This window comes from Dermacentor albipictus, chromosome 1, assembly GCF_038994185.2.
Source record: "Dermacentor albipictus isolate Rhodes 1998 colony chromosome 1, USDA_Dalb.pri_finalv2, whole genome shotgun sequence".
Classification (NCBI taxonomy): domain Eukaryota; kingdom Metazoa; phylum Arthropoda; class Arachnida; order Ixodida; family Ixodidae; genus Dermacentor; species Dermacentor albipictus.
This window is the reverse complement of record NC_091821.1, coordinates 367,707,103-367,844,187: the sequence shown is the minus strand read 5'-3', so window position 1 is coordinate 367,844,187 and position 137,085 is coordinate 367,707,103. Positions and strand designations below refer to the sequence as shown.

The 137,085-nt window shown below is 46.1% G+C and overlaps 2 protein-coding genes across 6 annotated transcripts; one reads left to right on the top strand and one right to left on the bottom strand.

Annotated features, from left to right (window-relative positions):
- Positions 1–58,563: 58,563 nt before the first annotated feature.
- On the top strand, positions 58,564–126,640 carry LOC135904141 (vasopressin V1a receptor-like). 5 transcript variants are annotated; one of them, XM_070536031.1, is made up of 4 exons: positions 58,564–58,604; positions 58,685–58,757; positions 124,079–124,967; positions 126,150–126,640. In XM_070536031.1, the coding sequence occupies exons 3-4, from the start codon at positions 124,173–124,175 to the stop codon at positions 126,552–126,554; spliced, it is 1,200 nt and encodes a 399-aa protein (XP_070392132.1). In that variant the 5' UTR covers positions 58,564–58,604; positions 58,685–58,757; positions 124,079–124,172; the 3' UTR covers positions 126,555–126,640. The 5 variants fall into 5 exon arrangements, with proteins under 5 accessions (XP_070392132.1, XP_065290837.2, XP_070392135.1 ...); XM_065434765.2 differs by having other exon boundaries at positions 58,578–58,757; XM_070536034.1 differs by lacking the exons at positions 58,564–58,604; positions 58,685–58,757 and adding an exon at positions 79,115–79,231.
- Positions 120,429–121,088, bottom strand: LOC139054122 (tigger transposable element-derived protein 6-like). The gene has a single exon (XM_070530711.1). It carries the CDS (start codon positions 121,083–121,085, stop codon positions 120,429–120,431), a length of 657 nt encoding a protein of 218 aa, XP_070386812.1. The 5' UTR covers positions 121,086–121,088.
- Positions 126,641–137,085: the final 10,445 nt, after the last annotated feature.

The following is a 137,085-nucleotide window of genomic DNA, read 5'->3' as shown; positions in this document are numbered from 1 at the left end:
GTACCGTATGGTCCACTGTTACCACTGAGCAACAAACGGCTTTCGGGTCTCCATAAAAACGAAAATAACAACTATAATAATTGCTACTGCTACCACCACCGTTGTTACTGCAAATACCGTTACTACTACTGCTACTACTAATATAATTGTAAATATTATTAATGCAGTAACAGGAAGAACCGCAACAATGAAAACCTTACGTCGCATCCAAAGCATTGTGATGCGAATGTTTCTTTGCAATAATAAAAAGCTTCTATATGTTACTTATGTCGGGGGCAGACCTCACGATTTGATGCAGATTGATGGTAGAGTAGACGTTCTGTGGCTTACTTAGCGCGGTGTTTTTCTTCGTTGTATGGATGGATGAATACTATGAGCGTGACTTTTTCAAACGGAGTGGCGGTTGTGCGACCAAGCTCTTGCTGTTATATTGTCTAATGTCTTACCTATACTAAAGAAAGAAATAAGAAAAGGGAAAAAGCCGCCATGAATTGCCATATCCAAACTTTCTGAACCCCTATTCTAAACTTTGTTTTTGTACGCTTCCGTTGTTTGTTGTTTCCCTACTTCCACCAATCTTCGGATCGCATCTTACAAATCCCTATTCTGAACATGTTTACTTTCCCCCTGCTCTCGCTGAACCCAAGGGCTTCAAGGACATCAGAGGTCCCTAAATCTACCACTTGACAGACATCTTCACATTCTAAAAGAACATGCTCTTCACATTCTAGAAGAACATGCTCCAGCGTTGTTGTTGTTGCTGTTGTTGTTGTTGTTGATGATGATGATGACCTTGATGATGATGATGATGATGACCTTGATGATGACCTTGATGAGTCATGGGGATTGGCCAAGAGTCGGGCGGACTTATTATGTGTTCAGGTAATGAATTTTCCTTAGCTTTGCCGCAGCAAGCACATGCTTCATTCTTGTATCTCGCTTTATAAGCTAGTGTTCTAAGGCATCCTGATCTCGCTTCGAAAAGTAAGGAGCTTCCCTTTGAGTTATTATAAATTCTTTCTTTCCTGATTTCGTTTTTCCTCTCACTCATAGCAGGTTTGTTTTCAGTTGCCGCCACTCATGAGATTATCTCAGTCTCTCTGACTTTGCGCTTGACGTTCTTTGTTGCCATGTTGTTCACCTTACAGGTCGTATACTTGCTGGCAAGCTTCTTAGTTCGTTTCCTCCACTGTGAATCAGTGTTATCTTTCTGTACAAATACCTGAACGCTCTTGCAGCCCAGTTAGTTTTACACTGGAAGCATAGAGCGCAAAGGACGATCCGCAAAGACTAGACAGGACAAGCGCTTGTCCTGTCTGCAAGCGCTTGCGCTCTCTTGTCTTTGTGGATCGTCCTGTGCGCGCTATGCTTCCAGTGTAACTATATTTTACCAATCATCCCAAGCCTATACTCTTTTGAAGACCATTTACTTCCTTCCATATTCCTCAGTCGTTCGTGATAATTAATTTTACTGTGAGTTTCCGTCACTTCAAAACATGTCCAGCCCATATCGCCGTGCACAACTTCATTTGTGGTTTTCCCGTAAGCGCCCAATGTGAGGTGTCCCACTTACTTTTGGTTGCCATTGAGTCCTGATTGTACGCCTTATTTCCAGCAAACAATCGCATTTCCAAATGTAGGTCCTAGAACCATTACACCTTTCCACATCCCGGAGCACCTCGTACCTACTGTATCCCCATAGCACTCTATGTTTCATTATGGCCGCATTTCTCTTCTCCTTTACTGTCGTTTTTTTTTTCCTGTGTTTCCATCTGTATTCCCAAAGCACTCTGTGTTTAATTATGGCCGCATTTTTCTCCTCCTTTACTGTTATTGTTTTTTCCTTTGTTTCCATATATCTATTGCCTTCGTTTCTCCATGTACCAATGTATTCATATTCCTTTACGCGAGGTATTTCCTGGCCTTGTATTGTCACTGTCTGTTCACTGTTTTCATTGAATACCCTAATACCCCATTTTTACGCTCAATTTCAGAGCTGACTTATCGCTTTCCTGTCCACAGATATTAGCCAGACGTTGCATATCACATTGCTTGTTAGCTAGCAACACAATGTCGTCTGCATAACACAAACCTGGGAGCTGCTCCTCTACTACTGTACCCACCTGTTTGTATGAGAGAATAAGCACTTATATTACTTCCTTATAGGGCCCTCTCCATCCTCACCATATACATCATAAACAGCAGTGGGCATCAAGGGCGACCCTGCCTCGGTCCCTTGTTGATATCAACTTTCTCCTCGCTCCCCATCCCTTCCCATTCTACGCAAATGGTATTGTCTAGGTAAGTCTCACTCAATAGATGTAGACAATCGTCGCCTAAGCCTTGCTTTTCCAGAATATCCCACAAAATGTTGCGGTCTACGTTTTCATACGCTTTCTTAATGTCTAGAAAGCCCACATATAACGGTCTCCTTTCTACTCCTAATATTTTAATACACTGAGTAAGGATAAATAAGTTATCCTTCAAACGCCTACCTATTCTGATATCATAAGAAGCCAACAAACACTGGCACCAAGGACAACATAGGGGAAATTACTTGTGCTTAATAAATGAAATGAAGAAACGATAAATTAATGAAAATTAAAGTGGATGAAAACACAACTTGCCGCAGGTGGGAACCAAACCCACAACCTTCGCATTTCGCGTGCGATGCTCTACCAATTGAGCTACCGCGGCGCTGTTTCCCCATCCACTTTCTTGGGCATTTATGTGTCCTAGTAGAACCCCGGGAGTGTTAGCCAGCGCCACCAGTCAAAGGCCTTCGCGGCGGACGTGGAACCTCCTTTTTGTAGCAGGCGTCACGAAAACGTGATCTTTTTGGGTGAAGGCAACTGGTCAATAAACCCACATATGCTACCTGAAGGCATCAATGTAGCCGGATTCGAGAACCTCGTTATGTAGTAAACGAGAAGAAAGGGGATTAACCGAGGGGCCCGATTTTTATTAGTCATATCATAAGAAGCTTCTTATGACTAATAAAAAGGAATTCTCCTATGAAGTAATGACGTTGCAAGTACCGCCGCATGGCAGACGGGAATTCCACAGTATTAACGACTTCACTGTGAACTACGTGTAATTATGAAAAGTAGATAAAACTTAGCTTAATGCTAGAGTCGTCTTAGCGGCTAGTTGTCATATAAGTTGTTTTACGACAACTTTCATAAAACAATAGGTACAGCACTTTTATGTAACCCTACTCCCTCCATACACGGCCATGTACTGACAGCGGACGTGAATTCCGTAACGCTTACAACTTCACTGTAAAATAACTAATCATCACAAGTAAATGAAACTCGGTGTAATGATAGAGTCGTTTTAGCGACCAATTTAAGCATAATTTTTTCCAAGATATCTACATTATATTTAGAGCTGCAGAGCATTCGGTAGAAACTGGGGTCGAAGCTTTTTTCATGTCGACGCGACGCGGAGACGGATGGACATCGCCCGCCGCCAGAGGTAAGCTATGTGTAGCTTCGCTGCAAAACACGAGTCGGGTGCCGAAGCCACTGTCGAGTTGCCGCTCCAGCAGGCTATGACGTCACGGGTTTGACGGCCTCCGCTCAGGCCTTGTTCCCGCTTTAGCGATAAAGATGGACAAGACTGTTGTCTGAAAAGGGCCAATACTTAACATAGCAAATTTCAGGAACTTTTACTCCGCCACGACAGCCCAAATACGAAAACGCACAATGGAATCCGGGGCTCTTGTGCGAAACAGAAGTTTGGCATCACTTCTTTCGTGTAGTAATCAATCTGCTACCGTGAAATAGACGAAAATTCGTTTTATGAAGAATACTTTACCGGTCTAAAATAATTTAGTGTGTTGTTTTATTTCTTTAGTGTCATTTAAAATGCAACATTGCTGGACTAAAAGGAGAGCCGCGTTCTTTGCCGAACCGGTCTCAGTATATAAAGACCGGACAGTGTGAGATATGCCTCTTGCCACTCTGTTCCACTAAGGTCTAGCAGGAACTCCCTAAACGCCGCACGTGTTCAAGAAATGTACGAAGTCTTAGAAAACTACTGTAAACGTATTCTTGGTGAAAAAGAGTGGCACTATTCACTGCGATTGTCTATCCGCGAATGAGTTTCCTTTGAGGAGTCCTAGATCAATATTCCGCCTTCACCGCGGAAAGGAGGAACCAGACAGGCTGATATGCAAAAGCTCCTGCTGTTTGGTGGCGAACTCTGGTGAGCGTCTTACAAAGTTTAGCTATTGTTTTGAGACTAGCAACACCGCGTCGCGCCGACCTTCTCGGAGGCAATTCTTTAGCTATGGAGAAAATTTGGTCGTGGAAAAAGCTCCTGTTGGTCGACTCTGGCTCATTTAGGTCGTGGAGCAGGCAATGAGGCATTTGCATACGCGCCGCTACAAGGGCGCCGCTTGCACGTGCCAACAGTGCGTTGCTGTGTATGAGCAGTGCTCTCTCTACCTTGCGATCACGTGGGCTCCTTGTGATCGCGTGCTCTGTGTTCATCGTGACCTTGAGAAAGCCCCACTGTAAGATAATGTCTCGTATGAACTTATTTTCATCTGAAGAAACATCCTTTGCATAGCTTGTTCGTAGCACACCAGTTTCTTACTGTTTAGTCGCACAGACCATTCCGCGCTAGCAAACGCAGCAACCTACAAATACATACACCGAGTTGTTTTGGTAGCAGGGGGCGGCAGAAAGTTAGGTGGGTGGATGAGATTAAGAAGTTTGCAGGGACGGCGTGGCCACAATTAGTACATGACCGGGGTTGTTGGAGAAATATGGGAGAGGCCTTTGCCCCGCAGTGGGCGTAACCAGGCTGATGATGATGATGATGACAAATACATGCCGTAGCCGCGCATGATGTGGCAGTGTCAAATTCTAGTTACTCGACGCTGCAGAGAACTCTCGGAAATGACAAAAGACTTCTCAAGATTGCTCAATCATGTGGTTGTCTTTTTAGTCTAAAAACGTTGAAATGAAATGTTTACAATTTTTGCCAGCATGTAACTCCATCCATTCTATTCCTTAGTGCTGCCTTATTTGATGGTCAAATTGAAGTGGAACGCCATTACTTATGGAAATACAAAAATTCTGGAACACGGATGTAAAACGATTTGGCGCGACATTTCTTTTTCTTTTCTTTTCTTCTTCTTTAAGTTCGCTTGCACGTCAAACACGGTCAAAGAAAGGAGTTTCTGCAAACTCATACTTGTGCAGCGAACGTGAAATTGGCTGGCGCCAGCCAGCAACAGCTAAACAATGCGACCAGAGACTATTCGATGTATTTTATCACGAAATGACCACAGCAACAACGTGGCTTCCCTTTTTCGGCTTCATGGACATGGCAAGCCATGACTGTCTCAAAACCGAAGCATTTTCCTCCTGATTAAAGTTTAAAAACGGAAACAATATAAATATGAACGTTGCCGACAGCAACAGTAAGGAGGCAACAATAAGAAGGAATTTTTTTTTCTTGCTCGAATATTGTCATCCCTAAAGAACATCGATCACCTTCAAGATTAAAAGGCCATACTTAACGCGGAGAACGTGACTTCATCGTTCTCGTTTTGGTATAAAAAAGTTCGTGTTATAAAACAAACAAGAACGATTTGCATGTCGTATTTGTCCATATTGTTAGGAAATATGGTTGGATTATAATACGCGACCGTCAGCCTGCTGCACCGAGTTTTTTTTTTTTGGTTGCACCAGCAACTGTAAAAACTTCTAAACTACTGTGTGAACTTGGGGAGAAAATTCAAGAGAAGCGCTGGTCAAGCGAAGCAGCTATTCGGGTCTGCTTTTGAGTGCTGGATGGCCTCCGTGCCTCGAACAAGCACACTGGACGGAGGCTCTGCTGTTCCGTTCTGACTGATTTCTATACAAAGTTTTCGCTTGTACGTTCTTCTTGAGCTCACACGTAAGGCAGAATGTCGAATTCCAACCTGACTAATATCTCTTTCGTTCCCTCTCTCAGTCTTTTATGCATCTGTTATTGATGCACCATCATGAGTAAGTGATGAAAGGTCTTTATTAAAAACTGAATGATTAAAAAGAATAATACGAAAATAATTGTGCACTCAGCTCTCAGTGCGTAGGCACAGAATGAATTCATTGCTCCTTATAAAATCAAACAGGCTCATGTGGATGAGCTTGCTATTTGACGTTCACCATTTTTCACATTTTCTCGCAGACAGACAGACAGACTTGACAAATCAATTTTGCGGAAGTCCGCCAGGTGGAAGAGGTTTCATGAAGGCAAAATGGACATTTACCTGTACTGTAACATGAATTTACAGAGTAAGCCTATAAGGGGTTTTCAGAGAAAGAAAGCTTCTAAGGTAAATAAAGATCCGTCCTGTTCCGGGGGTAACTGAACCCGAGAACAACTCCTTACGGGTGCCGTCGCTCTACTATCTTAGCTAACCTGAATGCCAGCCGATTGTAGGGCAAGGCCGAACTGATCGACATTTCGAAGTGTATGGACACCTACAATATATTTATTATGAAAGATGATGAGAGCTTGAGACGAAATACATGGATACGCACATGCGGTAAAACAAGTACAAGAGTAACTTTGTTTAGCTAGGACGCAAGAGTTCTTCAGCACTGTTCAAAACGATACAGGAAAGTCCTCTCAACCGATCTTGCTGCCGCGTGGTCACGCCTCCTACCTAATGTAGCCCCTTTGGATGATGTTCGACTACCTATATGTGCTAGCATACTGGGCTGCGTGTGCTGCGGCCGCGCATGAGCAGGAGGCAGTCGGAAAGCACACGCTGCAGCGCTTCAGACTCCTAAAAGAGCTTCCCACGAAATCGTGCTACCTGTTTAAGCGAAACGCCGGCCTCGCATTTGGAAAAAAGTGAACTCTCCCGTCTAGCTCAGGCACAACTCTGTCTCAGATCCATAGGCTGATTTGCATAATCCCGATGATCTTAATATCTAATATTGAGCGATTACGCCCCTGGTACGACTCCTACAATGCGACAGAAACTTGGCTCTAGATTTTAAAAAAACTGCTCTTTAAATTTCGCTGTGTTCCTTTTGAACTGCTGTGCAAATGGCCTCGTAGCATTCTGCAAGGCGAAAAACAAGGCTAAGGTACATGCTAGCTAAGAAAAACACAAGAAATGAGGATGAAGCTTGTTTGGAATAAAGCGTTTCTGAAAGAGCCTCACTCTGCATTCTGTATACGAGCATATGCGCTGATCAAGCTAGGTCGTATCCGCCATATCAATTATGTTTTTTTTTTCTAGGCCTCTTGCATTTATTTCCTGCTAGGCTAAGCCATGATGAATTGTGCGATTACATTGCACCATTAGGTTGAACTTCGAACAGCCTTACAACAGAGTGGACGATCTTAAGATAGCTGCTTTATCCGCCCTCCCCAAAGTTTCTAAAGTTTCCACATCTTCAAAAGTCACGTTTTCTTAAAATACCATTTGCTGTCATTCACGCCCCTGACTTTTCTTGTTGGTTTGTTTTTCCTTGCGTGTCTGTGCTGCATGCGAGAGCGCGGCTAACATGTAAGTGCATCGCATATTAAAGAGTGCGCGACAATGATTATTTACTCGAGTAAACCAAATTGATTAAAGTTCTAACCTATTCCAATTCCCGTACCATATACATACATAACCTCCCGTCTGAAAGCTAGCAGAGCTATCTATTATTCCCATCGAGAGAAGATATTCTTTAAATTCATGCCAGTGAAAAAAACTAAAACCATTTCAATGCTGCGTACGAGCGCCGCGGTGGCAGTTGAGAACTTCGTGTTTTACAGGAAGAAACTGGTTTGAATTTATGCGCTAACGTGTACCCTTAATTCTTTAGAGTATGCCGTGTCTGCATCGTTTGTCATCGTGGTGAAAGGCAAGCAGTGCACACTGTGGTTGTCACACAGTCAAGCTTCGCGATTCGCATTCAGAAGACCAGCGACTGCGAATTGTCGTGTAACGCGCATTGTCCCACATTTTCCTCTACATATACGACCATATTCAAAACGCACGAACGATTTTAAAATATAATAAATCGGCAGCGAGTGAAAAGTCAAGCAACTTTATTTGCATGAAGATGTGAATATATTCACTGTCCGTCGATAAGAAGAAAAGGGGAAAAAAGAAGAGCAGGATAGTTTTGAAATAAAACTATTTATTTACTTTTTACAACCATCTGCTCACTGTGAATGCCATAACGAAGCGCGACCAAGAGGCAAGCTTTGCCATTTTTTTCCTTCCTCTGTTGTCAAGTTTTGTAGACTTGGGGCTATGAGGTCGTCGCCTGGCGAATCTGGTCCTTACAGAGCCTTACACAGCCGTTAACGAGCGTAACAAACTCGTAGTTTCGGCACTTTCTGTTATAAACTGAGTTCATAACGGTTAAATATACCCGCAGTAAATCGTTTTCTGGTTCTACATATATTTTTAATGGTGCGTAGGTACAGTATGTTTTAAATGCACGGCCTCATTTTCGAGGTTTATGTACTTTTTTTATCCTTAGCAACCTAGCATTGTTTTCCGGTGGCTATTCTATTAACACTAAGTTATCCCCACATAGATGTTCAGGTGCTTTCACGATCAGTAGAATATGTTATAACAGTTGCATGCTTGCTCGCTTGCTCGCTTGTACTAATTAAGAGTCGCCATGTTTATAAGGAAAACACAATACACAGATTTTACAGCGTCGTCATGAGGTATATGCTATGTGCCAACCATGAAAGTAAGGTTTCATCTTTAACTATGGGATCACAAGCAATGTGAAGTACAAACAGCTAACTACAGTAACTCATGTAACTACAAAGCGTTACCAGTACCACTGACTACAGTGCATTACAACGCATGAAAGGTAACTAATCGCCACTGAGTCAAATGTAAGATCTTCTGGAAGGCAGACACAACACTAATTACATGCCTCCAATCGCTATTCACATTTTATTTTTTTCCGTTAAATCGCAGTACTTTTACCAGGCTAGAAGCCACGGCGCACCCCAGAAGAGCTGACTTGCTGCAACGCAGGGAACGGAGCAAATGTGTCCCCGCACCGAAGAAGTACCGCCACCAGCCCTCAACTAAGACATTCTCTCTTTCTAAATATCAAGAGTAGCGGTAAATGTTTTTCAAGCACTTTCGCCATTTCTCCACGAGCATCGCCGAAGCACACCCGTATGCTGGTGCTGCAGATACGGCGGGGACATCGTTTTCCGCAGCTGACGCTCCGATGCAACCCCATCTGGAGACCACCATTCATTGTTCTCTTGAGAATTAGGCAACGGTGACAAAGCCCGAGGTAATGAGACGGACGTAGAAGCAGTCTCCCGCGTGTGTGTTCGTGTATCGCTCTCTTTCTCTCAGGATTTCTTGTTGCTCGTTTTGCTGATCGGTTGTATAGAGCCACCTCTTAATCGGTAACTGCCCGGAAAACCTGCAGCAGTACTGCCTTCCTCGAAGCGTGCCCAGGGCGGGAGCACCATGCTCGCTTAGTTAGCGTCTCGAGTTTCGAGAAATTACTTTGCTATACGTTCCAAGCGCTGCACGAGCACTATCGTCTGCGAAATAGCGTCGTTCGTTGAAGACCTAAATCGATTTAGCTTCTGGAGAGTGTGTCACTGACATCGTTCTTGCAGTATGAAAACTTTACCTTTATTCTCCTTCATCCCTTACTTCAAAAATACCACGACGGTAGAAAGTCGACCAAACGCATTTTTCTGTCACACGCAGCGGGTGGGGATTTATAGACTTCTCGTAAGGCGCCGAGCTTCCGTGACGCAAGTGACTCAAGGGCGAAAACAATTTGACCCAGCTTTGAGCTTGGGGCTGCATTCACTTCCGTTTCTTGTTTTTTAGCATGATATTGTTTTGCCGAGACTTGGCAGCGGTATACTTCGCGTCAGATACAGACAAGCTCCGCAGGCAGAGAGGTCGAAAATGGCCTTGAGCAGGTGCGCCAAGCACGTATAGGATGTTTCAGCTAAGTTGCGCGAAGCCTTAAAAATTCCGCGTGTGCGCAGAAACAATGCAGTCAACTCAGTATTCTTGACTGCCCTCTTCAGCAACTCAAAGAGAGGAAGGTTGAATGGGAAAGAAAAGACAGAGATCAGCACAGAGAAGCACATAGCTCGGGCGCTTTGGAGACGCAGACGAACTAGAATAATCCGCCGTGGTTGCTTATAAAAAAATTGCGGCTAAGGCGTTCGGCTGCTAAGCACGAGGTAGCGGTATCGAATCCCGGCCACGGTGGCCGCATTTCCATGGGGCCGAAATGCGAAAACCCCCCTGTACTTAGGTTTAGGTGCCCGTTAAAGAGCCCCAAGGGGTCCAAATTTCCGGAGATGCCCCCTACGGCGTGCCTCGTCGGCGTGCGTAAAACCCTATAACTTAATTTTTAAAATTAAGGAACTGGAATGCTCATTGCTCCTCACAGGCAGTCACTCAGTTCAGTTGACTTCAGAAACCGTTTTCCGCTGCTGTGATATGTGACGTCATGGTCTCAAAGGCTTGCTCTCAGTGGGAGGTCTTCTATATGGCTAGCTATGGACAGCTACGGATAATGGCTAGCTACAGGACAAAAGAAGGATAGTTTGTAAGGCTGCTGCCCACTGAACCTGATCCCTGTGCGTTCTCAATGTTTACACTAGGCCTTCCATTGTTTTCTTTTGCGAATATAGGCCTTGTAATCAAGGCTGTCGGCCATTTCAATCAAGTATGAGGAACCATTCGCGGAAGTAACGTTCAGGTGCAAGTGACAGAAGAGCTTCACATTGAGGAAGACCAGGGGTGCAGCTGCATGCGCTGAAGGGTCCATCTGAGCACGGGTGGTGGTACGTCAAATCAGGCGATCTGGGTGCACGTTAAAGATCCCCTGGTGGTCAAAATTAGTCCGGAGCCCCCACTATATGGCGCGTCTCATAGTCAAATCACGGTTTTGGCACGTGAAACGCCAGAATTTAAATCAGACGAACGCCATTGCCACAAGGTCATGTGACAACTAAAGGTGGTTTGTTTGTTTGTTTGTTTGTTTGTTTGTTTGTTTGTTTGTTTGTTTGTTTGTTTGTTTGTTTGTTTGTTTGTTTGTTTGTTTGTTTGTTTGTTTGTTTGTTTGTTTGTTTGTTTGTTTGTTTGTTTGTTTGTTTGTTTGTTTGTTTGTTTGTTTGTTTGTTTGTTTGTTTGTTTGTTTGTTTGTTTGTTTGTTTGTTTGTTTGTTTGTTTGTTTGTTTGTTTGTTTGTTTGTTTGTTTGTTTGTTTGTTTGTTTGTTTGTTTGTTTGTTTGTTTGTTTGTTTGTTTGTTTGTTTGTTTGTTTGTTTGTTTGTTTGTTTGTTTGTTTGTTTGTTTGTTTGTTTGTTTGTTTGTTTGTTTGTTTGTTTGTTTGTTTGTTTGTTTGTTTGTTTGTTTGTTTGTTTGTTTGTTTGTTTGTTTGTTTGTTTGTTTGTTTGTTTGTTTGTTTGTTTGTTTGTTTGTTTGTTTGTTTGTTTGTTTGTTTGTTTGTTTGTTTGTTTGTTTGTTTGTTTGTTTGTTTGTTTGTTTGTTTGTTTGTTTGTTTGTTTGTTTGTTTGTTTGTTTGTTTGTTTGTTTGTTTGTTTGTTTGTTTGTTTGTTTGTTTGTTTGTTTGTTTGTTTGTTTGTTTGTTTGTTTGTTTGTTTGTTTGTTTGTTTGTTTGTTTGTTTGTTTGTTTGTTTGTTTGTTTGTTTGTTTGTTTGTTTGTTTGTTTGTTTGTTTGTTTGTTTGTTTGTTTGTTTGTTTGTTTGTTTGTTTGTTTGTTTGTTTGTTTGTTTGTTTGTTTGTTTGTTTGTTTGTTTGTTTGTTTGTTTGTTTGTTTGTTTGTTTGTTTGTTTGTTTGTTTGTTTGTTTGTTTGTTTGTTTGTTTGTTTGTTTGTTTGTTTGTTTGTTTGTTCGAAGACACCAAGGTGTGCGCACGACGGCTACATCGCCGGTGTTCCATCAAACTACGACTCACGAGAGCACTGCTGAAAGCCCGACTCCCTGCTACTCTCGAAGGATGCGCTGCACCCTGGGCATTTGGAATGTCCTGTCGCTCTGCAGAAGCAACAGGAATACCACTCATAATAGAAATTGCCAAAAGCGTAGATGCGCAGCACGACCAGCAGACGAGCAGTGCCGTGATGTCAGTCGTCAGTCACGCTGTCAGTCGCCAGCAATCACCTCTTGCGCGCAAAAAGCAGGAGCGCCGGCGCTCAGTACAGACAAAACAGGGGAAAGGTGAGAGATATCTGAAGGGAAACGGAGCCGACCAAACCTGCGAGAGAAGAAACCTGCAGGTTTAACGTGAACGATAATAACGCGAACGACTGCCTCGCATTCCTATGCTCGATATTTTCATTTCGTTATACGCACTCGTGCCATACAGCGACGGACTTTTCTTCCTTTTTTTTATATCGGCAAAATAAGCAGAACTCACTTAAGGTCACTCACAAAATAGCAAGCACTTAAAATTTACTGACATTTCTTCGGCATGCTCAAACATTTATAAAATGAGTGATGCAATAATCGACCAAGTCACGTCATTTAAGTATCTGGGCGTCATACTTCCTTCTGATTTAAGCTGGGCTGCTCCCATCGAGCATATTACTAATAAGGCTTTCAAGAAGCTCGGCCTTCTTAAACGACGCTTGCATATCGCTAATAAATATACAAGACTGCACGCTTTCAATTCGTTGATTCGGTCCTCTCTAGAATATGCTTCTATCAAATAGCATCCTCACCCGACAGGTCTTACTAACATGCTCGAAATGGTACATAACAGGGCCGCGCGGTTTCCCACGTCATCCTATTCACGTTTCATCCGCATTTCACCGCTAAAAGCAAAACTTAATCTAGCTACGCTTGTCATGCGCAGACGACATATTCGCCTATCATTTTGTTTTTTTACTCACTTTACCATAGCAACACAACGTTCGTCCAATCGCACATTTTTCCAGCCCCTCATACTTCAACCCATCTCGATCACGCGCACAATGTATCGCCCATTTTCGTCCGGGCGAAGAAGTACCAAAATTCGCCTTTAGCAATGTGCACAAGCGAATGCAGCTCACCGCCGTTCAACATCGCCGAAATATCAGATCCTTCAGTATTTCACTCAGCGCTCCTGGGCTATCTACAAAGGGAATAGCATTGCAAACCCGTGTCTGCCTGTCTTCGTTTTATATAGTCTTCATACGCTGTATGCATCCAGTGTTCTTTCCAATGCATTTATGATCAGTGTCTTAAGGGATATTTAACAAAATGTTCTAAACTCGTCTTCAATGTATTTGGTTTACTTTTTTTTTTACTATGCTAATCTGAACACGTTCGTTCCAATCAACTTGCTGTTTCTTTTTTCTTGGTTTGTTGTTACTATTCTTGTCTTCGATTCGTATTGTTTATAAATGATATTTATGTACTCACCTGAAATCCCCCTTCCCTTATGTAATGCCCACTAGGACATTCAGGGTATTGAAATGAAAAAAAAAAATTGCTTAGGGCTTAATCGGACTAAGACTCACAAAAATTCTACTCATCTGGTCGTCACGCGTACTCAACGTTACCAAAATTTTACTTGGCCAGCCCCCCCCCCCTCCCTCCCGGACTCATTCGCCAAAATTCTACCCAACCGGGCTCAGTCAGACTAATACTCAGGGGTCTATCTGAGAGTCTGAGTGAAAGGACTAACGAGTGAGTTTGCTGACCTATCACCTTATCCACTCTTCAAATTAAGATCAGTTTACCTGTGAATCCATGAACACGTCATTGGCACCGGACATTCAAAGACAGCTGCACAAGAGGTATGCGAGACTTTTATTATTCTTTCACAGAACCAATAAGTGAGAAATGCTCCCCACCCATTTCCCCATAGTAAACCAACTTCCTGTTGTTCCGTAGCCTCATTTAGGTATCTAGCTCAAAGCGGAGGGAAATTACTCGAAAGTGATCATGGAACAACCAGCAAGTCCGCCCTTGCAACAATAATGTCATCTCCAGTCACCCGACTTCTCTCATAATTGCTCCCGTACATCGATATTCTCGTCTTCGCAGAACGCACGCGAGGAAAACGAGAAAGTGAATTCGTCGTGTATTCGGCGCAACTTCCACCCAATTTACCATGTTTCCTCGGCGTCTCCGTATCTGCTCGCGTCCTATTCGCCAGTCCTATTCATCGCCGGCCATATCGAGTTTCTGCTTGAGAGCGCAAGGTTATTCAAGATGACGTGAACAAGATGCTCGCCAAAGGTATTGTTGAACCTTCGTCGAGCCCTTGGGCGTCGCCCGTGGTACGTGTTAAAAAGAAAGATGGCACATGGCGTTTCTGCGTAGATTATCGTCATCTAAACTGCATTACCAAAAAAGACGTATAGCCCTTGCCTCGCATTGACGACGCCCTCGAATGTCTCCACGGTATCAAATACTTGTCATCAGTCTGCAATTACAATGTAATTGTAGAGTACAACGTAATTGAACAAGTACAATTTAATTGTAGTTGTTCGGTCTGGATATTGGCAAATTTCTGTGGATCAAAAGGACCAAGAGAAAACCGCGTTCGTCACCCCTGATGGTCTTTATCAATTCAAAGTTATGCCATTCGGTCTATGCAACGCCCCAGCAACGTTCGAACGTACGATGGACTCTTTGCTTCAAGGGTTCAAATGGTCAACATGCCTCTGCTACATAGACGACATTCTCGTATTTTCACCTATATTAAAGACACACCTTGAGCGCTTATCAGCTGTTCTTCAAGCCTTCCGCGAGGCTGGGCTGCAACTAAATTCATCGAAGTGTCACTTCGGCCGTCGGCAGATAACAGTGTTGGGTCACCTCGTCGACGCTTCCGGTATTCAACAGGACCCGGAGGGAATTCGTGCTGTCACGTCTTTTCCTTTACCTCAGTCTATCAAATACGTCCGAAGTTTTGTAGGACTCTGCTCCTACTTCCAATGCTTCGTTAGAGACTTCGCAGTAATTGCCAAACCGCTTACTGATCTTCTGAAGAAGGACGTGCCAATTACGTGGTGCCCCGCTCAAATCGCCCCAGTCAGTACCAGTGCCTCATCTGCCCCGAATGCCACTGACGTCGTGCATGTCGCACGCCTCAAACCATATTACTCTCCTGTTATCACCGATATGTAGACGCACCGAGACGATGCTTCTGCCGCCGGGGGTAATGATACATGCATATTGCGTGTTTCTTGTGGGCGATGCAGGCGGGCGCCCCGACGAAGACGATGACCGCTCCCTGGCTCTCGAGCTGTCAGCTGAACTAGCCAGCGCTGCATTATCCTTTGTAAATATACTTTCTAAATAGTCCCCAGTCGTTAATCCTTCGTTCGCGTAACAATATGTCACGGCGTACACGTTTGTGAAGTGAACGCGACTTATTTGTGACTTACTGTGCAGTGATTGCAAGGAATAGACAACGAACATTAATCTTTGAGCAAACTGAACATTCTGCTTCAGATGACTGCTTTGGTAAACGCACTACCGTGTTTGACAGGACGTTTGAAGTCGGGCGTTTCGGTAGTAATTGTGAAAGCTTTGTTTTTCTCTTGTTGGAATGTGTGCAACCAATAATTTACCTGTGCATGTAATTGTAGTGGGTGATTCAATATTTTTAATGAAAGAAGTAGCATGACTGACCGTATAATAAATTAATACTTAATTACTACGTAATTATGACGGGTCTATATAAAGTTCACAGAGTCATTCTCATCCCACCTTGACTTGCTTTCTATGGAAGAGGTGGTGATGGTGGTGGTTTTGCAGCAGGCGGGGTTAGCCTGGCATACATAGCCGGCAATTGAGTCTCCGGCAGCTTGGCTTACAATTATGTAAATTTCACACATTTATCGACAGTCGCTCATAATTCGTGACTGAAAGGTATATTGTCTGTGCCATTTGTATCCCAATGTCATACCTGAAATTTACGGTTTATTTGCAATGTCGACATGTTATATATATATTTTTTCGATAACGCGTTATAAGAGAAGCTGGCACGTTTCAGTATATAGCACCGGCGGCTCCTCGTAGCGTGACAAATAAAATGAAATTACAAAAAGCGCCGAGAAATACTTTCCTATCTAAATCTAACTTCTTCTTTTACTTTGTCGGGGAATGAATCTCCCGGAACGGAAAAGCACACATCGCAATTATTGGATTCCTACTTTTCCTTACAGGTACGTCATCCAGAGCCTGCAGCACTGACTGCTAGATTGACACATGCATTAGTACTGAAAGCCGGCCCTAAAGAAGCCTACCTTCCCACTTTTTTAAAAAAAATTGAAACAAAGGGGGCTATCACTTATCTCCTTTAAGAGGAAGCTTTAGCTCGGGTATACTCCTATCTAAATACATGTAAAAGGAGAATTCGTTTTTCTCAGCAACCACTGCACCAAATTTGACGAGGTTTGTTGCATTTAAAAGAAAAGCTTAAAATCTAGTGACTGTTGGTTTCGAATTTTCGATTTAGGTCGTAAATCTTTCATTAAAATTTGGCAGAAACCGAAAATTTTCAAAAAACGATACTATCCAGTTTACAACTCTGTAACTGCAGCGAACGTTCCGTTGGCGCTCTTTTCTTGTTTGTAAATAACATTTCCTTCTGCTTCAAAAAGGCGCCGGGCTTTGCGGCTGCGCTCTGTAGCCGCCGCTCGCGTAGCGCTATAGACCCGCTACTAGAGGCGAAATCAGTTGATTCAGCACGACGGAAAAGTGAGACGACGAGGAATAGCGGGCATCCGACTGCACGGAAAAGGCGTGCTGGCGGATCGGAACTGATGCTTCACGTATATGGACCAATCCACAGCTTTTAGGCCGGTGACGTCACGCGCATGGCCCTGTCAGCGTCACTATCCATGAGGACGGGACCGGATAAAAAACAATTATGTTATTAATAATTAAGTACACATTATTGAAATTGTCCGACGCCAGGATTCGAACACAGGACCTCCAGAACGAAACCCCGTTGTTGAAACCCTTATGCCAATGACGCATGGACAAGCGGAAGCGCTGCATTTAGCAGCAATTATACGCGTTCGTGGAGTCTTATCGTCTTCCGCATATTTAAAACATAGTGACTGCTTTGAAATTTAGGCCAACGAAGGCGGATAAAGCGTAATAAACGAAGCCGCAAGAACGCCCGAAGCTACAAGCACGAAGGTCAGACAAATCCACGTACTAGACATCATTCCCATGGAGGCGGAACGATCGCAGCGGCAAAGGTGTTTCCCTCTAGCAACTGAAGTAGGAAACTATGTAAATTACAAAGCAGAGATCGCCGTCTTCTTTGTCAGCATTACGCGAAGAAACAGAAGTCAAAAAGAAAAGCGAGGGACGATCACGATTTAGAGCAAATAGGCACACGGATAAGCCGACGTTCCTTCTTGTTTCTTGCTCTTGTGCGGAAAACTGGCGATTTACTGGCGCATGAGGAATGCAGTGAACGCAGCGCGAGCAGCTCATATCCAGAGCTGGCGCTAAGGGGCCCAGTTTTGTTTACACTGCTTTGCGCCGGGCGCGAGACTAGTCCCGAGACGCCAAACATCACTAAGGCGAGCTACGGAATAACAAAAAAAACAAAAACAAAACAATTTGCGTTGCTGCTCCGAGGGTTAATGATCACGTAGTATGAAGGATGACCAGACGCGAGGCGGCAATATATCGGTGAATTGCGTGCAAAGGAAATCGCTGCGCGAGAATTTAAAAGCGCAGTTCCTCGGGACATGAGCGACGAACGAAAGCGGCGTGGCCATTAAATCAGCGCCCCTTGGAGCGATGTTATGCTGAATAAACGCCTCGACGTTTGGGCACCTTAGCATTGTGCTTCAGCTGAAAAAATGCGCGCGCAAAATACTAAAACGCACGCAAAACCCGAGATTGCACGTAATTATAGGATGCGCATAGAACAGCCTGTGATAACGGATTTCGTGCGTCGACGTGTTTACAAGCCGAGCGTCTGCGGGAGATTTGGGCATGGAAGTTTCACGATGTCGACTCACAAGATGTGATAATTGCTGACGCCAACTCATTTGATGCACTCTTTTTTTAATTCTCCGATTTGTTTTGAATAGCAGAGTGGCCGACAGCTTGCTCCGAGTTAGAACAAGGTGCATGTGAAGCTATGGGATTATGGCATCTTAGTACATGAAAAGATACAAATATAAAACTGACAGAAAAAATGTATGAAACGTAGCAAAGGCCCAATTATTGTTAAAAAAATCGTTATTTCACATTAAAACATTAAAAGCAATTAGTTGTGCTTTACAGTGTAGCCGAAGTTGATCCTTCATGGGACGGTCTCCTAATGCTTTTAAATGCAGTTTGGTATGGGGAGGTATAGGGTGTCATTTATCATGCCATGGAAATCCTGCTACCACTGCCATCACGTGGTGTCCTTTCACTTGCTGCATATTTTCACCGCAGGGCTGTAAATATAATGAGCGTTACTACAAGAGATCACTGAGCAATGTCAAAAAAACAAGAAGAACGGTGTTTCAGGATCTGCACTGATTATTTGTTCGCAGTGAACCCGTCACTACAAGATTCGTTTTTGTGCTTGAGAACTAGAGCCAGGGTTCAAGAATGCGCGTTGTTCAGGTTGTCTAGCCCCTGGCAACCTGGCAAACCCCTGGCAACACGTCCCGTTGAACGTGTTGCCAGGGGTTTAGATAACCAGCGATCCCAGATGTAGTCCTGCTGACGTGTTCGTTTCCATGATTAACTCAATCACGTACAAATGAATATTGCAGCGACTGGTCCAACGTGAACAAGGGATCAGCTGCACAGACTCCGAAACGTCAAGTTTTGTTCTTTTGACACTGGTCAGTGGCATGTTGCATAAGCTATGCCTTTACCAGGTAAGACGGTGTTCCGTCGAACTATTGAATGCAACAGAACAATGAATAAATACATTCGGTTCTCCAGGATAAACACACAAAAAGTCAGATGAGTAAGAGTTTTACAAATTTTGCCTAGCAAGATGAAAACTTCAATCACTGCGCGCTGAACATGGGTCGCCTGACGAGAGAGTTGGGCATATTACAAGAAGCCATTCCTGAGTGGTTGAATACAGAGCCATGTAATTTAGAATACGTCAAGAAGAAAAAGAAGAAAAATGATGTGACTCGTAGCTAGTGCCAACAAACGATTGACAGCGACAAAAAGAGTTTCGAGAAACGTTTTCCTTGGCGCCACATATTTCGATTTATGCATAGTGCCTTCGATTTCCTACAGGAGGATCAGTTCACCTTTCAACCATGTGACAAAAGAAATAATGATGGTGATGTGCCTGTCAGACTAATTACTCTTCTCCCCCGAAAACGCTTGTTCCCAAGGGAACAATAGAAAGGTTATTAACTCAGCTCACTCTGACGAAATTGTTCTTTAAGAAACTACTTCTGGTACTTCAGCGGCGGAAGTTTAAATAATAACGAGAAAATGAAGGTCACGGCTATATTTCTTCAACACACGTCAGCGTAATGCACGTACTTCACTGTCTGTTTCTTTCAGTACTCGGTCTGTCGTGGCGCAGTAAATGTTATCGAGACTAGATCAGCTCAGTAATTGGATCTTTTAGATGACAATGCAGTTCATCTTTGTGCCAGTACAAATAGATCATGTTAATTTAGCCCGAGTACACGCCGGCAAGATCCATCACGTCACGGTGAGCTGGCGTGGGAACGCAGTGTCTCCAGCCTCCTTTCATCTTGCTTCTTTTCTGGCTTAACAAGCCTAGCCGCACGTTAAGGGTTTTTTTTTTCTTTTCTACAAAAGCTAACTTACTGTTACAGCTGAACTTATCTTCCTCTTTAGTGTCCCTTTAATGACTTACAACATCCTGGTGCCGTTTTTTTTTTTCTTTATCACGTTACTAATTTTCTTTGTCGCTACACGTAGTTTCACGCAGGTACAAAAAAGACTTTAAGTAGTTAAAGCTCTTTATCTTAAGAAACATCACAGTAGTTTGCTTATTATGCATAAACGTTCCGTCAGAACACTGTCAATATCTCTTACAGTTCATGTCTTTGGTAATATCTATATGGACCCGAGTTGCGCGAACAAGTATTCCTAACTAAACTTTAGCCAGGAAAGCTAGTTTGGTAGAAGCTCGATTCTCGTAGCAAACCTTCTCGCTTTACAATTTTCTGCTTACGGCAGTGCTAGAGCAATTTTCGTTTTGGTGTATATTCTATGTGTTACAATGAGGAGAGTCCTGTACTTCTGCAAGAGGCCGTCACTTTGAGACGTAACGACAATTTCACTGCTGCTTTCACTCTTCCTTTCCCTTTCCCCCATATTCCTTACTTCGTTGAACATGCAGAGTCATTTTGGATTTTTTCACATGCTTGTCCACAGCGGTCTCCGAGTGTCTAGTACGTTCGATATTAGCGACGTTACGATGGAGGCGAAACGCAAAAATGCGCGTCAAAGGACTCCAGCTGGTCGACATTATTTCGCAACATCTAAATTTGCAAACCTATCGTAGGCTGCGCATTTATTTGGGACGTTGAAGCCTATAGATTATTTTACTTTAACTTTAAGGAGTTTCTCAATGCCAAAAAAAACAACAAGATATCCTGCAAATGAACGTAATCAGTTATATACCGCTGCAACATGCGAATTTTTTTTATGTCACCAGTGCGCCTTTCGTGAAAGAGACAGAACTCGGGAGCCCAGTGGTTTGTTGCACCAGAATGTAGCAGAAAGAAATTTTCGTTAGCTTTATGGCTAGAAAGTAAAAGTTAATGGAATAGGAGAGTGATAAATTCGACAGACGTTGTGATGCTAGCTCATCTACGCCTTCCACATTATGGCGCAAAGATCTTCAAAGCTGCCAGGTCACCAGAAAAATTATGCAGGAAGGCGCTAGTCAAAGGAGGCGATGCATTTTTACGTCGCCAGAACATATACCATGACTGAGAGACAACAAGAATTTGTAAAATTGTAGACAGAGAGGTTGGTACGTTAATCCTGCAGCCAAACATTGCAGCAAGACGGACCCCCCCCCCCCCAAAAAAAAATAAAAAAAAATATGGGTTTTGAGAGAATTTTGAAGAACTGAAGATGCAGGCGCTTTCATTTATTACACGATGTCCATTCGACATCGCGTACATCTTTTTTTTTGTTCGCGGGTACCCAAATTACCATAGATTACCATGTAAAAGAACTTGTTGCCATTCGATTCGTTCGCTTCGCATCTTAAACTACAGCTTCCGCAGACACGCCAACGACAAGCTTTCGAGCTCGATACGCAATCACATGTCGTGTGGCTATGCTTTTCATGCACATGCTGTCAGTACAGGTCACTTTCGCTACGTTCTTTTCCTTTTAAAATTTTTTCATGAGCGGAAGCTCACGTGTTGTACACTACCTCCAAATTTGAAAATTTGGAGGTAGTATATATATATATATATATATATATATATATATATATATATATATATATGACCGTGTACGCTCGGAACTACAATTCTTCAGCTTTTCGCTGGCACCAGCAAATGAAGCCATGCTGCAAAAAGCGACGACAGGCGGGCAAGCCCTCGTTCTGCCTAAATAGCGCGAGAAACGCTGGTGATGGGTTTGCAAGTGGCAAAGTAAGCTCTTAACAACACTAAAACACACAATCCGGAAGAAATAGGCTTCGGAGGAAACGTTGCGAAACACTTATTATGATTACTGGGTGTTTGCGGTGGCGCAACCCGCGCAAAGTGAATGTAAACAACTAGAACGTCCAGGCTGGGCTTTATATAGTCATGTGCAGGCAGCGCTTCAATGCTCATGAAACTCCATTGTAACATAGCGTTTCGTGAAATTTTCAGCGTCGTAAGGTTAGTAAGGAAAATTCAGATGACACTATAAAGAGCATCATTAACAGACTACAAAACTCAGCGCGAACTTTACTGTATACTTCGTGCACGTTTGCCTCGTCGCCAAAGTGGACACTCGAGGGAAGACATGACACCTCCTTGTAAGTTGTCCTCCACGTCAGTCGCACCGACGACTTTGGAGAATAGCACACAAACGTCCTGACGACCGGCCTTTAAACATACAAAACTCCTTAGACCATGACGTAGCACAACATCGAAGTAAAGTGCCCTGAAGGCTTTAGTTGCATTTCTAAGATATAGTGACACAGCGTCAAGTTATTTATTTAGAGCAAGTTTTATTCTTGCCTCTATTATTCTTTTAATCATGTTTATTGTTTTTGTTATTTTATTACTTTTTTATTATTTTGTTATACTAAAGTATCTTCGTTTTGTAGGTTATTCATGTGGGATTTCGTCTGCGTGTATATATATTCTCGATGTGTGAGCGTTTCCATTCCTCTTTCCAGGACAGACGCCCACCCGGTTGCACGACCTGAACCCTTCACTCCAACTCCGACTTCCACCCTGGCTTTACCTATGTGAAGTATCACTTCTATACCGGCTTTGGTTGGGAGTGGCTTTCATGAAGCCATACACTACTTTGATTGGAATGACCGACCGTGCTGCAAGCGACGTCTGTGGCGACCAAGAGAGCATCAAACATTTATTGTACCACTGTCATCGAGTTCAGTGGGAAAGACAAACATTATTTATCGAATTGCGACGACTGGACTATCGGTCGTTGTCTGTGCCAGGTGCTACTTGAAGACTGTTCCCATCGCTCGTCGGCCCACGAAGCTGTGAAGGCACTTTTGTCTTTCTTGAGGGCGACTGGCCTATGTGAACGCCTTTGACTCGCTCAGGCAATCCGCGTGCGTGCGCGAGCTCACCGCGGTTTTCCGCCCTCTCCCCTCCACCTCTCTCTCATCTTCTATTCCCTCTTTCCCGTCCCGCAGCGTAGGGTAGACAACCAGACGCTTTTCTGGTTAACATCTCTGCCTTCTTTCTTTATTTCGTCCTCCTACTCACGATGTATCACATTCATAGTGCGGTATTGCGAAACTCATAAACCGCAATTCTTTTCTTTCCTTCGTCTCTCGTTGAAATTGGCCAGCCGTAAATTATTTGTGAAACGTCTGCCAAGACTAGACTGTTTGCTGCAAACTATACGTCAGACATTGAGAGATGTGAATACCTTAATTTTTTTATTTTTGTGTGCGTGTATTTTTTTTTAACTGCCAGTGACTTCCTTGGCGTTAATTTGTTAATTTATTTGTTAAATTCAAGTACATTAGCGTTTCCGAATATCGTGGTGGTCTTAGAAATACAACCAAAGCAGCTGAGACTTGGTGCTGGCAAACTCGTACTCGGCAGTGAAACTCACTGGCCAAGTTGAGCCACCGCCGAGAAGGGTCATTTCCTTGAACAGGAATCGCTTGAATTGCACGTCCGTCCATCGCCCCCCCCTCCCCCCCCCCCCACACACACACTTTTCCATCCCTTGTCAACGGGCTTCACCCATCACCGCCGCTTCATGAAATGTAAACTCGAAGTACTTGCGACATCGGCTCCTCTGACGTCACCGCGTCGACGTTACATCGAGCCATTACTGCCGAAATGCACATTGTGAGATATATATACGGTAATCAGTGACTATGCGAAACCACATATTCACCAGAAGTTGTCTTGCCTTCTGCTCGCAGCCCTATTATCGAACTAGCGGGATTGTCAGCTTGACGTCGTTGAGCGTATGCTTTCCGTTAGAGACTGTCGCTGTTTGTCTGGCTTCCCTGTTGCGAGAAAGACAATGCCTGCTCCTTGCTTTAACAGTTCGCGTTTGACGTTCCTCGCTCGCTCCTCGTCGTCGTCGTCGTCTGCAAACCAACCTGCATAGTGATCACGCTTCGATCGTGGCTTATGCACTGCGAACGCGGAATTCTCGTAAAGGCATATGCAGTTTTACAGACGAGGTGGCAAGAGCGCCACATTTGCTCCGCTGAATAACAAATAAAAAAATCTAAACGACGCGAATACATCCTTTCATAACATAAATCACTGCTAATGAGACATATCCAACTAGACGCGGGGTACTCGCAATGAGCCCAATTATCCATAACACGAGCGTATGGAACAAATCCGGCGCGCAAACGTTAGTAAGTTTGAATAGCGACGCTCATTATCTGTTGCTCGCTATGCCTAAATATCAGAACAACATAGACGGAGCTAACGAGAAATCGACTAAAGGCCCGTGGCGCGTGCCAAACCGGCGTCACGTCTAGTCCGCTGGCAGCTTCGCAGGCGCGTGGCATGCTGGTTGATTCAGCAAGTTGCAGCCTCCACAGGCAATAGGTGCTACCTACACTGAGGTCGTGAAAATAAATCTTGTAGGTCAAGAAGCAAAGAAACCTATTTCAGTGCTCGCACACTGGGCTAGGCTTGTTGTACTTGTTTCCTCGTCCTTTGGCGCTGGTATTGCATCAGTTCCTCACCGCGCTTTACATGAACTCCAACCGAGATCGCAACGACTTCGACGGCACACGCGTGCAGCAAAACTTGCGTTGTGTCTCCCTTAATGAAGAATAGCGGCGGCTTCAAAGTAAACTTCCTGCTTAGTTTATTGGCGCGGTTTTACGGTGCCCGTCCGTCTCTATTGTTATTTAGTTCACTCAGTACAGAGTAGTCTTCCACACACATAAAATATAACGAAAAAAAATAAGGAAGTTAGTAGGTCCTTTCATTGAGCAATACCTTTCATATTACGCCAGCTCGCTTTCGCCATGTCGCTTTGCTGATTTCTTTGCTGCGAAGCTCCTGCACAGAAAAGCGATATGTTTTACCATTTTGGCCGCCTCCTCCCTGCCGTAAGTCAAACAGCATCAATTGCAGTGACAGACACATAAATCACGCCACACATTTCAGCCGTCCCCGCCGTTCTGGCAACAATCGCGAGCTCACTCGTAACTAAATATGAAACCACGCTTGGAGAAACAAAAGAAAATTGTCCTCTTTATCTTGAGCTCTCTTTCTCGTTCCGTCTGAGCTCATTTTCAGCAGCACAGAAAAAGCGAACAGGCACATAACTTCATGCATATGAAGCGATTCCGGACTTTCCGACCGTTAACGGTCTAATAGCCTTGCACAAATCACGGGAGTTAGACAAAAAAAAAAACACGTCTATTGCTAGGAGTTCAAGAACAACGGGAGGAAATCGGCTGCAAAGAAAAATAAATCAACTTGATGTAACGAAAAACGAGCATGAATGAGCATTCCAATGTCGGAGCATTAAACACGCCAAATGATGTTATATGGTCAGACATCTATCAAGGTTTAGAATTATAGGCTGAGTATGTGCTGGCACAGGAACAACTGAGAATTCGCAGGAAAACAGACAAACGGGACATGTCAAGGAGCTCCTGCGGAGAGAAATCGAAATATTTCATTGCGCCAGCGTAGCAATGGGCCATTCCTCATTGGAATGTGCAAACTGAATCATAAAATTAAAGAAACGCTGTTGTCTGTTATAGTCGAGCTCAAAAAAACTTATTTCGCGAAATGCTCTGTCGCTAAACGAGCATAAAACCTGCCTTATAACTCTCATTGCCTTAGACTTTTGCCTGCTGTGCCACAGGTGTCAGAATAGAAGGTTGCAGCTCCTGCTGCAGCCCTCTATGATGAACACGATGCCATGTTTCAAAGACGCGCGACCAACTTTTCTGTTCTCATTTATTTTTTAATGTTCATGAAGTGTTGCAAACTTAGCAAATGACCGCCTTTGAATTTAAAATGTAGCAAAAAGGAAAGTTGAGTGGGCTCGCCATGTGCTTCGCGATCAGCCTTCAGTGAGGACATAGACGTAAACATATGATACCCTATAAATATTTGCCACTGTAAATATTTACGGCTCATCCTCTCGTCGCTACAGACTTTGTCTGCCTCAACAAAAAAAAGGGGGGGTGAGGGGGGTCGCAGTTTTTTTTAATTTTTATTGGGAAGGTGCCACTTATTCAATATGATGGGCAACAGACTGTCCTTTCCAGCAGCAAAAAAAAAAGAACAGCAACAGCAAAATCCAATGTTAATTCTGCCCTTGCCTCCTGCCTACTTTTATACAAGTTCATGGGCGACACTATAAAGTGTGTTTTCTATTCTTTCTTTTTTTAGCTGCACCATGCACTTAACTATAGCCTGTGGCAAATAGCACAAACCTAACCCTCATTCTAAATGGCTCTATGAGGAGGTCATTACTTCCAGGATAAATCAAACTGCATAATTGAATTAACATAGTTACACTAATTAACCACTTCAAGTAATTACCTTACGGCTTATATTTCAATCTACGAATTATAGCCGGCGAGTTCGCAAGGCGTATTCACTTGGAACGAATTCTCAGGACAGCGACAGTTTCGAGCTATTTCTCTTCAAATTGTCCGACGAGATGCGTTGATGTTCGAGTTACATTTTAAAGAAAACGCTACTTTATTCACTGAAGCCCAAAAGTAACTGGAACACCAGTGCACCCCGTCGGACGTACACCTTGAAAATGAATATGTAAACGCTGGTGCAGTCCAGAGAATCCGTTCCAAGTGGGTACACCTTGCGAATTCCCCAGCTACAATTCACAGATTAGAATACGTGCTGCAAAATAATTCATTTAAAAAATTGCTTCACATGATTATGCTGATAACGTAATCAAGCAATTTGATTTCTTCTATAAGTAATGGCCGCCTCATCGAGCAATTTAGATCAAGGGTTAGAATTGTGCTACCTGCCACACGAAATTTTAAACATTTGGTGCCGATAAAAACAAATGGCCTGCATACTAACCTAAATGCAAAACTACATGTAAGAAACTCGCAAGAAAGACTAACTGTGAATTATGTTATAAGGCACAGCCGTCGAAAAAAAAGGAAAAAAGAGCGGTACTCTCAAATAATCAATCATTCATTTATTTTACTACATCTTTCTTTAATCACAGAGGCTTTCCTTTCTACGAGTTGTCATATTTCACCGGTGCCTCCTTGAAGCATGCATAAATGCCAATAAATACAATGCCTAAAGTTTGCTCCTCCGCAATAAGACAATGTTTGCAGTAAAACACTCTTTCCAGGCAAGCAAATAGCGGCTGAGTTGGTTCACTGAGTAGGTTGACAGTAGACATTAGTGCTAACTGAAAACTTGAAAACACATTAATATTATCTTTTAATTCGTGTACACTGGAAACGGTTCCAACTTCAAATATTTTGCTCCATGCGCCGAGTTATTCTCAGTCTATTCGAATAGCCTGGCAACGTGTGCTGACGTGCGTTGTCGGAACAATACACACTCAAACCAACGCTATGTTAGTGTACTCGCATTCTTTTTTGTCTTTAATGTCCGTTCATCTCTTTCATTAGTGCTAGAAGTGTACTCATTTACGGTGCTTTTATGTTTTAACATTTTAATTCAAGACGTAGCAGTCGCAATGTATACTGCGATGCACAGCATTATGGCCTGATCGCTGGTGTATTGAATGTACGTGTTGCCCAAGTAATTGCTCGTACTTATTTTGATAATTCTTATGTGAAAGTTGAAAGAAGCAACTCAAGGAACACGAAAGAAAGTAACAATTTTCTATTCTTAGAACGAGTCCTAAGCAAACCAAACCTGAAATATACCAAATATGCAAACGATTGCTAGTTCTAAACTCCCGTACGGCAGATCACGCAAAAAATTATGATGAAGATTTGTTGGCGTCGGTACTAGCCATTGTGATGACCAGGCTATGCGGGAAAGCAGTAGCTTCGCAAATGAGAAAACGGGTAATTAGCCTTTTGTGCAGAGAACATTTGTTTTCGCTCATGGCGGAAGGCACTGGGATTGTTTTTTACTACGTTCTTTAGGCTTACGAAGCAATGATTATCAGCTCACAGAACATCCCAGAAGCCTCCTGATACTTGATTATTGAGTTCGATCAGCTTTTATGTGCAAGCGATGGGATCTAGTGTGCGTTTAACTGGTGCTGGTGCCTCGACATGCTTTGTTCAGTTGGTGTACAGAGCGTTGTACGTTATCGTACAGTTATGAATAAGGGCAGTTGCAGAGGCAGTGTTCGAAATGTAAGAGATGAGACAGCTAGTCAAGTTTCTGTCGACGTTCGGTGTGAAATCGACGGCTTGCTCTTGGGTAAATCAGAACCCCACACGACGAGGAGTGCTCGCAATAATTTGTCCTTACGCTAAATGAACCACGGCAGGGGAAATAAAGTAGAACTTGATATTAGTCGAACACAATTATCAAAATAACATGCACTCGTGAGCAACTACCGTTCTTTGAGGCATCGTTGAAGCACTCGGGTCAGGAAATTGGCGACCCGAGAGAAGCTCCTCTGTCTTCACTGCTGCTCTCCTTCAAAATTATGTTACCGAGTGGAACAAAGCGAATTGTGTTTCCCCTTTTTATTGCAGAAGTGCTAGGCACAATGCAGGCTAGTGTCGAGTATACCTCCAGCCGAATATTATTTTTCCTCACTCCCCAATCTGCCAAAACTTGTCAACCCTGACCAATAGTTAAAGTTCAGTCGTCATATCTGGCGGTGCATGATGCTGCCTGTAGAATAATTCCAACGGAAACGTGTAACAACGGGCACAAAAGCTCTGGATCAAATTGATTTAGTTATACACGCGCGGTAACGAAAGCGTTAAAGGTATTACAGGAAAAAAAACAAATGAACCTGTGGTGGAAAATAGTAAAATGCCACTGGAATTATTGAACTAGTACAAAGATAACAGAGCAATGGCAAGTTCTGCGTTCCACTGATACAGCTTCTCACACTGCTCTCTAGTTGTGACAGCCGCCAAACTGTTCTGGCTCAAGTTGTCTAGGTCATTCCTAATGGTGGGCTATTAACCAAATTCAGTGCAGCTGTTATGAAATAATACGGCCAGCAGTAAGTCACTATACCTTCTCGTCGCTTTGCAACAGCAACCCTGAGCGATATTTCTCAAAAGCGGCATCCCGTGATGAGGTAATCATACATGCAGACAGTCTACCCTAATTACTTGTGCTGAAGCTGGTTGCGCAGTTGGAAATGTGTTATATCACAAAAAGACTATTGCATCCTCCCTTCGCGTAGAGAAGATCACTCTGTATCGGATTACGACAAATTGCGGCAGCACTATGCTGGCACATGCGGGCGGCTTCGTCGCAGCGGTGATTGCCACTAAACGTCGGTTCAAATTGGGCTGCATATCGAGGTTGGATGCTACTGATTTAGTTTTTATGTCCGGGAGCCAGTTAGTTCCATCTGCTGACGGCTGCTGCGCATGTGGCTTTCCCTATTCCATTTCATTTCTATTCCATTTTCCTTTTCCACCTATTCGAGTTTAGGCCTATTCGAGTGTATCCATTAGCTGTGACATTTTGCTTTGTTTGTCTGCCCTCTTGTTTGTACGTCCGTCCGTCCATCCGTCCGTCCCTCCTTCCTTTTCTTTCTTTGTTAACGAGAATACCACTCACGCAGTCCGGGTGCATGTTAAGCAGGATCGACGTAACAGCCTAATGTATATTATTACTGAAAGCGACAGCGTCGGTGGTTGCAGGAGACGGAGGCAATAATTTGGTTCCATTCACTACTTTTTTTACAAAGGCATTGCAGAACTTCTGAACACTGCCTGGCACCTGCCTTGGTTGCTCAGTGGCTATGGTGTTGGGCTGCTGAGCACGAGGTCGCGGGAACGAATCCCGGCTACGGCAGCCTAGGTTTAAAACAGGCACCCGGGCTCTGAGCTCCGAGGCCTGCTTCAAGTTGCCTCAAATTCGTCCCGAAAAGCTTCCTCGGTGCAGCGGGGCGTGCTGCGCTTCTTGATGTGAAGAGATGACGAGAAGCTGCAATAACGAATAGTGGTATCTACATAAGAGAAAATAAAAAAAAAGATATCATGGCCGTGACTCTCAGAAAGGATTCATAGTAAGCCGAATCAACGGTGCTGGGCGCACCGTACGCGAAGCTTGATAAAAATGAAAACTGGCCCCGGTCGGCCGAGCCAAGAGCTAACGCTACGGGTACATGCGTTCGCGTACAGTACAAGCGGACTTGCCTTAATTAATCAAGAGCGATGCAATTCACGCTCGCAATATGCACCGCCCAGCGGGGGACTGCGCACGCCGACAAATGGGCTGCACTGCAGGGATGAGGAAAAGTGGTGCTGCTGTCGCGCATGACGAACGAGTTGTTTTGAACGCGAGCAAACGGTGCAGCAATACCAGGGAGCGAGTGTGGAGCAGCCTGATAAACAAGCGCGGCAATTCCCTGTGGAGCGATGCATTTTGTGCTCGCAACAACGTAGCGTATGCTCTTACGTTATCTACATCTCGGGGTACACCAGCGGTGTCTTCGTTCAATTTCAGCCGCCCTCGCCACGTGCCGGCTTCGCAGACACTCGTCCGACGATCCACCACAGAGCATCGGCCTGGATGAGAGATGGGGCCACGCAATAGCGACTATCTACAGAGGGTGCCCGAAAAAACAAGCGCGAGTGAGTGTAACAAATGCAAGAACTCGTGCACACGCCTTTGTGGTTCGGTGCTTTGAGCACGAATGAAGGGCCAAGCAAAAGTAAGAAGACGAGGATAAACCAATGAAAGGGCTTCAAACAACCAGCTTCATAATTTCTCATTTATTTATTTATTTATTTATTTATTTATTTATTTATTTATTTATTTATTTATTTATTTATTTATTTATTTATTTATTTATTTATTTATTTATTTATTTATTTATTTATTTATTTATTTATTTATTTGAAAAAGCTGCAGCGTGGTGAAGGCATTATTGCAGAAGTATACAGTGCGCATACAAAAGCATACAAGATCTGCGCGTATTCTACAAAAGCTATACTTGCAAACATCAGAACAGAGCCTCGGCTCTTGCGGTTGTACAAGTGACAACGAAAAATTAAAGAAGGGAAGCTTTTCTAATAGTCATGTGTTTTCACACGATCCGTTCTCCAACGCTGGCACAATTATATTACGTGCTTTTATCATATCACCACAGAAATTCCCGGCTCAAGTTTCAAAACCTGAAAAAGGACGCCATTGTTTCCTTCAGGTGAAATACAACGCGCATCAGGTTATCTTGCAGAGCATCATCGAATATCAGAAAGGCGTGCATACATGTGATCGTCAAGCAACGCTCAAGTATGGGGCAGACAGTATACATTAAAATGAACTAAAAGCAGGAAGAAAGTGACTTTCGTGTCCCACCTCCATAGAGACATTGAGAAACGCCGCGCCATCGCTACCTACTTTTCTCACTTTCTTTTCCTTTTCCTTCAGTTTGGTTGGTGCGTAACGCTTCCGCGTAAGAACCTGCTTTCGACGTGTCTGCGAACGGTTGGTGCAATTCCGCATACGCCATCTTCTTTTTTTTCTTTCCTTTGTGTGTGTGTTTGACTTCCATCATTTCACAAGTTGAACGTGCATCGTCCCATTTGCCATCAACCACAGCCTGCTCTAGCTGCATTCCGATGCGCCTACTATGATAAATATAGGATAACGGGAAAATATTTGGGGTGACAACACATCGCACGATGCAAGAGAGAGCCATGGCAACGACTGTAATACTAAGAATACTTTACACAACGGCCTGAGAGTTCAAGTACGGGAGTGCTGCTTCCCCGTTTTCCAGTGAGCGCAACAAACTGGTTGATATAGAGCGCCTTCGCTGGTTTTGCAAGCACTTCTATTCTGAAACGAAGTCACTTCCGGACCGCGTGAGACCAAGAGGGGTTTTCCCCTTGAACGTGACGAACAGCTACTTCGCCCAGAAGTGGGACCACGATCTGTGTGCAAGGAGGCGTCGCACAATTTTTGTGACAGGCTGTATTGATGGACTGTGGTGCGTGCCTGCCAACTCTCCCGATTTTTCAAGTAAAGTTACCGAATTCGGGCTTGGTTTACGATTCTACGAATGCGGTGTCAGGTATTACGAAAAATAAATTCTGTTCACGAAGAAGTTTTGCTCACTGGTCGCCGAACCCGCAGGTGGAATTTCTCCGATGGTGAAAGAGTGAAAGCGTCGTACTTGCTTCGTGGAAGTTTATACAAAGAACTTCCTGAAACAGGCAAGAAAAGCAACAGCAGATTCGCTATAATAGCAACTGCAGTCTAAAAACAACATATTGCATCTCAGTATTTGCTGCGCCCGGCTTGATTTTGCTTGTGCGCTGCGTCTAAAGGTAAATTATCTTTCACAAAGCGCTTCTGTATTCCTGAAAAGGCGTGCGCTCAAAGCAAGCTCGTAAAAATATGAGTGTCTCAAATAGAGTGAAGAAAGTAGGCCGCTCCCGAAGTAGGGTGCACATTCTGCAATAATTTGTGAGACATTGCACGGAGATGTTATAAGCCGTTCCTCCATTTTTACTGTCCAGCCTCCTCTTACTTCTCGCTCCCCTTTGGACTTCGCCCGGTGTCTTCTGGGGTGGTATGGAACAACGCTTCCAACCGGGCTTGCCTCGGCCATTCTCCCGGGTACCTCGTAATGGATTGACTTTAGTACACCCCGCTGAGGTACTGTCTTTGTGACCGTATAAGAGCTGGTGTTCGAAGACACTTAGCCCTTATCTGACGAGACATGAGCATCAGGGCTCGATCGAAGGTAGCTTGTTATGATGTCTCCTGTCGAGTTTGCTTTTCATCGATTTTTTAGACTTTGGTTGATGTTTTTTTTTCTGTTTTCGGTACTTCATGAAGAACTGCGCGTCGTGTGACACCTAGCTGGTGGTCGGCTGGTGACTGCTGTGCTGCACTCAAGTTATTCCGTGTATGAGTAGTTGTGATAGGTCACTGCGGACTCCAAAGAGTGTTTCCACCTCCCTGTAAAATAGTGGTAGAGGTCCCCCAAGTATTTCTTTAACTCACGTGTCGACCTTTCTGTAAGGCAACTGCCTTCCATGGAGGTGATACGTTCCTCTGCACTCCGCTCAAGTACTCAGCTTTTGGTTGCAGAAAGATGGCCCGTTGTCCAATAATATGACTTTGGTGGTTGTGCGACAAACTTTGAAAGTTGTAGCGCGTCGCAGCATGTGAATTGAGCGCATTCTTTTATCTATTTTTTATTCCTTATACCATTACATTTTATTCTCTTCATCGCTTTCCCCAGCACAGGGTAGCCAGTCGGTACTTATATTGGCTAACCTCCTTGTTTTTTCTTCTCTTTTCTCCTTCCTTCCTTCCTTCCTTCCTTCATATCATATTGGCCGCAAATAAAGACAGGGACAGCGAAAGAGAACACAAAACACAGTTTTTGTGTTCTCTTCCGCTGCCCCTGTCTTCATTTGCGGTCAATATGATATGCAGTAGATACCAACTAGGCTAAACTAAACTCACTCCTTCCTTCCTTCCTTCCTTCCTTCCCTCCCTCCCTCCCTCCCTCCCTCCCTCCCTCCCTCCCTCCCTCCCTCCTTCCTTCCTTCCTTCCTTCCTTACTTCCTTACTTCCTTACTTCCTTACTTCCTTACTTCCTTACTTCCTTACTTCCTTCCTTCCTTCCTTCCTTCCTTCCTTCCTTCCTTCCTTCCTTCCTTCCTTCCTTCCTTCCTTGAATATTTCTCGTTCCATGAGGGCGAAAACGCAGTTTGCGTCTTCCCTCCGCATATCACTGCTGCCATTGCGATGACATGGAAAAAAGCCTGCGTTTTCTTGACGCCTGCACATTTCTTCTTGATCTCCGCGAAGTCGAGATGGATTACTTAAACGGGCAATGTTGAATGCACTGCAATAACCATTTCGTTTTCTCGTGGCTTATATTTAGCTTTAGCAATTAGACAAGGGTGGAGAGTTTGAACACAATCCAAGACATCAATCTTCATGCCTTCCCACGTGAAGCGTTGTGTCAACTTCCTAAACGTCTTCCGAGACCAATCACAACCACCAGATTCTGGGCTGCCATGATACAGACGCACCATCTTGGGTCGGCGTGTTTCTGGCACGTAAGGTTTGCTGTTCTGTAGCATCGGTTATTCTGTACCTTTCCACAACTCGAATGCACAAACACCTTTTGCGTATCCAGTGTTGGTGGAATGTGCAGCCTCGTCATTGCGTCAGCTCCTGGTAGCCTGTCTCCGGGTCTGCGTGTCACTTCAAATGTAAATTATTCCATTTTACTTATCCATCTAGCGACCCTGCCTTTCGATTGCGAGAGGGTCAATAGGTACGTAAAGGCCTCGCTGTCGGTGAACAGTTTGAAGTGGCGGCCTGTAATACACGTTCTAAAATAACTTACTGGTGTTAGGTATGTTCTAGGTCTCTTTTTAGGTGCGTTTCCTTTTATTTTTGCAAAAGAAAAGAGACAGAGTATCGGCTTACGCTCTGCGTTATCACGAAGCAAGTCAGTGATTTTTTCCTTGCTGTGCATGTGTTCAAGCACGTTCCTGTTGTTCGGATTATGTCTTATGATTTATGTACGCTTGAGGACCTCACCAAGAAACAATGAGAAAATTCAAGGACGCAAGAAATCAAATTGGCAATAATAAAGCCACACAAGTTAAGCTCAGCGATAGGTCAGCAGAAAAAAAAAACATATTAGAGGGTATAGGGGGAGCAACATTTTAAAACAAGGTAACAAAAAACACAAACAAATTTAACAATCCAAACAGTATAGAGCCGGAAGAAAATGGGGAGTGACTGGGTGAATATTCCTGTGCCTGACATTTCTCGCGCCACTTAGTTGCGCTTTCCTTTCGCTTTCTTTCTCCTCTTTCGTCTTTTCACTCTGCCTTCCAGTATGTATGGTGCAAACAGTAATCTCTGCCTTCATTCTCGGGTTAAGGGTCAAATGACTTTCATAGCTGCGAAATTCTGCAGAGCTCTTGAGCGTCGCCCGCCAACCCGAATTCTTCTAGCCTGCACGGGTGGGTAAGGCGAGAGCAAGCACTGAAGAAGGGAGGCATGAAGAACTGTAATGGAGACACGCCTCTAACGAGGGGCAGCGACGCGTGGGAGACGCTGGTTTAAGCCCACAATTTTCGACGCGTCTCCAGACGCGAGCGAGGGAAGTGTAAAGTGCGTTCGCTTACTCGCTCGTCTTCCAGGTCGTTAAGTCTCGACTCGTGCTCGGTCAAAACAGCGTATACTGCGCGACGAGTCGTATTTCAATTAGGGTGCTAGGAAAAACGCGCATTCCGGATTTTACGAGAAGGATACTTATAGGATGGCACCAGTGACACATAAAGGCGTAAAGGAGACTGCGGAGAAAGGGGGAAGCGGGCGAGGGGGGTATGAATGGGGGTTCGTGGCGTCCCAGCCTATAATATGCTCATGGCACTCCTTATGTATGTTTTGGATGGCGGCAGCTTCCTAAAATACACTTCCTTGAGGAAAGTGCTGCTTACCCTTCTGTATGTCTTTGCGGTTGGGTGTACATTCGCGAACATTTAACTGGCTTTGTCACTGCGATCTCGAGTCCACGTGGATATAAATAGGTTACAATGGCCGTTGCCTGAAAAATAGAACTGGCTATCCTCGCAATCAAAGCAGATTACGTGGTGGTGAACTAAGTTCACCACCACAGTAAGGAGCACTAAATGATATAGCTCAACGTCAGTACCTCACCAATAAGTGCATGCCATCAATGGCAGGATGGCCATTCCCAGGGCAAAATACAAAATCTCCAGAGGTTTCTGGCCATGAATATACATAAGTGATTATACCGCGCCCTGCAGATCAAGACTAGGCTATAGCCAATATTTTTAGCAACTTGATATATTGACATTAGTGTCGCAAACGCCGTCGTCCACTCTGCTAACGATCACAAATTAACGTGAATGCTGGTCCCCTGATGCAGCGATGTATTGGCTACGGGCTCTTCATAATCTACTGGCAGTCTGTGAATATATATTATTTCCTTATTCTCCACCATTATTTGCTGCTTCTCTCATTAATACTTGTTATGTTTTGTATATGCAGTATACCCTATTGCATGAATTTGCTATTTTTGAAATGCTTCATTCGATGCATAGGTCCTGTCAACCCACTATGAACGTATATTGAAAGGAAGTGACGTTTATGGGGCGATTTTTTTTAAACACAACAATCACCTGTTCTTATATACGTATGCGAATGCGCACTACACACAATGGTCGTACGTAAACGCTGTCATCCGATTAGATAACTGCAAGTTGTAGCATCTCCCGGCTTTGTTATCGATCTTGTCATCGTTTCTTTTTTGTTCCTTTCTGTTTAAGCAAAAGCTCGGGCATTTTTTCAATATTTTCGGGCCTTTTCCTGCAGCTGCCAGGGCGGCGTCGTACTAAAGCGTGTCAACAGTGTTATCACATTTGTTCAAACTGTTGCGGCCCCTGAACCTCCATCATTCAAGCCATACATATTTGGCAGGCACCACTGGTTACACTCACCATATGGAATGTCACAATGAGTAGCCGCACGGATCTCTAACTGGCCACAGCTAAACTCGAGAATCAGCTCACCTCTGGCGGGTGAAGCTCAACTCTCGGTATTAATAAAATATTCACTGCATGACTCGGTGACGTTCGGACCTAGCTCCATCAAAGAAGTTTTACAACGTAATACATCAAGATAACCCTCCGATTGGAGCTTTGTTATGTTTTAAATTGAACGCGTCGTTACGGCGAGCCGGAGAGTCCACTGGCTGTTTCTATCGCTACCTTCGAACATTTCAACTTGTGCCATTCATGGAGATTTTGGCAGCGGTGCGGACGCCCGTAAATGCAACATCTGCACTAGAATAATTCCTTTAACTTTTGGCGTTATTTGAGTGTACTTCTAAAAGAAAATTCGTCCGATAACGATATTGTTGTGCCCGCTGGCAGAGGCACTGCTTTATAAATCAGAGGTCACGCTAACAAGGCTTTCTCATCGTTTTCCTTCGCCGAGATTGCAGCCTGCTCCGAAAAGAAGAAACCGATAACCCTCTTCGCGAAATAAGCTCTCAGTAATCGTAAAAGTTAAGCTTGTCCCTGACTGGATGGCACAAAACACTTGCCTTTTTTTTAGTGTCGCGTCGGTACCACCTGTTCCGACTCGAACGTCTACCGTTCAGGTTATTATGCTGTCTCTATCAACTACTGAACTTCTTTTATTGATGCTTCATTCGTGTAACGTATCTGTCCTGCATAGTTCAGAGGTATTGCTGGGAGACCGAGTTTCTTTAATCGACTCTCTATCTACGTCTGTTCCGCTTATAATCGCATAATTATGCTAGTACGTTTCGCTAGAACGTGTACCGGGCTATTTATCACAATTATTCAACACCAAAACGACATCTCCGGTTCCTGTTCTCCAACTACCCTTTCTACCGTTTCTTCGCCTTATCTGTCATATTTGGTGTTTCGTCTTATTTAAACGAAACAGAGTTAAACGGCCGTTTAGATGGTCTTACATGGTTTTGCTTTCTTATAGACTGTCAAACCTTTGTTGCTAGAGACGACGTGATGCCGAGTAACTAGCAAGCGAAATGGGCTTTCACAATTTCATTTTTTTCATTATACCGCGTGTTCCAAGCCAAAAAGTACAGCAGACTTGGTGCTTAACTCTTATGCTAGGCATTTAAACATGTGACAAGACGTTATGTTGCGCACCGACAAGCAATCTCTTTAACATTTTTGTAGAAGCCTGCAGCCTAATTCTCAGTCTTATCGCAACCAATTCGATATGATTTAGTTGAAAAGCATAAGTATCCTTTCGGGGCTTTATTGCTGGTTATTGCATACTCTGCGTTACAACTGTTTTATTTCCATGCAACGACGCTTCATTTTTTTCTTAGTTGAGATCCTATCTTCTCGCATCGTATTAAGGATGTACACATTCTGATTAGAGACGAAACTGTACTTAAAAGTGACTTTCCTAAAAAGAGCTTGCCTACTTTACTTACGCCTTTCGGTTTCAGCCGAAATGTTGTAGCGTGGTTGTAAGTCACGAAGCGCCTTGTTTTTACTTCTGTCGCATTTGATATTAAACCGAAGCTTTCTTGCCGAGTTTCAGGCGCGTGTTTGTACGTATCTGGCCTCTAACGCCGAACGCGTTCAACGGGATGGCGCCATCTAGCAATGGTGCAGCGAAGTAGTATTTTACGAGTTTAGTGCTTGAAGAACAGAGTTTCATAAAATGATTACCAGACGGAAGTGTGGCACTAGTGTATACGGCAGCTGCAAGCAGGGTGATTCAACCCACATGGGATGGATGGTTAGCCCACGGATTTGCCTAAATTTCGTCCTTTCGGCTTAAAGCCGCCTTGTGACTTTGCAAGCTCATCATCTTCAACAAAGTACAGTCGTATACGTAATCAAATCAACAGTAATAAAATTGCCTGACGGCAGTATTCGAACACAAGATCCCTGGCGCACCAGCCATTACGCCACGAACGCTTTTTTTTCTTTACTTATTGCCGGCAGACTCATCGCACATAAATACATTCAAGTGGAAATGCCAAGGAAATTGCAATACTTCGGATGCCATCAAAACATGAGCTGATTTTGTCGAAATTAGAAAGGTTTCATGTGCAGTACAGGTTTTGCATCAACATGCTTGGGCGCTGTTTTTTACCTTCTTGCTTTTTCTGAAGATCACGGGGAACCGCAAAGCTGTGTACTTTGAACAGACATGAAACCTAGCATGCGCCCACAATCGTCGTCGTTAGCCACACTATTTCCATTACCCCCAGAGCCTTTCGGAATTGTCAGTGGCGCCTTTGCATGCGGTTTCTTCGAAGTCAGCGCTCGATTCGACTTCCTCGTGATGCACCGAACTAACGGGCAGATCCAGAGCTTCTGTCAAGGTGTTTCTTATTACTAGACTTTTATGTCCGTTATAGCGGCTTTACTGCAAACTCAAACGCAAGGCAAAAACTTCACCCTGCCGCCTCGACGATGGTCGCGCAATATCATACAAAGATCGCTAATTGCGGCCGCGACGAGCGGCGACGTTGAGCAAGGGCTGCACACGAGGAGAAGAATAAGCCGCAGGTAACGACCTCGACAACGGCGCAAAAAGTGGGTCGTTAGTCGTCACTAGTCCTATCCGCGAACGTTACTGAACACGCCTCATGAAGTGGCGGCGCCTGGCCGAGGTGCGGGCGGTAACAACGGGCAATCTGAAAAGAAGGACGTCGGCAAAAAGCCGACCCCATGGGAACACGCTGACTAGCGTGATTTGTGATGCGCACCCGATGGTCATTGCGTAAACAGCGGAGCCAGTAAGCGCTTGCGTCGCTCAGTGCATGGTAGAGAGAAGATCGGCAGCCCGCCCTGCTTGGAGGAGAGCACAAGCCGAAGAAGGGCTCGCGTATCGGCGCGACAGTGAGTACGTCTGTATACGACAAATAAAATAAGCGTGATTAGGCGCGTTTTCAATCGCCTCCAATACTTGCCAAGCCTGGGGCCTTTAAAGGAGCCCTTAAGCACTTTTCATCAAAGTCTAAAAATGGATTTGAAGGTAAACTAGCCTATCTTAGAGATATATTGTAGCGAAAAGTACTTCAATGCATTCAGCAGAAGCGGAGTTATTGGCAATCCACGATCCCCTTTGATCCCCTTTAGCTGCGCTTCCGCTCCTTCCTCAATGCCTCGCACTGCGAAGGCTACGGCGATGCGCGCCCTGCCCACAACAGCTCCGCCTTGTGAAGGTCACCGTGGCACGCTGTTCAAACTTGATTTTGGATGTTCACGTATACCCCACTATTTCTGAACCTCAGAGAGCCGCAGTGCGCTAAGCGAGCGGGCTCGTCACGGCACCCCGCGCGGTGTCTGTACGCGAAGTACAGACCGAAGCTACGTGCAACTGTTGTGCGTATGTGCAACGTTTGCTTTGTTCGCTACGGTGCTGGAGTGTGCGCTCACGCCCATGCGCTTCAGTCAGGCCGTACTAAGTGGTGCGGACCGGCTTTGTCCTGCACCAGCTTTGAACGACGAATAGCAGCCACGTCCAACTTGTGCATCTTGAAGGTCGGTCAATAGCTCAATATGAAGCGTTGTCTGTCAAGGCGTCTAACCAGGAGTGCCCAGGAGTGAGCACGCGCCGGCAAGCGTTCGTGTGGTCTTCTCTTAAGCTTCGCGTGAGAATTAGCGAGACCCACCTGCTACGTCACCGATAAGCAGCGTAGCCAAAGTTTAATTCCTATACGCGAGTGGCCGCGACCGAGCGGGAGCAGACGATGGTCCGTTTCTTGTGAAAGCACGCAATTCTCATCGAATTTAGAAAGCCAATTTTCGCTTACTTCAGCCTGTTTTTTAAAATGCGTCAATAAATGTACACAGTAAGAGCAGCAACAAGCGGACTGATCCAAACGCCCTTCTTGATTGATGGTCCAAACGCCTTTCTTGATAATCCAAACGCACTTCTTGATATCAGCTAACAGAAGCTGTCTATGGGAATCTCGCATATGACGACGTGTTCAAGCCGCCGGCAGCTTCGAAGGGGATGAGGAGAAGGCGTCGTTTGAAAAGAGAATACTTGAGAAACGTGCGACTTCATGCTCTACCTGTGAGCTCCATGCACTGCGCGCGACGGCAGAATTCAGCTGAGATGTTCACAGCAGCGTATGCCATCCGCGGCCTGTGTTTTTTCACCAAGCCCGAGGGGTGGTTGAGGACCCCTTCAAATAAGTGATGTGAGGCTCTTCGGTGACATACTCTTGCTGAAGTCACAGCGACGTAAATACTGTTGATAGGCGTTTTTAAAATCGTAACCGCCAAGCGCTCTCCTTGGAGACCGTCGCCCACAATTCTCGCCGTCACCTGTAATTCACTGTCGCGGCAGATATCGTGCTTTTACCACTATAGAACCACTGTCACGTGTGAATACGGGCTGTGACGCGTGCTAATTATGTTACATTGCCAATGAAGCTGCTTTTTAATGGCCAACCGAATCAGAAGGTTGCAGCCTTGAACGCGTTGTCATAGCAGATTTTCCTGTGGTAGCGATGAGGAGCTAAAAAAAAAAAACACTACAGCACAGAAGCAAAGGAGAGGACGGCAATAATTGTTTTTTTTTAAATAATTTCCTGACCACTCGTGTCGCAATATGTAATAATCTGCTGAGACTATACATACCCCACGCAGAAAAGTAAGGGGAGGGGGGGGGGGCAGTCAAGTGATGTTTCCTTGCTCACTGGCTTCTCTTACGCAATCCAGCGAAAGCACGCAAAGAGAAAAAGAAAACGCTTCCTGATGAGAAAAACGCCAGGTTGCGAAACTTAGCTACGACACTTCGATAAGCGACGTCGAGGTGGGATTGCACCACAGTAAGGCGATCTCCACTCCGGCCCACGTGAGATCCAAGTTCCGATCAACGATATAATCTTCTTCCTGAAACCTATCCCCTAGTGATAATAGCAGGTGCCTCCAATCGTCGTTATTTCCGTCTTTCTTGACACACAAAAAAGATCACATTGTTGGTCATGTTAGCTGTAGGGAGCTCATATATTCCCTCACGCAGGAAGTTCTCGGTCAGGTATTGCACAAGCGCTCTGGACGACGACAGCAACAGGCTCGGAAAAGCAGCAGCCGATGTGGACACTGGTTGCGAGCTACCGCTCAACGTATTTTGTTTTTCTTTTGAAGCCCCTCGCTCACGATTAACTTGACCGGTCTCTATGCCTTCTTTAGACTATCTCGTCTTGACTTTTGTGTGTGCCTTTTTAGTGTTTACCAAACCAAGTCAAGCGGCAAACTGCTGACAGATCCAAACACCTTGGAAACCAAGTCTGTGGGACGTCGTCCACGCAGGACGCTATATCAGGGCACTGTTGCAGATACTGAACCCCAACTGGAGTATGTGCCCACCTCCGACTAGATACTACACAGTCCCGTCGCATGTGTGTGTAACTTCAATTGTCACACAGTACTCCCGCACATAGCTCGAATGCGCATCATTTCGCTCAAAATTGTTCGCCCTGTTTTGGGTTTAAACTAGAGAGAGAGAGAGAGCAAATGATAGATGAAAGGTAGGGAGGTTAACCATGACTCAGCCCGGTTGGCTACCCTACACTGGGAAAAGGAAAAGGGGGACGGAAAGATTAAAAGGAGAAGAGAAAGTCCACTGGGAATACCGTTCGGTCACTCAGTCCGGATCACAGACGCTGACTCAATCCTGTAGCTTTCAAATATCGCAGCAACGCTTCTGTGGCCTTTTGTAGCTGCAATATGCGAGGCCATGGTCCCAAGATCTTGTTCAAGGTGAACGGTTTTCTATCTAACTGGTTGAGAGCTGTGCAGAGATCTTGTCTTTCATTTTCAAAAGATGGGCAGTAGCACGGTAGATGTTCTATAGTTTCCTCAACACCGCAGGCATTGCATTCGGCGCTATCAGCCATTCCCATCAAAAACGTATATGCATTCGTGAATGCTACGCCCAAGCGTAAGCATCACAGCATTGTTTCCTCATTACGTGGAAGTCCTGGTAACAGCCGCAGTTGCATAGATGGATCGAGGGAATGTAATCGATGTTGAGTGAATTCAGGTGTGTGCCACTTCTCCAGTGTGATACGGTGCACTAGCTTGTCAAAGTGTTGGGCTGCGTCAGTCCGCGATAAAGGTATAGAAACAAGGGTTGCTTCTTCGTGTGCTTTCCTAGCAGCTTCGTCAACGAGGCTGTTGCCGGAGATACCGCAATGGCCAGGCAACCACTGAAACACGACATCGTGTCCTTTAGCGATCATGTGATGGGGCATTTCTCGTATCTCCGACACGAGTTGTTCAAAGGCCCGGCGACGACGAAATGACAGAAGGCATTGTAAGGCCACCTTCGAATCGCTGAATATTGCCCACGGATTAGCCGGTTTGTTGTTAATATAATCAACGGCCCCTGGGAGGGCAACAAGCTCCGAACCGGTCAATGTTGTCAGGTGAGAAATCTTGTTTCGGATGCTTAGTGATCGTGATGGTATAACCACTGCACCGGTGGAGCTGGTCTGGGTGGAGGAGCCAACTAAAATCTAAGGTCACCAATGCCGCTGTTTTGAAGGCAGTTACTTTTTCTTTACATTGAAGAAGAATCTGATATGAACAATACCCATTTCTGCAGCGGGGGAATCCGCTTGGCATATTCCCTAAAAGTAAAAATTAACTCGCTTCCACGAAGCACCTTCTTCCGATACTTACGGCCTTTCTGCCGATATTCACGGCTTCGTAATATGCAAGCTCATACGTGAGTATAGAGAGAGAGAGAGAGAGAGAGAGAGAGAGAGAAATATTTATTCGGACCATCGAGGTGGTTGCTCTTGAGGTCGAGTGGGTGGTGTCCACATTCCAGGACTCCACTGGCCATGGCTGCTCGACGTACTTGCTGGACGAGAGCTTCTTGTAGGTATTCAAGTTGCTACATGCACCGAAACTGCGCATTTGGGAAACTCCACCCTTCAGTTTCTGACCTTTAGTATTCATCTTTACGTCTTAGCGCTATCTTACGGAGCGAAGCACATTGTGTCGCATATTTACAGAACATGTTCTCGCTTGTTAGAGTGGCTTCCTGCTGCTTAATGTTATCAAAGCGAGAGAAATAGAAAGGGGAAAAGGCGGGTACACCAGACAAACATCCAGATTGCTACCCTACAACCGAAGAAGGGGATATAGGGAACCAGCGATGGAGTTAGTGTTGACATGTTGCGACGCCCTGGCGGCCATATTGCAATCTCATCGTAGGACGGCAATGGCTACCGCAGTTGACTGCGGGGAAGGACGCCTCAAAAAAATTGGCAGTGGCTTAGCTCGGCTAGGCCAGGATATACGTAGCGAAAGCTAAGGCATGGCATGGTTAGCCTTGGTTAATCTTGATTGCAAGGCCAGGTTAGTCTGGTTGTCTAGTTATGTTGCGGCGTTTAGCCAGTCGTTCGGCGCGCTGTTCGTCTGTTTCCTCTTCATCTCGTTCCGATGTCAATGCCAGGCCTCCTCCTGCTTATCAGAATTGTCAGCGACCATACTGCCGCCTCAACTGTGGTTGCGGTGCATGCGAGCCCTCCTTTTCAATCCTCCGACATGCTATCAGGAAGGCGATGCAGCTGGCGAAGTGAGTGGAGGCGTGCGTAACGATGAGGCACGTGGTGTGACGTCGTACCAGACACGTTATCGCGTCTGGTAGACGCGTTATCGTAGCCGACTCCTTCTGCAAAGCAAATGCAATCAACATATTACAGATTAAACCTTTAGACTTTTCTTTTTTTTTTCGGGTATGCAACAAAACCAGTAGCGTGACATATGTGTCAGGAAATCTGTCAAACCTTTCCTCTTAAGCGAACTGCAGCAAATTATACACGCAATGATTATGCAGTTCAATTCGCTGCTAAGGCAAGATGTAGAAAGCGTGTACTTGCCAACGTTTCACTTAAAAAGAAAGAAAAACATTCTTAATTATATTCAAGCGCGAGCTCGGTCACGCAATGATCATTCTTAAACAGACCGTACTATGCTGCATTTATTCAAGTAAGACCGGTGACAAGTGTAACAACAGTAATCTGCTATTCTCAAAAGTCGTAGGCTTCTCATATGCGTATTAATTATTCAAACCTGTGGTGTGATAATTTTCTTTTCAGTCGCATAAATCCCAGTATCTAGTCAGTACAAAAGCTTCAAAACCAACCACATGATTACAAGGGAACAATTTCAGCGCCCTCTTAGCAGCATCTGGTGATCTATTGGTGCCAGTTGAGACGTCGAATTTAAGCGAAGCTTTGTCACTGAGCACTGACACATAGCTCGAATGTGCATTATTTTGCTCAGAATCATTCGCTTCTTTGGGTTTAAACTAAACTTTCTGGTCGCCTGCCGCTGTTTTCGGGGGACGTTTCTTTGTGTTTGTGGGCGTGTGTGAAAAAGCATCTAACCTAAAGAGCTGTTTCTGCGGCGGAAGTATTCGCGCGGTGATATTTCCGAAAGATAAATATTATCCCATCTGCAGCAAGCGCCCTCTCCCGATACTCACGGCCTTTGATGACACTGTAATTTGCAACCTCATACTTCAGTAAATAGTAAAGTCTCTTTCAGTGAAAACTAATCATGCAAAGCGCACGCAAAATACGCTGCTGCAAATTTCCGCCCTCCAGCCTTGTTTCCGGTCTTTTGTTTTTTATCTTAATGTCATGTCATTTTCTTCCTTACGGAGTGAAGGCCATTTTGTCGGAGACTGGCAGACCGTATAATCACGCGTTATAGCGGCGTCTTGCCACTTAATGTAGTCAAATAACCTGTCTCTGATGACCACGTTTCCAGTCCAGACAAATTTCCATCGAACGCTTCACTAAAAGGCGCGTAATAAAACGGGCTGTTACGATAACGTTTATTGACACTGACCGCGAAGTGACGTACTAAGCGTCAAAGAAACTACTGCTCCTTGTTTTTAGTTAAAGAAAGTGTAATGCATGCCCAGCCAACTTTCTTTTTTTTTTAAATCTATATGCGGCCCGGCATGCGACCCCCTGGCTACGCCACTGGTACTGTGCGAGTGGCATTCGGCCACCCACGGTCAGCAAGGCGCGAAAATGTTCCCATACAAAGCTCCGCCCTAAAGATCCTAAATTATCGGTAATCTGCATATCGTGGCACGTCTCTGGGTGATATTCAATGGAAGTGTTCAATGGAAGCTAACCTGCCATTGTCTGGATGAATGCCTGCTCGGCTTGAACCCGTGGGATGCGTTAAAGCTGCCGCCCCATATCGTAAACAGGCTCGAAGTGCGCCTTCTTCGGCCATTAGTCGCAGGCCGTGAATGAACAGCCCAGGCGCTGATTTTCAGCAGCGAGATAGCGGGGCGTGCTGAGGTGCCTTCGTGTGTCGCGTACATCAGTCATGCGAGTTGTCACAGAAATGAAACAATCATGACAAAGCTGTGCCAGTAAATCACTGACTTAGCAGTAAATAAAACAAACAAATACATTACATATAATAAGCTCTAACACGTTGGATATACATGATGCGTGGAGAACGTTCGATAGATGGGGACATACATCAAACATGCTGAGATGTTACTAGAGCGATGCATTAATATAGTTATGACGCGATAAATCATACAATTAGTAACAAATAAATCAACGGTAAGAATGATACAGTGGTTAGTGCATGTGTTCCGTTAACATCTCAAAATATTTTGGACTTCGTTCGTTGAAAATGACATCAAGCCAACAATTCTATGATTCAATTACATAGGATAGGAAGGATTGACTGAAAGCCTTAGTGGATCCGTCACACGACTACTTTCTACTACTCCATTTTTGTTTCCTCTATGCAGCTGCGTGGCCTAATTGGTGCTGTTTGAAGTTTGAGTCAGTTGGTAGCGCATAGGGATGTGAAGTTATGGATGCCGGTTATGTGAGGTCTCTGTGTCGGTATACTCGTTGACACAGAGCGCCACTACGCAGTGACACACGCACACTCTACATGCCTGCATGCAGAGTTGTTTTTATAGTTCCGCAAATGTGATCACCAACTAGGGAGCGAGATCTTCAGTTGAATTACAACGCTCCTCGAGCTGAATCTTGTTTTTTTTTAATGACGCATTTATTTGTATTTTTTTTAAACCTATGCTCCGTTAAAGAAAACCTTAAAGTGAAACCTGGAGAAGCGCTGACCCGTGTTCACTCTACGCTAACTACAAAGACGCATAAAAGTCGGATACATATTACGGTACCAAGTAACCGCTAATGACATACGAGCCATGGCACCAGTGGAAGCCCCTTTTCCTCTCTGAGCACCATATGTTTCCTGTAGCAGCGTAAATGTCACATTAAAAACGATAAATGTTCTGGCTGTAAAGCGGTACGGTATTGAAATGTCTCATTTTGACAGAGGTTTATCAATTTTCAAATTTTCAAACACGAGGCAACTGTGCCTGAAGCCATTGCTCACGATAACACGCAGTCTAAGTACATGAGCGTTATTGAATTTAGACTCCAAAATGCGGCCGGGATTTAACGCCTCGAGCTAAGCAGCACAACGCCATAGCCACTGGCCTGCCCAAGGCAGGTCACTAGAATATCTGGCCGGTTTCTTCAGGAAACATCAAAAATCATATTCCAATCTAATTCAGAACGTTATTGTCTATTATCTATAAAAGATGTATCGCTATTTATTGTGTTTGCGCCAGGAGGCATATAAATATCATTACACCATGCTAGAGGAACGAGAACAGGCACATTCTACAGAATAATTAGCAACAAAACTTACGCTGATAACTTTTTTATGAAAATGGTATTCTTTCGAAAATTCACCCATTTCGCTGTGTTTGTATACTGGTTTGTCCATATCAAACCACTTTCACACCAACTTGGGCCACCGGACAGTCCATGGTCAAGAGGGTAGAGATCAGACTGGCGTGCTAGGGCCACCTGGTTGCAAATCAACCGCCGAACCAACTCGGATCACTAGATATGGGACACCGGGTTTGTGTCGCTCTTCAATGAACCTGTTTCATGCCAACATGTGCCACTGGGCCTGCGTCACAGAGCATGTGCAACTCTTCAATAAACTTTCCACGCCGTCTTCGAACACGGCGGTGCCGTTAGATGGCGCAGCGTGTCCAGACGGAATCGCGAGAGGAAAGCCCGGCTCTAATACAACACGAGTTTCGGAGGTGGACGCTGCTACGGTGTGTCGCTGCATTGCTCCAATGCTAATTGCATCAACGTCGACAGTCATCGTGACATAGTTTCTACCAAAAAATGTTTCGAGATAACCTTGAGAAACATTTCGTACGTAGCGACTATTCCAGGTGAGAGAGAGAAAGAGAGAGAACTTTATTTAGTCGTCTGCAGAACGATACCATGACTAAATGGCGCCGCGACGCGGGCCCTGACGTCTCAGTGAGTGGTCTACTCAACTCCAGCGCGTGTTACTCCCGCGGTCGGTCGCCCTGAGGGGCAACGTTCCGTCGGTTTCGCTCGGCCTTCGTCTTTGAAGAGCCGCCGCGATCTGCTAGACTGCTCAGGTTTGGCTTTCGTGGTCGTAGCATTCCGCCGCAGCCGCGAGTTTCCAGCGGAATCGTTGCACTTGTCGAAGCTTCGTCGGGGAACTTGGTGCACTCCCATAAGATGTGCGTCAGGGTAGCCCTCTCCCGCTGGCACACGCGGCACGCATCACTCCCATATACTTTCGGGTACAGATGATTCATTAACACTGGCGTGGGTAAGGAACCAGTTTGCAATTGTCGGAACAGCACCACCTCCGCTCGGCTCAGCCCCGGGTGCGGGGGTGGGCAAGTCTTTCGAGCCAGGTGGTAAAACTAAGTCTGTTGAACGTCGTCATGCGAATACAAACCCAGAAAACGACTGGTTTCGTAAATCTGACCTTCAAGCTCTGCCAAGATCAAACTGGGACTTAGCCTGCCACTACCGTCAGCTGCTGCGTACGTCGCGTGGGCGCCCATATCTTGAAAGCAATCTGCGATGTGTACAAAGTGCGCCGAGTGCTGGTAGTTTCGCATGCGCTGTGCTTTCGACACTTACGCTCTAAAAACAGTTTGCACCCTTTGGTGTGTATATTTGTCCCACAACGATAATAGTCATCTGTCTTGCCCGCATTTCCTTTCTTTAACGCTGCGAGCCCGGTACTTCCCAGTCACGAACGGCATGCGCGTTATCAGTGTGACGCAGCATTCTCGACATGAAAGTAGCGAGCGCCGAGTTTTGAAGAAAGGAAACGCAAGCAAGGCAGATGACTATTATCGTTGTGGGACAAATATACACCCCAAAGAGTGCAACTGTTTTTAGAGTGTAGTTCGCGTTTAAGCGAGGTCAATTGGAGGTCAATTCGCTCGCTGCTGCTGCCGCGCCGAGCAGCGTCTGTGTGCTGTCTTGCGGGGGAGCTGGAGATGCGGTAGTTTCTGACGGTGCCGAGCAGCGTCTGTGTCCCTCCCCAAAGCAAGAAAAACCGTGCTATCGCTCGACAAACTTGGTTTAACCACCTTCAACCAGGGTAAATTTTTCAACTGTATTCATGAGGAATAAGAATGACCCAGTCGTGCCGAGTCGCGAAGTAAGTAAATAGAAGGGTTCGGACCAGATCACAAGCACTGCGATATGAAGCGGCAAACCACAGGGTAACAGAGATTCTGAAGTTTCTCTTGACCGGAGTATTCCTCAATGCACTGGTGGCGATGCAACGGCGTTATGTGATGTGCTTGGAGATGTGCCTGACCAGTTTTTGCTTCTGAGTGTACGCAGCCGTGCAATGGCGGCACTTAAACGGCTTTTCGACCATGTGCAACAGCATGTGCGTCTTGAGGTGGCCCTTCCGAGAAAATTTGCGGCCGCACACGCCGCACTGATCGGGCTTTTCTTCCGTGTGCTTGTGGTAATGACTCTTCAGGTTGTAATTTTCCTTCAACAACGCACCACACACGCGGCAGAGATAATTTTTTCCTCTCGCGTGGTCGGCGATGTGTTTCTGAAAGTCTGCCATACAGGTAAAGGACACCTCGCACAAACGGCACACGCGGGGTGGGTTGTGAGCCTGGCTGCCTTGCTCCTGCCTCGATGCTTCCCCGGTCTCTCCAGGAACGCTGCGACAAGACAAATCACGAGCATAATTAAGAAACGTTTTCCCGAAACAGCCCAAACTTTCGATCTGGCACCGGTTGCTGCTAAATGATAATCTTTTCAACGAACACTTTTTGTTACCAGGTAACAGCGAAAATATCCTGCCTGATGGCATAGCATTGATGTCATTGGCTTGGAACTTTGGCATCGAGAAACACTCGCCTTGTGTACTGAAGTTCAAGAAGTTCCAATGCAACAATGTCACTAAGCGACGAGAAGCCATGATGCACAATACTAAGTAGCAATAAGATGAGAGAACCTGCAGCTGTTCGCCATATGTCATGCATAGCGACTAAATATGCAATGCATCATAAATGAACAGCTTAAGCAATCTGGACATTTATTACTATGATTTAGAAGCGCACGTAAAGGTGTTCTACTACACAGAACGCATTTCTTTTTCCACTATATCTCGTTCCTGCGTTTTCCCCTGGTAACGTATCCACCACAGCCGCCAAGTACAAATAATAATTGAAGACCAACGCATATTTGTTAACATTTACCTTGTGCATTTATTTATGTGCTACAGAAAAGCCGCACCTGTGTCTCATTCAGCAGATCTGAAGCGGAAGGCTTTTTTTTTTTTCACTCGGAACGGCGGTAACGCATCCAAGATATATTACTGCTGTGGTTTACGCTGCCATGTCTATCCGATATTCGAATAATTTGTGAGAAATAGAGTATTTAATTACCATGATTGGAATAAACTGCATAGGTTTCACGAAAAAAACGAGCGTTCGGTTCTCATTACATTGACTATACCGACGGCCCCTGTAAAGCAATATGCATTCAGGTGTAACACACGAAAATTTACGTAAGCAGTATATTGTAATTTCGGCGAACTGAATATGAACGGAGCACGGGGACTGAAAGGCTTTGATTTTGCTTTTAAGAGCTAATACACATTTATGACTAGCCACTCCAATACTATTCTCGTAAGTGTGACTACAGAACGCACAGTTGGTGCATAGTTGAAGGAAAAAGCCAGTCACAAAACACAAAGGACAAAGAGAGGTTCACACCACGACTGGTGTGAACCAGCCATTGTGGTGTGAGCCTCTCTTGTCCTTTGGGTTTTGTGACTGGCTTTTTCCTTCATCTATAGGAGTTCAGTGAATATTTTTCGTTATCGAACGATGAGAGCAGCTACAAAACTAGAAGCTAATGCTAATGATTAATCAGCGCATACATCCTTGTAGCGTGAAATAATCGTGTCTTGTAAAGTATTACAGTCAGTTGGTGAACTTAAAGGCTTTCGATGTCCAGTTGAAGCACCCCCATAGGATCCTAAAAAGAACCGCATTACCGCCGGGATCATTTATCTGCACGACGGGCGGTTGAAGTGAGAAGAAAAAAACGGTAATCGCAAGTTGCCACGGGAAGTGATAGTATTATTCATCGCCCCTAAACACGAGAAGCGTAGGTAAACTGGACTCTCATCAGCCGCTCACATAGGCCGGCATCCCATCACTGACACGACTTCAACGGCAGCCGTGTTTAGTGAAGACATCCGATTCAGGGAGAACGCAGCCTTGCAGCAGTAACTGCGTTGCTCCGCCCTGTATTGTATTGCGATAGGATTTATGCGCTATGTGAATCTCGCACCATGGTTCAAAGTTCACGGTACATTAGGTCAAGGTTATCTTAAGTCGCGGACCTGTGTGGGCGCCGCTAATGACGGCGTCGCGAAACACGCATCTTCCATCGTCTGTCTCCACCTAGAGATTAAACGGCGCATAATGTAACAGAAGCCGGCGTTCCACGTAAGACGACCTGTCGTTAGCCAGGCACGGCTGTTTGATAGAAATTTACAAAAACTACGTTCGCAAATAGAAGTGATATCGCCAATCGCCAACCCATGGCAACAGCACGCGCCTTTCCGTAGTTTTTTTTTTTTTTAACGTTCTCATGTGAAGGTGTCGGGAAAATCATACTCGCTTGACGACTAATGATGACCGCTTTTAATTTTGATTCCACCCCGCTTCTCTTTATTCTTTCAAAAAATCGACCTAAGCTGGCACTCGCCAATCGTTAAGCTGGAAAACGGCAGGGTTTATGGGTGACACTGCGTTGTGCGTTATTCATATTACTGGTTGGGTTTGGTCATTTCAAATATTAGAGTTAGCTTTAATTGCAGTCATGTACGAGGCTTAATTTACTCTTGGTTTCTGTGTGGATAGTGGGATTAGTAAATGTTGCCTGTCAACATATACTATACTGTGAGCACGATATGCACCCTTCATCTCCATCTCTATGTATTCATTACCATGGCTAGCGTAATCTTCAGCGCGCCACCATGCTGGCTAAAGTGTCGAGGTGACAGCTGCCTCACAATACTCAAGCTTACGTAGTGAAAATAGCAACATTGATACACGTCCTGTGTAACATATTATATAGACACAAGAGGAAGAGAAAGAGAAACACGGTTAACCAATGAATATTTTCGTTTGCTACCCTACACTGGGGGAAGGGGAAGTGAAAGACGGAAAGAATAGCAGAGAAAAAGCGAATGCAAGGAAAATAAATGAAAGAGGTTTGGAACGTCCGTAAGAACTATAGTCTCTCTTTAATAGGCCACTCCAATGCGAAAATTTTATGAGTACCTTGATTATCTTGTGGTGTGACGACTGTACAGTTCGGCATTCTACGACTGTCTGTTCCGAAAGCGGCCGGTCATCAAGACGTGCCAGCGCGGTCGCGAATTAGTGCCTGTGTGCGCTGTATCGGCGACAATTGCAAGCACATGTTCAATAGTTTCCTCGTTGCCGCAGTGGCCACATGCGGCATTATCTTCCGTTTTGATACGAAAGCAAAGGATATTGTAAAATCGATTCCAAGCCACAGTCAGTAAAGAACCGTTGTCTCAGGTCTGGATAGTTTAGGTGCAGGACGAAGTTGAAGACAAGGATCCAATCGATGGAGACATGTGTGCTGGATACTAGGTGCGTTCCACAAAGATTGCACGGCGTCATTTGCAAGCACTCGAAGTTTCGCTGCTGTATGTTATTGACAGTGGGATTGGTTCCTGCACTCCGTCCTCATGAGCAGATCGAGCAGCTTCATCGGCATGTTCGTTGCCCATTACGCCACAGTGGCTAGGGAGTCACTGAAGTATGACGTCGTGTCTTTGCTCGACGAGGCGGTGAAAGATCTCTCAGATTACTAGAACTAGTTATTCGTATCGTCCATGGTGTAAAGCAAGAAATGTAGAGCTGCCTTAGAATCACTGAAGACACTCCATTCTTGACGTGGTTCCTATCGAATTATGCTAATTAATTGGACTACGAAGAGCAGCAAGTGCCGCGGCTGTCAATGTCATCTAGTGTGATGAACTTCAATATGATGACTTTCACAGAAAAAATCCCGGCGGTTGAACCATCATTGTATCGATAGGCATGATTGTAATATTCGTACAGCAAGAGCAGTGAAAGTTGCTTGATACCTGATAAGAGCTGCACCTTCGTTCGAGTGCCTGGTGCTGTCAGTTGAACTTGTGGCTGAGCCAAGCACCAATGGGGAAATAAAACCCGCTGCATCTATGTAATCTAATGGAAAGTGTACATGATAAGACAGTATTGTCTGACAAAAAGAGGTGCACGGTTGGTCTTCTGGAAGTAAGCCGACGTAGCGGAAAGGGGCGCAATCAAGCTGTTTGACGCGTCTTATTTTGCGGTAGCGCAAGCGGAATGACAGGGACAACAGAAAGGCACATTTGACACACACAGCGCTAACGTTCAACAATAGATTTATTTCTTTATTTCCAGTCCTCGTCGCTATATATATACCCTCGCAACGTCATACAACACGTGTAAAAGCTCGGTAAACATGAAACAAATGGACGGCTTACTGACGCATGTGACACCAAATGCTGACTAGCTTTTAGTATCAAGCGCGCCATCTCAAATGTTTCTACTCATGATTTTTTCTTTAAGTCTGGCCTTGCATTTTCATCTTTGGCAATGGATGGTAAGAACGCCGTCAGCAGCCAAGTTGTTTACTTTGTTATTGTGTTCTCGTAGCCTATCATTTATGCATCTGCCAGTTTAACCAATGTAGGATCGTCCACACGCGAGAGAAGTGCGCTATACCACACCCGCTTTCTTTGCCGCTTCCTTCGACTTTCCCACTGCTGCTGTTGTCCGGCACGCCACTAACGCCGGTTGCGTCGGGACGTAGTTGAGACGTACCCATGTCAAAAGAACATAAAAGGCATGTGCTGTCGGTGTATTATTTCATGGCATTTGTTTATGAGCTGGCATTCTCAAAATTTCGAGGAATAGAGAGAGAGAAAGAGAAAGAGGAAAGGCAGGGAGGTTAGCCAGATATCAGTCTCCGGTTTGCTACCCTACACTGGGGATGGAAGATAGGGGTTAGAAAGATGACAGAGTAAAATGCAAAAAGAAACCAAAAAAACACGCGCACATGGAGACACACACACAAAAGGCGTTCCAGTTAACTTTATAAAGAATGTAAGACATGGTATGCGCCACGTGGAGGGCCTGCGTGGTTGTGATTCAGAAAGATTATTCGCCGGACATTTTGAGCAACATCGTGTGCACAGATGAAGCCAATTTTCACAGAAACGCCCAGGTAACTGCATAATGCACACTATTGGAGCGCCACTGGGTAAATGCACACTGGGTAAAGCGCAATCGGCACCAGCAGCGGTGCTCGTTCAATGTGGGGTGCAGAATTTACGCTGGTGCTATAATCAGACCCATCTTCGATCACTCACTGACTAGAAAGCCATATATGGACGAAATCCTTGAAGGAGTGGTGGATGAGTTTCTCAGCGAAGTCCCGCTGTAACGTCTTCCACTTCTGTGGTATCAGCAAGATGGAGCACCAGCACACAGCAGCAGCCGAGCACGAAACTGGCTGGATGCGACTTTTCATGCGCAACAGATTGGAAGGCATGTGCCTGTAAATTGGCCGGTTTGGTCACCTGACCTCTCCCCTCGATTTCTTTCTTTATCGTTACTTGAAAGATCGTTCTTACATTATCGAGACGGACGCCAGATTAGCTCAAAACAAGGATAATGGATGTCTGCCGTAGAATTCGGACGTCGGTCATCAAGAAAACCACTGAAGATGAGACAAAGCGGACACAGTACTGGCGTATCTGCAAAAGGAAACCTATTCGAACATGTCCTCTAGGCAGCACTTGGTATTCAACAGCGCTTACAAATTTATACATAAGGGCACACTGAAATCTGCTGTATTTATGTTCGTTTTTGTGCAGGCGTCCCGCTTGCCTATTCAGCTTATTTAGAAGTGCTATATTTACCATCTTGAACGCATGGGCTTAGCCTTTTCTCTACACCTGGGTCGCGTCCGAGTCTGTTTACTTCGCTTTTATTGTTTCCCACGACCCTGTTTTTTGCAGCGTGTATAGACTCAGGAAAAATAAAACCGTCACTTTACGAGGGTTGCAATGTGGGCTTGTTGGTAATGCATCTTCAAGGGGAGTACGGTAGTGCGATTAAAAGACGGAACAAAAGAAGACACATAGGGACACACACAGCGCTATGTGTGTCCCTATATGTGTCTTCTTTTGTCCCGTCTGTTAATCGCGCTACCGTACTCCCCTTTAAGACGTCACTTTAACTTGGCTTTGGCCCAAAGCAAGTTTCTGGCTCTAAGTATAGCTGCGTGCGCACTCTGTCGATGCGGTGCGAGCAAAGCCGGGAGTTTGAAACATGCTATGCCTATTACATTGCTTTTCGCGTTTCATGCGTGGTCAGAGCAGCGCTTCAGCCGCGTTATCAAGGGGCTTTTGTTATCAATGTGATAATAAGTGACGGATAGTGACGGATAACAAGTGTGACGTAGAGAGAAAGGAATAGCTGCAAAGCCCAGAAACCTGCTGTTGGTGCTCCTTCCGTACCATTATCAAGATGAAGCGCTGCCTCTTCGGGTTTGCGACAGGCAATGAACTTGGTTTCACTCAGCTTATTTGAGGGCGCTCTTTATGATGCGGGTAAAAACGTAGTCCTTTCTTTGGTATTTTTTCATGTTTCTTGAGCTTTGTTTGCCAGTCAGAAAAAATTGCACGCAGTTAGTACGTCGCTGAAAACACAGCAGCGAGTTGTAATTTGGATGTGTCTAGGAGTGGCTACAAGTGCCTCATTGACACTTTGACAATTAGGATCGTACTTCCCGAATTATATAATAATAGTAATTGTCGAATTAAATTGCAGGAATGAAATAACGACTCCGACTACTCCACTGTACTGGAAACAATATGCACCAGGTTTTCTTCGAGTATCGCAACTGCTCCTTATGTCTTGGTGCATGATAGTTGGAGCACCCTGTATAATTCACTCAGTAACCGAAATCAGGCCCAGCCGGATTCATTCGAAATCAGAATCAACAGCAGTCATTCGCAGGAGCACTTGTACTCGGACTTACAGAAAGAAAAAAGAAGCTGCAGTTTCGGTGGCGTAAAGGCGAAGCAGTATTGGTGACAACGAAGTATACGACATTTACAGGATGGAAGATTACACCACCGAAAAGCGCCAGATTCTTGGCGGTGGGAGAGGACTCGGGTTGTGAAATTGTACTGTCTCCTATGTGGTCTCGAAAATGCTAATATAAAGCCTTCAGTGAACAACTCTTTGCGGTCACACGAAGTTTCTTCAAGTGCAAGAACCACGCACATACACACATATATATATGGCGTTCGGGAAGCCGGTCGGGCCCCAGCCCCCTACGGAAAATGAAGGCTCCCGCATATGCATATCATTCTTCCCGCCTATGCGTGCGATAAGAAGCTCGTCGCGAAAGATGGCGCAAGATCACTCTCTTCGGGATCGGCTCATATACCAAGTTGGATAGCTATATAGCCGGAAAGAAAACTGGTGTGACAATGACAAGAATTCTATTCGGATTAAATGTTTACTCAACATGCGACCGCGTGCAAAACAGCCGCTCCGGCACAGTTACGGTGCGTCAGCTGCCATTGAGAGCAGCACTAGGCCGGAGATACGTCTTCTTGTTCACCGGCATTTCTAATTTACTTCCTTTACTTTTCTCTTTCTGAGGGCAACGCTTTCTTGAGCAAGCGTGCAGACGCGCTTCTATCTCGGCAGTGGCACCGACAGTAGTATTGTTGCAGCTCCACGATACTAGCCGCTCACCGCTGGGCCAGCTGCGCTGGTATAAACAGCACAAATGCGGGCCTCTGGTTTCGGCGTTTCGCGCGACTACGAGAAAAAAGCGTCCCGCGACAAAAGAAAATTGACACGCCGGCGAATAAAAGGACACATTCTAGGCCTAACGCGGTTCTGAACAGCAGGGGTCCCTACAATGCAAGGCGCAGCAGGGTGCCTCAGGCGCGGAGTTTGGCAAGCTCTCGTGCAGGCCGGAAACTTTTGCTACCAACCGTAACGACTAGCCCAGCAGTCCGTTTTGTTAAGAAGCGATGATGAGCCCGAACGTTTCGTGGCGCCACCCCCTGCACGGACATATTGAACGCAAAAGGACAACTTTTTTGTTTCTTAACGTCGGAACAAAAAAGCCTTAGTGATCTGCGTGTCGTAAGCGGCTCCCCGTGTGACATCAGTCAGTGGCGGAATTCAATGGAAGCTCACCTCGCATTCTCCTGCTGAGTGCCTGCACTTCTGGTGCCCTGGGCGGTGTCGCTGCTATCACTTGACATCGTAAACGAGGGTTGAGGTGCTTCTTTTTCGGGCAAAGTCGTGTGCCCGACGCGCGATATGAATGTTAAAGCAGTTCAAGCGCGCGCATCTACCCAATTCTAACATTGCCGTCTGAGGGCGTGCAAGGCGCTGTGGAGACGATAGCAGACGACGCTATCGGTTTTTTTTTCTCGTCCTTCTGTTCTGTTCCTCGCAGTCACCATCCCTGTAGCTCACATGCACTCGCTTCCTTTCTCTATATTTTTTGCAAGTAAATTTTGTTTCATTCTTGACATAAAGTCCGATAACGCACTTTCTTTAAAGCGGTGAACTGCGGTATCATTCCAAATATTCACGCATGCGCGAACACCAACGGAGCGTACGTGAAAGCATGATTCTTTCACAGGGAGAGGCGGCGTTTCGGGCACAGTTCACGCAAGGGCTTTGTGGGGACCTGTACTCAGATTTCGAACACATAGGAAAGCGTCCACGCAGTGGCATGCAAAAAAAAATAAGCAGTACATGTGAAGGAATCCACTCACCATAGCTTAACGAGAAAAAATAAGTGAGGTGTGCATGACCTTTGACAAAGAAGAGAATAATCGAAAATAAATAGGGCAGTTGGGAGCTTTCATCTTGAAGGAATGAAAAAAAAAAGAAATGTCTTATAAACTGGAGCCCTCGCATAGAAGAAAATAAAAGCAAAAAAAAATAACTGCGCACCCGCTTCATTTACGTACAACGTCACAGCCATTTCTTGTGCTACTTGGCTGCAGTGTGCGTCTGGTCATTTGACGCCCGTATTCAGCACATGTACAAGATGTGTGGTCCATTGTTGCGTCGTGTGTTAAAAGACATTATTCGTTCTTTCCGAAAAAAAAAACATGCGTGTCGTAAATGCTTGTCATTCAAGTACATGTGATATTGGAAACCATCTGCATTTGTTGCATATCTCATCCCTTTCTGCTTGGCTTTCTGGCAGCCTCTCCCTTTTTTTCCGCCTCGGGTAGCAAACACGGAAGAAAGCCTAGTTAACATTTCAGCCGTTCCGTTTCCGCTTCCCTCTTCCAAGTGCAGCTTGCAACTCCTCTTCTCTCTCTCTCTCTCTCTCTCTCTCTCTCTCTCTCTCTTACCTTCTCGTTCTTGCTAATGCGACAAGTACGATGTGCAGTTTTTCACATTACTCTATATCCCTCGCAATCCGCGAAACCTCGAAGAATGTCTTGAGGTGATGGAACATTATTATATCGTAGGCACAGCGTGTAACATAATTTCGCGGACTAATGGCTCCCGCATGCCGGTGCCGTTCAAAGAGCTTTCTGTGCGTCGCAGACCTTGGCGATCTTTATCGAGCGTCGCCACCGCAACACACGGGTAGTGAAACCCCAGTATCGGCAGTCCGGTGTCCACGCAGGCTCACTAATGAATGCGTTGACTGGCGGACAGCGATAACCAGATTTCGCGGTTCCCTGACAGCATTCCCAACGTCGAATCGATTGGCACAGGGGTGGCTGTGGCATTTGCGTGCTTCGTCGCACAAAATACGAGTGCTATTTATCGGCTCTGTAGCACAGCCTGACACGTCTTCAACCTGGTAGGCCTCCCTTTCTTTGCGCGGCGCTGATCCGACCTAATCTGATTTCACGGCACGCGGCTGCTACTTCTCTCCTCTAGAGAGTTGTGGAAGCGGAAGGAAATGTCCAAGGCTTAAAAAGCTGCTGCGCCCCCTACAAGATTCCTAAGAAAGGTAAGGAAAGTGTCCTCTCCCGGGGGGGCCGCCCCAGACGTGACCCGCAAAGTACGCACGACAAAAGATGACGATAGGCTTTCTTCTGCGAGTGCGGGTATACGATGGTTCCATCGAGGCTTTTAGAGGCATTGCCTCACCTGCTCCGGACGAGGACGCGTTTCTCGACGTGTCATTACCAAGTCCAAAAAGCTTGGCATCTCTTTCTGCGATGACACCATCTTTGTTTGTCTTTCTTTCTGGCGAAAAGACCAAGACCGTACCTTCAGAATCCCCGACAGACGACATGAAGCTTTATAGAAAGGCCCGCCACACCAGGTTGCACAGTTCAGGCTCGGAAACGGTAGCGTAGCAATCGGAGTAAAACCGGTGGCGCGCGTGTGTGCGTGTCTGCGTGCGCGTGCGTTTTCAAAATAAGTAGAAAATAACCTACTTTCTCAACGGCTACTTTCGCATCACGTAAATCAGTGGAAAAACTTTCACTCCATTCGTTTTAGGGCTCGTGTGTTTCTAGGTATTTGCGACACTCGTTCTCGCAGGCACTATTTGTTTGCACAGGCAAATAGGAATGGAAGCACGTTTGCCAACAGCAGTGCCTACGATAGCTTGGAACGGCGATGTATGCGTTCGCACAGCAACAACGTGGCAAAGTGGCTGAGCAGCCCAAAAAATGCGAAGGAAATAAAAAGATGCGACTGAAATTCTGTTTGCATTATTGATAGTTACCTCCATGCTGCCGAAGGAAGATAGCTTTCCGTTGCAACGGTCTGCTCGGAGCATTCGACATAATTGAATTCAATCTCAACATTCGTGCATCAGCCTCGTCGTCGCCAATGTTTGGTAACGAAAGTATGCCTCGTGTGTCCTGTTTTACGAGAAATTCTTTCAAATCAATTCCATAGGCATTTCGCAATCACTTTTGAACGTCTCGATCACTTCCCGCTTCGTAGGCATCGGAGACCCACCCTTCTGACGCCGGTGTTCGGCGTTCCTTCGCCGGATATTGCCGAGAACCATGCTTTATGATCCACCTCCGTCCGAGCTTGGCCCACAGCTGTTCTGCAAGCATGATTCCTTGCCTAAGCTGAGGCCTTTAGGGCTTTAACGAGCATCTTTTGCTGTGTTGCACTTCTAAACTGAGTTAGCCTTGAATTTTAAAAAATATCATGTTGCAAAGCTCGCTGTAAGCTTGTTTATTTCTCGCACATCACTTTTAATAGCACTATTCGTCTCACTTTTTGACAAGCTAAAAAGTGTTGTCATACTTGCCTCTGCGATTGCCTTTCCCCCTTGTCAATGCAAACACTACAATCGCTTTGACGCATGTGTTTAATGTTTCTTGAACATTACGGATCGGCATTACGCATTGCGATGTAATTAAGTGGCTATGTTATGCTGCAGCGAACGAAACTGCTGCAACTCCAAAATTTCGCTTCAAGAGAACGCCGTCAAGCAACCTGGACATTATGTGTATTTGTTTCCTAATAGACCGTATGTCGACAATGGTTATCCCGCACCGACTTTACCACAGCATCCGCCCTCCGCCTAACCACAACTCATTCATATGGACTACGTTGGTCCCGTAAATACTAGCCTAATAATAATGGGCGATGAAGTTTTTGTTGCAGGCACTAAAAGGAAGAGTAGGACAGCTGCGTAGATCTGCTGTCACAACAGACGCGTTTCGATGAGAAAGATATAGAAAAAGAATAACCATATCCGAGGATATATAGTGTCCTGTGAAAGCACCAATATCATCAAAAAATTTGCCAGAGTTCTTTACACTACATCACCCACAAAAAAAGAGATCAATAAACTGCTCCGTTTGACTCCCACGTGGTGTTTCAGCTATCCATGACAGGAAGCGTTCCGAACGAATCCCGCGGCGCAAGAATTTACGCTTTCGGCTCTTGTAGCAACACAGAAGTCTTCGTCTTTCTTTTACTCCACGAGAAGCTCAAGCCGCGTTTCCGGTGGTGGCGCCGGAAGTTTGGGCCAACTATATCAATGTAAAAAATATTTCCCGTAAAGAAAGGCAGAAATATTTCTGGCAGGCTGCCTATACAAAAAAAAAATCTGTAAAGCTCTGTTTCCTAGTTTTGATTTTTTAGTTATTTGAAAACTTTTCTGTTTTACTTTGACAGAAATTTCGTACTTATAAAGAGTTATCTCTTTCTCATTACTGAAATAGTTATGTTCTCTGTTCTAAATTTTTCTGTTATTCAAGTATTATTTTTTGTCTTATTTTACAGAAAATGTTTGCGTAAAAGCAATCATCCATTTTAAGCCAGAGAAAAAGTCCTGGTTTCTGTTTACATATTTTTCGGTTATTTCGCTTCTTTTTTGTGTTCTAGTGTACAGAAATTTGATGTGTAAAGGCCATTTGCTATCGTGACCAGCGGTGGGCGAACCAGGAATGTCGCTGAAGCCAACGTTTTGGCAAGGACATTTCTCCTCGTGAAGCCAGCTGCTGCCCTGACGAAGAGAACAACACTTCCCTTGTCAAAACGTTGGCTGCCGTCGAAATCCCTTGTTCGACCACTGTTCCCCACTTCTAGCCTCCGTCTTCCTGTGGACTTCTGTACTGCCTAAAATTGTCTATCAGACCTCACAGGAACATTACAAAATAACAAATCACCAATAAACATGCAGTTTGTCTGAAAACGAAATTTAGGACATGTGGTAAGATCTGAAAATATTTAACTGTAGCGCAAAAGACAAAAAATCACATGTGTCGCTCGTGTGTGTCGCCGTTCATTTGTCATTACCCAAATCTTGTTTTTTTTTTTACCTGCGCTTCTGCGAAATATGGTCAGCACGTTTTCTTTCAGTGGCGATAACAAAGAATTTGTAATTTAGAGCATTGTGGAAGAAAACGAATTTTTGTTTCACTCTACATTGAAAGATCGTTTGATAGATAAAAATGAAAACAGTAATATTATTATAGAATTGCGTATGTGCGCTAGGATCAGAAAACAAGCTGCATCAGTTTTCTTCCAGTTGTTATAACAGCCTAAAAGCCAATTTCACAGACTACAGGCAAGCTCTCACTTGCCGTGGATCGCGCGCGTACGTAAAGAAGGAGAGAGAGAGTAAAACTTTATTAATGTAAATAAAACAAGGCACGATGGTTGGAGCCCCTATTCCAGTCCCCACTGGCACGAGCGGCTCGCTGGGCTTGGTCCAGAAGAGCCAACTGGCTCTCCCGACCCTCGTCCGCAAGCCATGCCTCCCACTGCCTATTCCTTATTAGTGGATGTTCGTGTAATATGGGACTGTCTATGTGCGGAGGCCTCCTGGGACACTCCCATGTGATGTGTTTTAGTGTGGGTGTGTCTGTGCACCACGGGCACTCGTCAGTGAACCTCGTGGGGTGTATTCTGTGTAGGTGGTGCAGGTTGGGGTATGTATTCGTCTGAATACGACGCCAGTCCCGGCGATTACGATACTCCCTAATGCTAATTTTGAGCGCGGCTGTTTAGGTGTTTTCAATTCGCGATATACTGTGGCAAAGAATTTGATTCTGAACGACAGGGTCCTTTCGGCGGCGGTAGCGCTGAGCCTCTGCTCAGAGAGCTCATTTAGCAGCAGCGGCAGAGGAAGCGTTTCCACCGGTTGTGTCGCTCGTTATTCAGAAAGAAAGCGCGAACGCAGGAACGCGTGTCTCACGCGGAGCGAATTCTCTAGCGGCGCAAGCAAGGTAGCGCATGCGCAGTGGGCCTAAAGCCCACACCAGCGCTTTGTTTCCATATATGGTATCGGAGGACGTGCTTGCCGCATGCCTGGTCGCTGCCGTGACGAACTTCTGCTGCGGCAATCCGCTTTCCTCCTCACGCTCTCTTCGCTATCGACGTCATTCATCCCCCGCAGCGCTCTTCGTTCGCTCTTTCATCCTTCGCTGTGCTCGTTCGCTCGGTTACACCGAGGGACGACGACGCTCAACGCAGGAATGGGCGCCTAAGAGCTGCACTCTAAAAGTACGTGCTATTTCAAAGCGAGCTAAGCAAAGTAAATAAATACGCGAAGCTTTTTGTTTAATAATATCCAATTGACTGCACTCTCCCGGCCCTGTCAGTAAAATGTTTTTGTATTAGCGACCGCATGTATTCACGCGCAGTTTTTTCACACACCATAGAATCAAATTGGGTGTGCAGCGTGTGTAATGTCAGAGTGTCTAGTTATTGTGTAGTGTACATTGAAGAGATGTACGCATTTTCAATATCCGCGTACGATCGAGTGCTATGTTTAATAGCACTCGAATATACTCGATTACTCGAATATACTCGATTTTGAATATACAATCACCCTTTCTCAAGGCATATACTCCGAAAGCTATCAGTAATAACGCCCTGCAACTTAGCAGGGTCACTTCAGAGAATCTCCCAACGTACCTCTTGCTGCGAAGGTGTCTGTATTCTCTGATGCCGCAACGAGAAGCCATCTGATTCGTCCTCTCGAGGCACACCTTGTGGGTGAGAACATGATTATTTGAAGCGAAACTAACAGGAAACAAGTGAGTCGGTTTTTTGAGTGTTGTTTCCTGGCACTCGTCATTAGAAAGAGGCTCATCGGGGAGGTTTGGCACCTGTTTATCAGCAGTAGTAGAAATCGGACGTGGCGGACCGGACACCTGGAGCTCTGTGGCAAGGGCCCGGCCGAGTAGCATAGACGTTGCTGACTCAGGAACAGCACAGGGCTCGGTTAACGTCGGTTGCTCAGAAATATGGACGACCGAGGTTGGCACCATTTTCACAGGATTCAGACAACCAAGATGAGTCAAACCTTGCTTCTTTACAGGAAACCGTGGTGATGGAGTTGGCAAGTCCTCCACAGAAGCACAGTCGGTACTATAGGGAGTTTGACACGTACTCTGGGTAGAGCGATTATAGTGCTCCTAGGAAGCTGCATTCAGTAGGTACTTTGTCATCTTTGGTAGCTTCTTTTCACGCTCTTCTCTTTCTAACTTCGCATGAATAGATGCTAATTGTTCACCGGGCACTTCGTCAGTCCGACGCGACCGCAGGGGTCCAACGGTGGCCGTCGCGATGACTGGCGCACGCTGCCTGGATGGTCCATGGCTTGCCGAGAGTGGTGCGTCCCCCGGGAACTCCTCAGCGAGCCGGCTTATGCAAGCTTAACCGGTGGCTCGGGGCTGAATCGCAGCCCGCGATCGACTTCCTGTTATAGATGCGTGCCGCGTCTGTCTGGTACTAGCGCCAAAGCAGGCGTTCACATACACATAGAGCTCCTTGTATAAATTCCTTCCTTCTCCGTACACACTCCTTCTACCGTTCCGGTCTCGTATTCCTATTGGCTAGGAGCAATCGTCTGTTCTGGGGGGTTCTCGATTTTTCTTTCGCCCCGTCGATGCCGAGCGCGAGAAGGAAGGGGAGAGGGCGACTCCTAGCGCGGGCGAAGTTACGCGCCCTCCGTCGCCTCTTAGTCATCTTTTTCTACTTCTTTCTGGAAAGTTCTGCGGCCAGTCTGACCTACTTTTTCCATCGAGCGCGCGCGAGGGTGCGCAGCCACTAGGCAGGAATGGGCCCTGGAGACAGGCTTTTGTGTCCAGCTCTCCAACTTCCCCCTTCGCTCTTTCACAATCCTAGCCCGAACAGTTAACATTCCATGCCCCAGGGCACGTGGACAGAAGCACGTGTGACGTCTTCTTTCCTTTCTTGCCTAGACTCTGCCATCAGGCTCATTATCATCTGCTATCGGACTTATCCTCCGCAGCCCAAATCACAGTAAAGAAATGTCGAATGGGAGGCACCGTTGGGTACTGCAGCACATCCTTTCTATGAGAAGGACAGCAGCGGAACTACTTGAGAGGTAGAGGCTGGCATGGTGATGACGAGGGGCAATAGAGATTTAGGTCCTCATCCCACGTTACATGGTTTAGGTGTTTCCTCCTTGCCCCTCCTCTCCAGACAGCACTGGACAGACGGACTGACAGGAAACTACGAAAACTCTTCCAAGCGAACGCACCTCGCTTCGTAAGAAAGAGGGCCCCGCCGGGGTGGCGGGGGATTCCTGTTCTTGCAGCTCGACAAGCTCTCCCCAAATGATCAGGCTAAACGCATGCTGTTACATTAGGCGGGGGGCCCCGTCTGCTCGTTCTGGTTTTCTCGCTTCATACATGTCGCTCGAAGTTCCGTTGTCCATGGTTCCATATACTAGGCAGGTTACAGTGAATGGCCCCCCCTTCTTCTACTGTCTGAGGTGAGGCCCTGGGCTGCAGCCGCCTTAGCACACACCCCCTTAATCCAACACTGGGATACATAGCAGCAGCAAGGCCTTCATTGCCCTTGGGGTGTCTCCAACAGCGTCAGGTGCGCCTAAGTATTCCGGGTGTAAAGAAGGTCAATCACCCAAAAATAGCTCTGAAACAGATGACGCTGCTGTTAATCAATAAGACATATGGGGACCAAACAGACATCTATACTGATGGTTCGGTCTCATCTACCAGCTCTTCAGATGCCGTTGGTGTTCCGGCTATGAAAACAACAATAAAATTCGAACTGTGACACATCACAACATCAATGGCAGCAGAGCTTGCGGCCCTGCGTGCTGCTGTCAAACACCTCCTCCAAGAGACACCCCAGAAACGGGTCATGTATTGCGACTCTAAGGCAGCACTTCAGGGTCTACATTTTTCCCTATATCATAGAACTCATGAGCAGCTGGCATATGAAATTAGAGAAGACCACCATCAAGCTATCACTAAATGGCATGTAATTATATTCCAGTGGTTACTAGGACATAGCGGCATTGCTGGTAATGACCTCGCCGACGAAACCACCCGGTCTGTCCATAAAGAAGCCCGACCAGTTCCAATTCACTTATCCAGAACCGACGCTGCAAGAAAGCTTGATATCGCGGCTAAAGCTATGACACACAAATTCTGGTCTTCTCCCAACCTCGCGAAATGCCATCTTCATAGGCATAATCCATCCTTAAAGCTACAATTCCCATCTAAATTTCCCGCTCTGACGCGACAGTATTGTACCGCCTCAGGCTCGGGGTGGCATTTACGAAGGCGTATACTCGTTCCACATTGTAATGGGGGATATGCCCATGTGCGACTCTTATGGAACTACAGAAACGATTGAACACATCCTATGTCTCTGTCACCAGTACGACGTCGAGCGCAAAGCTCTCCGGACAGAATTGGACCAGCTGGACTTTTAGGAAATTAAGATATCTGGGCCATCGCCGTACGAATCGATGGCACAGAGAGCCACGAAAGCATTGTTGAAGTACCTCAAGTCGACAGGCCTTGGCAACCGTGTGTGTGTAGACTCGGTGCAAGCCTCCAAATTTGCGCCAAACTGTGCTATCTCTATCTCTTTTCTCTCTCTCTTTTCATCCCTATGTCCCTTTCCCCAGTGCAGAATAGCAAACCGGACGTGCTTCTGGTTAACCTCCCTGCCTTTCCTCTCTCCTATTCCTCTCTCTCTGTCGGTCTGTTTCGTTCGTGAAAGAAAAAAAAAAGTGTTCTCTTTCTAAAGTCGACTCGTATCTATCGTCTACATTTAACGTCAACTTTGTTTGGGGAAATGCAGCAAGTTGCACTTAATCCAAAATAATAAAAATACAGCTCGAAATACAGCTCGACACACTTCAGCGATTCCACCTCCTCGGAACTCGTTTATGCTTATTAAGTGATGGAGACCGCAGCAGGTTCTGGCGTATGGGCACCGTCAACCTTCTTTTCTATTAGATGCGACACTTGGAAAGTTTGGCCACAGAAAAGCCCGACTATCCGAAAATCTTAGCTAAGAAAATTCACAAAAACAAAAAAGAGGATAATAAAAATTGTGCAACAACCATCCACGATGTTTGTCAACGTAAAAGAATAGGCCGAACGAAGGAAAGAACGACCGAGTAGACACCGGACTAGTCGTAAGGCCAAGGGTAAAACCTCGGTTTTGTGCATTTTTGCATGTGTCGAAATCTCATAAATAAATCAACACAAATAAACTAATTGAAAGAAAGAACGAACGAGCGACCGAACGCTTTTTTTATGTCGAATCCAACCACCGAACAGCCACTATTCACTGACCACCGTTCAACCATGAAAACTGGCGAAAGAGTCAAAGAAAGCAATTCGCTTTAATACAAAAGCCTGCTAAAGTCCATAACGATATAACAAAACACTAATAACTGCTTTGGTCCTCTATGGTCATAGTAGCCTTTGTGCGATTAAACTCCCTAAATCACCATGAAAACACTAATAAAGCGAGTACGTCGATCACGGTGCAAATACAGAGAAAAAAGTTATGACTACAAGAACAACATCCGCATGAAGAAATGCACAGAAGAAGTTATAAAACTACAAGAACAACATCAGAATGAAGTGGTCATGGGAACATAAAGAAACTTTAAAAAATGCACATAAACTACTGATCACAAAAAAAATTTATCAATAGCTGCCCACGATAAAATTCCGTCATGCCTTGAAAACTAGACCCCGTTTGTTGTGGCTCGACCAGGGTCCAAGAACTTTTTGCACGAAATATTCTTGAGAACTTTGATGAACTTCGTTGCGCTACACACTCCTTGTTTGTTCACAACAGAGTTGGCTGCCGTGGACTCTGAAATACAAGCTGAAGCTCGAATACACCCAGAGCTTCCGAGGCTCCCTCAGACGTTTCTCATACGAAGATTTGGCTACACTGTTGCAAAGCGCTGTCCGCGAGTTTATTCGCACTGGTTCCGCAAAACATTGAACCCCACGTGAGAACAACTCTAAATTGCAGCGTACGCCTGAGCATAGCAAGAAAAAATGGCTCGACCTATTCCATTTTGGTTTAACTGGTTCTTTAATGCCCGTCTTTCTACTTGCATAGCACGTTTCGCACTCTATATACTCTCGCACATCATTAAATATGAAGACTTTACGAAATACCCGAGTCAGGTTCGCCACACAAAGAACATTTCTTGCTCGGCCGCTGTCAACGCGCCTGAACAAGGTTGTTTAACTTTCGCTTATTCTTTACGCCTTGCGGAAAATTCTCCCACATAAAAATAAATGAATGAAGCCTTTTGTGTTTTCTTTCTCCTTTTTGCCATGGCACAATCTTGGATCCTTCTTCAGGCAAAGTATGCCAGCCTTGAACCACTTTCATCCCAGAAACTGTGTCTAAAAAGACCACGAAATAAACAAGCACAAACTCCATTCCATGCGCACTTTGAGCCTCTTGTAGGTTTTTGGTTGTCCACGAGGAATTGAGAAAAGCTATTTCCGCTGCAACACCGACTGCAGCTATCGGGAGAACAGCCACAAGCTGCTGCAACGTGTCGCCTTCTTTCTCCACTTCTTTTTTCTTTGTACGTGCGTACGTGTGTGTGTGTTACAAAAGAAATTTGAAGTCGGCTCTTCTTCGTCTCGCAGGTGCGCTGCACATTGCGAAGTTTACCGCGCTGCGGTATCCGCTGCATTGCTTCGAACAAACGAATGCCGCTGCGTACGAGCATGCCTCGGGGGCGCCTCTCTTGCATGCTCGTTCTTTCATTCTACGCAGTTTGGTTGGTTTGGCTGCGGTGCTTTCGCGTTGACTGCACCCCCCCCCTCACCCCTCCCCCCCCCCCCTGTTTCGCAATGCGCACACTGGCGACTCCATCACTGCAATGCAGACAGCGATGGTCTCTAATCAGCCGATAACAATAATAATAACAATAATAATAAAAGACGCATGCGCACACTTCTGCCCCAGCAGCCGGTGACAGCTCATAACGATGCAGTCGAATTCATCGGAGTGTGCAACTACGTCGCGGCGGGAGCATCGGTTGTCTACGCCTCGGCTCGTTCGCATAGCTCCGTTTATTCAGCGCTCGCGCTTCGCGCGCACGGGGCGCGTAATGGGAAGCGCATTATTCCAGCCGCCGCTGAATTCGCGCGCTTGCTTTCTTTGTTTCTCCTCGCTAGGCCATCGACTGGTGCTTACAGCCGGCTGGCTTGCGCAAAGCGCGGTGCGCCGTCGTCTCTGTATGCGACAGCGCGTGTGTAGCAACAAGCGCGAACGGCGCCGCCCAGATGCCCGCTGCTTGACGCGGGCACCGAGCCGGATGCTGCAGCGTAGAGCGTATAGCGTGTCGGAAGTCGCGCGCGAACCGGCTCTCGGCGCGTTCGCGGCGCGGTGTCGTTCACCACGTGCGCCCGCTGTGGGTGATGCCAAAAAGCGAGCCTCTTCCCGAGGCATCCCGCTCTGGCAACGTGCTCGCGTTCCTAAATGGCGGGCATAAATCTACCGCCGTTTGTTCCCCCGGCGCTTTCTTGGGACGCACGCCTAAGTGTATCCATGGCCGTTGCATTGTGTTTGGGCCCCTGCCGACTCGTTTCGCGTTCCTCTTTTATCTACTCGAGAAAAACGCGCTCCAATATGCGCACGTGTGCTCTCGGCGTTGCGTTACTTCGCCACTTTGCTCCCCTGAGGCCTCGGGCTCTCTCTCTCTCTCTCTCTCTCTCTCTCTCTCTCTCTCTCTCTCTCTCTCTCTCCTTCTTCTTCTTCATCTTCTTCTTTTTTTATTTCTTTTCTCCTTTTGCTTTTTGCGGAGGTTGAAAAGCTCTCGAGAGAGCATGGAGCCACAATTCTCGAAAGAAACGCGGAAATGTATAACTCGTCTCGGAGCACGAGAGAACACCGAAACGAACGAGTCATAGCTCGCATTGCGCCCTTAGCACGCATCAGTCGGGGAAGAGAAGAGCGCCGTGCCGCTGAGGGGATTAAAGTTGGCACCCTTTCGCAGGACTCGTGGACTCTGTCGACAGGCTCTGGGCTTGCTGTTTGTGAAGGAGGCTTGCTGCAACAGTCTCGCGCTCTTGTAACGACCGGCTATAAGCCCACAGTGTTTGCAAATAAATAAATAAATAAATAAACTGGAGAATATCGTCCCCAGCACTTCCAAGGCGCTTCACTGTCTCTCTTTTGTCTCTTTTGCTCGTGTGTAAGAAGACATTGACTATCGAGTGGCCAGTGCTTGCTCGGTTTTAGCTGAGGCTGGCCCGTTCTAGTAATCCCTTGTCAAGTGCCGTGCAATAGCTATATAAAAGAACAGCCTGGTTATAAAATAAATAAGCAAATAAATATAAAAACAACGACTCGTCGTGTTGGGCAGTGGCGTAGCCAGAAATTTTGTTCGGGGGGGGCTACGCCACTGGCCCCATGTGGTGTGTGTATATATATATATATATACACACACACATATACACATATATATATATATATATACCCATATATATATATATATATATATATATATATATATATATATATATATATATATATATATATATATATATATATGGGGCCAGTGGCGTAGCCAGAAATTTTGTTGTTGCATTTAAAAGCAAAAGTTTAATTCTAGTGACTACTGGTTTCAAATTTTTTATTTAGGTGGTCAATTATTTATTAAAAATTGGCCAAATCGAAAATTTTCGGAAAACGATACTATCAAGTTTAAAACTCCGTGACTCAACAATGAAAAATGATATCACAATTCTGTGAATTGCATCTAATAGTACATCTACAGCGGACAAAATGGATATGTTACACATGAATCTAAAAAAAAAATTCGTATTGTGGAAATACGGCTTGTGCAGAACCCTTGTACACAACGTAACCAATTCACGTAAGATACAAATTGACATAGCAAACTTGTCCGCTTTGACTGTTATAATAGATGCCGTTTACAGAACCGCAATGTCTGTTATTCATGCATAGCTATTAGTTTGTAAACGTCGTGCTTCTATATTTTCAAGCTTTCGAATTTTTCAAAATATTTTAAACAACATTCAGGCCCTAAATCGAAGTTTTGTTTCCAACAGAACTAGGATTTAACTTTCTCTCTCGAATGCAACGAATTTCAATAAAAGCGATTCGCAGGATTATCTAAGAAAAGGGTTTCTGCGTTTTACAAGTATTCGAATAGGCCGCGTCGGATTGGGCCCGAGCTAAAGCTTCCTCTTAAACAATTTGTCAAGGGATCAAATCCATGAATAATAACTGCATTGTCATTGCCAAAGATGCTGCAAACGAATTCTTGAACGCTACGCACAGTCAAAACAATAAAATATGTATTTTTTCATAAAAGAATATACTCGTATGTGCCAAAAATATTGCCCAAAATAACTGATATCAATGCTTCCATATTTTTGTCTATTTAAGTAAAGAAAATATCACACGAACTTTAGAACTGTATCAGTTCGAAACCAGGAAAGCAGTGCATGCCACTGATATGAAAAATTAAAAGGCAATGAACTGGACAAGTTGAGGACAAATATGTTGATGAAACTTTGTCATTCAAGAACCATGCTTACATTCTTGTATATATGCAATGGCCAGTGAAAAATCTCAATGACGATGTAATTTGTTTTAATGTATTACGCAGAAGCAGATGCCACCGGTCGTGTATCGTGAGTAATTGCACCGAAATCAGTCGCAACAGAGGGCACGTATAAAAAGCAGGAATTCTGCAAGATATACGAGGGCAAGTCAAATGAATGTGAGCCAACAACGGGGTACTTTATTTAAAAGTAGCCTTCATGAGAATTTAGACATTTGTCCCAGCGACTAACGAGTCGCGTGATTCCTGTCTTATAAAACTCCTTGGGTTGCTGCTTCAAAAAGTCTGTATCTGGTTCCCTTGAGCTGTTTTTTCGGCTGCCCCAAAATGTAGAAGTCGCAGGGTGACAGGTCTGAGCTGTATGGCGGATGCTGAAGCGTTTCCCAATTGAATTTAGCCAGTTTTGTATTAACCACATAAGCGACGTGGGGACAGGCATTGTCGTGGAACAAGATGACCCCATTCGTCAATTTTCCACGTTGTTCGTTCTTGATTGCGACAGACTGCCGTTCTGGCGTTTCACAATATCGGATATAATTGATAGCCTCTCAAGATTTAGCAAATTCTATCAGTAATAGACCCTGACGACCGAAAGAAAAGTCAACAACACCTTTCCAGCGGAAATGATGGCCTTTGCGTTCTTTGGGCGCGGTAAATTCGAATGTTTCCACTGTAAGCTTTGCCGTCGTGTTTCAGGCTCGTAGTAGTGGCACCAAGGTTCGTCCCCGATCACAATTAAAACATGAAGTCGTCATCCTCATTGTGATATCCGATCAGATGAGTCAAGGCAGCGCGAAACTTCTCCGTCTTCTCGCTATGGATCAAAATCTTGGGGATCCATTGCGCACCAAAGAGCCGATAACCGAGAAGCTCATGAATTAAGGCGTGAACCGAACCGTGACTGATGTTCAGACGGTCTGCCAGTTCATCGATGCTTATCCTCCGTTCTTGTTTCATCGGCTCATGAACCTTTGAAATTGTGTGGGGGGTGATTGCACGATGGTTTTGGCCCGGTCTTGGAATGTCTTTACAACGTCCTTTCAACCGTTTGCTCCAACGCTTCACAGTGGTCAATGAAATGCCGTGTTCAACGTAAACGGCAGCCATACGGCGATTAATTTCTGTTTCGGAAACACCTTTAGCTGTCAAAAACTTCGCGACACCGAGCTGTTCAACTTTTGAAGTGTCCATTATGTGACGCAACCATATTCAACCCAGTGTATGAGAGCATTAAAGAACATTTATCTTCACACCTGCGTGTCACTTTTGTAAATGAGACATGCTGTTCTCCTACGCGCATGCCTCGCAGATAATGAACCGAACCATTATTGCGCGGTTAGGGTGGGCGCACTTTCATTTGGCTCGCCCTCGTACATTAGAAATCCAAAGATACAATGGGATATACAAATGTGAAAATACGGCTTGATAAAGGACAAAAAAGTGTCACTGGAAACATAGTTCACTGCATGTATACACAAAACATCGCAACAAGATATTTAAGTATACGTATAAGTCTCCAATGAGTCTATGTATGTAAGAAAAAGTAACTGTATGTAATGCGTCAAACAAGGCAAATAAACATGTTGCACATTCATAGATTCACAGAATCCTAGATTCCGCCCCCATTCCATCCACTCCCCCCGATGTATTGCGCGCGATGGAAGGCGGCGCGCTTGCTCCCCGCTTTTCTCCTTTGCGCACACAAGACTGAGCCACCATCGTCGGCTCAGCCATTCCACCTCCCTCCCTACGCTTTCACTCACACATACAGCATGCAGCGCGTGGTCACGATTTTATCAGCCTTGGACTTTATACGAAACATGAGGGCGATGGCAGGAATGCGCCTGGAGGGTCCATATAATTGCTTTCGCAATAATATAATAAACGTATCCGGCAACTGAAGCGTCCCGTCACCCATTACTTTCCGCAAAAGAAATATCAAAATCGAACTTTCACCATGCGACAATTCGCTGCGCCGCAACAATGTATTTTTTTTTCTGTGGGGCGGAGGCACCGAAATGGAAAAAAAAAAACGCATAGGAAAGTATGTTGGCCAGAATCGAATGCCTACATCGGGCACCTAATGGGGCTACAGAATTAATACCGAAGAAAACATGAGACGATTGGCCCACTGAGAACCATACGCATATTGCTTAGCATCCTACACCGGCGAAACAAGACTTTCCGGAAAGGTTGCGCTCAAGGAACGCGGTGCATTCCTTCGAGTCCCCGCAGTGATGGCGGCGAGCGACCATTGTTTTTTTTTTCTCGTCTGCTAGCCAGAAAGCTTCCAAAACTCTGTCAGGTGAAAATCCACTCGGCCAGAGCAAACCGAACGCCCACCGAAGTGCACCGCGCGGTGGTCGGGGCCATACGAGAAAAACATATGCGCTCTGGCTCGCTCTGGCAGCCCGCGGGTAGGGTAGCGAGAACAAAATAAATTGAAGAGGCTCAATGTGTTCTCGGCGAATAAAAGTCAAAGTAGAAAAAAAATAAATAAGAGCGTAGTTACTTTGGCTGGCTTTAGTGTCTTGACATGGTTGTTCTGGCGTAGGTTAAAAAAGTGTTAATATTTTTTTATGTGACATGCACAAATGAACCACCCCAACACATCGTCTCATTGGACCTCGCTGCGTGCTTTGTCAACTCGTCTGCTAGTGTGTTGATTTGGCTTGTCTCGTTGTATGTTCCGATGTAAGACTTTAGAAAAGTCAATGGACCTTTGGCGTCAAATGTTTATAACAACATTAAACACACAAAGTTCCGCAATTGAAAATTTAAAGCACAACTTTGGAAATGTCAATGCACGTTTCACATCAAGAGATTGTGAGATTTATACCCATAAAGTTTCGCAATTGATATCCATGCGCTCCATAGATTCCGTGGCCTCAGTGAGATGCCGCGGCGCACCCGCTCACCATCAAAGCGCCCTTGAAACATTGTGCTCGGATGGGACTGCTTGGCGTTATGTGACTGCCAGTGTATGGGCGTTGCCACGAAATCCAGCCCGAGTTCGCAATCTTCGCGGTTAAATGTCTTTTCGAGCGTCAAAAAGACATTCTAGACAAAATCCAGAGTGATTTCCGGCGCCGGGGGTCGCTTTGGTCGGCGGTGCATGGAGAGCACGAAAAAATTTCGGGGGGGGCTGAAGCCCCATAAGCCCCCCCCCTGGCTACGCCCCTGGTGTTGGGCTATATGGGAAAGAAAAAGGGATAGAAGCGAATGTCAAAGTCCTGGACAAAACCTCCCGTCAGCACTTCAAACTCACGGACAAATTTTTTCTAACTTTTTATTAAGCCTTTATAAATCAAACTTGCATTCGAGGCATCTGCCAGGGCATTATAGTATCCATGCCGTTAAATTGGTAAATGATAGAAGTCGACTCTCATATGGAGGCAACACACTCAACGGTTTTATATATGAGTCGGCTACTTTCAAATAGTAAGGAAACAGGTGGCTTGGAAAATGAAACCTTACGCATGCAGCCTCGTATGCGCGGCTCAAAACCATTTGAGAAGCAAATTAAATTACGAATAGTTCCTTAGCAACAGCGAAAACCTTAAATTGGCTTGAGACCTCCTTGTAGCCAATTTTGTTTGTTGGTATGCAGAATTGTGTCCAGACTAGTGGAACTGTTAGCTCTCACATTTCACTCACCCTTATGGGATTCAGTTTTCTTATTATAGGTAATCATAAACATCGTAATACCGTTAAGAAAAAACGTAAACGTGGAAAGAAGAAATAGTTACTTAGCCATCGGTATTTGGCGCATCGCGTTGCCTGTTTCCACCGTAACTACATTTTTCTCCTTTTCTCCTTCCAACAAACGCCTGGAGACTTTGCCAGAGAGAGAGAAAGAAAAGCGAAGCAGAAAGGAACTGCGTCACTTCGTTGCTACGCTCACGTGTGTTCTTGTAAAAGTTCGTCCCTCGAAGCAGCGAAGTACCTCAGGTGCGCCTTCCTATCGTTTCAAGGGTTGTTGTTAACAGCCTGTTCGCGCTAATGCAGGTAAGTGGCTCGGACTGTTCGCGGCTTCGTTTCAACTTCGAGCAACGCCGTAACCCAACACCTGGGTCACCCGTCAAGGACGCGCCTCGAGTATGAAACTTGAGTAAAACTCACGTACGGGCAAACTGAAGCACGATCGGAAGTATGAAACTTGGGATCATATTAGTCATCTTATCGCGAGTCTCTGCTTAGGAGAGAGGAAAATATTAACCGAGAATGGGGGAGATGGGGAGAGCGAGATGGAGAAATGGAAGATGAAAGACAGGGGGATCAACTAGGATAAAGTCACGTTGGCTACACGGCGCTGGCAGACGTGGAAATGGCAGAAAATATTTGGATAAAGAAAGGAACAAAGCTCAGCTGACCCCTGCACTCTGCTAGCCTCCTGGTTAGCCCATGAGGCTAGCGTGCGTGCGTTTGTGCGTGTGTGTGCGTGTGCGTGTGCGTGTGTGCGTGTGCGCGTGCGCGTGTGCGTGTGCGTGTGCGTGTGTGTGTGCGTGTGTGTGTGCGTGTGCGTGCGTGTGTGCGTGTGCGTGTGTGTGTGTGTGTGTGTGTGTGTGTGTGTGTGTGTGTGTGTGTGTTTGTGTGTGTGTACGTGTGTGTGTGTTTGTGTGTGTGTTTTCGATGACTTCCCTCTGCACGAGCGTTAAGCTAAACTAACCTCGCCGCTTCAGTTGCAGGTAGTGCAATATAACGTAAGCGGACGTCAGTGACATGGAAACGACTTCTATATAGCTGGGCGTGACGCTATTTTGAAAGAAATGACAGAAATGTTCCATATCTTCTCGGCTTAGAATTGTTTTCCTGAATTCTACGAATGATTTCTTTCTTTCTTTCTTTCTTTCTTTCTTTCTTTCCTTCTTTCTTTCTTTCTTTCTTTCCTTCTTTCTTTCTTTCTTTATTTCCTAAGCGGCTACGTTCGAGCACCGTAATCCAAGATGAGAGCGGTGGTCGTGTGGGACAACGGGGCTAATGGTTATTACTACCCAGCACTAATGCTCTGTGTTTAAAACGTTTGGTTCTTGCCATGAAAAGGCAGCATCCAGTCATGCGATGTCCTTGCCTCCGCTGCAAACTTAATCATTCCCGTAGTTGACAACAAAAAGACACTAAACCTATCTGCAACAAATTTTAGTTAAAGCGTTCAACACAAAAATAAAAACAAGCTTCAGTACTAACACGGAGCACCATTACTTTTTTTTTTCACGTGGTTGGCACTGTACCTTATTTTCGTGACTTCCGCAATTAAGTTTCACATTGTTTCGTTTCCTCGCTGCTGATGCTTTCTCTTTGAGTCGTTGTTGAGTTTCGCTACTGCGCATATTGAGCAAATAAATGAATGCACGCTTCATTCCTGAGACGATAAGCGACCTTCTGCTATAAAGGCGTAGAGTTCCACACTTGCCCCTAGCAGCTGCTACATTTCAAGTTGCTTATAACTCAGTGAAGAGACCCAGTGGAGTGGTAATCATGTTTAAAAATCGAAATGATTTTTCATGTTGACCTCCACGATTTCTCAGGCCTTGGCTTGATCTATCGCGACCAGCCACAGGCAATAGCAGAGGATACCACCCACCATACTCGAGAACAACTCACCCGCCACAGAGGCTCAACAGCTCTGGTGTTGCGCTGCTAAGCACCAGGTCGCGTGATCAAAACCTGGCTCGCCAGCCACATTTCGACGGGGTCGAAATGCAAAAGCTCCCGTGCCCCGTGCATCGGGGGCGGGTTAAAGATCTCCAGGTAGTCAAAATCAATCCGGACTCCCCCACTACGGCGTGCCTCATGATCAAATCGTGGTTTTGGCACGTAAAATGACAGAATTCAATTCAATTCGAGAACAACTCGACCTCCGCGTTCGCTACACCACTGCCCGATGTGGCCTCCAATACGCGTGCACAGTTGTCCCCACTCTCGAAGTCTGCTTTATGCACAGAAGCTCGCACAAATTGCCAAGCGCCGAAGCTGCAGTGGCTAACGCACCCGCGTCATTCGTCTATGCATCGGTGCAGGGACATCAGCTAGAATCACAGAGGCGACTAACGGAGAGCAAAACAAACGCTATGAGTCACAGACAATTCGCGCGAAAACCTACAGGTCATGACATATGGACAGACACGCCCGCCAACTACAAATGGTTAATTATGAAGAATAAGTTTCAGAAGCCACTTATGCAGCTTCTTCACAAAGAAGGTACGCGCACATTTACTTAATTTTATATGCCACACGGGAGCCCGTGCGGCAAAAACAAAATATGAAAAGAAGAGTCGCAGTTTCGCCCGAATGGCGAATCATCGATTGCGATAGCAAATTAGTGGACAGCTATACAAAATAAGGATAATAGTTTTATCGGCCGTGTAAACTTATAAACATAGGCATACTAACTAAATTAACAAGCACGATGTCAAACGCGCACAAGCCAACATGAACACATCTCAATCGATGAGCACGGAAACTCGCTGTCAAAACGCTGCAGTGAAGTGACGCGGCAGCAGCAGCGAGCGAATTGACCATCGTGCACCCGCTCGCATCAACGCGAACTACGCCGTGAAAACACAGCGCAGCGCGATTCTGTACCCGTCGCAGATTGCTTTCCAGATACAGCGGCCACCCGGAGTAAAAATTGGAGGACGCTTAAGCTTCGCCTTCAAGAGTGGGACGCGACAGCGTTCCCGTCGACCCGCCAAGGGGTATAAGACAATGCGCTACGGCACAGCAATCACTTACGATGCGCCCCGCATCGGACTTAGCGCCCACCTATCACGCGGTGAACGTCGAGCAACGCAGCGTTCGGCGCGACAACGAAACGTGCGCCTGAGCGAACGAAACGAACCAAAGAACTCGGTGTCTCGGAGGGGAAACGATCTTTGCCAGCGAAACGTCGTGATCGGCACGGGCAGAGAGATAGATAGTAATCTAAACCGGGAGCCCGGCGAAGCGTCGTCAGGGGAGAGGGAGTCCCGCGACGCGCCTGGCAGCGGTCCCAATGCGCGCGCGGCGCGCCTCCTGTCGGGGCAGCGCCGTACATTGAGAGGAGGGGGTCTTCTGTGTTTGCCGCAAGATGGCTCTGCGTGTGCGGAAAGCGCAAAAGAAATGCAGCGGAAACGCACTTCGCAACTCGTGTAATTGTGACTTCTGTACGTTACATGTTCATAATTACCGATATACACCGCAGTATAACTTTCCACGGCTGGTTTCGAAGGCAACACCGCATTCACTAGAGGCGCGTTTGCACCGCTTGGAAGCATCGAACTCGTGGCTGAGTGATAGCGTCTCCGTCTCACACTCCGGAGACCTGGGTTCGATTCCCGCCGGGCCAATCTTGGAAGTTGCTTTTTATTTATGAAGCGCCTGCCGTGATTTATCGCTCACGGTCAACGCCGCCGACGCCGACACCCGACGCCGACGACACCGGCTTTTCTGCGACACGAGCTCCTTAACGCTATCGCGTTAAAACGCGCCCCCTCTATGCCTTCCCCGCGAAGCCTAGCGCGCGACAGAAGGCGGCGCGCTTCCTCTACGCTTTCCGCGGCTGCGTGCGCGAGATTGAGCCGCCATCGCCGGCTCGCCCTCGCACGATTTCCCTCGCGCATACAGCATACGGTGCGCGGCGACGATTTTATCGCCTTTGAACTTTGTACGGAACGTCATCGCAATGGCGACGGCAGAAATGCTCCTAGAGTGTTCATATAATTGTTATCGCAATAAAAGAACGCAGCCCTCTTGTAAACTTTTGCAGCACTAAACGCACGTAGAATAATTGCTCGCTTAAGGCTCCTCATTATTTGCAAGTACGTGCTCCAAATTTAGAAACACTGCCTCGCCCTAACAAGTAGCACCAACACAGCTGTCCGCTAGTTATATGAACTTTCTCAGAAAGAAATATGCACTCATTACCAAACCAGTTTAGAAGAGCGGCCGCCCCCTTAACCGTGGGAACTCCTCATGCGGTTCGGTACAACGCCTACAGGTGTCCGTAATATTTTGCCTCAGGCTCAGTCATTTTCCCACAACCTCGCTCCTGTTGCAAGATTTCAGAAGAGCGTTTGATGCTCGCCTCCGCAGCCCGTCAACGCGAAAGTGCATCTCTCGATCAAGCAACCCGTGAGTGGGGCTGACAGGTAAGCCGGCGCTTTTGGCATCTCGCTCGAGCATTGCCTCACCGGCGGTCGTTCGTCTTTCGCCTGTCCCTTATGTAGAGTGCCTCTGCATAAGTAGCGCTCTATACTATCACCTTCGCCATATTGGGTTCGGCGGCCTACGGAATTCGTTGAGCATACGATAGTTTTGGCAGCCTCCCCTGCCACGTGTGTGCGCTGCATCGGAAACTGATTCATTTGCGACCGAATAGTGCAACTACTTCTTCGGATGGTAAGGTGTACTTCGATCTGCATATACGCAGCTCGCAACGGCTGCCGCTCGATCAAAAGAAGCGCCGCCAACGCAACTGATATTACGACAGGTCGCTTCATAATAATCATCATAAACACAGTAAAGACAGTATATCGCGTTCTTCGTCCTCCCAAGCGCCGTTCATGCTTCAGAAGTACTCCTTGGCCTAGTTGGTGCTTAATAACACGCGCAGAAAGGCAGAAACCTACATGTAGGGGGGGGGGGGGGGCGGAGCAGGTGAGACTCAGGTGAGGAGGTGAGGAGAGCAGGTGAGACACAAACAGACAGACAGACAGACAAACAGACAGACAGACAGACAGACAGACAGACAGACAGACAGACAGACAGACAGACAGACAGACAGACAGACATCACACGTACACGACCACAGTGTCGGTTGCAATTACCGCACAGTACCACGGCACAATAACATGTGGCGCTCACGTGACCACGTGAGGCCACGTGATCTCAACTATAGGGTATCGGAAACACCCGTTTGCTCTCTAATCCGCGCCACCATCTACCTGTTTCTTAACGTTGCGCCCATTCTTTTCGTTACATCACTCTTTTAGCTGTCCTTAACTTCACAGGTTTCTGTGTTATCCTTAAATTTTAAGTGTCATAGCTTAGTGCAAGTATAATGCTCGAATCGTAGACAACTTTTTTATTTGTTTAAGAATATTGGTAGTGATTTTGCAATGCCTGTCATATGCTCTCCTATCTATTTGTATTCGCCTGAAAAGTTATTTCTCATGGTCGTGGTCCGCTTGTTCCCCTTGCCAGGCTATTGAGCATTACATTAGTCATTTTCGATCGAATGTTCAAACTTACCCTTAGAATTCCCAAGTTATTTTTCAATCGTTCTATGTCATCCTCAGTGTGGCTGAAAAAATGTAACTCATAAGGGTCGCCGTTCGGGCTAGTTAGTATGTCATGATTACTGGGGATGTCACGATTACAAGACTGTTGTTCTTTTCTTCTTATTTTTTTTTCTGGCAGCCTACTGATTCCCGTGTTTTACCATAATAGATCTCAGCTGGAAGTAGCACTCGTGCTTGCTTGCCTCTTCGTACAGTTGTTAGCTTGCTTCGCGCTACCACTCTCCCCAATTCCTGAAGAACTTGAGGTCATCTGTAAAAATGTTGCAAAGACATTCCCCATTGATCATCGCAACTAATATTTCCCAGTCTACAATTTTGAATACTTTTTTCCAAGCGTGCAGTGAAGAACATTGGAATGATTGTGTCTACTTGTCTGACACCATTCTTATTAGTTGTTTTTGTTTTACGCTTATCTTGCTGAGGAAAATGGTCGCTGTCGAATCTCCAGATATTCTCCAGGATTACCTATCTAAATCCTCTACTTCCTGACTACGCAATTCTTGCATCACTACCGGTACCTATGTCAAATTCAACAACTTCTTTTGTAGCCCATGAACGTTATAAAAGGGGCAAGTTATAATATTCCACAGACTTACCCATTACCTAATTGATGACATTAATATAACCCACAATGATTATTATTTTTCTACATCCATCCTGCCTTATTCTTATCCTGCCCTATTTTGCGAATATTTTGAGCGTATTTAGTTCCTATTTTTTTAGCTCTGTAATGCGTCGAATTTTTAACAAGCGTTAACCACCTAAAAGGAGAAAAACATTCTGCAATATCGCTGGCATGCCTGTGCTAACTAGACGCTTATTTTTATGCAGCCTGCACAACGACTGGTATCACCTGCAGATGCAGTGCTGTGAATTTACTGATGCAGAACAAAAGTCTCCGAACAAAAAGGGAAAAATTACGTTAAAAATTCCAAAATCGATTCAAGAATGTCTTCTGACAAAAGCACGACTATAAAACAAGCGTTACTCCATCAAATGAATTTGGAGGGACAACACCTGTGAGAAAAAGAAGAAAAAAAAGGAAGAAGACGGGCTGATATAACTGCAGTCATTTAACCTTAAGAAAATTTTTACTAAGCTTTCTTCCCTTTGAAAAATTTTGAAACTCATACGGTCTATTATTTAGCCAAGCAACGAATCATTGGTTTCTTATTGCCAAACCGCTGCGCTCTTAGCCCACGGCCAAAGTGCGAACGCGTTTTCGTGAAAGTTTCGTGTGCGTCCCGCGTTCAGTCAGTCATTCAGTCAATCCCTAATCCGAGTGATAATTTATTAATTGATAACTGACTCGTAATGCGCAGCCCCCCGACGCACAGCACCCGAGCGCAACTATTCGCTGCGTCCCGCCGGAGGCCGAGCCAGAGCTCCACGAGACCTGCGCCCAACCGTCAAACGATCCCTGCGTCACGTGGTGTTCCCCAGACTCCGCTAAGGGAAGCCGGAGAAGCGGGAGAGGAGAGACGCGAGAGCGCCGTGACGTAGTCGTCGGCTCGGCCGCGCGAAACGCGCCGCTACGAGATCCGCATCAGACGCCGCCGCTCACGGCTCACCGCCGTCCCCCACCACTCGCTCCCTCGGATGTCAAGGAAGGAGTGCGGTCGGGAAGAGTTCGCCGTGGTGAAGTGAGACGAGCTTCGCCTACTCGCCAAGTTGGCCGAGTCGCTGTGCGCGCGAAGGATTTCGTCCGTTGCTTCCGTTTCATTTTTGGAGGCGTCACTGAAAACAGCGCTCCGACTGATACCTCAGAGGTCAGGCGTCAAGCTCGGCCTGGACTGGAGAACCTGGAGACGAGCGCTTCGCGAACGCAGGTGAGTAAGCTGTGGCTCTCCCGTTACCGAGAACTTCGAAAAGCCGGTACCGTAATGGCAAAGTACGTAGTGCGCTCGAGCGATTCGTAAGGCAAGACGCAAGCCGGTAGGCATACTGAGCACTACTGATAGAGAAAGCTGCCAGAGCTGCAAGACCAGGCGGTTTGTACAAGAGCGAAATTTGTGAATTCAACAACTGTATCTCCCGCTCTACCTGCTTATTTTCCTTCTTTCTTTTTTTCTCTTCGTTTTTTTTTGCAAGGGGGCCTCATGTATGTTATTGCCGCAGATATCGTTTTCGTACGCTTTTAGAGTGGAAGGGTAGGAAAGGATTCGTTTACTTGTGTTCAGGTCTACTTGCTACTTCATTTGAAGATAAATTACGTAAGACAAGTCAGTGGGCACGACTTAGGTGTTGTAGAAGCCGTTGATACAGTTAGCGCGATGGTCGGTCCATAATAAGGCAAACTGAAACAAACGTACGTAATTTATGAAGTTAAAATTAAGGCACCAGAGACGGAGAGAAAAAAAAGGACACGTAGTTTTGAGACCCTAATCTACAACCAGTTTGTTTTTCTTGTTTTAGACATTCTTACGGGTGGACCATGTGGAAAGGGGTCACTTCGGCTTATTTTACCTGAATTACCGCTTGTCTAGTTTACTGATTGCCGTATAAATTTATGACGCGTATTCATGATGAAGCTGAAGAAGATAATGAAATGTGTGCCACATCAACATGGTGTCGGCCATCAAGCCTTTGTTAAATATATGGATATTAGCTGCTAACGCGCGTTAGCGTGCGTTGTTCTCCTGCGGTTGCTGCTTACGGCGCGACCGTATGGGCACCGTACCTTGAAGGCGATCTGCGACGTGGCCAAAGTGCGCGCCCGCGCGGACATAGACCTTCAAAGCGATCTGCGATGTTTGCAGAGTTCGCGAAGTGCTGGCAGCTTCGTGTGCGCTGTGCTTTCGGCGTTTCGTTCGCACTGAAGCGAGAGGTGCACGAAGGTCAATTCGCTCGTTGCTGCTGCCACCATTCCTCACTCCGGCGTTTTCACAGCGAGTTTCCGCGGTCATCGAGCCAGATGTGTTCACGTTTACCTGTATTCGTGACACCGTACTCGTTAATTTAGTTAGTAAGTGAATGTTTACAATTTTATACGGCCGATAAGACTGCTATCCTTACTTCGTGTAGCTACCGACTAATTTGCTATCGCGATAAATGCTTCGCCTTTCGGGCGGAATTGCGACTTTTTTTTTTATTTTTGAAATGCTATCACTTGTCGACCCACCTCGATGTACAACTTTCAAAAAGTTTACTCAGTAGTTTTCTCTCTGCACAACGCCGCAGTCAACGCTCCGACCTGGATATGCGGTTATATTTTTCGATTGTTCGTGATTAAAAAGTACAACAAATCAACTGTCTCTTTTTAGCTTATAACAAAGCTGCGTTGGCGATTATGACGTTCATCTTCATTTCTTAAACCTCGGCGACGCATTTGGTTGATAAAAAGCACCGTGCTGCGTGGCACGTACTTACATCGTTAGTGAGAACGCGTCTATGACCTAATGAAATGCATGCCAATTATTATGACAAGTCTTGGCTGCCATGTTATTTACGATCCATGTGTTTGCCTGCCGCTGACAGTTGTTACCAATGTTATCAAGTACCAGAAAAGCGTCTGGTTCAATTAACTTTCTTTGCGAGACGGGAACAGGGGAACATGAAGATGAGAGAGAAATATCACAAAATTGATATTTGGAGACACCATGATTAGCCAATACGGGAGAGACACGAAGCAGGCAGGCGGCAGGCCTACTTGTTGCCATGAGGCACGTTAATGCATAAAACATGGTAAAGCATGCCGTCGAGTGTGATGCCGTAAGGCAAGTTTCCAAGAAGTAACTTCTTTAATATTTATTATTGCTATTTAAAACAGTACAAAAGGGAAGAAGACGACAGCTATACAGCATTCAGGATTTCACGGAATCGTCTCGGTTTTGGTAGGTTATAGTTTGATGGCTAATGGCATACAAATCACGTGAAGCGCGTTGGCGGAAAAATGCCGTTATGGCGAACCATAATCGGCAAGTTAAGGACAAAGAAGCTCCGGACCAGCGTGCACCGCACGCTCGAGAAAGTATGGCACGCAGAGAGCATCCGGGGATTCTCAGTAGCAGGGCACTGGCTGATTGCTGCTTCAGGTCGAATGGGATTTAATAGATATGTGGGGCTTATATCTATCTCATATTAGCGCCATTCTACAAGATTGACTCCTTCTGGTAAATTTAGCTCGCTCGCTCGCTCGCTCGCTTACTCACTCACTCACTCACTCACTCACTCACTCACTCACTCACTCACTCACTCACTCACTCACTCACTCACTCACTCACTCACTCACTCACTCACTCACTCACTCACTCACTCACTCACTCACTCACTCACTCGCTCGCTCGCTCACTGCCGCCGACTATATGAACCTACGCCTTCTATGTTGAACATAGCCCTCTGGGGCATAGTGGTGGTATCCATACGTAATCCGGTGGTTCATATCGTTCATTTCCAAATTGGCACATCTGGGCCGTGACTTTGTAAGCGTTGCCTTCCGCTTGATTCTATATCACTCTTATAATCAACTGTTCATGGCTGGCTGATTCTACTGATAACGCAAGCGTCGCTGTGTGCACTGACGTAGAGCCAGAAGCGCGAAATTGAATAGCAGCGGAAAAAGCATCGTTACAAAATCTGGCCCCAGAGGGCACTTGACCGACCCTAAGACCATGTCAAGGTGAATGAATATTCACGTCTTTCCAAACAACCGTAAATAATTCTAAAAACGTGCGCTCAGCTAGAGCAACTTTCCGAAGCGCGAGCGGCTGTGATGAATGCCCTGTCACCACCCAGACGCTGATAATATTTCGTCTCGCCTCTGGGGACCGTGTTATAAAACACTTTGGGCGCACCCTTTCGTGGGCACGTTCATCATCTTCGTGGCTTCTCGGTTGAATACGGAAGCCAAACGCGAAATTTTTCGCTGACGTCTTGAGCTGCCACCAAGTATCACTTTGTCGCTATTTTTCTCGCTATGTGATTTTCTGTTAAGTTACCGCGTGTCCCTCTTTGCTCCCATTCATCTAACGCAACTATATATTTAAAAAGGGAAAGCTGCATGGTCCCAGCACCAAAATTAAGTTTTGCAAGATTGACGAAGCGAACAAAACTGTTTAAGCGATTCTTTACGAATTGCGGGAAAGTCCAACAGGCACTGTCAGCAAAGATGTTACAGTAACGTGACCTCCTGCTAGATATAGAGAGAAACGAAGAGGAGATGGTAGGGTGGTTAACCAAGGACGTGCCCGGTTGGCTACCCTACACTTGGGGAGGGGAAAAAGGGAATAGCAGATAAGTATCGACAGAGAAGAAAAAAAAATATTCAGTCCAAGAGGAATCTCCAGTGTCACAAGCATTCATGGAGAAACTTGAAATGATGAGGCACAGAAAAACGTGTGTGCCGTGTATGTTTTCCCCTGTCAATCCCAAACGCGTGCTATATACCTCACTGCTCTTCAAGCGACAATGAGTAGTATGGAGATAACGCTATATAGTGCTACCAGAGCGGTTGAAATAGCCATTGCCGAGTTTAAAACAGAGATGTTGAATAGGCACAGTTTTGTCTAAACCCAAGAGCTCGGTACAAAGCCCATCCATCGGCATTCCTTTTCACCACGGTCTGCGCCGTCGTACCGTGAGGGTTGAAACAGTATAAGATATACCGGCCATATGCGACATTCTGCACTGAGGGAGCTGTCATGAGCTAGAAAAACATGGTTTTTGCCATGTATATATATATATATATAAACTGCTGGAAGAGTTTGTACATTGGCTATTTTATTGATATGTTCAAAATTAGACGTTGAATTGAACTGAATCCTGGGGTTTCACGAACCAAAAACACGATTTTATTATGAGGCATGCCGTAGTGGAGGACTCCGGATTAATTCTGACCACCAGGGGATCTTTAACGTGACTCCAGTGCACGGGACACGGGTGTTCTTATTTTCACCCTTACCTAAATGTGGTCGCCGCGACCGGGATTTGATCCCGCGACCAAGTGCTTAGCAGCGCAACACCATAGCCGCATGGCCACCACGGCGGGCAACAAAGTCGCAGTTTCGCCCGAAAGGGGAACAAACAATTGCGGTAGCAAATTACTGGACAGCTATCCGAAGTAAGTAGTTTAGTTTTATTGGCTGTATAAGCTTGTAAACATAGGCATACTAACAAAATTAACAAGCATTGTGTCACGCGCGCACGACAAAACCATGAGCGTATCTTACTCGATGGCGGCGGAAATTCGCTGTCAAAACACTGGAGTGAGGAAGCGCGGCATCTTCATCGAGTGAACTGACCTTCGTGCTGCATCTCGCATCAACGCGAACCAAGCCGCGAAAACACGGCGTACGGTGGACTCTGTCCGCGTCGCAAATGACTTTCAGGATACAGCTGCCCGCCGGGCAGCTGTATCCTGAAAGCCATCTGTATCCTGAAGCCAGCTGTATCCTGAAGTCCGGGCTGGGGCCGCCCGGACTAAAAACTCAACCCCCCCCCCCCTCCCCTATCCCTGCCCTCCGCCCAGAGCTTTGCGTGCGCCGCCAGATGGCGCACTTTCTCTTATTTTTTATTATTTTTTTTTACGACGGCGCACTTTTTCCTGGCTTCCATTTCTTGCTGTGCGAGATTGAGCCGTGTTCCCGCGCCGTGTTCCGTGTTCCGAGCCGTGTTCAACGCTTTCGCTCGCATATGCAGCATACGCCGCGCGGCGATGTTATCGTCCTTGAACTTTATGTGGAACATCACGGCGACGGCGACGGCAGAAATGCGCCTGGAGTGTCCACATAATCGCAATCGCACTAAAATTAGATGTTGGCGCATGAATGCGGCACGTTGTGTAGACTCAGTGCGAACATTCAAATGTGCGTGAAACTGTGCTCTCTCTATCTCCTGTCTCTCTCTCTCTTTTCATCCCTATATCCCTTCCCCCAGTGCCGGGTAGCAAACCGAACGTGCGTCTGGTTAACCTTCCTGCCCTTTCCTCTCATTTATTTATCTTCCTCTCTATCGCTTTCTCTCTCTCCGGGCCGTGGCACGTACCCTGTTTGCCATCCCCTGGCTACGCCACTGATTGTTATACACTCACACCCAACTCTGATACTTTTGTGCACCTAACGTGCCGCCTGGCGTTTTTGAATACAAAGTCTTTTTTGCAGACTTCAGAAGGGTTTGGCGTATCTGGGATCTGGCTACGTTGTAATCGCTTCTAGGTGACTTGTAGATGTCGCACAAACGTGTCAATTGTATGAAATGACACCTAGCCACGTCGAGAATACGCGGCAATAGTCAGGAACAGAGAATATAATAAAAATGAATGTATAGGTGAATGAATTAATTGCAGCAGTGGCTTTGCGCTCGCTGAAGCCTCGCGGTTTTGGTTTCGCGCGCTCTGATTGCTGAAATTCGTCGTCTCACAGTTCCGCGGGTATTCGCCTTTTTCGAGATCCAAAAGCTGATATAACTTCTACGGAGAGCTCGCTTCAATTTCCTAACTACGATGAGCCCACTGAAACTAAATGTTTAAAAGTTAATCAATGACTTTTTGTGAATTAGCGACTAATTACCACGTGTCCCCCGTCACCACGTGGTGGTTACCCCAAACGGAATGTCTCCGAAGGAAAGGTCCTTCTATATCAACATGGCCAAATAGATATATTACTTAAAGTCTTCCTAGAAACACGTGGTGTATATTACATATATACTGCATGTATATACATAATATGCAGTTTCCTGCATAACTGTCTCAAGAGCAAGTCCATAAATGTGGGAAAAACAGCTCAAAAATAGAAAAAGATCCTATTTTTGAAAGCGTTTTTTTTTTTCGTCCATTCGCTCCGCTCGGCCCCAGCGTGCGTCGTTGTCGTTTTTGTCTCGGTCGTGTTGTCGTTGTGTTGTCGTTGTGTTGTCATTGTGTTGTTGTCGTGTCGTCGTCATTGCACACAGTTGGGAGAGTAGTTCGCATAGAATTACGGGTGTCGTAGCCAGTCCGGTGAGTAACTGCTGTCATAGAAAATTAGTGCGGAATCACGGGAATCTCTGACGCGTGCGATGATTGCTACAAAATCTCTAACGTTTCTCCGAGTAACATCACTTTAATTTCTGATTTCCAGGGAGTACGCCCGACTCATAACAGTTCATTTCCTAATAAGGAGCAAGACACGTGTAGAGGAAACCATCGGCTGTCCTTGGACTTCATTTGACACTTGTGAGCTTTTCTGACAACCGGAAAACAAATTTCCATGATGATACAGAAGTTGGCAGAGATCAACGCATGCGTCAAACTTATTTACTTGCCTAATAAGGCATAGCGTCAGAGCACCTAAGTCCCCGCAACACAAGAACATTGTTTTTTTTTTTGTTCGTGCATGTTATTTAGATTTTCTCACAAGTACAGTAACCAGAACAAATAAATTCCCAAAAAGAATCAGCGGATCACGTACTTCATTTCACTATGCATCGACATCGCAGGCATATCCTGTATTTCTCATTTCTGCACCCATTATTCTTTCATATATTCCTTCGGTCGTTGTTACTAGGGGAGTTGTTACAAAGGGTGTTGTTACGAGGCCTCCAGGCTATATGGCCCTTGTGAATGCGACGACGCCACCAATCAACACCGAGCCGTCAACGAGGCGGCGCGAATGCATGTTCCGGAAACTATTATTTTTTGCTCATTCTGCACATTTTTCAACGTGAAAGGACGATCTCACAACCCCAGTATTATCTGCTATCTTGTAGAGTTTGGCCGTGTTGTATTGCTTAGAATACTCTGCTTAAAACTGATGACGGTTCAATCGCATCTCGTTCATATTACTTGCACCGAAATTCCTTTTTTTTTTTACTTACGCTTCGCCGTACCTGAGAGCAAGCGTGGCTGAAAAAAAATATGAAGGCTGTCAGTCGATTTCCCAGTCCATCTCTGCAGCACCCATTAAAATGCAACACTTGCAAATGAAAATAAGAGTGCAGTTTGTTACTGTATGGTCGCGACTTCTAAACCATTACTTCAATTACGAATCCTGGCCTGGTACAATGTAAGAATTCCTTTCGCTCGATTCCATTTTCTTTCTTAACATCAACCCTTTATCACCCTTATCATGTACTTATATGAGTGATAATGTGGGCGGATCACCGCTTACGCAGCTGACAAAGCGCGAAAAAGAATAAGAACGCACTAGAATCGTTGCATTATGCCTACCCAAGTGTCAGAACCGGCGGGCCGGTAATGCCGCATTCTAGTCAATAAAAGCTATGTTTCTAGCGCGTAGTTTGGTCGGCCAAAGCTCGGAGCAGACCAGACGTGCGCCTGAAACGTGTACTTCGACTTTGTGAAAATTAGATGACTCTCGAATGCGGCACATCGGCAGCAAGAGACACAGTCTCGTAGCAACAAACGCAGCGTTGGCTATAGAGTGCCTGGTTATTGTGTCAGCATGCCCTGAATTTGTACCGTTGCAAAGTTGTGAGTAAAGTCGTTAAGTTGGACGGTTTTATTGGTGAGCCTCTTAAAAAGAAATACGCGCAATTTATGTCGTTGCAATGCGCTGAATGTGAGGTGCTTTTCTACAACGCAGCGACTATACATGGAGAAGCCACAGCTGGACCGAAATTGCGTTGTCAATGGTGGTGTAATGCAGGGAAGCCGTGCGTTACTGCCTCCTCGGCGTAAAAGATCAGAAGTGCGAGTCTATTTTACGCAACCCATGCATTTTAAAAGGCGCTGGCCAAACCGAATGTTCCCAGCACAAGTCGAAACCGCAGCACAGCAGAAATCGCGAAGTCTGAGATTTGGGCATGGGGTTCTCTTATTGTTAATGTTGAGTGGCGCTCTGCAGCTATGATTTTGGCAAATAACAATGCCGCTTAAACCATGACAAGTTATTGTTCCCGCTGTCCTTGCTAGGCATAGAGAATAGTTAGTAATTGCTCTTCAGCCGTAAGAGCGCCGCACAGAGAATAATAATAATAATAATAATAATAATAATAATAATAATAATAATAATAATAATAATAATAATAATAATAATAATAATAATAATAATAATAATAATAATAATAATAATAATAATAATAAACGTCCCGTGCGGGCATAGTGGCTCTCGTTCGCCTCGTAATATGCGTGCGGCGAAGTAACTTGCGCAATGAATGCGATGAATTCGTCTCTTCTGAGAGTAACGCGCCATCGTAGCCTTTAGCACACGTCGTATAGTGGCCACGAATCACCAGACTATATTCACAGAGCCATCCGCCTCAATAGTACGTGCATCTACTTTGCAACTGCCTCCATTTTTGTTTTTGTTTTTTGTTTTTTTTTTCGTAAGGAGGCGAGTACAGCCACTACGTCACGCCTTACAGACTTGACAACCTAGCGCTATACGGGAGCACGGGGTCGTTGGGCCACTGTACCAGCGGACGTTGGGGTTGCAGGCTTCTAAGACGCCGATGCGCTCTTAAAGTGATGTGGCTTGTGCGCGAACTCATGATTCAGTCATGCGTTTCCTCTCGTCTTTATTATTCCTTCCATCCTGTGCAGTCATATCGTAACCTCGTTAGTTAAGATACGTACCTTCTCTCTCTCTCTCTCTGTGCGATTTCCTTGCTCCGTCAATCCCCAGACGCAATTTCGGCGTCCATGCGACGATGACCCCCAAACGCATGAAATGTAAACGCATGAAAACTACACACACACACACACACACACACACACACACACATATATATATATATATATATATATATATATATATATATATATATATATATATATATATATATATATACGCAGGCTTCACTACAACTTATGTTTTGCAACTTGCTTTTACGTAAGTGATTGTGGGTCCAATGCATGCAACCCTGCGCACTCATTGCAACACCAGCTGCGCAAACCGCTCCGAAATGGAACGGTACGTTGCAGCTGCATTCCCTAGCCTAGAAAAAATTTATGGGGTTAGATGCCAAAACCACGATCTGATTATGAGGAACCACCTGGGGTTCCTTTACCTGCACCTCAATTTAAGTACGCCGGTGTTTTCGCATTTCACCCCCATCGAAATGCGGCTGCCGTAGCCGGCATTCGATCCCGTGACCTCGTGCTTAGCATCTCGACACCATAGCCATTATGCATTAGCCTCGCGCTGCGCTCAATAAAGCGACAAACAAAATTGACAGTCACTTAAGTATCCTTACGTGATTTGAATGCGAAAGCATCGTGATTTCATTGAGTGGTTTCGTCCATTATACATGACGTCATATATCGTGAAGTGTCCTTCACAACTGTAGCTTATTCCATCTTGATCCACCTTGCTCTAATTTGTACCCACCTTAATCCACCTTAATCCACTTTAATCCACCTTAATCACCTTGCTCTAATTTGCGCCAACTTTATTTCACCTTAATGCACATTGTTCCACCTTGCTCTAATTTGTACCAACCTTAATTCACCTTAATGCTCTTTACTTCACTTTAATCCCCCTTAATCCACCTTGCTGTAACATGTACCAGCCTTAACTCACTTTAATCATCATGAATTCACTTTGGCTCAGCTTCATTCACTTTACTACATCTTAATTCACTTCGCTCCACTTTAAGTCACATAACTCTAACTTGTTCTAACTATAATTCTGTTTTACTACTGACGTCATACAATACACTTATGACAATTTTTGTACCACTTGTTGCCTACAACGCCGGCTTTTCCCCCTGACGGGACATATAATGCTTTCACGTTAATAACAGACGTTCAGATTCGAACTAAGATGCTCCGTATCAAAATGACAGTTTCTGAACCGCTAGACCGCGCCACCGAGATAACTCGAGCAAGAAATTCTAGGCTTTGTCGTATAAGGAAATTTATGTAAAAGTGGTAAGACATAACGAAAGAGGTTGCTGCGCCTTGTCATATCAACAATGGCTGTCAGCTTGCCACCTCCTTGAGAAAAAAGTGGTATATCATAGAATAAAAAGTTAATCCAGTGATGTCGAAAGATTGTATTTTTTTTTTAAGAAAGGCGAAGGAAAAGAGGACCGCGGTGGTGAAAATTTTAGAGGAGAAGAACAAAACAACGGCACGTTTCAATCTCCATCCTGCCATATCAAGCAGGCGAAAACGCAATTTAGAACAATACTCCCTCTCAAATCGAGTAGTGAGGCTGAAGAAAAGAAATCAAGAATTTCATGCGCCGGTTCCCCGTTGTGGCTGTCACTGCTTCGGTCTTTTCGACAAAACCATTAAATTTCTTTTTCGTTGGCTCATCTTGCTCGCTTGCGCACTAAATCATAAAACAAGGATATATAAGAGAAAACAAAATACTATCTAACGCAGTCGCTTAATTGCCTTCTGCCAGTTGGAAAGTAGAATCACAAACCAATTATTTTAGGTATTATCCAGGTCAAGCGGATCCAAAACCTGTTCAGCAAACAGAAAGTGGACTGGAGCACCTTTTTCTGAAACTAGCATTTAAATACCGAATCTAGAGAAGGAGGGCGCATGGCAAACTTTCGAGCAAACGTCTGCATGCGAAATGTTTCTGCTAGACTAAGGTTCCCAAGAAAACGAAACAAAATAGTCCCTGTCGCCAGCTGTCGTTCTATTTTAAACGGAAACCGCAGAAAGTGCGCAGAGAACTGAAGATAAACCTAAACCACCAACATTTTGTGGACATTCAATGATATACCTTATTTCACTCCTTCAATGGGTAAGCGTGCACGCAGACTGCAAAAGTATCGCTTCATTAAGTTACCAAGTTTGTATCGTCTGTTACTTCTCTCTGAGGCAGGAAAGACGATTTCGAAGTTCAGATCGCAATTTTCGGAAGTGCCTGCGATGTAGCGCCTCACCTCAGGCAAAAGCTAAAAATCGAAAATGGCTCTCTGTGCTATTGGGCATGCGGGACGCGTATGTGAACGTGCCGTCGGACTCTTTTTTTTTCTTTTTTAGTAGAATATGAGGTCAGCTTCAAATGAAAGAAGAGGAGGATGAAATAAAGAGACAGGGCAGAGATGATAACCATAAATGTGTCTGGTTGGCTACCCTACATAGCGGTACGGGAAAGCGGGAATAGAAAATGCCGCATCTCAAATGCATGGCACGTGCATGGTCAATTATGAAGATTTCCAGTCAGTGGCCACTTCTGTATATTACGAGAAGGATTTGCCACTGCTGTTTTCCCCAATTCACTTGCTAGATTCAGCAACACCTTGTCACTTTGTTTTTCATCAGGAATTAAATGCGGTGGGAAGACGGAAGAGTTCGCGCTATTTGTGATTTTCATAGAAGGGTAACATGGTTGTAAGTTTTCACCTTCCTTGCCCTTGTAGCTTGTAGCTTAGTAAGTGATACAGATTTCCTCGCGTGTTATGTTCAGTTGTGAACAAATGGAATATGAACAGGCCGATTTAACACAGTGACGCAAGTGCATTTCAGGACTATCTGATTTCTGAACCGAAGAAAAGGACCGCAAAAACTGAGGCTGCTGTAACTGCAAAAGTAGTCAAAACTAACTTGAAGGAAAAAGGAGGTACCAGCGAAGTACAAAGGACGCGCACACAAGGAAAAGGCGTTAGACACGGACCGACGCTTGCACCCACTGGCCCAGGAGCGTGCGTTAATAGATAAAAATATTTTTTTTTTGAGTAGCACGTAGTCGGCTATGGCCACGGTCTACGTGACTAGCATGGTCACAGCGTTCCTTGTTGGTTTCGAACATCCTAGGACGCCGTCCACCTGGCGCTTCCACTGCCGGTACCACCGAACTATGCCAGTTGAGTCGAGAAACAATCATAGAAAAGTTTACACGCATTCAGCAGTAGCCACGTTTTCATAAACCCAACGAGAGTAAGTCGGCCAGCATGCCGCATTGACACAGACCAATTCGACCGCGTTTAGATGCATTTCGGTAAGACGGCGATCAAGCCAACCCAACGCCCGCCCAACCCTTTCCGACGATCCCTCATAACGACTGGTTGGTGTTTTCATAGACCTAAAGACCCGATTTAGGCTGGATATGCCAACACATCCGACTTTGTCGTGTTCATGTAAACGCAGACAATGCACATTTAAATCGTCTCAAGGCTCCAACGAGCGAACGTGAACCGGAAAGGGGATAATAATTTGCGCGTTTCATGCCTGCGGATTTGAGTGTTTTCACGCGTTTGTACGCTTGTGTGCGCCAATGAGTGTTTCAGTCGTTTAAAATGTGAACTGCCATGAGTAAGCCACGCCAATCCAAGCCAGTGACATGGCGAGCCGCTTGTGGGTTATCATAATTACACCTTCCTTCTTCGATATCGAAAAGCAATCTCACTAAGACAACCAAAATAACGCCTCAGCCTTACTGACGAGGCGGAATGAGGTGAAGCGAATGCCTTCAGTATCATTCACCTTCCGTGAAAGGGCCCCACGAGTCATAGATATCTGTGTGTTTGGCATGAAGCCAAAGTCGTTGCTTCCATTTCATCCTGATACCAGAAGTCTGTGGAAAACCTAGCCGTAAACAGCAGTTTTAATCGTGAAAATAGAAGAGTTTCTTCTTCAGATTTCGTATAAAGTGCGGTTCGTTTAAACCTTTAAAATACATATGGTGCTTGCAAGTTCACAATAATCCGAACCTGCTTAAGAACAATCGCTTGACTTTCAATGTTATTGTCAGAATCGTCATCACTATCATGCTGTATTACGTGCACAGCAGGACAGAAACCTCTCTCATTAACTGCTATAGACACTTTTCTGTCAAAGACACGTTTCGTGTTGGCTTCCTTGCGTAACTCATCATCATAGCCCGATTCAAGCAACCTGTATATATATAACACTTTGTGCCACTGACGAAACCTTCAAGTTACAGAATACAGTTGGGCGTTCAAATTTTGTACAACTACCTGGAGAGAGAAAAAAAATGAAGAGAGGGGAGTCAACCCCATCCACTTTAGGTTTGCTGTCCTAGAGTGGAATCATACTGTTGGGAGGGAATAAAGAAGTTCGCAGATCCCACTCAATGTGGGAGTCTATGTTTATGCAAAGCCTTTGCCGGTACAACGCCTGTGAATAAACGTTTATTGAATGTTTGTTACTCATAGATAGCACGTAAAATGGGACCTGCGTAAGATATGAGAGAACGGCAAGGGCTGATGTAGTCAACGGGCATTTCGTTAAGTTACACCACTTGTACAAGCTTTCGACACGTCCTTAATAATATGCTGAAGTGTTTATGCTACGGGTGGGGCACATTTATGTTGGCATACGCTGATCGACGGCGCCATGTTGGCCGCTGCATTGAGAAGAGTGAGCAGCGGCCTATGAAGACTAAAGTTGAAAATGTAGCTGTGGATCTTCGCTTTGTGGAGTTCCCTGGCGACCACGTTATGAACACGACGATATTTACGCGTAGGTAGCATTAGAGAACCTTAACATGCCGCTATTTCGACGTGACCCTCCCTGAGGCTCCGTTAGAAGACCAATGTTATATACCGCGATTTTGACGTCTGCACTAGAACATGCGCATACGAAAAGAAAAGCGACGTACGGCTCATGAGAGCGCGTAGCACGTGCCTTCTTTGTTGTGAAATAAACCGTGAAAGAAGACGCGGTGCTCAGTTGCGGTCTGTGTGCTTAAGGGATAGGTACGTTACAACAATATACGTAAAGATTTTATGCCGTGATTCATTGCTTTATTACGCAGAACAAAGGTGCGTCCTCTGGCATTACGTTGTAAGTCAGTTAAACCGCGCTACCCGGCCCACCATAAATATAAAGTTGCAGATGAATCCCAATTGTGATTATCATTGAAACAATAAAAGGCGAGCGCGGGCTACGTACGCACGCGAAGGTGCATACCACGTCTACAAAAGATGAATCAGGTCAGTCGCCTTCAGTAAGTGCAGTCTATGCCCGCGTCGCTTTCTGTGCCCACGGTGCTGAAGACCATTGTCGAAGAACATTTTGTTTATGAATACAGTCTTTATGAATACCAGCAGCTTGAACACTTTGTGAAGAAAGTCATGCTCAACATGGAAAAGTACGCATGCACTACTGAGAAAGTAAAAAATTGCTGAAAAAAAAAACATGAAATATTTGCTTTGCCGCAGCAGTGCTCACTTTGCGGTAAAGCACGCTTTACAGTAAAAAGCCAGACGCATTGGAAATGGGCTGGCTAACCTGCCAAAAGAAGACTACAGGGTTATCGTGCGTCCACGTGGCGGACTTAAGGTATCAGACTACAAGCTGGATCGCATTTACTACTGTCTGCGCAACGCTGCCGGGGTCGGCCGAGAGACAGCGGAGGAAGACAGCATATGCATAAACAGCAAACAAAATATAGTGGTGCTCAGCACGCCTTCCGAGGACCGAGCCAGGAAATATGGGGCTATCAATAAGCTACGCCTTGGAGAACAAGAATTTGAAGCAAGTGCTTACAGAGCAGCTCCTGATAATACATCCAAGGGTCTCATCAGAGGAATATCACAGGAGGAGAGTCCGGAGGACATAGTGACCAGTCTGGTCACGCCACGCAATCCTGGAGTCTTGCACGCCAAGAGAATGGGTAACACTGACAACGTGATCGTTTTATTTGAAGGTTTTCACGTCCCAAGATATGTGAGGTATGGAGCGATGCTTATCCAATGCTCCTTGTATAAAAAACACATCGACATATGCTATGGATGCGGAAGAACAGGGCACAGGGCTGACGTGTGCCCCAACCCTGAAGACAAGATTTGCCGGGGGTGTGGGTGCAAGAATCCACAGCAGGATCACAACTGCAACGCGGAGTGCCAACTGTGCGGCAAAGACCACCTCACGGGAGACAAGAAGTGCCAAGCAAGATACAAGATACCGTACCTGGTCAGGAGACGCCGCTGGGAGCGACGGAGGAGGGAAGAAGAGGCCGAAGAGGAAGAGTACTACTACCACAACTACAATGAAAACAGAGGGAGCAACAATAATAATCATAAGACTGTAGCGAGCAAGCAGCCCTCAACCGACAGAGAAGACACAAGCAGGAAAAACTACGGAAGACACCGCTCCGGTTCCTTCCCGAGACTGCCAGGGGAAGCCGGTCGCCAACGCTCCAGGTCCAGGTCCAGGACCAGATCGTGGACGAGATCAAGGTCGAGGTCCGGTTCGAGAACTAATCGAGGGGGAGACGGGAGCAAAGCACAGGTGAGCTGGGCAAGCGCGGTCTCCGGCACTGCTACTCAATCGCCTAAAGTTAAAGGGTCCGCCCTAGAACAGGAAATGACACAGATTAGAAACATGTTAGAACAGATTACCCGAGAGAATGCAATGCTTAAAGATGAGATCAAGCAGCTTAGGGCAGAAAACGCGAAGCTTCAGCAAGAAAAGAATGGCAACGCACCCTCCGCCAGTACGACGTCGACGCGGAGTCGGGCTCCAACGCCCGTTCCCACGCAAGCGAACGGAGAAGCACCACCACACAAAAGGAGGGCGCAAGAAACGGCTGAAGAAAAGAGCGTCTTTGCAATCAGCGAGGTTATGGGAACGTTTAAAGGAATGTTCGATGGGTTACAGCAACAAATCACAAACATGTATGTAAAGATTAAACAACGATTCGATGGATTAGAGAATAGAGTAGCGGCACTACAAAGCACACCAAAGGATATTAGGCCAGCAGGCGCAGGACCGGTTAAAAGCAAGCCGTATAGCAGGCCGAATGCGGTAGAAAATAGCAAGGCCACTGGGGAGGAACAGATAAATCAACATGGCGCCGCGTAACCAATACGCGATTTGGCAATGGAACTGCCGCGGGTATCGTCGCAAGCGAGGAAATCTGCAGCAGTTCATAACAAGTAAGGAGGCGCCAGATGTCATCGCCCTGCAGGAAACCGGGGGGATCGCAAAATTATTGGGGTATAAATCGTATAGTGCTTCCGGCGAGAAGGCAACCGTCACGACGCTCATACACAGAAACCTCTCGGCTGTCGAGCACGATACCGGTGTGCGCGGCATAGACCACGTCCTGATTGAAATAATCCCCTCCCGTAAAGAAGAGGGAAGTCTATTTATTCTGAACATATATAGTCCACCCCGGCACAAGCCCAAATTCGGCCCACTCTTCCGCAAAGTGTTGAGCGTAGCGCACAAGCAGGCACTAATCGTGGTCGGCGATTTTAACGCGCCACACGCGGCTTGGGGATACAGCATAGAGAACATTAAGGGCCGAAGCCTGTGGGCAGACGCTCAGCACGAAGGCCTAACGCTCATAACTGACCCTCAGGCACCAACCAGAATAGGAAACAGCGTAACCAACGACACGACACCAGATCTCACATTTACGAAGAATGTAGCAATTTCTCAATGGACAAACATGCAGGAAAGCTTAGGTAGTGACCACTACATCGTCGTCACAACGGTACAAGCAGGCCCAAGGAAAAAGAGGGGGAGAGAACTGAAGTTAGTAGAATGGGACTCTTTCCGCAAAATCCGACAAGATGATGCGGAAGACACTATAACGGACATAGAGAGATGGGCAGAGAAACTGCAAGAAAACATTAAACGAGCTACCAAAACTGTTCCAGAGGACGCAGGTATAGAGGAGATGGATAGCAGATTATTGCACATGTGGGAAGCGAAAGGTAGCATGCTGAAAAGATGGAAAAAGCAAAAACATAATCGGAAATTAAGGAAGAGAATTGTGGAATTAAACAAGGAAATCGAGATATATGCAAATAGGTTAACCCAACAGAAGTCGGAAGCCACGTGCGACTTGATGGAAAGGCAGATAGGAATGTCCAAGACCTGGAACATTCTCCGATGCCTCTTGGACCCCGGAAGTACAAAAACCACACAAAGACACAATCTACAGAAGGTTATACACAGCTACAACGGCACAGAAGAAGAGCTCTTCCGAGAGCTCCAAAAGATGTACGTTGGAGATGCGGATAGAGAAGTACTTCCAGATTACCTAGGTAACGAGAATCCAGATCTTGATACCCCTATTACGGAGGCAGAAGTCAGATATGAACTGACCAGGCTCAACTCGAAATCTGCACCAGGACCTGATGGGATAAGTAACAAAACACTTAGAAACCTCGACGATGTATCCATCCGAGCTCTCACGGACTACATGAATAACTGCTGGGAGCAAGGCAGCATTCCAAGTCAATGGAAATCAGCCCAAATTATTTTTATACCAAAGACTGGAAATAAACCACAACTGACGAACTTAAGGCCCATATCCCTGACATCCTGCGTCGGTAAACTCATGGAACATGTGGTGCTCACACGTCTCACGAGATACATGGATGATGGAGGACTTTACCCACATACCATGGTTGGATTTCGACCAAAGTTATCGACGCAGGATATTATGCTCAAACTAAAACATCAGATCATAGATGCGGGTGAGAAAAGTCTAGACACTAAGGCCATACTAGGTCTCGATCTAACTAAGGCCTTTGACACCGTCACGCACAAGGCCATACTACAAAATCTCCAAAAACTGGATATAGGACGTAAAACATACGCGTACATCAAAGACTTCTTGACAGATCGTACCGCAAAGATTTCAATTGGAGAATCCAAATCGGACGCACTCAAGCTAGGTAATAGGGGTACCCCGCAGGGTTCAGTCCTATCTCCCTTTCTATTCAACGTGGCAATGATTGGTCTTCCTGAGAGACTCGAAAAGATAGAAGGACTCGGACACAGCCTCTACGCGGACGACATCACCCTTTGGGTGGCGGGTGGAAGCGATGGGCATGTGGAAGATATCCTTCAAACCGCAGTAAACACGGTAGAAGACTACATCAAAGACAAGGGACTGAGATGCTCCTCGCAAAAATCAGAACTTCTGCTCTATAGGCCCACATGCCGCGGTCGAAAAAGCATTAGGGAAAGGCCGGGCATTGTGGTCACAGTAGAGGGCACCACAATACCGATAGTGGAGAGCCTGAGAATACTGGGACTCCGCATATCCGAAAACGGCCATAACGGAGAAACCGTTAGACTACTTGACAATAGTGTTCAACAAACAATCAGACTAATAAAGCGGATATCCAACAGGCACTATGGCATGAAAGAGCACAATCTCATCCGATTAATAGAAACATTCGTAATCAGTCGTATTGTATATGTGGTTCCTTACCTCAAGCTCTACGCTGCGGAGAAAGCCAAGATAGACTGCATTATTAGAAGGGCCTATAAGCAAGCCTTGGGACTTCCGGCAAATACGTCAAACGAGAAATTCTTGGCGCTCGGCGTGCACAATACATTAGACGAACTTATTGAGGCACAGAGAGTAGCGCAGTATGAAAGGCTTACGCAGAGTTTGACGGGGAGACACATCTTAGATGACATCGGAATAACCTACGAAGCACAGCACGGAGTGCGGAGAGACATCCCAAGGAAAATAAGGGAACATCTATCAATACCCCCACTCCCCAGAAACATGCACCCGGAGTTTCACCAAGATCGAAGAAACGCACGAGCGAGAGCTCTCCACAAAAGATTCCGTGATGCCAGGGACGTGGTCTATGTGGACGCGGCGGAGTACGCAAATGGACAGAGTATGTCGATAGTTGCTACGAGTCTAGAGGGTGACTGCAGAGTTAGTGGGACGGTGAAAACATGGAAGGCAGAGGTGGCGGAGGAAGCTGCCTTAGCACTGGCAATAGCCTCCACGGAAGCTAACATCGTAGTAAGCGACTGCAAGACAGCAGTCAAGAACTATGCAAAAGGAAGAATCTCGCCGGAAGCACTGAGAATTTTGAACAACTTTCGTGAAGATCGCGACATTCACATTATATGGGCACCCGCACACTCCTCCCTTCCCTGGAATGAAATAGCGCACAACCTGGCTCGAGAACTGACAGGCCGAGCAGGTGACACGCAACAAATACTGGGAACGGAGAGAGACCGGATGACCAGCTTTAACGAGATCACCAAACACTATAAATTGGGAAGGGCCCATTTCCCCCCGGCACACTCCTCGTTAAATAGACGGCAAGCGACGGCATGACGCCTCTTACAAATAGATACATATCCGAACCCGGTGGCCTACCACCGCTACTACCCGGACCTTTACACGGATAGATGTAGATTCTGTGAAGAAAGGGCGGACCTACAACACATGGTATGGGCTTGTCCTCGTACACCCACACAGAATAAAATAATTAAAACCGGAGAGCAGTGGGAGACCGCGTTGCTCAGCTGTGCACCGGAAGACCAACGCAAGGCAATCCAGCAGGCCGAAGATGCCGCCAGGGCCCAAGGGCTCGAGGCCGTCATTTAGGTAGAGGCCTAGGTCTGAAATCTGCTGTGCACAAATAAAGTTTATTCCTCCTCCTCCTCCGTTCGACGTCTGATGAAAAACAAGTGCAGAAAACGATGCAGAAGCTCTCACTGGTATTGGACGCTGTTAATTGTTGAACTTGCGCACACTGACAAAAAAAACGTTTTACAGAAAGCAACGGTACCATTGGCATTGTATGTGAAGGTCTCCCTTTCTTTCTATCTCCCCCTTCTACTCTGTTTCTCTTTTTATCCCTCTTAACCTTTCCCCCTGCGCAGGGTAGCCAACCGGAACTACCTCTGGTTAACCTCCCTGCCTTTCTCTGCATTATTTTTTTTCTCTCTCTCTTTGTGCGCAGTCAAAAAACATGGTTTCACAGAGATGAAACCGAGGACACGGTAATTAGGAGGAATCTTTACAGCTGGAAACCCCAACTGAACACACGAGAACGGAGCGCTCGTTCTGCTCAGCATCCGCTGAATCAATTTTGATTAGGTTGATATATCTCACAGAAAAGGTTAAGATCTATAGACTTTATGTAACAACAGCCATATTCACAAAGATTTTCATTCGAAAGTGAACTCTTCCAGTACCCAGACGTCGTTGCTGGTGATATGTCCAACATCACTGATAACAGATAAGTCGGCATTCCTGTTCGACTCGACCAGTGTACAGCACGTCCTTACCATTTCCAGCAAAATGGCATCACGCATTCTGGTCGGTTGTTGTTTCATTTAGGAATGATTGAAGTAAGCAAAAAAATATACCAGAAATGAATCATAAGCAGGATTTTTCTGTACCACTGATTCGTAAGAAATTATTGCTAGGTGCTGGATAAACAGCTCATCCTTCCACTCTATCTAGTTTATTTATTTATTTATTTATTTATTTATTTATTTATTTATTTATTTATTTGAAACACTGTAACAGTGAAACAAAACGAGTTGCATACACGTCCCTCATATGCCCGTTAGTCGAGTACGCAGATGTAGTGTGGGATCCACACATCAAAACAGAAACTAACCGCATAGAATTTATTAAAAATAGCGCTTTGCTTCGTTTACAATGCTTATGGTATGCAGGTGCCCATATCAGATCTTTATACGCAGTGCGGTCTTTACACACTCGAATCACGGCAAAAGTTGCACAGCCTCAAAATGCTATTCAACATCATTAGCAGTCAGGTAAAACTAGATTTCCATTATTACGTGCAATTTAACACGTCACAACCGTCACATTTTTTTAACACCATATATAGGACAACGTAAAAGAAATAAACTACAAGTATTGACTTAGCTTATCTATCTGCAAACATGTTTTCTCCTAGTTTTGTCACGAACAACAGGCGCTCACGCAGTGGATTGGTAATGAATGTGCTCAAATATTGTGCAGTCACTAACCAGTCAGTCATGTTTTGTTTAATGTAACCACTCTTGCATGGGCTCTAAGAGGGCCTGCAGTATCTGTAAATAAATAAATAAAAATGTGAGCGGTGACTTGTCCTGACATAGCTATCTAATTAGCGCCTTAATTTATCCTGAATAGCGGAGCGCTACCAATAAACGTTGCTCCTTGAAGGATTTTTTTTAAAGATTCGACGCTGCGTTAACCTTTAGCCTTCGGACATCTTTAATTTCGCTGGCAGGCGCTCGAAGGAACGCCGATGTCTCTGTTCAGTCTGGCGCTAAAATCGGGGATCATAACGATTCACTAAGCGATCACAGGGAGTCGATATATACACTGCTGACTGTTTTATCGCGTCCATAAGGCAAGCTCCCATGAAGACGCCAAATTAGATGTACATGACTAGGTCGAGCCGTAACCTCTATTTCAATTAACCTGCGTTCTTCTATAGTGCTCCAACAAAGGCTGTCTAGTTTCTTCACAGGCTCAGCTGGCTGATGGGCCACAGTTATACGGGGCTTCTCCTAAGCCGCCGACCTAAACCTTCTCCTGAACCTTCTCCTAAACATTACCCCAGGGCGGCGTAACAGGCCAGAGCTACGCTCCTCCGGCCGACCTGTCCGACTTTCCTTTCATTAAATCCTCTCTCTTTCTCTCTCTCTCTATTTCTCTCTCTGCGAAACTACCGACGTCACTAATGAAAATGCGAAGAGAGTTTGCGTATCTCTTGTCTCTTATTGACTGCCCGAATCAACATAATCCTCTCCGGAGCGCTCACGGAGCAGCATAAATCCTCGTGAACTATTACCGTTCCAGCAAGCCGGAAACCCGCTGGTCATTCGCTTCCGGAGGACCGAGTAAATTGATGGGCGCCATTATGTGATAGGCTGGGCGATGTACGCTAAAGCCCCTGGATCTTTTAAAGTAGCGAAAGGCTTTGATCTCGCCGCCGTGCTACGCGATTGGACGATAACTTCAGCGCGCCTCCTGGTTCGGTCAAAGAATAGCTAGCAGACGACGCGCGCCTGGCGCGCATCGTGCGCCGTTGTCAAACGGAGCGCTAGCATAGATTTCACTTGACTCACCCGCGTCTTGCGCCGCGCCCGCGTCATTGCGGAGTGCCGTTGCTCGTCGGCCAGCAAAGTTGTCGACGTGGCGAGTGATAAAAAGTCGCAGTTTCGCCAGAAACGCGAAGCACCTGTTGCGATAGCAACTTAGTAGATATCTATATGAAATAAGGATAGTGCTTTTATCGGCTGTATAAAGCGGTAAACATTCGCTTACTAACTAAATTACCAATAATAAAGCGCGACTGAACGCGGACATAGAAACTTTTAGAAAGAAACAGACACACAGAGAGAGCGCTCTCTATGTGTGTCCGTTTCTTTTTACGTCCTCGTTCAGTCGCGATTAAGCATCCTATCATTGATTCAAACCAACTAGCCAGCCAACGTATTTTAACCAAATTAACATGCACAGTGTCGCGCGGGCACAGGTAAACATGAACACATCACGCTCGATGAGCGCGGGAACTCGCTGTCAAAATACTGGAGTGAGGAATCGCAGCAGCAACAGTGATCGAATTGACCTTCGTGCATCTCTCGCTTCAACGCGAACGTAACGTCAAAAGCACAGCGCATGTGAAGCTACCGGCGCACTCTGCTAGCATAGCAGATAGCTTTGAAGATGAGGCCCGCGCAGGAGCTCATTTTGGCCACGTCGCAGATGGCTTAAGATACGGCGCCTGCACGGCCGCGTCGTCAGCAGGAGCCGCCAGAGAAGAATGCCCCCTGTCCTTCGCCTCACCCCCGTGCCTCGTGTGCGGCAGGAGAAGGTGCACTTTCAGCCCGCCTTCCTCACTCACACACGCGAGATTGAGTCGCGTTCGCGGCTGCTCCCCCCCTTCCTCGCACGCTCGCACTCGCACGTACAGCAAACGGCGAGCAGCGACGGTTTTATCGCCCTTGGACTCTATACAGAACCTCACGGCGACGGCAACGGCAGAAATGCACCTGGAGTGTCCGTATACTTGCTATCGCAATAAAACCAGAACGGAATGAAAGAAGAAAACTAGGTTCGTTTCTCCTTGTTCACCCAAATGGAAAGGGAAAGAAGCGAAACGCTACGATGGGACGTTAACTAACGGATTGGCTTGTTAAAGTCGCACGGCCGCATAGTTCAATGCGGAGGGTCGGGCGCGCGCATTCCGAGTCTTTTTAACTTGAACCAAACCAGAAGACGCTGCAGGCAGTTGGCGCTAGCGCTGCTTAATGGGGATTCGGGGGCTTTAAGCAACGCAGGTGCAGCGCGGCATCGGGTGCGCAGGAAAACGCGGGAAGAACAGCGAAATAGTACGCTACCATCCCCCTGAACTTCTTATCTTGTACTTCGAACAATTCGAGAAGCTAGTGGAATCCTTGCATCCATGATATACCGTCCGGACAAGAACCAGCCGACTTCCCCCAATTTCTACGTAACGTATTGTGCTGGTCACTTTTACGTAGCCCTTTAAGTTTCCCTTTGTTCCCGCACCCTGGAAGAAGAACAGCGGTAATGGTTTCCTGCCGCTGAGCGAAATATGTCGGATTCGATTTGTGGCTGAGGCTGCAGGTATTATACCATGTTTTCTTTCGATGCAGCACAATTTTTTTAGGCTGTCGAATATGTGCCCTGCCATTCTTGCAGCTAGACAACGACATTAGCAACAAGGAAAAAATTTACAGCAAGTTCGCTAATTAACTAAAATATGCTAAGTAACTTATGAATTACTAATTTTAGGCTCCATGTAATTGGAAAATTGAAGCAGATGAGTAGTAAAATCACGTTTGCTTAGGATAAATGCTAAACCTATGTGATATAACTCCCCAAAATCTGATAAATGCATCGGCGTTCCAGCTAAGATCATCCAGAAGAGTCCGAACAGAAAAGTAACGCCTAAAGAAAACTGGTAACTAGAACACCAATGCATTTCGTCACATATTTTAAAATTGCATATCTTTTAAGGGGCGCTCCTCTTAGGTTTCCTGCTAAACAGAGAGAGAGGGGGAGAGAGAGGGAGAGAGAGAGAGGTAAATAGGATCGGAAAGGCAGTGAGGTTAACCGGATAAGATTTTCGTTAACTGCCCTGCGGTGAGGGAAGGGTAAGCGGAAATGAAATGCAGAAAGAACAGGGGCGGAGACTGCTGAACAGACACGACTTCACCACTCCCGGCTTCAATTTCGCAATTATAACTTGTGGACTAAAATTATAGATATAACGTTAAATAGAATATTTCAGTTCATTTGCGAAATGATCGTTGATGTTTTTCTTGCTGCTAATGTCCGCCTAGCCACGTGCGTAAAAACGGCAGTGGTCTAATAAGACCTTTTTTGTTTTGCGTTTCGCATAGCAAGACACAGCTCGCATATTGGTGCTGCGCCACGAAAAACAAAACAAAAAACGATAAGCCTGTGTGCTGAGAGTTCTGCGCATGTTAAAGACATATTTAACTTTGACTTCCAGACCGGCAAAATCAGTTTAGACTCTCTCAATACAGCTTTCCTCTATGCCCACGTGCACGCACTAAACATCTGGGCGTTAAAGCTAATAAGCTGTTCTACTGCTGACAGCAGCCTCTTTTTTAAAAACAGGCGTGCGCTTGTTCCGAGCCACCACTGCTTCTTCCGCAGCACAACCTTAATCCGCGGCTCATTTTCAGCTCCATCTGTGTGTTGATAAGAGGCGCTGAGAAGCTGAAAAGCGTGGACAGTGAGCAGCGTAATCCCCCAGCTATAAGCGGACGATTTTGAAACGGTCCACGCTACCTTCAACATAAAGCAGACTCTGGACAACCTTGTACCACCGTGCGTTGATCACATCACCGACCGACAAAACTAGCGAAACAGGGTATTTCCGAAAGGGCTGTCCTAGATAACAAGCCTGCCTGATCTCAGTAGACATATCGACACAATTGGTTGTGACTGCCATCGCTGTTTCTCGCAGCCACTGTCGCTTATCTCGTTCACTGCACTCCGGCAGCAGTGTGGTGTAAAACTCGTGCCGCGATTCCATTTAGCCTTTAGTTCGATCATCTAAGAAAAATAGATGCAGAATGCGCACATACACGTGCTTTCGCTTATATCCAATGAAACATGGGCTGCCAGACTTGACTGCGTCGTTTCATCTACAGCATGTGAAAGTGTCGCCATTGCAGCAGCCTTGCGGAACATTCCTATCAGCCTCAGCACGTTGCTCTGCTTTCAGGCAGCAAGGCTGTGCTGCAGCTATTAGTGTGCGTGTTTCCCATAGGCAAGTACGTTCCGTGAGCATTACATGCTATTAAATAATTACAAAAAATTAGATTCAACATCGTGTTCCGGTGAGTACTTTCCCATATCGGCGTAGCAGGCAACGAGGCCGCTGATAGTCTGGCGCGCAAACCAGTGGAATTCAAGCCAACGAAGAAGGCCCCCCAGGAGGCTAAGAGAGGCATGAATAAGACCATTTTAGGCCACTTCTGCTCGTTGTGGCCTCCACCGCAACAGCCTTGTGTGGTTAAGAAACATAATTGATGCCGCTCTCTAATATCGCATTCGCGTAGAGTCATCGCAAGCTCCAGCTTGGCGGAGCAAGACTTGGACTTGGCCAGTCATCGTCGGGTGGGCATTGTCAAGCTCTTGGGCACATTGAACATTACATACTAAAGTGTCCGGAATTTTAAGCAGAACCTAAGATATTAATAAATGAACTAAAGCGCAAGATGACTCCACACTCAATTACAAGTGATATTTTGTTCCGGCGAGAACACGACATTTAGGAGAAAGGTGCTTCGGCTCCTCCTAAAGTTCCACCATGATGGCTTGGAAAGGAATGGTGAGCATCATGGTTTGGAAAGCGCGCAATGCAGAGGGCTTTGTGTCAACTTCTTTTTGAGATCTGGTGTTGTTAGCTGGACTGCGAAGCGTACCAGATGGTACCCCATCTGATAGGTGGTATTCAGGTGGAGAAATTGCTCCCGGCAACTTTTGAAAAGCAGAATCCGCTTGCAGCAAATAACACCCCTCCTCTTCCTTTTTACACTCCTCCTTGCTTATCTCCAGTTCTCCTAATTATGTACGAGTGCGAAACAAACCGAGCGCATCGTCTGGAGATCCCCAAATGAAGGACATAAAGGGAAAGTAGAAAGAAAAAGGACAAGGGGGAAGGAGAGGGGGGAGGGGGATGGACTGTCGATTGACAACAATGAAAAAACTTCCCTGTCCATCTCTTCACTGCACACAAACGCGACCAAAAGCTTGGTCTCCGCGAGCCTTTCCTAAAGGTCAACGATATCCTTTCAAAATGTAACTTCAAAGGCGACGCGTGCGTTCTACACTCACGCAAACCGCTCTTAGTAAGATGAGCCGAAAAGACGTACCTCCGTCGCTTAACGCTCTGCAGTCCCCTTTGAAGGAAGCCGTTTCTAGAACGCGAAAGCATATTTATGACTAGCTGTGACCCTACGTCCAATTTATTTGGCTATGAAAAACGTGCAAAGATCAAAGTAACCTTCTGGTCATTTCTAAGAATGTCTTCTACACAAAACGCGGAAATGCGACTGCATGCGTGAAATCTGCACGTGCGCTTGGGGCATGTGAGTCGCAAAATGCCAAAAACTTGATTGATTGATTGATTGATTGATTGATTGATTGATTGATTGATTGATTGATTGATTGATTGATTGATTGATTGATTGATTGATTGATTGATTGATTGATTGATTGATTGATTGATTGATTGATTGATCGCAGCTACACAGCAGATCAATCTTGCATACCTTAGCGCGACCTCTGAGGTTGGGTGTCGAATCCGCGACCTTGCGCCTGCCGTCAGAGCAGCATAGAAGCTCTTGTTATGTCGCCATTTGGCCCTCACGAGATGATGCCTCCGTTAGCACTTGCTACACCTCCCGTTCCATTTTTATATAAAAATACAAGATCTTTCAAACAAATGATAAATTGTTGTAGAATGATAGTCAGCTTACTGAGTAATCCGACTAAAATGGCTGACTGAACCTCTTGATAGCCTCTTACGATAGCCACTGCATGATCCATATTGCTTGCAGTTTGATTGTACATGCTACTACGCACTTTGGGACTGACCCGCGTCTTATTTGCTCTTCAAAAATCGTTCAGGGTCTGATCAAAAGTTTTTCAACAGGAAGCCTTTTCACATCTTGCCTGTAGCTGCGCACCCACGGTCGCAAAAAACTTGCGCTTTCCCCAAGATCTGATACGGCCCTCGTGGGAAAGCCCCTGTTGGTTCAAAACCATTCGAGGCTCAATTCCGGTAGCCTGCGAGGTCATTATTTTGCCCTTTTCTGGACAGCGCAGCTTCGAGGAAAGCCGGTGCCTTTAAGAAACAGTAGCCAAAAATCTACGCTACATCCCGTTGTCTCGGTGGCACGGAGAGCGCAGGAAGGATGCTATGCCTATAGCCTTCTACCTTAACGTTTCTTCACTGCGTCGGAGTATAGAAATGTCCTACTTTAGAGCGACGCTTGGCACACCGCTGGAGGGAGGCTTTCGGGACACTGTTGCTCGAACGCCAGTGCATTTCGCGGTACATTTTAAGGGTGGATATATCTACGTCAAAAGCAGTGCCACTTTTTAGAATTTCGGCTGAGCAGACGCGACCATTCACTACTGGTCGGCTTCGATTTCGTAATTTGCACATGTACCCCAGGAGTGAATGATGAAACCTATCCTTGAGGGTGTTAACCAGCGCCTCTCATGGCAATGGCGACGGATATACTCAGACTACATTTCATTTTTTATGGGGATTCAATTTCCTCTATGATTTCCTTCTCATCAAGATCTATTTGCTTGCTACGGTTCTTACTAAAAAATGTCACTTCTGTTCTCCTAGATGTTCTCGTGTAAATATTATACCCTATACGCATAGACGGGCGCTTCTGCTTGTTTCAGTTTCTTTATTATTACTATTACTCATAACAGTCTAAATTGCTGAGGAGACAGTAAACCGAAAACATGTGCTCACGCGATGAGATCATCAAGGATAAATCCAAACTTGCTGATTTCCAGCAGCAAGGTGCCATCTCGTAGACGATAGCACTCAAAAGAAGAATCGCTGTAATTTTTCTTCAATATCGTACCTCAGTATGCCTCAGCTATCATATGTAAAGTGTCACGTACATAAAAACAAGACAAAGCTGTGCAGACACTGTAAGAGGCCTTTCAGCGGACAATCAAATACATTATTATTGCGATAGCAATTATATGAACACACCAAGCGAATTTTTTTACCATCGTCGTCGCTGTCGGCGTCGACGTCGACAGCGACGACGCTGTAGCAACGAATCAATTCAGAGCAGAAGGAATGGCTGGAGTCTGCTGCTGCTGTTGCTGTTCTTTTTTTACATATCACGCGCATCCAGGACACGCGCATCCAGGACACGCGCTGACCGCTCTTTCTGGATACTTGAGGAGAAGATGGTGCAAGATTACTAGTCGATCGAAGTGCGCTAGATATAACGACGCAAACAGGATGCACCACATTGCGCCAACGAGTTCTCGCAGAACACCGCCTCCTACAGTCTGCGTCAGGTCGATATATGCGCAATTCATGAAACACTCGATGTGTCGGAAACACTACGAAATACTTTCAGTACTTTCCTTTTTTTTTTTCTGAGTCGTACGCGTCTCGAAGCGGACGTCCGACCATAAAGAAGGCAACAAGAGCTTGAGCCAGCATCTCCGGTATCAAACTACTGCACTGGAAAGTGTGGACTGTTTCTGCGCGCCGCAGTCGGCTATCCGCCCAGTTTATTTGAATAGCATCTTCACCGTCCATGCGCGGGTACTTACAGCGTTGGGCAAACAAGATTGCGTGAGAAGCGGCAAAGGGCGATTTTTTTTTGTGTGTGTGCCTACTCAGCTTGATTAAATTGGAGTGAAGCGCGCAGTTTGCCTGCGTACAGACCACACTCTAGAGGCATCGCTACACGTCAGAACTTGCTGAATCGTCATTGCGCAGCTCTCGGTGACGCAAGAATACCGGTCACGCAGAGAGTGCTATAAAAGATATGGAACTGTCGCCATAGAGAAAGAAAATCAACAAGAGCGGACACTCGGCAAAAACTGGTGACGGGAAATAGGTCATGCTACTATTCACATTAGCCGTTAGCTGACGGGAGCATCGGGAAAAAAGGAATGTGAGATGAAGCTAACAGACATTGTTTTATTCCTTTATTGTTTCCCGCTAAAAATAAGACGTTTTGCGTGTAAATTAGGTTATACTTTGCTACTTACTTTTCTTGAGTTACGAAGCGACAAGCCAATGAGAAGCGTGACGCGCCAGATTCCCGCGCCATGCGCCAGACATGCACTGAAGCGAGCGAGGCCGGCTGCGCATGTGAGCGCGTACATCTATTCGACGTCCCGCTTGTATTTTTTTTTTATGTTGTTCTGGCCTCTTGGGCTCTCGGAGTATTTTTGCGTTTCTTCTGCACTTCGCCACGGCACTCCTGCGCTCTTGGACCCCGGCAAGGTGAGAAATTTTGTGTGATCGTCTGCACTGCATTTCAAGTAATTTGGGCTTAAGACACGGCGCCGAACGTCGTGACGATGTTAGCGAAAAACAGCTCGGCCGTCGTGGCGGGTTAGTTTGGCGTGAACTTAATCGTACTGGGACATGTTTGCGACGCTTTCTATGGGCTTCAACACTTTGTAACTTATTCCGGGACATTTTGGGCACGCTCGCTGCACCAAGCCTTTTGATGCAGTTATAGTGGAAGAGAGCTCCGCCGTTGTGGTGCAGTTAGGCATGTACTGAATCTTGCTAGGACATGCTTGGGCTGCTTCATATGACCCCCAGCCTTATTACAAGTTCGGTGCTTTTCGGAGTACTTTTTGGGCACGCTGACCGCACAGGGTGTCGTGACGCAGTTAGTGAAAGATAGGTCGGCCGCTGCGGCGCAGTTGATTTAACGTCGGTTAGCTTCGCGTTGACTGATTCTTACGGGGTCAAGTTTGTGACACTTTTTATGGCCTCCAAAGCCAACATATATCTTCTTTCAGTACTCGCGCTTCTCGAAAACGCGACGAGCTATTGCCAAGCATGGTAACAGTTGTGTTGCTTGCGCCAGGGAGCTCAAAAACCAACATTTAATTTTAAAATTCCGTCTCCTGAGCGACTAAAAACAGGCTTTGCACCCACGCCGGTACTTCCAAGTCACGAACGGCATACGCGTTATCAGCATGACAGAGCATTCTTGACAAGAAAGTTACGAGCGCAGCGTTTTCAAGAAAGGAAATGCGCGAAAGAAAGATGCCGATTATTGTTGTGTGGCAAATATACACCTCAAAGGGCGTAATCTTAATGTACCCTAAAGGGTGTAATTTTTAGTGTCCTCACTTTTACGCTAAATTACACTCTTTTGCCACACAACGGTAATCGTCACCTGTCTTGTCCGCATTTCCTTTCTTTAACGCGGCGAGCCCGGTACTTCCCAGTAACGAACGGCATGCGCGTTATCAGCATGACATAGCATTCACAACAGGAAAGTAGTGGGCGCGGCGTTTTCAAGAAAGGAAACGCGAGCAAGGCAGATGACGATTATCGTTGTGTGGCAGATATACACCCCAGAGGATGTAGTACCTTTGTCTAAGAGTGTGCAGCATGGTCTGGATACCCGCCGTGGTTGCTCGGTGGCTATGGTGTTGGGCTGCTCAGCACGAGGTCGTGGGATCGAATCCCGGCCACGGCGGCCGCATTTCGATGGGGGCTAAATGCGAAAACACCCGTGTACTTAGATTTAGGCGCACGTTAAAGAACCCCAGGTGGTCGAAATTTCCGGAGTCCTCCACTACAGCGTGCCTCATAATCAGAAAGTGGTTTTGGCACGTAAAACCCCACAATTTAATTTTTTTTAGCATGGTCTCGCTGGAATCCTGTGTTCTGGGCCGCTATATTGTAGCGATTATGCCTTATGCCTTATTCTATGCTATTCTTATCATCCACCACACAGGGCCGCCTGATCCCGTTGATAATGTGGGCAGACACCGTCGCTCTGACCACTGGCCAAGCGCGAAAAGCCGGAAAAAGCATAGAATGGGAAAAGGCATCGCTACAAAATACCGGCCCAGTCGCCTCTGTGTACGTGGTGCACAATCGCGTCGGTTGAGGCCAAGTTTCGTCGAAAGCGCTCAGTCGACCGTGTATTTTGGCTCTGAAAGAGCAGGAAATAAGGCCTGGAAATGGGGGAATGCGGTTTTCGTCATATTTTGCGCATGTATTGTTTGAAATGAGTAGGCTGTTTTCTACGCCATGTTTGTAAAAGAGAATTTTAATATCGCCCATTCACTACTTTCGCACGTTTGGCCTGTTACATGCAGTTTTGCTATAAGGTCTAAATATCAAAATGTCACATACTTGTAATTTACTTTTTCAGCTGATGCCCTCTGTTGGAGCTTTGTGCGGGAACTACTGCTGCTTATTTGGTTCCACAAGATTGGGTGAACGCACAAAATGTGCGGAACATGCATTTTCAGAGCAAGATAAACATTTCCTCATTTCACAAGTCGTCTTGCGTCCACTTTATGAACTTGCGTGTTGCACGTTTGAAGGAAGCTTGTCAAGATCGCTCGCAGTCATATTTATTTTACTCAATGAAATTTCAGCGACGATTGCAATACTACCTAATGCGAAATTTGAGCGCAGCTCTATACGTGCTTTCATTTCGCGATATAATGGAGGGCGCGGACAATCTGTCTCGTTCGGCACGTTGCAAATGGAGTGAAGTGCGGCGCAACTCCCTCGTTTATCTGGAGATCGCGAGAGCCAGCGCGTGGGTGGCGCACGGGCGAGATTCACAGCAGGGGCCGCCAACAAGACCTCCCGGCCAGACGACACGGGCTACACTGGCGCCATCTCGTGGCCGTAGTAGCCGCACTACGCTTTTCTTATCACGCTTTCGCCATACCCTCCTCCGCTTTCCACCTCACGGTTCCGCTGCACCCTCCTCTCCGGTTTCCTCCTCGTGTATTTCAGCACCCGCTGCGCTCCGCGTTCGTGTTCATCTTTCGCTGTGCTCGTTCGCTCGGTTACGCCCCTGACGCTTGCCGTAAGAACGGGCGCCGAAGAGCTGGGCTCTAAAAAAGCGATTCCGCACTAAGACATCGCGCGGTTCAGCAGTAGAAGCTAAAACAAATGTTGCGTCGATCAGTCGTAACGCGCACCAGCTAGCGTTAAACGCGCGCGCCCAAAGCGAAAACCTGCAGGGTGCTTTTTTACCCGCCGTGGTTGCTCAGTGGCTATGGTGTTGGGCTGCTGAGCACGAGGTCGCGAGATCGAATCCCGGCCACGGCAGCCGCATTTCGATAGGGCCGAAATGTGAAAACACCCGTGTACTTAGATTTCGGTAACGTTAAAGAACCCCAGATGGACGAAATTTCCGGAGTCCTCCACCACGGCGTGCCTCATAATCAGAAAGTGGCTATGGCACGTAAAACCCCATAATTAATGTAATTTCGAAGTGTGTTTCAGGTTTTCGCATCAGCCGCTTGGTGCACTAAGTCCATTCGGCCGCTGGGCTGTGAGAGTATCCGTTGTTTTTCAAAGTCTTTCTCTAAGCGATCGCGTACAACAGGAGAGAAATGGGAAGCGAAGCTGCGCATCGTGTATCTTCTAGCGGAGTCTTGTTAATGGCTTCGAACGTTGCGTCGTCTGTGGGTTTTGAAAGCATTGTATACGGAACTAGTGTACGAGACGTGCGTATCGCGTGGAACCAGGCTACATACTCTCGCTAGATGTCTTCTACTGGATGCAGTAATCCAGGGCTTTCTTTCTATTTTATTTTCTCTTTTGCTTGATGTGCTATTTCTTTTATCTGCAGTCCTCATTCTACATTACATGGGTCTCTCAGGTACAACTCTGGAATCGGCTGCTGTCCGCGTACACAGTTCTTCGCGGTAAAAACATCAAGAGAAACTAAGGACGCGGGTCACTTGAGCGATAAACCGAAATTTAAAATCTTGTCCATCAGTTATTATTAATAGTTTATGCTCTTGCACTATATCTTTTTTACCTTTTGATAGTTGTGATGCTTGACCGTTTCAAACACATGCCCATCCTAAGACTCCGGGTTTTGTTGTGCCAGTCCTTTCGATCAAAACAGGTCTACTTTCGTTCCACAAAAGAAGACAGCCACTGAAGAAACTTACAGCGCATTAAAAAAAGATTGATGATGCGGTTGCTTCGGCACAAAGACGACGCCGTAGTGCGTGTCACTTTCAGAGACAGCGTCGCGAGAATCGCGAAAACCTAAAATGTGGGCAAAGCATACGCCCGCAGCAGTTGCGATCTTCCTTCTAAAGTGAGGCGAATTTTCAACAATTCCATCAGAACCAGGGCACTCAGCGTGATCAGGCCGACCGTTAAGCTCCAAGCTCATTGCTACACAAAAGCGCTTCAGAAAATATAGAGATAGAGAAAATAGCGAGAGGTAAATACAGGGAGGTAAGCTGGCTAGCTCTCTGTTGCATAAAGCCTTGCAAAGGCAAAGGGATAAAGGGAACGGAAGATGAGAAAAAAAAACGAGGAAAGGAATAAATTTAAAGAGGGCGCACAAACATGAAGCGCGCAACAGTTCAGTGATATTGAACCCCTTTCGGCTGCACTGCAGTAGCCATGCTGACGTATATAAAAGAACTATATGCAAGAAACGGCGCGCTCAGGACGGAAGACAGCTCCCACTGGCAAAAAATGTTGGAACCATAGCCAACAAGTGAACCGCAAAAGCGTATTACTGGCTGGGAACTGCCTGTGATGTGGCTTCAGTTTAGAAAATAGTTTTATAACGGCGCGAACAAACGATCGACCAGAAAGAGAGCGCACAAGGCCACTTTGTGTCGCAGGCCGCTTGTTCGCGCAGTTATAAAAGTGCTTGCCAATATGCACCAACTCGCCCAACAACAAGTTCTTCTAAGCTCCAATTTAATTTTCATTCTGTTTTTAAAACAACCTGTCGTTACTCGCTTCGTAAATGTTCTGTACGCTTGATGTGCGCATGTGTTTCTTTTAACTTTTTTGTGAACTGTAAGCGCAGTCCGACTTGTATTTGTCTATTATTTCAGTATCCTTTTTGTTGGTTAGTTAGCCAGTCAGGCAATTAGTTAGTTAGTTAGTTGTTTGTTTGTTTGTTTGTTTTTTGTTTGTTTGTTTGTTTGTTTGTTTGTTTGTTTGTTTGTTTGTTTGTTTGTTTGTTTGTTTGTTTGTTTGTTTGTTTGTTTGTTTGTTTGTTTGTTTGTTTGTTTGTTTGTTTGTTTGTTTGTTTGTTTGTTTGTTTGTTTGTTTGTTTGTTGGAACGGATCTATCTTTGTTATGAATTGCTTGACTAAACGAAAGATTGACTCGCCATCACGGCCCTGTGAAAGTGGATGTGAAGCTGTTCAAAACCACCAAAACTGCTTAGGGTGATATGCAAGGCTTTATTGTTCAATTACTCCTCCGGCGCATTAATTAGCCACAGGAGACTGTGGTTGTGCGGACCTCCCCTGTGCTGGAATTCCACAGCAATACGACCGGTGGCAGCATGCCGCCGCTGGTCGCATTGGAGTTTCTTCTTTCCCTTTGTCTCTCCTCGTATTCACGCTGCTCCTCTGGAGTCCTAACTATGCGATACTGACCCATAGCGGTGATACAAAAACAATGAAATCAGTCGCTAAGCTAACTTCCTTATGAAAGGCTAGTGACGTCACCCTCCACCGCAACCTGCAACAGTGAAACGTATGCAGGGAGAGCTACGTGCTTCGCATTGTTAGCGGGAGTGCCTTATCATCAATTATGCTGATTGAAAGCTTGTTTTGTGCTTGTCTTTTACTGAAACGAATGCTGTGCTGTATGCTCTGTGCGCGATACCAAAGAATGTACGCACTTTTCACTTCAATCGCTGAATGTTTTTTTTTTTCTTTTTTTTCTGTCGTGAGGACGCCGCCCCGAATAATCCCGACCAAGTAGAGGCTAGCAGCTTCGCTGTAAAATGAGTTGCCGCCGTCACACACGCTGCCAGCTTCTTTTCACAGAGGTAACATTTATTAATTACAGCTTGTCACGGCAACCCACATGTCTTTTAGCATCGCAGCAACGCGTTTGAAGAAAGTTAAGCAGATGACGGGCCGGGACTTGTGCACCAGTATTCCTTACTCCGACAAATGGCGATGGTCGTGCCTATACCCAGCACAGTTTAGAGTCCGTTCCTTTGTGCACTGTAACGAGGTTAGCCACAAAAGAGGTTCCCACTTATACATCTGTGCAACGCTCGGATCAAACAACGCTTCGTTCTCGTTTTTGTTGCACTTTTTACCGTTGCTTATTCCGGTTAGTAAGGCACTAACCACTCCGACCTCCGGCGTGGTTGCGCCAGGGTGTGGTAGTTTAATAGATAAAAAGTCGGCATTATAACAGTTTTGTATACTGCTCGTTCAACCACGAAATAAAAATGGGCCAGTAGTTCAGTAATGTAAGCAACAAAGTAGAAACACGCTGCGGTAATGCCGTCTATACGCAAGCCAATTACAAAAGGCCGCATGGATAAAATGATGCGCAACGGCTTTTAGTCAATAGTGTTCCTGTATATGCTCCCCCACGGAGCAGAGTTGCGCATAGGTCCGCTTTATGTTCCAGTTCTGCAGTGAAGCCAGTCCTTGCGCGCGCAGGAGTCAAATGCCACGCGGTGTTCCATTTGCTTTTTTGTCTGCTGGTCGCGAGCTACATGCGGCAATTGTTCGCAAGCGCTGAGCAAGATGGCGCTTTATAATGCAGGCTAAGCTCGAACGATTTTCGTAGCCGGAGGGGTGCCAACCCCCCGAAATTTTTAGTTTGCATGCACATATATACACGCACATATACAAACACACGCACGAACGTACATATAAGGAGTAGGACCCTCCCCGATCCTTCGAAATAAAATCCTCACTACGCCCGTGGCTCGAACAGCTCAAAAGTTTGCGTGCAAACACGCAGTACCTTTCAACAAAAACCGCTGCAATCCTTTTCAGCATGCATATGAAGTTTTCTCGCGGAGGCCGGAAGGTAGGAAATGTTTTAAAGAGTGTTTAAAGAAAACTTCACACACGTGTGGTGGACAATTATGTGAGCACATTTTGGCTGCCGAAACCAAACGAATAATGATCGTCGCCAAGAGATCTATCGTGCCTGCAATTATGTCGGTGACCGTTAACCGTGATCGTCATTCATCACTAACCATCGTTCACAGCAGCTGCACGTTTTCGATATATGCGGTGCAGACACGTAGATTTAAACGCATTTCAAATGTTCACATGCGCACATTTTATGCAAAGTTTTTTTTTTTTTTTTTACTATTCATGTCGGAAACTTAAGAGCTGCTTCGGAGCAGCAAATCTGCGAGTGGAAAAAGATTCAAGATGCACGAGCTTCTAGATCAAATTTATTTAGTACAAGGGAATGGATGAGCGATGGCTGGTTATAGCAGGGCATGAGTGCTGGTTCTTGAAGCCTTTTGGGCAGAATTCGAAGCCTTTAGAAAGGTAACAAGTTAAGAGTAACAAAAGGGTATTTTTGTTGCACTAATCACATAATATGGCAAACTTGCGAATATGACAACACATTTTTTCTTTATCTCTTCATACTACTCAGGTTAATTTACTATAACACAGTGATTATTAGATGTACAAAAGTAATTTCACATTCATCACGTCGACTAAGGCTGATCGAACAAGCAACATATTGCGGGCGGTAAATGCTGAAGCTATCACAGCTGTCTCATCAGCGTCAACGCATGATGTTTTCGCTTACTACAACACAATGAACGCCAGCACATCAATCGACCTTACTTGAAAAGTCAGAACGCCGACGAATAAAAATTTAAATAAAAACAGCGTAGAGAAAAACTAGGGCGCAGCAAGAAAATTTATTTTCTAGTATTTACTCTTTTGAACACACTGTTCTAGACCCGCATAGTCAGAACAATCGCACGAGCAACACAGCCAATTGGGCGATTTGGTAAGTTAATAACATTCTTGGCGGCACAGACACAGTCATGTCAGCGCGACACAGACGTGTAATTCGTTCTTTGTCCCGCGTCTGTGTCGCGCTGCACATATGCACCAAAAATTGCGCAAGCGAACGACGTCTCATGCCAGGCGTACGCATTTCAGCGCGTACAGGAGTGTTACTCGAGATAAATGCTGCTTTAGTGAAAACAAGCCGAACTCGCCTCTGTAAACAAGGCGAACGCACCTCGCATATCCTGGTCCCTTTCGGAGCCGGCCGGTCTCGTCCATCCGCATAGAACCGCGTAAGAAGCTTTGCCACCTTCCGTGCGGTATGTGCAGTTTGGTGCGCTGCACCCCGTCATACTGGAATACAAGTGTCAAAATGATGCGTTTCTTATCAGTTCACCCAAATCATGAACTTAATATCGTCGAATACGGTGCGGACTTAATATCGTCGAATACCGTACCTGCAATCCGGAGCCGATTGGTGCCACGCACGCTCGCGACATTCCGCTGATTGCAATTCATTTCATTTTTCATTTCATTTTCTTTTTATTTCTACTCTTGCCATACAACTTATCACACACTGACTGAACCCATAGCCAGAGGCTAGTGGGGGGTTCAGAAACAAAAATACACGATGGCAATGACACAACACTTGTGTAAAATAAAAAGCCCAAAATCACGGCGAAAGACCAAAGTACACTATACAATGAGGAGAAAATAATATAATATGCATTTTACAGGAGAATGAATAAAGATCTGTAATGAACAACACTGTACAACAAGCACAAACCGCGAAGGACTGTCACATAGATCAAATAAGGCTCAAAAAGTATGTTCTTAATGCTTTATTTGTTTCGTGGGACTGTTTTATTTCTGGGAGTAAAGCATTCCAAACCTTGGCTCCTGAAAACTGCACCAATCTTTCACTGTAGATGTTATTATTCGGTGGCAGATTAAAGTTACTATGTGTGAGGTTTCTCGTGAGTCGAGAAGGAGAGCGAAACAGGGAGGCATTGAAAGGTTGGTTATATTTTACTATGTTGTTTACTATGCGATGGCACTGACAGAAACGAGTCGGTGCCGCGCCCGTAAAGTTGGCTTTGCAGAGGCGCAGTTGAGCATTTGGGCGTCATTTTGCGCCACGTGATAGCGCTCGGCGAATAGCGGTGCGAGTGGCGCCGGAAAAGTTATGCGCAACTCTGATCCCTGCGGGAGCATATGCAGGAACACTATTGGGCAAGGGAGATCGGGGCCCTCCCTCGGCATCTGAAGGGAGTACTCTCGTGTCGATACTGGTTGTAAAACTGAGAATTTAATTATTATTCACAGTAAAATTAATATTGCGCGTGTTTAAAACATTTTTATTGAATTACAGTCCAGCCCACATATAAGGAACTTGATCGTCACGTGGCATTTGTTCGTTGTATCGAAAGTTCGTACTAAGTGGACCACCTATTATACGGGAAAAAAGAGCAAGCGAGACGAAAGTTCACTTTATTTTTGAAAAAATCCGTGATGCATGTCTGCTTTTTCAAAGCTGATCGCATCACTGCCGTTTCTAGTTTTTCCAGCGCGGTAATATGTTCATCGCCAAGGCCTCTGCTGCACACGAGTTCCTTAAGCGACGCGATGTAACCGATCGCGGTTGAAGCGTTCACAGCAACCGGTGGTAGAGCAGCATCCTCGTCATCGTCCTCGTCGGTCTCTGGGCAGTCAGGAAGGGCTCGCACTTCACGCACAATAGCTTCGTCAGTGCATAGCTCCGCAATGTCGGCGTCGTCATCAGCAGAAACGAAATCGTCCCAGGCAACGTCAGGTCCGGCCAGCTGCGTGTCAACGACGTGTTGCCACAAGTCCTCGTGCGACCGGCCTTCCGGTGGGTGATCTATGGCGTCCTCGGTGCCTGGGCCCATAAAACCCGCCTTGCGGAAGCAATTTTCTATGCACTCCGTGGTGAGTTCCATCCACGCCGCTTTCAACATATCCACGGCGGCAAGCAAGCTGATGCGAACTGGCATGGCAGCATCAATCGCGATCAGCAAGCGTTGGATGACGCGCCGCCGGTAGCACACCTTGAACGCATGAATGATGCCCATATCCAGCGGCTCGGTCGCTGGATATGGGCAACTGTAGTTGACCATCGGCTCGGTCAACTACAGGGGCCTGACAGCTTCGCGTTCGCTCTAACCGGGTGTTCAGGCCACAACAGTTCGTTCTATGTGAGACACTGTGCCATTGCCCCAATATATATTTTGACGGTAGCACCGCCCTCGTTCGTACTAAGCGAGCGTTCGTTATATCTGCGGCTGTTATAAGTTGGCTGGACTGTAAATAAAAGTTCGAACACAATTCAGCAACAGTTGTGCTCGATGCTGCACAATATACTCTCGACTTTGGCCGCTTTGCACCAAGTTTTATCTCGTCTTTAAGGGCATTTACATAAACCCGACAGAAGTGGGTTGAGTCGGCTTGTCGGGCTTGAATATGCTTGTCATGTTCATGCAAACGCTAGTCGGTTGGGTGTACAAGCATCGAGTCGGGATCAGTAAGCCCGACAGCATGGGGTAGGCTGACCCAGCCCGACCTGTTCGTAGCATGGATGTAAACGCGGACGCGTCGGGCCCGCCAGCACCAAGACTTGCGCGGGACCACTGCGACGTCGCGATTTAGGCGCAGCGGGAATAGTATCAGGACAAGGCCAAGACAAGCTGGGTAGCCGGTGCCACCATAAAGGCGCCAACCTCTCCTAATATTCATTTCAATTTAAAAAAAATGGCTGTGGCTTAGGTAAGGTTAAGCCCAGGATGCGAAGCATACTAGCCTTTATTTTAGTTGTTGAACCACTGTTTAGCCTGGTGAACTGCTGTTGCTTGGCTATATTTGGTTCGGCTAAATGAAGAAACAACTCATGCGTTACTCTGCTTCGCCTTCAAGAGTGGAACGCGACAGCGTTCCCGTCGACCCGCCAAGGGGTGTAAGACAATGGGCTACAGGGCAGCGACTACGCGCCCCGCATTGGACGCGGTGAGCGTCGAGCAAAGCAGCGTTCGGCGCGGCAACGAAATGTGCGCCTGAGCAAGAGACGCACGCCTTAGAAACAGCGCGTTTCTAAGGCAACACCGCATTCACTAGAGGCGCTTTTGTACCGCTTTGAAGCATCGTACTCGTGGCTCAGTGGTAGCGTCTCCGTCCCACACTCCGGAGACCCTGGTTCGATTCCCACCCAGCCCGTCTTGCAAGAGTTGAGCCAAAGCCACTTCTCCTGTGTCGTGACGTCACCGTGTCACGTGGTTTCATGGCGACACTGCCGCGCCTGAGGAGCTGGGTTGAGCTCTCGTAATATGCTTCGCATCAAAAAAAAACAAGAAACAAAGCCGATGCAGCGCGCGCAAGGCTCTTTCCTACCCTTTCCCTCCCCGGCAGAAACGAAACGGCTCTGATTGGTTGCGAAATCCTTGCTAATGACTCGCGCTCCGGCGCAATTAATCAAACCGCCCTCTCCCACAGCTGCTGTTCTCTGGGAGCAACTCGGTTTTTGCGCGACCACGACAACGCCACTTGTCAGCCAATACGAGCTTCGCTTGAAAAATGGAGGAGGCGCATGTCCGGCACACTGGCGCAGCCAACGTAACCGGACTGGTCCAACGCGCCCGGCGTCGAGCAACGCTCGCCCGCGCGCCGATAACGTCGCACTATAAACGCGCCTTTACGGCCGCCCGAGCCGAGGCAATCCGACAGCATCGAGACGATCCCAAGCTGAGGGAGCGGGAGGCCGGAGCAATCCGGCACCGTTGCCTGTGGGTTACTTAACCGTGACGAAGGTCAGGTGCACGCAGTACAAGCTTGGCGTACCCCCCCCCCTTTTCCAGTAGGGGAAGGGTTGGCAATTGTTTTTTCTTCTTAAGTTCGGAGGGGGGGGGGGGGGGGGAGTCATTCTGTAAGAGTCCACCTAGTGGACTGACCGTTTCGGCCGCTGCTGATTGGCTAGGTATTCGTATAAAGGGACATTGCACTAGCGCGTAAAAAAGGATGCGGACAGGAACATGAAAAAAAGACACACCTGTCCGTGTCTTTTTTCACGCGCTAGTGCAATGTCCCCTTATACGAATAACCACCAACTAGCCCAGCTTTCTGCCTCAAAATATTGGCTAGGGCCGCTCGTCTCCTCTCTTGTGGAGCTGCATCCAATCAGCAGCGGCCGAAATGGACAGTCCACTAGGTGGACCTTTACAGAATATCTCCCCCCCCCCCCCAACCGCTGTTAACACTCGTCTGAGTACGCTTCTTCCGCACTACCAACGAACAGCTCTGAAAGAATACAGTTTGAATGGAGCTCAACAGACTTACGGCCGTTCCAGAGTGGAAGGAGAGAAGTTTACCACAGTAATCACTCAGTTTGGTCATACGAACGCTTTCGCTGATCACGTAGTCGCAATTCTAGTGAAAAGTCATCAACCCTTCTTGGTCGACCAATCAGCTTTTTCATTCAATGCCAATTGGAGCAAGCAATGTAGAGGGTGATCCTTTACGGCAATTTAATCAACACGTAACATATTAGTGGTTCAACTCTATAGAGAGGTGATTAAGTACTGTCACTGGCGCGGTCATAATGACGCCTTCTTTACTCAAGCTGGATACACCTGTCATACACGGGGGACGCATATTCTACATGGCCTCGAACCTTTGTCTGAGCTTGCAGCCACAGTATCCGAAACCAGATAAAAATACTTTTCGTAAAGAACCCCTTGAAGCAGAGAAAGTGCAGTGCTTTTTCCCTCGAAATGTGTCATTTCCACTGTCCGGTAAGATGAAAACGCTGTGTTCTATTATGCGTTTGATTTTGTGTTCACATATTACAGGGTATTACACAATAAAATTCGCGTGCCATTATATTAGTCTTTGAAGGTGGTTAACACCCTAAGCATGCGTGCCAATAGCAGACCGATTTGGCTGCGTCAACAGACTACTTCTACCTCTTACTGCAACGATGGCAACTTTCTAGAAAACTATCCTGTTAAATTAATTCTTCTTAGGTGCTGATATGCTATGGCTAACGTGTCCGTCTGCTCGCCTCCTTTACATCTTGCAGTGCTTCAACGGGCATCAGAGTCCAAGACGCCGAAGACACGGACAAAGTTGGAGTAGCTGACCTCATGGTTGGCGACGCGTGCAGCACCTGAGCGATGCCCGACAGCATCCCACAGGCCCCCAGCCATGCCGCCATAGCGGAGGTCCTCACCAACACCTCTTCCAGCCTCTCCTTTCACCAGACCAGCCAAAATGGACGTGGCGATGCCAGCCCGGAGTCAGTCCTCGGGCCGCAGTACCATAGCCAAGTCCGCATCACCGTCATCATCATCATGATTGCATTCTCGGTCACGGGTAACAGTGTCGTCTGCTGGCGCCTATTGCGCAACCACCGTCGGCGTCGCTACCAGAAGGCCCACGTCCTCTTCCTGAACCTCGCCTTGGCCGACCTTCTGGTCACCACAGTGACGATGGCTTCGCAGATGGTCTGGGAGGTCATGGGTCGCGTCTGGATCGCCGGCGACGCTTTCTGCCGTGTCTTCAAGGTCCTGCAGACGTTCGCACTCGCTTCCTCCACGTACATGATTGTGAGCATAGCGCTGGACAGGCACTTCGCGATCGTGCACCCTCTCGCCAGGTGCCCTGCGCCATGGCGCCTGGCGGCGGCCGCCTGGATCGCGTCGCTGATCCCATCACTGCCCAACCTGTACGTGTTCCGTGTGGTGGAGGCCACCACGGGCGTTCGATACTGTGCCTCACTGTTCTATGCGCGCAAGACTGCCTCGACACTGCCTCGACAACTATACATGACATTCGTGTTCCTGGCCGTGTTTGTGCTCCCTCTAGTGCTCCTGGTTGGCCTATATGGTCGCATCCTCATGGAGATCTGGCACCAGAGCTTGGCCTTCAGGAAGCGACACCAGACGGCTTCGTCCTTGCCAATGGCAAAGGTGAGGCAGTTTCGTTGTATTCCTGCTTGACTTGATGCTTGCTATTCTTTTATTCTAATTGCCTTCTGACCCTTGCGTTGGCGTAAGCGGCCTAACTCATCACATTTTGTACAACAGGGCATTAAAGTGTTTTCACGGAAGTCACCGTTATTTCATCGTATTGCATAGAAATATGATAATGTTCACTGACTATACAAAAGGAGAGCAGTAAGGCCTACCGACGATATAAGGAGAGCATTGTCTCTGTGCTTGCTGTGTTAAATTACCTTGGAATATGTATCGTAAACTAGTTCTGCGTGTGATTAGATTCATAATGGTACCCGGCTCATTTGTTGTTTCTTCCTGAAGGCTAATGTAGGGTCGACGCATGGGGTGCACCCTTGTAAATGACAGCATTTGAAATGGCATACCACGCTTCTATGCAAAGTTGGTGAATTTAATTGAATTCTGAAGTCTTACGTGCCTAAACCACTATTTGATTATATGGCACGCCGTAGTAGGGATTTCAGATTAATTTTGACCATCTTTTACGAGCCCCCCGTGCACGGGACCATGGGCATTTTTGCATTTCGCCCCTAGCGAAATGCGGCCGCCGCGACCTCGTGCTTAGCAGCGCAACACCATAGCCGTTAAACCACCGCGGTGAGTGTATAATTGGTGAAGCATCATGTTTCTGTATTTTATTGTTCAGTACAGGAGCTTGGAGCATAGAAAAATTGCGCCATTTGTGAAAACATGATTTCAAACTCGCACGTAGTGTTCGGGCATTAAACACGAACGTTGTGATGGATCAGAATACTAGCACAAGTTCAGGTTCAGTTAACAGAATCATCATCAACCTGGTTACGCCCACTGCAGGGCAAAGGCCTCTCCCATACTTCTCCAACTGCCCCTGTCATGTACTAATTGTGGCCATGTCGTCCCTGCAAACTTCTTAATCTCATCCGCCCACCTAACTTTCTGCCGCCCCCTGCTACGCTTCCCTTCCCTCGGTAACAGAAAGAAACTATTTAAGGAGCCCAACTCGTTCTTCTCAAATATTTTCTCTTCTGATATGAACCAGCATGCGACGTGAACCCGGTGATTAAAGGGCGACAAGATTGCACTGGAGTGTCATCATTGCGAAAAACGAGTCACGTTCACAACTGATATAGCGTTCCTATCTCCCATGCTTTTTCTTAGGTGAAGACCGTCAAGTTGACGGCGGCAGTCTTCGCGGCGTTTCTGGTGACTAACGTTCCCTACATGGTCCAGGAGATGGTGTTGGCCTTCGGAGGCGCGGACGTCTCTCTGGACCGAAACCTGGTGGCTCTCTTCGGAGTCATCTCTGCCTCGAACAGCGCCATCAACCCATACATCTTCCTGTGCTTCCAGAAGGGCAACGCAAAACGGAAGCGTTTCGCGATGGCCTTCCGTAGAGACGTCGTCGCTGAGAGCGAACTCGGGAACGGTCGCTCGAGCTTCGGTGGTGGCACCAAGCACTACGTGACCTCGGTCAGGAATCACTCGACCGTGTTTACTGTGTCCACAAAGGAGACGAACGGAAAGATATCTCCAGAGTTACGCACGGACTTCAGCGCTTTATGACAGCGGAGGATCTTGTCATGCTTTTTGTGGATAGCAGTCTTCGTCCGGACATTGGGGACCCCGCGAACTAAGGGCGGAACTGCTCCTGCACCTCCCGACGACTCTCTCTGACAATTTGCCATACGCCTTGTGACGCTTGGTGATGTTATGGGACAGTACTTTTTTATTATGGTTATTATTATTATTCTTTATTATTCTGCATCTGCACCGTGAGACAACGGTACCTTCCAGCTCCTTGTGAAGCGCCACCAATGCATTCAGTAGAATGCAACGCCGGAAGCCTGTAAAGTATGAAAGAAAAAAGTCTATAAGGAAGAAAATATCATGTATAGGCATGAAAATTAAACTGGACCGTGAGCGCAGCTCTTCGGTGTTTACCAAAGCCTGGCAGCGTCCGTGTTTTTGGTTTAAGTGCCAACACAAAAGCACACATATTCGGCAAAGGAGCTGTCAGCTTCACGTACAAATAAGTGCTAATGAACCTATTGTAGCTAATTAATACATCCGTGCTGTCATGTACCTTTGGCTATTCTGCAAAAGATTGCAGATCTTTTCGACTGTTAAGAGTATTAGAGACACTAATTTGCCTCTGTTCTAGTCTTGTCACCTCGCTCCACAACGGTCATTCATGGCCGTCATCTGTCTGGCAACAACAAAGTATCGATGTTATCTTATGTGTGCCCTCAAAGGCATGAGCCGCGGCCTACTTAACCATGCAATCAAACAGAAACGTCAGCATAACGACGCTATAGAATGTCTCTATAGACCTCTTGCTGACCACCTGGCCTTCTTGCCTTTTTCGCTGCATGTCCGTGTACTGTATATAGACAAAAAATTTTGACGAGTATACTTCCTTTGGTATATTGTGGTTCATAGTCTACCTAAGTGGTTGTTCGCAGAAAGTCTACAGATATTAATGGACCAAAAAAATGTAAATTGTAAGGCTATCGGCAGTGTATAGACAATGCACAAGCGTCACATAAAAACACGTATAAACATTCAACATACTGCGCAACTATTTTTGTTTTTGCGAACCTACTGGCAGCGCACAAGGGAAGAGGGGCGGTGGAAAACGCAACCCAGACGCGGACTCGGAACTGAATTTTATTGCGATAGCAATTATATGGACACTCCAGGTACGTTTCTGCCGTCACCATCACGCTCCGTATAAAGTCCGAGGGCGATAACACCGTCGCCGCATGCCTTACGCTGTACACGCGAATGAAAGCGTGCTAGGCGGCCGATGATCGCGACTCAACCTCGCCCACTCAAAAGGGAGGAACGCACGGAGGAAGCGCGCCGTATTCCGTCGCGCGCGAGCCACACGACGTTGCGAGGCACTGGGGCGAGGGTAGGGGGAAGGAGGCGACGTTCTACTCCGGCTGCAACTGTTATGTGGCAGAGTTTAGGTGCGTCGGCGGCTCGTAGCCTTGCGCGTGCTGTGTATTCTCGGCTCTCATTTTGCATTGAAGCAATAGACAGCACCAAGGTCACTTCGCTCGCTGCTGCTGCCGCGTTTCCTCACGCCAGCTTTTTGACGGCGAGTGTGCGCGGCCATCGAGTGTGATGTGTTCATGCTTGCTTTGTGTGCTGACACCATGCTTATTAATTTACTTAGCAAGCGAATGTCTACAAGATTACACGGTCGATAAAAGTACTATCCTCACTTCGTATGGTTGTCTGCTAATTTGCTATCGCAATCGATGCTTCGCCTTTCCGGCGAAACTACGACATTTTTATTGGAAAAGCATCTCTTCCGTATACAGGTACAAGAAGCATGCTCCAGGCAATACGAAACCAAGCAAATAAATGTACAGATAATCAATTATTGATTAAGATACAATACCTGGCTGTACACTCCGACCAGTGTAAATGTAGACTTATGCCTGAAAAAAAATGGCTGTGGCTTAGCTAAGGTTAAGCCCAGGATGCGAAGCATAATAGCCTTTATTTTAGTTGTTGAACCACTGTTCAACAACTCTGAGATCTGAGAGATCTGAGAGAACAACGCTGAGAAATCCCACCTGAGTGGGATCTCTCCCACTCAGGTGGGAGAGATCCCTCGATGCATACGCTATTCATAACCTGGAGTAAAGTGTCAGTGGCCTCACCTTCAAATTCTTAAAAAGCTCATACGGGAGACGGTCATGTCCAGGCGTTGATGTTGCTTTAGGCCTTCAGCTGCAGCGAGTAGCAGGAGATAAAGGACCATGCCACCAAGTGAAGTCCGGCGCGTGAGATCGAGTTGTCGGAATGGGAGCCTGGATGAATGAGGAGGACGAAGTTTGAATCTGCGAAGACTTTGTAGACTCGCTTGTCTCTTTTTGAGTCATTTTCATAGCCCCACAAGGTGCGTGGGGCATTAAAATCACCTCTAACAAAAACCAGAACCTCTGGATATACGGACCGGAAGTAGTGCAACCAACCGAGATTGAGGCTTGTGCTGAGTAGTTTCCCATAAAATCAGACCACTATTAATGATGTTTTGGCCGGACTGATTAAAGCAGGAACCAGTGAACCACTTCTTGATGTTGTGTGCACCGTTTATCGAGGTTTATCGGTGTTTGAGGGACGTTTGAATTGATGTATACGTCGGCCTTCCCAGGTTTTACTGTTCAGGAACCTCTTCGCTTATCTGGAATGGAAGCGGTATAATTTCTAATGAAATGTGGAATCGCACAGAGTTTATAAGACTCCTGTAGAAGCAACGCCCACACATTAAGTTAACCGAACTATATTTTTTTTTACTTTAGTTCTTCTAATTTGTTAGAGACACCTCATCAGTTCCATTGTAAAACTGCTGTAGTCGACTAACTGTACGTGGACAGTTAGCCATGCCGAATACTTGTTCGAATCAGCTGTGTCAAATTATTCAGGGTGTCAAGTACAAGCGGCCACGTGGCCAAATCGGTAGGGGCTTCCTTTCGCGCTGGCGGGAATCACAAGGTAGACGTGGCCATAGTAGGCGGCATCGTCATTGCGAGTTCCTTCCGGTGGGTAGATACCCGTGCTTTCCTTTCGCGCAACAGTTCCGGCTGCCGTGGCAGCAGCGCTATCTCTGCGTCCAAGACAACAGTATCTTGCTATTCAGCTACATCAGCCTTATTCAATGTGTTGCTAGCAGAACGATAAACTGATTTGTCCTTCTTTTTTTTTAATTATCAGCGTCTTATAATACGACGGGTTTGCTTGGGTGGTTGTCTCTGGCTCTGGCTGAGTGTCTTCTACAAGTGTTAATTCCTGGAAGCGATTGTAAAGCAAGGGAGGCTCTGGTGTGTCCCGCGTAGCGCTGCGCAGAAAGGCCAAGGACCTTAGACGGGCAAGAGCTGAAGCCCGTCGTTTTGTTGGGAATATCGGGGACGTGATGTCACCCACACCCACCGCTTTCACCGGAATCAACACACGCGTAAAAACCAACAAAACTTACTGCACTGGCGAAAATGCTGACACGTGCGCAAGCAAATCAAGCAATCCTTGAACATGAGACGCCGTTCGTTGGATTTGACGTTGAATCCACTATGGCTTCGAAGAACAGTTATGGGCTGTCCAACGGGCCTGCGACGCGGTGGAGAGGCTCGGCCTCTCTGTCCCGAGGTGGGAGCGGCCCGCTGCTAGCTCCCGCGCGCCCTAAAGGACCACAATAAAGTTCATCCATCCACTATATATATATATATATATATATATATATATATATATATATATATATATATATATATATATATATATATATATATATATATATATATATATATATATATATATATATATATATATATATATATATATATATATATATATATATATATATGTATATAGTGGCCTGTGCTCTGTGTCACATTTTCCCCCTTTTGGAACACATTATCGCCAGCAGCATGTATTTTTCGTACATAAATTATTTGTTCTCTTCAAACTACAGCCTATGGTCAAGGTTATTGATCCTGAACATTTTTCTAAGTCCGGTTCATTCACGCTGGCAACAAAGGACGAACTTCAACACACCAGGTCTCGTGTTCAGCAGCACTTATACTTCGCCTCATTCTGACATCTGCAGAGCTAGCTTTATAGCTTTTTTGTTTTTCGTTTTGCCTCAAACAATTTATTTCAGTGCTGTCGGTGCACTCAACCCGACAATGCAGGGCAACTAATATGAAGCATAGCGACATCTGTTTAGATTAACGCGCTGAGGGTCGGTCCTATATTTCGAATATTCGTTGTATACATGGTTGTCCACGGCTTATGATACTTAATCATCAATCTCCTTCCTTGCAGTGATATTTCGCCATAACCAAACTGGTAATGTGCAGTTAGCGCGATGACAAATAGGTAGGGCAAGGTCTAACCTGTAGAATGAGGAAACAGCGACCACAACCAGCTGTAAACCATGGTGGACGCAGGGACATGGCGCTCGTGCACGCTCCGCCCTCCCGCCCCTCCCAGTAACGCCGCTCCCTCGCTTACGCTGTGGTGTGTCCCAAATGCGCTGACAAGCGCACTGCGTCAGCGTTGCGGAGACCGTGATATATAGAACGAGCGTCAAGACATCTGGCCAGGTCATTTACTGATGGCCTCGCACAGACGAGTACAAGCCTGCGCGCCTACTGTGAGTAATGATCGTTCGGAGCTATAAGGCCGATACGAAAATGCGTGTCTTTCTTTCAAGGCCTCCCGCGTGCTGTGTGTTTGCTGGTAAACCTTCTCGCACCCGGGCAATAACTCGGCAATAGCGGTGCAAGCGAACAATGGCGCTGACTCGATTATTTATGGTGGATTCTTGCTTCATACGGGGAGGGCATGCGGGTTTCTTATATACGGCACATTGCCAACGCGCAAGTACGGCGTTCCGGCAGTTATGTTATTTTTTTTTAACTTTTGGAAGTCGATCGTGTATGGTCGCACGTCCCTTTCCGGACTCGAAGCTGGGAAATTATAATGGACGACGCAGACCGAGTAGGGCTGGACGTAGAGTTTCGGCTCAACGCACGCTGCGCTTTGATTGCGTCGAAAAAAAGCAGCGACGCCGTGATTCCCCTGGCATGCTTTTACGCGGTCGCGTGCGCCTCAGTGTTGCCTGCACGCTCAACTGCGCCAATTCGTTATTCCGCCCGACTGAAAAGTTTTTCTTTTCGTTTTGTGTGTGCGCGTGCGCGTGTGTGTGTGCTCGTGTGTGCGCGTGTGCGTGCGCGTGCGCGTGCTCGCGTGTGCGTGTGCGTGTGCGTGCGCGTGCGCGTGCTCGCGTGTGCGTGTGCGTGTGCGTGTGCGTGCGTGAGTGTGTGTGTGTGTGCGTGCGTGCGTGCGTGCGTGCGTGCGTGCGTGTGTGTGTGTGTGTGTGTGTGTGTGTGTGTGTGTGTGTGTGTGTGTGTGTGTTTGTGTGTGTGTGCGCGTGCGCACGCGCGCAGGTTGCGATACGAAGTTAACGTGCATCGGCCCATGCCAAAGCCCTCATATGCCAGTAATAAAGCCCCTTCGAAGACGCTCGGTATGCGAAAAGAGAAATACTGGGGAGGCATGTGTGATGAATAAGACGACATGCACTATAAACAGCCTTTTAGACTTTCCCTGAGGCACGCGCCGATTGCGGACGTGCCATTTCCCAGGCGGAGATACAGGCAACTGATCCACTGGCTTACCGGACGTGCCATCGGGAGCTGCCTCCCGGGTTTCTTCTTTTCTTATTTTTTTTTCTAGAAGTAACCATAGACGTGCAAGCGGATCCCACAACCGAAGTAAGATGTAGTAAAATGAATCACTGCCTCATTGAACTCTCGACTCAATAGTGACGCATGCGCGATGAGTGCGCTAGCTGCGTCGACGTGTGGCGCTTCAACTCGTCAATGCTATACATGTGCCCTAGAGTGACTGCTTAAAACTATTTTTATATATATATATATATATATATATATATATATATATATATATATATATATATATATATATATATATATATATATATATATATATATATATATATATATATTCTTGCTTTCTTTTCTTTTCATTCTTCCTTGTTTTTAGAGCGGCCGGAAAAGAAAGGGGAAGGGGGGAGTAATAGAGAAAGAGACAAAGTGATATTCCTGTTTGTCATCGCCCTTCCGCCACTGACCCTCGCCACCGGCAAGTGCGCAACACCGAAATCTCCAAGCGGTGTTCTCTTCTGACGCCCTGACAACAGAAGAAAAATCGTGGCTGCCACAGCGTCAGCTCAGCATTCATCACAGCGCGGCATGTCACGGACGCGTCTCGCTCTGGAAGCACCCAAAGGCATGCACAATATCCCCTGCATGCTGTTAATCTCTGCGCCTGTACACAGCAACAAGTATAACAGCAGTAAGTATACGATGTTTTTCTTTCGTGTTTTATTATTTTTTTTTCAACTTAATTTCTAGGTTTCTTCGACGCAACGGCTTATTATTGATGACGTAGGGATGGTCGGTTTTCTCATGTTATCCTTTTCTTTTCTCGTGTTTACACCAATTATAGAACTGCACTGACAACGCACCTACCATCACCACGACATACTCTTCGTCTTCCCGGTGTCGAAACGATCGCGCCAAAGAGCCCGAGTGCGTGGGTATAGTCTTTGTCCCACGTACCGGAAAATTGCCTCGCATGACTGTGGTGCAGCTGAAGCACGCAGGGAATGAACGTGGAATGAAGCGAAAATCGTCCGTCGTGTCTTCCGCGTCCACGGTGTCGTAAATTCGATAGTCCTTGGCCCTCGTCGTCGTCGTCGTCGCTTATGGCAGAATGTGTGTGTGTGTGTGGCTTTTTTTGTGTGTGTGTCTTCGTAACACATTCCGCTCTATACATTCCGCGCTCATTCTTGAGAGCTGCTCATTCTCTTTTCTGCTTTAGACCTTTATTTAGCACGGATATCTTATTTGATCGCGACGAAAATTTATAGCGAGAGAGAGAGAGAGAAACGTTAATGAGAGAAGGCCAGCCGTTAATGACATTAGACATTAAGGACATTAATGACAATGGCCAGCCATTAATGACAAGCATTAATGAGAGAGGCCAGCCTGAAAGTCATTAACGCAGAAAACTGGGCTAGTTGGTGTTGGTGCAGTTGCTGTGACATATAGTTACTCGCGTGAACAAGACTAACGAGAAAAAAAGTAAGAGGACACAGCGCTAGCGCTCTGTCCTGTCCCACTGTTTTTCGGTTAGTCGGGCCTGAAAGTCTATAAGTTCCAAAAACGTCTCAGCGAGGCAAATAGACGCGTCAGTCATTATTGAAAGCATAAATCAATGTTCACTAGTTAGAACGTTATGTTAGGTAAACTGAATAAAAAGGAATAAGATAAAGGGGCGAGTGAAAAAAGGAAAGTGGGGGCAGCGAGTTTAGCCAGCGTAAAACCGTCTGGCTACCCTGTACTGTGGAAAGGGGTATTGGGAATTAAAGTTGATAGAAGGGCACCTGATATGCAACAAGCTATAGCATGGAGTACCTCACATAAGCAGGCGAATGGTCCATAGGTCCAGCTATTATTCTCTTTTTGTTTCTTTTTTTTTCGAAGGCGGCCTCGACTTTCTTGCCGTATTAGATTTAAGCGGTTAGCGAAGTGATGTCACGTGGTGGGGCGGGTGGTGTCGGCAGTCTGTACGTTGGTTTAAAAATCGCCGAAACGCTTGAAACACGGTGAAAATCCGAACAAGACAGAGGTTCTTGTAATAAGTATGGGCAGTAAGCAAGGGCAGCCACCACCACACCGACGCCAAAGCCAGAGGAGGAGGAGGCAAGGTTATGTCTACGTGCTACACCTCAGCTACTGTAGTGGTATGGCATTATCAGGAATATCAGGATTGCACTGGTTGCGAGGTCGGCTCGCGTCATAAACCACATGCGAAGACACATACCGTGTGTCTCAGCTAACGTTAGCCAAGCTCTTCAAAGAAAAAAGAAATGGTTAGAGAAGCACGGTACTAGATCGATTATAAAACCTGGGCTGTTCTGTGACCAGAGGCCGGACGCCTGATCATTGTACGACTTAAAATCGAGTATTGCACTGTTCCTTCATTTGTTTTTTTTTTATGTTTTAACAGCTTGGCTAACGCTAGCTGGGACACCGTATATATCGTGCATAGCTGCAGGATGAAAGAATTTCTCCACCGAGTCACCACTTTTGATTTCACAGTCTCGGGGTTCAGCCCAGCTTTAGTTACATCACATCCATGATTGGTCCCAGCTTAAATTACACCATCTACCGGGTAGGCCTAGCTTACCACTACACTGTCTCCACGATCGGCTTACTTTCCTCAGCGAAAAACTTTACTCGGCTTACTTTACTCGACTTACTTCACTTCCTTTTATTTAGCTTATACCCTCCGGCTTTCTAAAAGCGAGAGCGGTTAGTTCAACCAGTGCTTTTTTCGTGGCGTAGCGAATGACCATGCCAGTTAGTCACACCTGCACGAGCGAGCCCAGACCGGTAGCGTCTGAACATGCGATCGCCTGCGCAAGGAACGCAATCGGCTTCGCGAGCAAACCACTACGTATCGCTAGGGACAACCTGCGACGAAACATGAGCACATCAGAAACATGAGCACAAATTTTTACTCCTTGCTTGCGATGTGTAGCTTGAGAATTTTTTCACGGGTATATACTATAGTTTCGAACCGAAATTGTTGAAGGAGGAAAAGGGCCATCATTAAAATCGGGCTGGGAACACGAGCACGGATGATTACGTTTCCGTGACGCGCAAACCAAAACCAGAGATTACTTGACATTGTAGTGCGGGGGTTGACTAGGAAAAAAAGAGCGGTATATTTCAGCGCATAAATCTAAGAAAGGCTAGGAGCGAGTTTTCCGCAAGCTATCTCAATAATTATGTACATTGGTCCCTCGAACGGTGGGATCATATACGTTGCAGTTTTCCTTTTTCTTTTCTTTTTTTTAAAGATGACTGCGTTTATTTTCGTTATTGGCCATGTTTTCGCTATTGCGTAAAGTGGATGGATAGATGGATGAAAAACTTTATTAGGGTCCTTTAGGACCCTAACAAATAATAATAAAAGTGGAATATCGAACAATATCCATTCCAACGTACGTTCTGTTCTACGTCCCGAGTTCAGTGCTGCGAATCTCGGTCGGGAGCTTAGACGTCGTTTAATCGGCTCATGCAAATGAGGCTGCGCGAGCACCGGCTGCGGCACTACGCATGTCATCAGCTTAGCCGGTATTGCTTCAGACCACGATCGCGGAACAGTCTCGAGCACCGTCGCGGCGCAGGACATTAGTACGTCCGACTGTCGCGCCTGATTTCCATTTCGCTCGCGCTCTTTCTTCGTTAGTGCGAATCCCTCCTATAGAGTGTAACGTTGGGCAAGTTGGTGCGTAGCTTTAACGAAAGGTCTGTGGCGTAATGTAAGTGGCAGCATACTCAAGAGGGACAGAATAGGACGCCATACTTTTTTTTCCCCAGATGTTTATTTTTCCGCACACCATTCAAAGTAATCTACATTCTTCAGAGATCCGATAACGCAGAGAGCGCAGCACGCGCAAACAAACTTTCTTGCAGCACTAGCTAAAAATAAGGATTCACTCTCGTAGAGCGACACGGAAGGCACACTGACGCGGCCATCTCCCTTCTTCTTAATATGAAAGGCTTCAAGCACTTCACGTGCTAATGTTCCTGTGCTCCTTCCTATCCCGCGCGTGTCCCCAATCCGTGGTATACGCAGCCGCCTGATGCACACTGAAACGGCAGGTGTGAACCCGCACCATTCTTAATCGATCATAGGTGTTGCCTTAGGCAGACATATTACCAGAGCGGCCGGTTCGGCCTTTTGTAAACATTGCCACTGCTCATTGGACTAAAACAATATAATCGCCTTACAGGTTTGGAGCAGTACAAGATATTCAATCGTTAGATAACGTGTTATTGCGTGTATCTTCACCCCTTGACTAGAGTTGATGTCTGGCCTTGTTGTTATGGCAGAGTAACGGGTCTAAAGCTTTTGAAAAGGCGAAAACGAAATAGGAGGACACAACACGGACGCTATAACCTTCAGCAAAGGTAAGTCAAGCCAAAGTGGGACCACTACATCCACAGCTGTCAACGGCACTAACTTCGCCTCCATCGACAATGTCAACAACGCTAGCTAATGATAGGACAGCAACGTTCGACCAAGTAAATAAATTCCAAAATGTGACCGGTCGGATTCTGTACCGAGCTTGTGACGTAAAATAAGCCAAAAAAGAAAAAAGTCAGCCCAAATACGCTTGAACATGCCGTCATTACCGGGCTTGCTGGGCTGCACTCATTACATGCTTTAGCAAGCCACAAGCGCCAGGTTCGTGCTCTAGTTGAGAGAGATAACTTATTAGAAAGGCTGAGAGGTCGGCCTGATCGCTCTAGTTATCACTTATGAAACGCTTTGGTTAACTGGGCTTCGCACATGCGAAAGTGTTGGCATACTGCGCAGTCTCGCTTCGTGACTACATTTAGTGACACTATTTGACGCCAGCAATCTGATACCCTGAAGTAACACTGACCGCATGCCATGTTCCGCGTAACCGCGTATTAGTGAT

Bases quoted from the DNA above. Each gene is read 5' to 3' on its own strand.
- LOC135904141 (XM_070536031.1), top strand. From the start codon at position 124,173: ATGCCCGACAGCATCCCACAGGCCCCCAGCCATGCCGCCATAGCGGAG. The intron at 124,968-126,149 runs GTGAGGCAGTTT...GCTTTTTCTTAG, and splicing joins CGTCCTTGCCAATGGCAAAG to GTGAAGACCGTCAAGTTGAC.
- LOC139054122 (XM_070530711.1), bottom strand. From the start codon at position 121,085: ATGGGCATCATTCATGCGTTCAAGGTGTGCTACCGGCGGCGCGTCATC.